This window comes from Poecilia mexicana, unplaced genomic scaffold (assembly GCF_051168715.1).
Source record: "Poecilia mexicana isolate PSO_F unplaced genomic scaffold, ASM5116871v1 scaffold_8, whole genome shotgun sequence".
Taxonomy (NCBI): Eukaryota; Metazoa; Chordata; class Actinopteri; order Cyprinodontiformes; family Poeciliidae; genus Poecilia; species Poecilia mexicana.
This window is the reverse complement of record NW_028263377.1, coordinates 883,335-1,027,513: the sequence shown is the minus strand read 5'-3', so window position 1 is coordinate 1,027,513 and position 144,179 is coordinate 883,335. Positions and strand designations below refer to the sequence as shown.

General features: G+C 39.9%; 2 protein-coding genes, 6 long non-coding RNA genes, 1 pseudogene and 1 gene segment (V, D, J or C); 3 read left to right on the top strand and 7 right to left on the bottom strand.

Annotated features, from left to right (window-relative positions):
- Positions 1-5,079, bottom strand: part of LOC106909324 (uncharacterized) — a 5,478-nt gene extending 399 nt beyond the window's left edge. Inside the window, exons 1-4 of the long non-coding RNA XR_015764046.1 lie at positions 4,785-5,079; positions 4,543-4,703; positions 546-839; positions 1-469 (exon numbers count right to left, since the gene is read on the bottom strand). The exon at positions 1-469 is cut by the window's left edge and continues 399 nt beyond it. This is a non-coding gene — a long non-coding RNA (uncharacterized LOC106909324). The remainder of the gene's footprint in view (positions 470-545; positions 840-4,542; positions 4,704-4,784) is intronic.
- A 6,532-nt stretch (positions 5,080-11,611) lies between these two features.
- On the bottom strand, positions 11,612-16,415 carry LOC148157819 (T-cell receptor beta-1 chain C region-like). The segment is given in 6 exon segments: positions 11,612-11,832; positions 13,571-13,677; positions 13,769-13,792; positions 13,884-14,225; positions 15,425-15,476; positions 16,208-16,415. Coding segments are annotated over 6 exon segments (714 nt in total).
- Positions 16,416-22,015: 5,600 nt separating this feature from the next.
- On the bottom strand, positions 22,016-24,136 carry LOC148157818 (uncharacterized). The gene is made up of 3 exons (XR_015764044.1): positions 23,974-24,136; positions 23,297-23,389; positions 22,016-22,402 (listed from the first exon to the last, which is right to left on the bottom strand). It is a non-coding gene; the product is annotated as an uncharacterized LOC148157818 (long non-coding RNA).
- A 2,460-nt stretch (positions 24,137-26,596) lies between these two features.
- On the bottom strand, positions 26,597-35,148 carry LOC148157817 (uncharacterized). Its single transcript, XR_015764045.1, has 2 exons — positions 30,715-35,148; positions 26,597-30,432 (listed from the first exon to the last, which is right to left on the bottom strand). It is a non-coding gene; the product is annotated as an uncharacterized LOC148157817 (long non-coding RNA).
- A 15,819-nt stretch (positions 35,149-50,967) lies between these two features.
- Positions 50,968-52,438, top strand: LOC148157816 (uncharacterized). 2 transcript variants are annotated; one of them, XM_088007991.1, is made up of 5 exons: positions 50,968-51,069; positions 51,201-51,552; positions 51,662-51,812; positions 51,892-52,001; positions 52,112-52,438. In XM_088007991.1, exons 2-5 carry the CDS (start codon positions 51,448-51,450, stop codon positions 52,436-52,438), a joined length of 693 nt encoding a protein of 230 aa, XP_087864117.1. In that variant the 5' UTR covers positions 50,968-51,069; positions 51,201-51,447. The 2 variants fall into 2 exon arrangements, with proteins under 2 accessions (XP_087864117.1, XP_087864118.1); XM_088007992.1 differs by lacking the exon at positions 50,968-51,069 and having other exon boundaries at positions 51,080-51,552.
- Position 52,439: 1 nt separating this feature from the next.
- Positions 52,440-54,097, top strand: LOC148157815 (uncharacterized; annotated as a pseudogene).
- Positions 54,098-57,841: 3,744 nt separating this feature from the next.
- LOC148157814 (uncharacterized) lies at positions 57,842-58,144 on the bottom strand. The gene is made up of 2 exons (XR_015764043.1): positions 58,003-58,144; positions 57,842-57,921 (listed from the first exon to the last, which is right to left on the bottom strand). It is a non-coding gene; the product is annotated as an uncharacterized LOC148157814 (long non-coding RNA).
- A 4,895-nt stretch (positions 58,145-63,039) lies between these two features.
- Positions 63,040-63,342, bottom strand: LOC148157813 (uncharacterized). Its single transcript, XR_015764042.1, has 2 exons — positions 63,201-63,342; positions 63,040-63,119 (listed from the first exon to the last, which is right to left on the bottom strand). It is a non-coding gene; the product is annotated as an uncharacterized LOC148157813 (long non-coding RNA).
- Positions 63,343-71,351: 8,009 nt separating this feature from the next.
- On the top strand, positions 71,352-72,020 carry LOC106911551 (uncharacterized). The gene is made up of 3 exons (XR_015764001.1): positions 71,352-71,449; positions 71,545-71,725; positions 71,866-72,020. It is a non-coding gene; the product is annotated as an uncharacterized LOC106911551 (long non-coding RNA).
- Positions 72,021-98,328: 26,308 nt separating this feature from the next.
- col1a1a (collagen, type I, alpha 1a) lies at positions 98,329-119,269 on the bottom strand. The gene is made up of 49 exons (XM_014971910.2): positions 119,022-119,269; positions 117,229-117,420; positions 116,920-116,942; positions 116,575-116,610; positions 115,390-115,482; positions 113,929-113,997; positions 113,794-113,838; positions 113,160-113,213; positions 113,030-113,083; positions 112,868-112,921; positions 112,688-112,741; positions 112,538-112,591; positions 110,086-110,130; positions 109,938-109,991; positions 109,801-109,845; positions 109,275-109,328; positions 109,010-109,108; positions 108,772-108,816; positions 108,469-108,567; positions 108,212-108,265; positions 108,006-108,113; positions 107,398-107,451; positions 107,189-107,287; positions 107,049-107,102; positions 106,867-106,965; positions 106,689-106,742; positions 106,532-106,585; positions 106,317-106,424; positions 106,190-106,234; positions 105,813-105,911; positions 105,599-105,706; positions 103,615-103,776; positions 103,474-103,527; positions 103,252-103,359; positions 103,111-103,164; positions 102,946-102,999; positions 102,688-102,849; positions 102,379-102,486; positions 102,052-102,159; positions 101,889-101,942; positions 101,407-101,514; positions 101,233-101,286; positions 101,038-101,145; positions 100,889-100,942; positions 100,673-100,780; positions 99,922-100,195; positions 99,624-99,814; positions 99,195-99,437; positions 98,329-99,066 (listed from the first exon to the last, which is right to left on the bottom strand). The coding sequence occupies exons 1-49, from the start codon at positions 119,101-119,103 to the stop codon at positions 98,920-98,922; spliced, it is 4,338 nt and encodes a 1,445-aa protein (XP_014827396.1). The 5' UTR covers positions 119,104-119,269; the 3' UTR covers positions 98,329-98,919.
- Positions 119,270-144,179: the final 24,910 nt, after the last annotated feature.

Below are 144,179 nucleotides of genomic sequence, written 5' to 3'. Positions count from 1 at the left end.
CCGATGTCGGCCACAATAATGCACTAGCAGGAAAACATCATACATCAGGCATAAAGAAGTCAAGCGCTATGCAGAAGGACGGCAGAGACTGGCATGTCTCTACTCCACAGCAGCTCTGAAACTCTAAAGCCCGGGAGTTTCCCTAGTAACTAAGAGCGGTGAGCTCCATTTTAAAACAGCACTTAAGATTCTTTATCAGGAATATAACTCCATAAAATAATAAGCACCTCATGAACATAGATGAAAATGAAATATTTCACTTAACACGACAAACTCGACAGTCATTTTAACTCACAATACCCACGGTAAAACAGGAGTTTGGTTTCTAAATGTCATGATGGGTTTAACGGATTTTACCCACATGCAAGAACACCAAAGAGACGGATGTAAAAAAAATGAAAGGTTTATTACAGCAAGCAACACTTAAAGGAAGGCTGGTCCGGAAGACTGCTCGGCTGATCTGGGTGCACTGAGGAGATGGAGAAGCGAGGTGAGTTCAGGTGACTGGGAAACGGGAGATTGCGAATGAGAATAAGTAAACTTACTGGATCAGAGCGTTCTAACGGCTTGGAGGAGGTTGGTTGGTCCTGGAGTTCTTTCTAACTTATGGATCTGCTTCTCGGAGGAGCTTGGTGGTTCGGTGAGTGGCTTTGGAGGGCGGACAGGGAGGCTTGTCCTTGTAAGCGGCTGAGTCTAGGTGGAACGGCCGGTCGGAGACTTCTGAATGGCAAGCAGAATCTTACAGTAACTGGTGAGGTCTGGCTTTCAGGCATCTATGGGGTAAGATCCCTTGACGTCGTTGGAGAACCAGTAGTCAGGCAACCAGATGAGGTAGGATCCTGAGGGGAGCAAAAAACCCGCAATGAAGCACAATACAAAAAACAGGCAGATCTCAAAAAAAAAAACTCGGAGCAAAAACTCTGAGGGGCTGGAGGTACGGTCTAAGACCGCGGTAAAGCTAGCCGGCTCTGACTCCAGCCGGCCCAGCACACAATATACAAGTGCGCGGTCGCTCAAGACATTATGGTACACCCATTTACGTGCTGCTTTCACAATAAAAGCGCACATCCGGTCCATGTTTGAGCTACTCAAATCCAGCCGCAGCATTTGCAAACAGAAAATAATATGCTGAGAAACTAATACAAAACTAATACACTATATATATATATATATATATATATATATATATATATATATATATATATATATATATATATATATATATATATATATATATATATAAGTTGCCGTGCCCATTGCTGAGAAACTCTCTGTTTCCAAAGACTGCTACCACTTCTGGGTGACAGAGGAACAACTCTAGAACAGGACCAGAAAGTTGCAACTAGATCTGATGTGTAATTTCAAAATAAAAGACCATTAAAGTAGTAGTTTAGATCTATTCCACCTAAGTTGCTGTGCCCATTGCTGAGAAACTCTGTTTCCAAAGACTGCTACCACTTCTGGATGACAGAGGGTCACCTCTAGAACAGAACCAGAAAGTTGCAACCAGATCTGATGTGTAATTTCAAAATAAAAGCCTATCAAAAATGTCATTTTTATCTTTTTCCCCTAAGTTGCCGTGCCCATTGCTGAGAAACTCTCTGTTTCCAAAGACTCCTACCACTTCTGGATGACAGAGGGTCACCTCTAGAACAGAACCAGAAAGTGGCAACCAGATCTGATGTGTAATTTCAAAATAAAAGCATTTCAAAATAGTCATTTGTTATGTTTTTCCCACCAATTTGCCGTGCACATTGCTGAAAAACTTCCTGTTTCCAGTGACTTCTCTCACTTCTGGGTGACAGATGGACACCTCTACAAGACAACTAGAAAATATCAAACACATATGATCTATAATTTCAAAATTAAATCCCTTTAAAATAATACGTTTTTATTTTTATATACACAAATAAGTAGAAAATGTAAAGAGCTGCCTCACTCAATCATCTTATTTATATACAGATTTTTCTATAATCTCCTATACATGTACTACTTATATTCAAACCAGATTTCAAAACAGGTGTGACACGATTTGAAGTTCTTTATGGAACACTGGGACGCCATGTCATCCGGACTAGAGAGGACAAGGATAACCCAAGTTGTTATCAACGCTCCGTTCAGAAGCTGCATCGTTGATGGTATGGGGTTGCATGAGTGCTTGTGGCCTGGGCAGCTTGCATGTCTGGAAAGGCCCCATTAAAGCAGAGAACTATGTTCAGGTTCTAGAACAACATATGCTCCCTTCTAGACTTCATCTCTTTCAGGGAAGACCCTGCATTTTTCAACAACATAATGCCAGACCACATTCTGCAGCAATCACAACATCATGGTAGGAGAAGGATCCGGGTACTGAAATGTCCAGCCTGCAGTCCAGATCTTTACCTATAGAGAACATTTGGTGCATCATAAAGAGGAAGGTGTGACAAAGAAGGCCCAAGACGAATGAACAGTTAGAGGCCTGTATTAGACATGAATGGAGAGCAATTCTATTTCTAAACTTGAGAAACTGGTCTCCTCTGTCCCCAGACGTCTGAGTGTTGTAAGAAGAAGGGGAGATGCCACAGAGTGTTAAAAATGGCCGTGTTCCAACTTTTTGGGGATTTATAGACATTGTGAAATTTTGACTCAACATATATCTCCTGTAAAATGTTACATTTACTCAGATTAAACTTTTGATCTGCCATCTATGTTCTATTACGAATAAAATATTATATGTTGCCACCTCCACATCATTGCATTCAGTTTTTATTCACAAATTGTTTAGTGTCACACCTGTTTTGAAATCTGGTTTGAATATAAGTAGTACATGTATAGGAGATTATAGAAAAATCTGTATATAAATAAGATGATTGAGTGAGGCAGCTCTTTACATTTTCTACTTATTTGTGTATATAAAAATAAAAACGTATTATTTTAAAGGGATTTAATTTTGAAATTATAGATCATATGTGTTTGATATTTTCTGGTTGTCTTGTAGAGGTGTCCATCTGTCACCCAGAAGTGAGAGAAGTCACTGGAAACAGAGAGTTTCTCAGCAATGTGCAAGGCAAATTGGTGGGAAAAACATAACAAATGACTATTTTGAAGTGCTTTTATTTTGAAATTACACATCAGATCTGGTTGCCACTTTCTGGTCCTGTTCTAGAGGTGTCCCTCTGTCACCCAGAAGTGGTAGCAGTCTTTGGAAACAGAGAGTTTCTCAGCAATGTGCACGGCAACTTAGGTGGAATAGATCTAAACTACTACTTTAATGGTCTTTTATTTTGAAATTACACATCAGATCTAGTTGCAACTTTCTGGTTCTGTTCTAGAGGTGACCCTCTGTCATCTAGAAGTGGTAGCAGTCTTTGGAAACAGAGAGTTTCTCAGCAATGGGCACGGCAACTTAGGGGAAAAAGATAAAAATGACATTTTTGATAGGCTTTTATTTTGAAATTGTACATCAGATCTGGTTGTAACTTTCTGGTTCTGTTCTAGAGGTGTCCCTCTGTCACCCAGTAGTGGTAGCAGTCTTTGGAAACAGAGAGTTTCTCAGCAATGTGCACGGCAACTTAGGGGAAAAAGATAAAAATGACTTTTTTGATAGGCTTTTATTTTGAAATTGTACATCAGATCTAGTTGCACATTTCTGGTTTTGTTCTAGAGTTGTCCCTCTGTCATCCAGAAGTGGTAGGAGTCTTTGGAAACAGAGAGTTTCTCAGCAATGGGCACGGCAACTTAGGGGAAAAAGATAAAAATGACATTTTTGAAGTGCTTTTATTTTGAAATTACACATCAGATCTGGTTGTAACTTTCTGGTTCTGTTCTAGAGGTGTCCCTCTGTCACCCAGAAGTGGTAGCAGTCTTTGGAAACAGAGAGTTTCTCAGCAATGTGCACGGCAACTTAGGGGAAAAAGATAAAAAATGACATTTTTGATAGGCTTTTATTTTGAAATTACACATCAGATCTGGTTGCCACTTTCTGGTTCTGTTCTAGAGGTGTCCCTCTGTCATCCAGAAGTGGTAGCAGTCTTTGGAAACAGAGAGTTTCTCAGCAATGGGCACAGCAACTTAGGTGGAATAGATCTAAACTACTACTTTAATGGTCTTTTATTTTGAAATTACACATCAGATCTAGTTGCAACTTTCTGGTCCTGTTCTAGAGTTGTTCCTCTGTCACCCAGAAGTGGTAGCAGTCTTTGGAAACAGAGAGTTTCTCAGCAATGGGCACGGCAACTTATATATATATATATATATATATATATATATATATATATATATATATATATATATATATATATATATATATATATATGTGTGTGTATTAGTTTTGTATTAGTTTCTCAGCATATATTATTTTCTGTTTGCAAATGCTGCGGCTGGATTTGAGTAGCTCAAACATGGACCGGATGTGCGCTTTTATTGTGAAAGCAGCACGTAAATGGGTGTACCATAATGTCTTGAGCGACCGCGCACTTGTATATTGTGTGCTGGGCCGGCTGGAGTCAGAGCCGGCTAGCTTTACCGCGGTCATCTAAGGTTGACACTCTGGCGTCGAAGTACCGGCGTTCCACCCTTCTTATGCTGCCGTCAATTAGGTGATCAGCCTCCGGTGAGAGGATGACATCATCCATGAAACCCCAGCCCGCCACCTCTCGGACTCCATCTAGTGGGGAGATAACTCAGCAACCAAAGGACCACCTAAAAAACCCCAGAACCTAACACTAAAACATTACAGAATTAGCGATGACTTGGTACATAAAATTAGAACACATACGACATTACAAATCTCCAGTCATGCTCACCTAGCAGGAAAACATCATATATCAGCCATAAAGAAGTCAAGCGCTATGCAGAAGGACGGCAGAGACTGGCATGTCTCTACTCCGCAGCAGCTCTGAAACTCTAAAGCCCGGGAGTTTCCCTAGTAACTGCAGTCGGAACACTGCCGTAAAGTGATGTCGTACTTTGCTCTTAAAGGGACACTACCCATAAAGTAAAAACAATACAGAAAAGCAAATAACACAGAACAAACAAATAAAATACAGCTGGGTTACGGTTACAAAAAGCAGAAACTATCTACTTAGGTTTACATTGCAGCTATTCATGAGTTGGAATTAATGTATTCTGGCGAACCTGAATGTGAATGGGATTGTATTGCTCATTGATCTTGTTATGCTCAAATGTAAGGAGTGAAAATAGTCTCAAAATATCTGTGCGTGTGTAAAAAGATTTGTGCGTGTGTAAAATGATTTGTGCGTGTGTAAAAAGATTTATGTGTGTGTAAAATGTTTTGTGCGTGGGTAACAGGATTTGTGCGTGTGTAAAAAGATTTGTGCATTTGTAAAAAGATTTGTGTGTGTGTAAAAATATCTCTGTGTGTGTAATACTGGATTTGTAAACCTTAAAATTAAAATAAACCTTCTTCTACGCCTATACATGTTGAAAAAGTACACACAAATCACCTGGTACGCACACACAAAACTGCATTTGCACACAGATCCGGTTACGAGTGCACAACTATTTTTGAGACTCATTTCACGTTTCGGGGAAGCTCCCAGATTTGTGTGTTGATGATGCGTTTACATGCTAGTAAAAGATGGGACATCTGAGTTTTGCTCTGAGTCTAGTGTTTTTATCCTCTGACGTTTCTCACTGTGCTTGTGCCGAAGTGGCAAATACTTTAGGTCGTGGAAAACGGAATATCTCAGCATTTCCTTATAATATCCTAAAATGATTTACAGACATATTGCGCATTTTTGAGCGGTACAGGAGACTAGGTGGTCTGAAAAAGGACCACTGGGTGGCGGAATGGTTCGCTGGCTGGAAAAATAGCCAGGCAAACCCAAAAGCAAGACGGAACGTCCCGGTGGTCTGTCCTCTGAAGTAAGTAGGAGCTAAACCTGCAGACTTTGCTCTCCGATTATAATGAGACATGGAGTAATTATAACTGATTTCAGGTTATGTCAGCTTTGCTACTTTAGCTGTTGGGAGCTAAGCGTGGATTTTTACTGTCACACAGTTTGATAGTCTGTCTTAACTTTAACCCAGGTTGATCTAGTTTTATGATGCCGATCTAGTTTTATGATGCCGAAGTCGACAAGCATCTTCAGGAGATTATGGCAGTTATAGATGTTGGTCACTATCACTGAAACTGTATTTTGTTGCTTCAGCAGTAATGAAGGTAGATCTGGACCTGCAGGAACATCATCTGCTGCTAGACTTTATTCACCATAACAAACTGAAAGGTACTTCATTTATGTTGACTTTTCAACATACTTAAGGATTTAGTCTAATGTTCACACATAGGCCTGTCAGAATAATCAATAAATCAATTAATCAGATGATAAATTAAAACAAACTCAATCATTTCCATTGGCATGATTTATTGTTTCTCTTTTTTTCTCTCTTTATACCAAAAACTGGATAATAAAAGTCTTCAGTTTGGTACTTTGGTCTGTCTTTGGACTTTATTTTGAAAAGCAATTTTGTTTAAAAAGACTTAAAAATTCATTAGTTTTATTTATTCTGGATATTAAAAATGTCTTCCAGTTCCAGTGTTAAATGTTCATTAGAATTTAAAGTTTAATGACCTTTGAGAATGTGTTCTTGCATTATTATTTCGTCATTACCATTATATCATTTAAAAAATGGTCTCAAAAGAACGATATTATAGTTTGTTGAGAACTTTGGAACAACTTATCATACAGTAATGTTTTTTCATGGTAACATACCTATTCATACATCCTCCAGAATCTTCAGATTAAACTGTGTTTGTGTCTGGACCCCATTTCATCGGCCCTTAAACAAATATATACCTCGTCTGCAAACCAGGACAAACCTGCTGTTCCTGTTTGTCTTCATTTCAAGTTGATTAATGTAGATGGTAAAATGTATTCAGATGGTTTAGATTTTCGGAAGCAGTAAATTTCTTTCTCGATTGATATTATGACACAATTGAGAGCTAATAAAGACATACCTAAGAAAATAAATATTTTATGCATTTATTTAAAGCACCACTGCAAAAATAGCCTTCACAGCAAAACATTTAATGTAAAACATTTGATCAACATAAAAAGAAAAATTTCTACATGCATTGTGATTATTCAAGTAATTTTTAGGTTCAGTAATGTTCTGTCACAGTCAGGTTTGTCGGTGCATCAGCTGTTCAGGAAAATCAACATCCTTTTTTCCAGTGTTGTGTTCAAGACCACCTAACCCGAGACCAAGACAAGACCAAGACCAGAGTGTATCAAGACCGAGACAAGACCAAGACTTTTAGGGTCAGAGACCAAGTCAAGACCAAGACCGAGGGAAGTCGAGACCAAGTCAAGACCAAGACCAGTGGCCCGCGCTACATGACACAATAAAATGTAAAATATGATTGAAATTGCTTCTCAAAATAATCTGAAAAATCCATATTCCCATAAAAACACCTAGATATTAAATACTTAATACATTTTACCTATATTACATATTCCATTTCTGTGCTAAAATGTGTGATGGTCTCGTGCCATTCCTAAAAACATAACACCCTGGACATTTGCCCATATTGCTCATATAAGAAACCACCACTGTTGCACCATTAAACATAGCAATTGAGGCAATGCCCTGATTGTAAATAACGCTCAACTACGAACACTGACCAAGGAGCAACAAGCAAGAAGTAACCAAACAGAAGGCGCTCATTGTGACTGTTTTCACTCTCTGTCCCAGTACATGAAGCCAGGTAGTCTGACACCATGGCAGACATTACAGCTGCCACTTTGAACAAAAACAATCAAAGAGCAATGTGCATGCTCTTTCGTTCTTGTGTTTTAGTTATTTGTTAATTTAAATATCAACGTACATAATTAAATTAAATAATGATGCAGTGTACACAGAGCATTACTAGAACAAAGAACGGGTGTTCTGTCAGGTCAGATCGTCATACGCTTAGCACAAACTCACGGTGTTCTGTCATACGTTGTCAGATAGTCATACGCTTAGCTCAGACATGCATACGCTGTCATTACCATATGACTTTATTTAATCACCAACATAGAATCATGACGTAGATCATTATTAACAGTTATTAACAGTTGTATGGCATCCAGCTGCAGCCAGACCTGCTTTAAACACACTTTGAAACCACGACAACGCATGTATATCTATCTAGTTATCATATTATGTCACATTATAAATAATTTAATGACTTATTTTCGTCATAACTTGTTGCGTATACTGACAACTCCACTGACGGTCGGACTTAATGCGCATGCGCTGGCATGGTACTCACTGCATGTATGCTATCCTGACAGCGTATGGTAATCTGATAGAAACACGTAGTTGCTTGGAATTTAATCGGTGCGTTTTGCATCCACTGAAAACAAAGATGTTAACAAATAAACTGGACAGTATGCTACACGTTTAGTGGTATTTTCACAGTTGCGGTCTTGACTGGTCTTGAAATAAAATGCAGAGTCCTCAGCGCCCGAGACCGAGACAAGAACGAGACCAAATGCGGTCGAGTCCGAGACGAGACCATCAAAAAAATGGTCTTAAGACCGGTCTCGAGACCAAGACCAATTTCGAGTACCACAACACTGCCTTAAATTATGTTTCCACAGTTGCCTTCTTATCAACCGGAATACTCCCTATCTTAGAAACTGCCTGTGTGCAGAAGGAGTTTGCTTCTCCCGTCTTGCTTTCCTATCCTCCCTCTTTTCCTTGATAATAAAAGACGAGCTCAAACTGGAAGTTATCAGGACGCGCAGTGGGAAGCTCACTGGAGCGGTCCGCTGCATCTTCTCTTTTCATGAAAGCTTGGTAAAAACTCACATAAGTTGTCTGTGGTTAATTTTACATAAGTTGTCGAAAAATACCTATCAAGGGACGTGGGTTATGACTGCTGCTGACTGACTCACCTGTTGTTAAGTGGTAAAAGGTACAAGGGACAAGTTAAATATATGAATATGTTGGTAATTTTTTCCCCTTAATTCATCAAATGCTAGTGAAAAGGAGGCAAACAGTAGTCTGTAGCTAAGCTAATTATGCTAAATGGTTGATAATCTCACACAGTCTACCCACCTCTCGGAGAAAAACTGGGTTATAAATCAACACTCTTGCCTTTCTCTTTCTCTCCCTCTCTTTTTTTATGAAAACCTGATTTTATAACTTTTCTTAGCAGCATAGTAACTGCCACAATCATTCGTGTCTTCCACTGTCTGCAGCTGAACAGCGTCACTCTGATGCGCCCCAAGCAGGAACAAACCATTTAACACAGATAGGGCAGTTCAGGGCAAATATGGATGTGTGTTTTTTGATCTGGGAGTGGTAACATTACATTTTTACTGCTAAAAACAATCTTTGAAAATACAATATAATTAATTGTGTAATTGACAGGGCCACAATTTTTTTTAAAATTTCTATTAACAAAAAATAAATAATTAAATTGTTGAGGGCCCCCTGTTGATCAGGGCCCCTAGAATTGTCATCACTTTTCCCCTCTATAGCACCCCTGCGCACAGTACGCCCGAGGATATTGGGGCCTTTAGTGTTTATGTGTGTGATAGGCATGTCTATCGGACATTTATAGAAATATGGAACAGCCAAATACGGGACGATTCCATATTTTACGGGACAGGTGGCAACCCTATGTGGAACCGATCCTATCCCCCAAACTTATCTACCTACAAAGTCACAAAAATCAGCCACTGTCCACTTTTGATCTTCCCTGAGAGCCTGACTGTTACCAGGTCATCTCCCCATGCAAGGTTTACAACAGTCACCCCATGGTTGACAACTTAGTGACTTTTCGCTATATTTTGCGCGCACACACACACACACACACACACACAAAATAAATTAGCAAGTCAGATTTTTTTATAGATCGGTGATCGGCCAGTGGAAACTTGACAGCAACAAATTAGTTTCATTTTGAAACATTCTTTAAGTTAAAATTTCTTCTCTCTTTGTTATTTCCTTTTGTAACGTATATTTTCTTGTTCCATGTCATTGTGTGCTACATATTTTTAAAATAGATGTCATGAAATAGACTCTCTTAAAGGAGATTATGTGTTTCGTTCAACACGTGTAGCCTGAATCCTATCACACTTGGAAAAATAGTTGTGTCAGTGCACTGGATAGCTTGCTCCAGCAGATGGAGGCACCTTATTTTCATGTCCAACATCTGACATGAGACATGAGTCAGATGTTATTAATGACGTTATTAATGTGAAGTTTTAATAACTTCACATTATTAAAGCATAAAGTTTTAATAATTATTAAAACTTTATGTTTTAATAGGCACTGTTATATAAAATAACAGTGCCTTGCAAAAGTATGAATACTTTATACCCCTTTGAACTTCATTTACATTTATCCTTCTGCAAAAAACTCCAACATCTTTTATTCAGATTTCATATGACAGACCAACACAAAATAGTACATAAACGTGAAAGACAAAAGATATAGTGTTTTTTTTTTTAAAGTCTGACAGTGCACCCTTTTACTCTGATACCCACAAAATTAAACCCAGTATCACTAATTGACTCCAAACATCCCCAAATTAGTACAAAGAGTCAACATCTGTTTACTAAAAAATGCAAATTTTTTCTAAAGACCTGAGGTTTTAAGGGTAACATTAGTGAACCAACATCATAAACACCCAGGAAGAAGTAAATAGTACATTACATTTATTTCTATAGTACTTTTCATCCAGGTATGTATAAAATCCCAAAGTACTTTAGAGGTACTGATGGACACAGAAGTATGACATAAACTTTAAAATAGTTCAAAAAGAAGCATGTAGATACTGGTTATATATGATTTATATGATATATTTATGTGCTCAGGTTATAACGAGTAATAAGATTAGTTACCATAACTACACAGATGATACATAACTCTATGAATTGTCTTGAATTAGAAATAAAACGGCAAAAACTAAAGAAATTGTCTGCTGCACTAACTGAGCTGTTTTTATTTGACAGAAAGAAATTAGGAACAGCAGAAAAGCAGCAACTCAGATGAAATGGCTGCTGAGTTCGCACACTGCAGTTTCAGTTGACCCACCCCCAGCTGTTTGTGCTGTAGCACCAAAGCCACAGGAGTGGTTGGCCAGGTGCTTTCGCTTGCAAAATGCTCCTCAGCATCCTGCAGCTCGCCCTGTAGACCGCATCCGTTTCACTCTCAGCACCTACGCGGGCCCTGTTGGCCTGGTTTGTTCCTCTGCACCAGCAGCCTCAATCTGATTCTTCTACATAGTCGAGAAAAAGGATTTCCTGTTATACTGAGATGTGGTTCACTGGCATTTACACATCAACCTTCAGTGTTTCAGTGTTCTACCAACACTGAAGTTTTGCTCACAAAGAATACAATGGTCTATTAGGTGAAAACTAATCTAAAATATGAGTAAAAATTTAAAAAATGAATTCTGAAGAAAAATTCTGACTGTTAAATGATGGGTTCAGCCAAGTAAGGTAGAAAAAGCTAAGTTCTGAAAAAGCTACAGATTAAGTGACTAAAAATTTCTTCCTGTATTGAGTATGGAAGTAATTTTAAGCACTCATATGTTTGCAGCACCTAATTCTCATGCTGGCGGTTTACTTTTACACTTTAACTCTAAAAGAAATTGCAATAGTCTCAGATGTGACGTTAAATGATTTATTAGGAGGAAAAATTGGCACAAAGCAGCAGATTAGCAGATTTGACAGAATTATGTAATTATTTATCAGTATTGTAATCTGTCAGTAACATTTATTATGCAAAGCAGAAACACTTGAACAATCAGAGTAAAAAGTTTGAACAGAGATTGATGGAAGAACCATATTCCTCAGCTCAACTCTCAGTTCGGCTGTTTTTGAATGAAGCCTGCAAAAAACAGGAGAAAACATTAATGATGTAGTCACAATAAATTTTCTATATGTAACCTTTGAAATCTGTGTCGGAGTCTGTTGGCTTTTAGCTGTAAAGTGTCCTTAAAGGTCCTAAAAAAATGAATAATAAAATTATATTTATTATTAATACCAAGTTCAAATTTCAAAAGTTTTAGGCAGTTTTCTATGTATAAAAGAAAATTGCCCATGTATGCCTATGTGTGCCTATGTATGCTTCAATTTCAGCATACATTGATTCAATGTATGCTGAAATTGAATCAAGTTTAACAGCATTGATAATCTCAATAAACAAGTGTTACATTTATGTATCTGTGGTCTTAGGGAATAAAATGAATATGGTGTTACTATTTATAATTAAAAAAAAATTATCAGGAAATGTTTTGTATTTTGCAGGTTAATTATGAACAAGTTTTAAGGTTAGTAAAATGTTACATTAAAATGCAAGTATAAGGCAGGGTTTCCGCCAGTGTATTATAAGCCTGGCGGCCTCGCCTTTAAAAAAGAAAAAAAAAAAAAAAGCCAGGCTGCAAGCATCTCTGTTGCTCTGAGCATTTCACTAGCAGAGCAGATTTATCCTTAAGGATAGGTTTATAGTTTATACATTTAAAGCCGTACACATTTAATTGTTAAACAATTTAAAATCTTTTAATTTATGTATGCTGAAATTGAATCAAGTTTAACAGCATTGATAATCTCGATAAACAAGTATTACATTTATGTATCTGTGGTCTGTTTTAAAATATTAGCGTTTATGGGGCCCCTGAAGCTCTTGGGGGCCTGACGGAGCTGCTGACTTAATTTGGATTAAACAGAAGTGCAAATTTGTTGTTTTTAGACTAGTGGATTTAAATAGCATTTCACTGAAGATGTTTTCCTGTAACATATAATTACACAGTAGTACTTTAATATTTTCTGTCAACTTAACATCTTTTAATACAAAAACATGGTGGACCGCCGGTAGACCGACTCGATGCCCCGACCACCGGGCTTAACAAGTTTTCTGAGGGAAACCCTGTAAGGTATTTATTAATTTTGAGAAAATTAGCTTTTAATAAGTAGCGCCTAGTGTATAAATGTCTGTGGCTGTTTTTAAGATATTGTGTTTTCTAATTCAATTCCAAAACCCTGCATACTGGGTTTATTGATCTGTACACATTGACTATGTGTGGAAAAAGAAAGTTAAACTCTCATGGTCAGTTTGCTCCATCAGTAATTTCATATCCACATTTTGTTATTTCTTTAAATCATGTTTAACCGTAGCATCCATTTGATGAATTGTGAAGATAATTAGGCGGATACAATGTAACTCACTTACAAGATGAATTGTATTTAACTTAAATTACTTTGACTACTGCATTTAAAAACATAATTGAAAATTATTTAACCCCTATTTGTCACTGTTCCTTTGTATTTCCTCACTAAACAACAGATGTTTTATTCACATTTTTGTTATTGAAAAGGGTTTCAAAGTCGGTTGATGCTTAATTAGATTAGTGTATGATAGAATTGTCCATTTTTTCTTGTTTTTATGCTTATTTTACATTATACCCTTTGTGATGGACTCTGAATCTTGGTGCTGGAGACTCAATGACAATAAAAGGCTTTTGACTTTTGATTCTATCATGTCCATAAAGAGTAATATTCATTTAAAACAATGATTAATGGACACATTTTACAAACACTGCAGAACACAACAGTTGGATGGAGCAAACCTGAATTTTCCACACCAACAGCAGCACAAAGAGGCCGTAGATGCTGCTCTTCATGACCAGAGCAGTGTAGGATAGCTTGGCACTTTGCATGGTTCGTAGATATTTCTCTGGAGAAATGAAAATATGTTTAGTCCCTGAACACAGCAATAAAACACATTTTGTTTTTCACGGTAAAGAACAACCCAAAGCTACAGTTACCTCTTGTTGCTTCATTTCCTGGTCCTGATGGAAATAAAAGAACCTGTAAGTTTATTTTGTTTTCAACATTTTTGCTGGCTTTCATATTAAAATATTTTGGATTAAATGAATGCACCTATTGCCCAGTTTGGATAGGGTACGGTGTTATTCCCATCAAAGAAGCTGACAATGCAGGTGATATTTGTGCCCTTTTTCAACCACTTTGACGCAGTAACCCTCAACCTGCTCATAATGGTATAGTTACCATCATCTTTCATCGTGGCAGCATCGTCTGTCTTCACTCCCTGTTTTTCATCAAACCCGTTGATCTGCCAGGAAACTGTCACATGGTCTGGGTAGAACCCAGAAGCCAAGCACACTAATGTCTTTGTTTTCTTTTCATCTGTTTTGCCTTCACATTCCTTTTCAGAGGGTGGAAACACTTGGACCTTTGGTGGTTTGGGAGTAGTCTTCACTTCTGAAGGCAAAGAAAAGAAATACTAATATTTTTTGACAGGAATCTTAGTAACTGAATTTTACTCAAATAAAGTCTGTCCCATTTTTTTAAGTTCAGGAAACGCAAGTGAGTTTTCTATAGAGTGTGTACCTAAAACAGATATGTCCCTTTGTTTTATATCTATCTTTGTTTTCCTTTTGTCACACTGAGGCAAAATCATAACAGGACTCAACACATAAAATATGAACAATAACCCCAAAGATAAAATATGTGTCAAATCCTGTCAGGATGATTATCATCATTGATAAACAGGCAAACCTTAAAATTATTTAACAGTTCTAAATATTCTCTCAGTTGAATTTGGAAAGATTATTTTATGACAGTATGGGTGGAATTTTAACATCTTTGTTTCACTGACTTTGAAGAAATCTGCTGTCCTTTCTAGCACTTCAAATACAAATTTAAGTTGCGTAGAATGACTTTGTAATGAGACAATGCCAGCAGTCGTTTCACCAATGAGACAGAGGATTCGGCGACAAAAATCAGCACTCTTTACAAATCACAATACTCTATAAAATTTGTTATAAAGAAGGAGAATGTAAGCCTGGCCCTGAAGCATTTATATGAATGACATTATCATAGTCAAGCAATGAGAGGAAAGGTGGAGATGCCAATTTAGTTTGAGACTCAAAAGCAGACCAGCTTTAATTTTATTTTGTTTGTGACAAAACTGGTATTTATTGCAACACTAACTCAATTTTCAAACCGTAAAGAAATGCTGATTGACAGGGTAAATAAATGAATTCTTTATGATACCAAAAGTTGCCTCTCAAACAATTACTATTAATATTAATTGATTTTTCACTCTTTTTTATAATAAAGAGTGAAAAAAGGAGTGTTCAAATTTAAACACTGAAAATCCTGTTGACAGTTTTTAAACAGTTTAGGCTGATAAATTCATGGCTATTTGTGTATATTCCAGATTCAAATATTCAGCTAATATATTAAATGAAAAACATTTATTCCTTTGCGTCTTACTATCCTTAAAATTCAGTTTTAGTTGTAGCTTTTTTTCCTCATTTGTAGAGCAGACAAAGAAAAACTTACCATGATTCACTTTTTACACATTTCTCAACTGTAATCATTAAACTATGGCAATAGAATTATTTTGATGAGATGGGAAATATAAAATTTTCTCCTAGAAAATCTGTACATCTTACCTAAAACTGTAAGTTTAGTTCCCTCTCCGAAGATTGCCTTCGATTGGAAACTCACAGTTGTTCACTGAGTTGACAAAAACTCCAAATGACCCCCCCTTTCTTCCCCAGATTTTTAAACAGCACCAAAGCTAGAGTTATTATGTAGTTTATTTGCACTGAACTACAAACAAATCTTTAAAAATAATGTTTTTTTTGGATTTATTTATTTTATTTTTTTACCAAAAACAGTGACTTTGGTTGCTACACTAAAGTGAGCCTAGTAAACATCTCCTACACAGTGAAACTGAACAAAGCTCAAATCCCCTTTAAGACAAAACTCTAACTTTCCTTTTCTCCAGTTGAGATAAAACCCCAAACATTTGTTAATTAGATTCAAGCACAAACTGATTGTGGTCAAATCATAAAGACCACATTAAGAGAAACTGTAATTTTAACAGGATTTCACATGAAAATAATTTGCCTTTTGCCATTTGACTTACCTACAACAGTTCTTTTAATTTCAGTTCCAAAGTGGGCTTCAGCTCCAGTGTGCCACTAAAAGGATATTTTTCCACAAAGACCCTAAAGGAAAACATAAGCTCCGTAAAACAAAAGAAGTCACAAATCTACTTTTGATTTTGCATTATCTTGTAGAAATGAACTATTTTACAGCGATAAAAAAAATTGCTAATTTGGATCTGAGTGAAAGTTTTCATAGTAATAGGTTAAAGGCCACACTGAACATATTAAATGTGGCAGGTTTTTGCATAGCAACTCCACTGGATTGTATCACTGTGCCTCACTGTCCCCACAGTGAAAATGCACCATACAGAAACCAGACCTGGTGCTTTGCTTTTCTTTCCTACCCCCACCTCTCTTCTTCATATTTTGTTCTCCAGGTTTCTTTGTTTCTGTGCATGTCAGCAGCTGCGGACTGAGCTGAGGTGAGCTCTGTAACATCTGATGATATTATTTCTGAGAAAGCTAAGAAAAGCAGCAGAACAATAAAAGGTAGCACACTTATATAAAGTAACCATACAGAGAATATGATGTGTCTGCTGGCCACTCCTCGCTCGAGGTGTGGCTTACTGTACCTAAAGGTAGGTAAGCATTCCTGTATTTGTATCTTGCGGTAAGTTCTCATCTTTATCTTGTCCGAAAGCCCTGACTTTTGGACAAGATAAAGATGATTTGAAGGTGGTTTAAATGAAAATCTACCTGCTGCCTTGAAAATGCAATTTAAGTCAACAAGAAAACTGTATTGATTTTAACTCATAAAGTAAAGTTCAGGAAGTTGATTTAACAACATGAGAGAAGTTGTCTAAACATTATTTTTTCATTAATCTTGAAATGTGAGCTTTAGCTTAATGTTGCAATTTAAGCCAAAGAATTATTTCACAATATACAAGAAAAAACTGTCCTCACCTAGTTAAAAAGCACCCACTTCTCTATTATTTTTACTCACATCATCAAGTTAAAATAACTACTTATTTTACTTTAGAATAATTTAAATTCTTGCTTTAAACTTTCAGAACAAAATTTTTGAACTGACAAAATTTCTTATTACAAAAAATACTCAAATACATTTAGTATAAACAGAACATTACCCTCAGACTTTGCAATCTAAGAATTTAAGAATGTTTATTAAAATGAACATTTGCTTTAATAACGCATAAAAGTCACATCAATATAATAACACTGTTCCGTCTCACTCACGGTGCCACACAGGATACAAAAACATGTCGCTTGGCAATCTGGGAAATAGTTCCCACTCCTGTCTTTTCCTTCTTTCAGTTTTTTAAGTGCTAACCTAAAAATTCTAGTTTATCCAAGTCTTGGAGGTTTGACAAAATTAATAAACTCACATTTAGGTTCTGAATCTAAAACTCACTAAATTTATTTGACTTAAACAGTAGAAGATAAAAACAACTAAATGTGGTTCAAATGTTCCAATGTCTTACAGTGTTTGGGCTGAGGACTAGAGCCTTGCTGAAGAAGAAGAAAAGCCAGAGAATTTTGGGAAAATTCTCTGGCTCTATCTTCCTCTCACGGATCCCAGGTTCTCCCGGCGGGCCGAAGTGAAATCACACAGAAAACAACAATGAGTGTTGACATCACAGAATTACAGAGTTTAATCCAATAGAAGACAATGTATGAAATTACAACAGAAACTGCAGAACAACAGAGACATACATTCATTTACCTGAGACAAATGGAAAAGAAGAAGGAAAGAAAGAAAAGCAAAGATGTCTTCGGAGAATTGCAAGAGCAAATCTAATTTGTTACTCCTGTGTTTATAGTAAAGGCGTATTCTTGTCTTTTAATTTATTCAAATAAGGCGTATCTTTGCTCATCCAACCAGGAGCTGTCTCTGACCCTCTCTAAAGTTAGAAACTCCCTGCAATTTGTTTCCAAGATCAAAGGCCATTTGTCCCCTTTGTCTAAACAAAGTGGAAGCAGAGCTTCTCCTCCACTGGCCTGAACTCCTGCTGTTTTATGGCTTTTCACAGATCAGTGTGAAAGCTGGAACTTCTCCTGATGGTTTTCCCACACAGACAAAGGGCAGTTCAAAAAGATCTTAGCAAACAATCTGGTGTAACTACAGGTAACATAAAGGTCAATAGGGCAGAATAAGTTATTAATCTGAAAACTATAATTAGGCTATTTCAATCAAGACATGTTAAGTTTTAAAACTAGCTTATTTTAAATGTATTTTCTTAACAGCCTCAAGCATAAAGAGTGCGTGTGCACAAAAAATGTGATTAATTCAAACCTGCTGATTAAAAATCAACAGGTATGATTATTTTTAAGGTAATCGATGTGTGTATGCAATCACACATATTGCATACACAATTATGCAATACGTGCTGCACAAAGATGAGCTGTGTAATTGTGGAGTCAGGGGCAGATCTACTGGGGTGGCGTTGGGTGGCAGTTGCCACCCCAAACGAGAGCCTTGCCACCCCTGTTGCCACCCCAGCTAGCGACAATGAATTCAATAAATAGTTATGGCAAATCGGACATTAAGCGCATGAAACTCTTTTTTTCAGACAACATTGAATGCAACACAATGTAACCCGACACCCACTGCCAAGTGGCGGGAAGTGCGAGAGAAGGACAGAGCGCCAGCAGCATTGATATATATTACTGGACTGGACATTAGTGATTTATCGTAAGTCACTATAGCAGATCCCCAGCACTTGAATTAATTTGCGCGGTCTCAACGGGTGATTTTCAATGTTGTTTATTTCCTTTGATGTGGATCATCAGTCACCACACCCATCTCAGTCACCATAGTCACCATGAAAACTAAACAGATACAAATATTAGAATATAAACATAAACTTACAACACAAACAACAAAATAAAACGTACCTCGCTGCTTTCACCGGGGAACACTAAGTGTTAACAGTGCCAAGCACATCTCTGACAGTTTGTTGAAGTCATTCATTGATACAATGATTTGCCAGCTTTTATAGGGCCTGGCCTCATTTAACTACGGCAGCCCGTGAGGTACATACCAAACAAAACAAAAAAAATTTACAATAGTCTACAAATTTGAATAATTTAGATAACTTAATTTAAATGGTTCACTATCCATTACACTCCCACCAATAATGCATGAACTATTACCAGAAAAATCATGCATTATTTTAAAGTTTCTCTTAAAACCATGCAGATTATTTAAAACATACTTGTCTGTGTACATTCAGTTTACAAGTCACTTTCCAATAACACCACCAATTTTTGCACCGGTCTTTCTATCACTGAACTCTTTGAGATAATATCCCTTCCTCAGGCACGTGCAGAGGGGGGAGCTGGGGGTGCTTGAGCACCTGCCCTTTTTGCTTCTTGCCCCCAAGTGCCCTTTCACTTCGCATTGCTATCACGCAGGAAAATAAAAATTCGAGCGCTATCACGTTATAACGTGATAGTATCTCGTTAAAACGTGATAGTATCTGTTAAAACGATACGTATCTCGTTAAAACGTGATACGCATCTCGTTAAAACGTGATACGTATCTCGTTAAAACGTGATACGTATCTCGTTAAAACGTGATAGTATCTCGTTAAAACGTGATAGTATCTCGTTAAAACGTGATACGTATCTCGTTAAAACGTGATACGTATCTCGTTAAAACGTGATATGTATCTTGTTAAAACATGATAATGTTATGTCCAGGAAGTGGCGGTATTATGCTAGGCTAGTACAGTGGCTAACATGAATTGGTCAGGTTTCCTTTCATGTTTGGTCTACAACATGTAGAGATACGGATGTTGCTTTGCACTGTGGTTAAAACCATTAATAGCATGCGTACTCTGAGCAGGATCCTAAACAGAACGGGACTGCACCGAAGGAAACGTCAGTCCGGTCCTCTAGCTGTAGCGGCGTTCCTGACTGTCTGGATCGAAGCTCAAGTTGGCTTCCGATTGTAGCTTCTGATTTGGGAAATGGCTGAAGGGAGATTATAACGGAGGCTCAGACGTATTTGCTGAACAGTTTCTGTTCAGATTTTTTTTAACAGTACACTTGCTGAACGGCAAAGGCTGTTCGTAACCAAGCAACCGAAATCAACAGAAGGCTAGGTAATGGCAAAAGACAAAACTAGATCCTGTTAAGAATTCTTCAAAATAAAAGACTTCCTCTCTCCAAAATAAATCATACATAAAGCTTTGAATTTAATTATTTTTCACGTCACCTTTTGGAATTGTGTACAATCAAATAAATTCGGTGAATAATAATAATCATGTAAATTATACTTAACATATGACTTGACATATGACTGTAGATAAGTAACTAATCATGGAAATTATATTTAACATATAAATGTTAAGAAATCATTTGTTCTGCTTTAAAAACGAACATACATCGACACTTCAAATCTGGAGTAGATTATTCTAATCTATGCTAATGGCAGAATATTTCAAACTGTTGAGAACGAGAGTCTCAATCGATGAATCATAATTTGTATCGACACACGGAGCATAAAATCAGCCAAGAAAAGCATTCAGACTTTACTTATTTTATTAACTTTCAGTGCTGAAAGGAGACGCTTTACCATTACATCCGAGAAGAGTTTCTAAAAAAAGTCTGTGCAGCGTCTGAGGAGAAAGAGGAGGGCAGCTGATTATATGGACGGAAGACACTCCCTGAAATCACACCATGTCTCTGTGGCCTGATAAGTTTCTGTTTCTCGTGAGAAATGGACCTTGGTTTCTAACAGAATCAAAAATGTAACTCTTTACTATGGGCCCTTTGTCTAACAGCGTGTGGCTCTTTCTCGGCCTTGGTAAAGCATCTCAACACATAATAGTAATCATAATGATTTAACTAATTTACTAATCTCAACAAAACCTAGTTTGTGATTTGTGAAATCTTTATCTGAATTGAAACCTCAGTAATGACAGATTGAAAAATATTTTTGCATCTGGAATGCATTAGAAATAAACTCCTATCACATTTACAATATTTGTTATTATTTTAACCTTCTGTTTTCTTTCACTTTTTTGTCCTAGAGCACCTGCCTTTTTGTGTGGCTTACAAGGATCCATCAGCTGGGATAATAATGCCAACAACTTTTCAGATTCCGATTTATAGTGATGCAACGTAGCATCAGAGATGAATAATCTATTCCAGGTCGGAAGTGTCTAAGTATGTTAGCTTTAAAAGTTTAATAGTTAAAGATGCTACTCATCTCCTTAATTGGTCACATCAATATTATAAAAATTACAATATTGCCAAAATTCTTATATGTTTTCCAATCAGTTTCAATTTCCTCACTCCCCTTCTTTAAGGAGCTAAATATAACTTTTTCCAACTTCACTTAAATGGTAAACGCCCGAGAATGAAACTGTCTGTCTTATATCAGCCATATGACAGAGGGTGTTAACAATTATCAAACCTATTATGTTATTTCAACCCAGATCAGGGCAGCAATGTTTTACTTTACTGCCAGACAGCCCCCAGCATGGCTTACTATTGTGTCCCACTTGATCTCTATTGCTATAGACTTATACATGTACTCATCAGGCAGGAAAAGGTTAATTAAGCAAACAAAATACCCATTTCTGAAAAATACAACGATGATCTGGCAAAAAACATTTTATTATTTGGAAAAAATGCACTGAAAGAAATAACTCTTTGGATTAACATAAAAAAATCATGGAAAGATTTTCCACCTGATTACTTTGCTTTGTTTCAGCACTATGTAATTCTGTTACTCCAATTTTAAGAAAATGTGTTGGCTCAACTTAACTTTTGTGGTTGATTCAACTTATTTACTTTAGTTGGACCCAATGTAATTTAATAGAACCAGACCAACTAATTTGCAATGTTTTGGACCAAATAATTGACTTTACTTGATTAAGATGAATGCAAATTTAGATGAAACCAACTTATTTAACAGTGATACCTTCACACTATGTAATTAAGTTGATCCAACTCATGAAAATTAAGTTAGCTGAACAAACATGCTTCATGCTGAAAGACAGCTATTTAATTGTGTGGAAAATCTTTCCATGATTGAATTATGTTAAATCAAAGACATTTTCTTAAGTGCTATTAAATGAAGTGTTTTAAGACCACACTGAAAGACGAAAGAACACTCAACAATTAGAAAAAGTACAACATGAACTGTATTTTCAAAATTGTTATCCATTTTCTTTTTACACAGCACAAAAAACAGCTGAGTTGAAAGTTGAAATAAACAACAAAAGGTCAGTTTTGTTTTTCCAGAAAAAAACTGGGCTGTGTTTAGCATAGATCAAATTCTTAACAACATAAAAAGTGTCAGTAAATTCGCTCAACTTTGCGAACTGTAACAGTTAAAATTTAGTTTTCGACTGCGGTCTTTGGAAAAACATGTAAAGATAGATTGCCCAAGTTGTTCATCACTTCCACCCCGTCCAGGAGAATCCCAACATCCTCATTGGCATCGCCAGGCTCTGCACTCTCCGGTCGGATAACAGATTCCACAGACGGTCTCGGCCATTTGTGCACCTTGATGATGGGAACATGGGTGGGGTTTTGGGAGGGGAGAGATTTCACATCTCATTAAATAAAAAAATAACTTTACACTTGTTTGGCTGACTCACCAACAGCTAAGGTCCATCAAAGACCTGTCTGTGTTAATTGTGAGTCCAGTGGTAAGATTTCCCATTTAGAAAAGGTACCATATTTTCTGCACCATAAGGTGTACCTAAAAGCCTTACATTTTCACAAAAATCGTCTTATAATCCGGTGCACCTTGTGGTGCGGAAAATACGGTATATTGTCTCATATGGAAAAACATGAAGAGAAGGGATGAATCCCAAATAGGCCCCATATTCCATGGCCTGTTCTCCTCAATTGAAATGACAGTCTGAGGATCCACCACACAGACTGTCATTCCAAACCAGTCCTACTTATGTGCAAACAAAGCCCTGACTCTGTACACAAACCAAACATCTTATACATGAAGAACCTGTCTTATTTCCTGGATGGAGGAAATGTCATGACTATGTGTGGTAGTTATTTCCAAATAGATCAGTACTAACATCTTAGGTAAAGTTAGTTCATATTTTTGTCTGCGTATGAAACAATGCTGTTAGAAAAAAAGGCTAAATAAAACAGGCCAAAGATCTTTTTGTGGAGTTTAACTCACCTAAAAATCCTCATTTTAAACCCACTTAACAATAACTGTAATTATATCAATCTTACTAATGATTATCCTTTTCTGTTGGAGAAATCTAAAAGCATCTCAAAAGTCAAATTAAAATTGAATGTACTCAAGTGAAAAAAAAGAAGAGTTTTAATGATCATCTCTTATTTTAAATTTATTGGTAATTCACAGGAAGTCCAGTTAACTCCAACTATAATCACCTCTTTTGTAGACACAAAGATAAATTAACATACCATGTACTCTTTCTCCAGCTTCTCTGGATCTTCATCCAGGTATGCACCCAGGCCTTTTAGGATGCACCCTCGTCTGACTTCAGCCGTGTTTTCCTAAATATGCAGATCAGAAAACAGTGAGAACAACCGCCAAAATCCAGCAGTATACTATAGGGTCACATACTTGAAAACTTAAATTCAAATGAAGTCACAACGAAAGTGATCAGTGGCTTGCAGCCTATTTGAAAGATCTTTAAAATTGTTATTCTCCTTTCATTATGCCATGACTAAAATTAAGTTTAACATTTTATTTAAACTTCTAACTGAAGCTGTCACCTAAGAAATATTTATGTCTGAAACAAGGGTACAGTATAGGGGGATATACTGTGAAATATCTATTTCCTCTGCCTTCTCCCAGTGCTAGAAACAACCAGTCAGTGGCAGGAGAGTTTTAGTGCGGTCAATCACAATCTCATGTTGCTGCTCATCCTTCTTCCCCCTTGCTCTGTACTATTCTGTAGCTAGCATAGGGCTGATAGCAGCTCATATCTACTAGACAGAGAGAGACAACACTCCTTACAGTTCCACATCCCCACGCAAATAAAGACAAATAAAACTGACTTGCCAAATACAAGTTTAGCTGAACCCTTAATCGCTCTAACACTAGATTCAGTCATTTTAGATCTGGCAAAACTTACCATTAGCCACTGCAATCTAAAACTTGATGGCCGATGACCCCCTTCACCAGAGCTTATGTAGGTGGATAACAGACAGGTGATGTTCTGAAAGAGATCAGATTTTCAAACATTAAAATATGTAATTCACCCTGAGCAGAGTTGTATCTGAACATTCAAACTTTTAGTACAAGTCTATTGAATGCATCATGAATCAATCAATCAAATTTTATTTGTACAGCACATTTCAGCAGAAAGGCATTTCAAAGGGCTTTACATAATTAAAAACAGAAACACAGAGTCATGCAACATTTAATATACAGTGAAACAGATAAAAAGTAAAGCCAAAAACATTAAAAACATTGAAGACATTAAAACCGCACTAAGCCTAATTTAGCTATAAGCAACTCTAAACAGGTGGGTTTTAAGTTGAGATTTAAAGGCACCCAGTGTTTCAGCTGTTCTGAAACTGAATATAATCACTGGGCACATGCAAGTATGTATTGCAGAACAGTGGTGAATTGAACATGGTAGAAAGCAATACAAATATAAAACATAAAAATCAAAACAAAAACCTCAACATTTCAAAATTAAACCGATAAACTTAAACTTGTTTTTGAACTACAATTATTTGGGGAAAAACAAGTACAATAACAAAATACATCTTTAGAGCAGAGGAATATATGCATTAAAAAAAAAAGAAAGCCTGTTCATGGACTAATAGGAATAATGGACAATCCTCTGAGTGTTTCAGCCAGAAAACAATACTAGAAATCCATAGTTAGCAGGTGGACATTTATGTGGACATTGCAATCACATTTAAAGCTCTAACAGCAAAGGTCTCCGCAGGTTCCTCTGACTCAAATTTAATACTTTTTATTATTAATAAATGAAGAATCTGTATTACCATAGAAAGCCACAAAAGTGTGTGTGCATCCAATGTCCACTCTGCATTTACTTACATAATAACAGTACTGAAATAAAATAATAATAATTAAAAAAAAAAACATTTAAATAGACTTATGTTTGGCCCCAGTGTTTAAAATCCACTAAACCTCAGACTTCAGAGTTTGTATGGCACCAGATGCTGAATTTACATCAGTCCAACTTTTTTCCAGGGAGTTTTAACAACCTCAGGAGGAGCAAAACTGTGACATTTATGGGGTCCGTTTTTTGTCTTGACAGCAGCTTTGTGTCCCTTACACTGCTTCATGTGATGTTAGCATGATTTGAGTACATCAATTACATAGAAAGGTGACCAAACATAGAAAATCTTCCGTAATCTCGCTAGCATCTCGCGTGATCTTCCGTAATCTCGCCAGTGTCTCGCGTGATCTCCGGGTCTCGCTAGACCGTCTTCGGCGGGAGATTAGTCTGACTAAATTGAATCACGTTGTCTCAACTTGAATACATTTTATTAACGCTAGGTTGTTGAATTTTATGTTTATTTGACGTGATTTTGTCATATTTGCCTTTGAAACATGAAATAATTCTGTTAAACATGTTATTTTTTATAAATGCAATGACCACTTCAATTCAGTTGTGCTTTGACACAAGCATGGAGCAAGCAGGAAATGGTGCAAATGTTAGAAAAACGCTGATTAATTACCAGCTAACCATCACTTCATGTGATGTTAACACATGTTAGCCACTGACATGAGAAATTTGAATTTTTTTTTATTTCTAACATGATACAAATATAAAAAGTAATATAGTACACAATAAGAAAAGTGAATAGAAAAGAAGAAAAGTACATCAATTACATAGAAACGTAACCAAACATAGCAACACTGATATGTGCACAATCCTGCCAGGAAAATTTAGTATTCTCTAAACTGCAGCTGGCGTTTTCCTGGCACGAAAAACAATCATCTCGCAGGGCCTCGTGTGATTTCCCATGATCTCGCGGGATCTGCCATGATCTTGCTCGTCGCCTCCAGCACAAGATCAGTCTGACTATTGTTAAGGAAGAAATTCTAAAATAGGTTAACTTTGGAAAAAGTTTGGCTCTCTCTCTTCCTCTGGATCCCAGGTCCTCTCGGCGGGCCACGTGTAGCCACAAGGAAAACAACAATGCGTGTTGACGTCACAGAATTACAGAATTTAATCCAATATAAGACAATGGATAAACTTAGAAGTAAGACAATGCACAAACTTACACCAGAAACTGCAGAACAACGGAGACATACATTCATTTACCTGACATAAATGGAAAAAAGGAAAGAAAGAAAAGCAAAGACGTGCAAAGACATCTTTGGAGAATTGCAAGGGCAAATCTGATTTGTTACTTCTGTGTAGAAAGTTTTATCCTCTTGTATTTAATTTATTCAAATAAGGCGTATCTTTGCTCATCCAACCAGGAGCTATCTCTGACCCTCTATCTGAAGCCTAAAACCCCTGCCGTGTTTACGGCCTTTCACAGATGAGTGTGAAAAGCTACAACTTCCACTGTATTGTTTTCCCACAGACAAAAGGCAGTTCAAACGATCCTAGCAAACCATCTGCTGGAACTACAGGTAAAATAAAGGTCAAAGAGCCAGAATACATTACTAATTTCAAAACCACAATTAGGCCTGTTGAGAACGAGAATCTCAATCGATGAATCATAATTTGTATTGACACACGGAGCATAAAATCAGCCAAGAAAAGCATTCAGACTTTACTTATTTTATTAACTTTCAGCGCTGAAAGGAGACGCTTTACCATTACATCCGAGAAGAGTTTCTAAAAAAAGTCTGTGCAGCGTCTGAGGAGAAAGAGGAGGGCAGCTGATTATATGAACTGAAGACACTCCCTGAAATCACACCATGTCTCTGTGGCCTGATAAGTTTCTGTTTCTCGTGAGAAATGGACCTTGGTGTCTAACAGAATCAAAAATGTAACTCTTTACTATGGGCCCTTTGTCTAACAGCGTGTGACTCTTTCTCGGCCTTGGTAAAGCATCTCAACACATAATAGTAATCATAATGATTTAACTAATTTACTAATCTCAACACCCCCTGTTGGGCTCTAAAAGAGCCCAAAAAGGAGAAGACAAACCCTAGAGTAGACACTGTCCCTTCCGGAAAACATCCCCCGAGGCTTTTACAGATCTTGACATACATTTGATCATTTCAGTCATTGATGTTGTCTTTCATTCATGTCATTTCATCTCATTTCATTTCATTTCAATTTTGGGGGTAAAAACGGACAGGGCACCCCTATGCCTCTTAGGCGGTGGATCGAAACCACAATATCCCTCTTACAATCTAATGAAGAACATGTAAGGAAATAAAATTGTTAAAGGATGTTAGAGTGTTAAATTTGGAGGAACATAAGCCAACCCACCATGGCATGACTGTTTTTTCTTTGTTTTTTGTAGAAGAAAATATTTTTGCAGTTTTGTCAGAGCTTCATCATCTGTAATTACACATCCATCATAAAGTCAAACCATTACATATTTTTTGGAACCAAATATTATAATCATTACCCTCATGTTGCTTGTTATTTATTTATTATTTCTTTTTGTTACCTCAGGTCAACGCCATGCCATAGAAGGGTGATGAACTATAAAAGAACAAAGTCTGAAATTTTTGTGTTAGTTTTTTTCATATATATTTTTAATCCAAGTTAAAAAGAATAAATGTTAAATTTTATGAAAATATAAAATGGGTGAAGTGTTAGGAGGATCTAATTGTGATCTTTAAAGTAAAAAAAAAAGTATTAAAATTATATTCACTAAGTTGTTAGAGTTAACCAAAATGTAAATTGAATAGAATGTTAGGATGATATGTCAAAACTTAATAAAATGCAAAAAAGAATAAAGTGTTAGGTTAATATTGTAAAATGACTAAAAGGTAGATTTTACTTAAAACTTAATAAAGTAAAAATAGAAATGTTGAGGTACTATCCTTTAAAGTCAATGAAGCAATAATGAGTGATGCGTAAAACAATGTGTTAGTTTTAAAAACCAAACTTACTGAAATTTCTATGTAATATTTAAAGGTTAATGAACTACAGAAAGGATGCAATGTTAAACGAAATGAAATGGTAAGAAAAGCCCAGAAGTCTGAGTATTGAAAGGCACAGAACAATGAACACATTCATAAAACAGCAAACCAATGCAATAAATCAGGATCAAGGGTAGCACATTCAAAATATACTGGTATGAATAAACTGTGATGAGGAAACAAGTAAAACTGCTCTCTAAGGAAAATGCAATAATAGTAATAAGATCTAATCATATCAGTTTCTCTATAGCGAGACCTGCTACGTCAAATCAGTTTCTGCGTGTGTCCAGATGTAGAGCCGGCGCAGCTCGATAGGAAACCCCGACAGGCCCGCGAGGCTTCAGTGGCGTTTCGGCTTTAACTCGGTCCACCAATCGTGGAAGGCGCCCACAGTCTCACACCCGGCACACCCAGAAAGGATTGGACTTCATTCTGCAACAGAAAAAACAAAACAAAAAGCGAAATCAATGGATTATATAAAGAACATTAAAGTGAATGAAAAGATGTTGTTTTGTCACTAGATACTAGTACTGCCCTTATACTATAGGAAGCCGGAGTTCAATGGTCGTCTTTCAGTTCTGGGAAAACATCTGATAGGCAGGTGTGGTTCTATCGGTACCGCTTCCCTTCTCTATGTTGGAAGTGATGCACTGGACAGCCGAGGACCTCAGGCAGGGAACAGCAGCATCCACAGGTGATGAGGAGAGCAAGGAAGGTTCTTTAAGATTCTACATCATCTGATTGGTAAACATAATGTTCTTTTTTTTTTAAAGGCTTCTCCTTGAAGCTGAAGATCAAGTTTTTTTTTGTTTTTCTCACACTAAGCCAATAGAGCATCAATATATCAGTAACATTTATTATTTCAGTTCTCCTCTTAATAATAGCAAAAGAAATATTTAAATTAAGTAGCACATTTCAACCTTCAAGAATAACATTATTTGTTTTAAGTGTTGGCATATTCATAGGATCAGACAAAATCAGAAACCAAACAAAAAATCATGTAAAAGATCAGATTATGAAATAAATGTACAAAACTGCCCACATTCCCGTTTTATCAAAGAAATATCATTTGAAATGTATATAAAATTTATCCCTAATAGAAACTTTACCAGAAATCTTAAACCATATATAAATCTTTTGCTTTTGTTATATTAACGAGATTCAATAGTCCTCATTTAATGAGAAGCAACCCTCTACACTAAAGGCTTGTAAAATATCATCAATAGTGTGAAAAGTTTATGATACGTGTTGAATTAAGATCCCTTGTACTATTTTGCATTCGTGTAATAAAAGACAACCTTATTTTGTCTCAGACCAAAAACTGTAAATTATGATTATTAGAAATGTTTAGGAATTATTACCTTGGATCAACAATTACACATAGAACTAGATTCTTTTTTATTCTGTCAATCCTTTTGACCCTTTAACTTTAAGCAGCTCCATAATTGCTAATTTGTAAATCCCAATTTAGACCAATTTTTATGTGAATCCTCATATTTTCTTCCCATTTTAAACCCTCAAAGAATGATTAGCCTGTTGTTGTTTTTTACAAGAATAAAGTTAACCCTGTCACTCATATTTAACTGACTTATTTTATTCTGATCATGGTTTTAAATCCCATAAGTTCAACAATTTTAACCTTTGAATAATTTGTTCTCTTGAAACCCTTCTATAGAATGTTTACTTAACTGAATTACCCTCTTTTGTAGTGTTTATCATATTTATCAATGTGTTTGGCAGTTTTGGGGAGAAGTTTGATACAACTAGATTTATTAAATGATATAATGTTCAGGTTAGACCTTTCTGCATGACTTGGTTGAACAAATTATTTTGAATTATAGCAAGAGAGAAGCAGCAATCAATTTAAACTCTATTTTGTAGAAATCTATTTGACACATGACATTGTTAATTTGAATGTATTCAATTCAGAATATTCAGTATTACTTTAGAAACTCATTTGATTAATTAAAACATTTGTGAATTTTGATTTAACCTCTTGAGGCCCAAAAACTGAAAAATTTCTCACTTTCTTAGATTAACTCAGAATTTGCTTGAATAGAGTAATTCCATGCATCTTCCCCTGTTTCTGTACTGAAACACTGTTTAGTGTTTCGGTACAGAAACTCCTAAGAAACCCACGAAAATAATTTAGCCCAAATTTGCTTTCATTGCTAACTGTAACAGTTGGATGTAATTAAAACAGGGTGTTTACACCTCAGTGAAAGAATTTAACAGTTGATTGAAAATATGTGCAGTAAACCCATAATTTGGTTGAGTAATTTTCCAAAGAGTAGATTTTCCTAAGATTTGAAATGGATTCCAAATAAATTTAAGTCATAACTTGAAATAATAGTCCTTATATTTGTAGCCACTGTAATTTGAACCAACTAGAACTTAGACTATCCTTTTTTGTATTTGAATTGTGGTCGGATGTGCTTTTGTAAACCAGGAAATTAACAATTTTACCGACTTTTATCCTGTTTCAGTTGTTGTCCTGGTGGAGGAGAGAAACATATTAGCCAGATGTTGGACAATCAGAGTTATAATCATTCAGGCAAACAAAATATTTCTGTAAACTGCAGAGAGTTCTAACACCCTGCTGCACCGTTAGACTTATTCTGGGGGTCAAGTAGCAGAGGTCAGAGTGCAAAGGCAGTAGATAATGAATTTGCTGTAAATAAACTAAAGTGAGAAAAAGTGGCATCACATAATCCAAAAATTCTAGAAAAATCATTAAGAGCTACAAAGTTTTGTTGGCAGCCATTTTGTCTCCAACCTGTAGACTGAGGGAAATCCCAGGACCAACTACGGCAACAGACAAGCAGGACCGCCTCTGAGTCTCAGTCCAACTTTACATGTGATGTTCCAATTGCCCCATCAGAATCTGTCCAGGGCAGCATTCAGTCCCGCTGTGCAGAAAAATCTGGACAAAGTATGTGGCCCCCCTTGTGTGGGAAGGGAGAGATACAGCAGATGAATCATTGTTTTCAAACCTCTGTCTCACGTCGGGCAGAAGCTGTTGGTCTTTTCTGCCATAGGAGACCCTCAGAAATGACGCCTGGGTCTCGTCCTTTAGCCAGGTGTTTCCTCAGAGATCACAGTCAAACATCCAATGTGAGTTCCTGTAAGCTGCAATCTACCTTCAGGTGACAACAGGAAAGATCAATCCAAGTAAAACACAAAGTAAATTAAGAAAATAAAAGTGTATGCCACCTTTTGCTCACATAATTATAAATTAAATGTGTTTTCTTTAGCTTGTGATGTAGATGAAGAGTTGTCTCTTTATTTTGTTTCTTTTATTTTTTTGTTTCAGCCAGGCTCAGGGTCACTGGAGCTGCTCAGATAAGGGCCACTGCCTCAGTCTCTGAGCTCCAGAGAGAAATAGAAATAGAAATGTGTTAAGATGATTCAGAATTAACCGATTATGGAATCAACTCCTCTCAAAAATTAAACTCTAAGAAATTATTAAGTGTAAACAAAATTTAGTATTTCAGCTACATACACTTTTCAGAAATTGGTTATTCAAATGCATATTTAAAATAATTAATTCAATAGTGTCCAGTTTTACACAAAAGCATCCTTGTGATAATGCCACGCTTAATGAAAATGTTACCATTATCCTGATATTTTTCAAAACAGCTGAGTGTTGTATTTATGTATAGTTTTCTTTCTAGAATTTAAAAAGTTGTTCACGTTTTATCTGAATTTTTGCCCGTGTTCCCTAAAGGGGCTCCGTAAAAGTTTATAGTACTTTCAACCAAAATTTTCTTACTGACAACAATTACATCCAACAGTAACTTTATAAAATTAAAATTAGAGGTGATGCAGGAAATTCATGAATATTTAAATAAACATGGCATAGATATTGATTGAAGCTATTCAATTTTAAATTACAGATTTCAATTTAGTAAGAGCTTCTATATAACTCTGTATTTCAGTCATGCAGGAAGGTACAGTATAAGAGCTCATTAAATAATGTCAAATGAATAATTTCATAATTAACCATATCTATAAACCGACTAGGAATTAGAGTCTATTTCTTCTCTGCCCCCTGTTGATATAATTTAAAAATTTGAAAGCAATTTTGCATGTTACTATTCTCCAAAACTAAAATATTCCAGGGTGTCACAAGTTTTTCAAATCTTCTGTCTAAAATTCTAAATGTTCTAAATGTAAAGATTTATCAGAAATGTTTTATGTTTATAATTTATCATTTCCCCCTTTTGTTTTCTTATGTAAATAAAAAACAAACAAAATATTGTTCAGAGACTCTCTCTCTTTTTTTTTTTTTTTTACATATGTCTAAAATGTCCAACTGAAACTGTACTGCAAAGGCCAAAAGTTTCATTATTTTGAAGAGTTCAGATCCGAATTTGGATTGCTTTCCTAAAAAGCAGTGTCAATGTTCTGTGTGAATCGACAAAAGAACAATTTATCAATTTAGGCCAGGGGTGGCCAAGTCCAGTCCCCGAGAGCCACCATCCTGCAAGTCCCAGAAGCATCCCTACTCCAACAGACCGGGATCAGCTCTACAAAGGCCTGATAACGAGCCATTCATTTGATTCAGGTGTGTTGAAGCAGGGACGCATCCGAAAGTTGCAGGACGGCGGCCCCCGAGGACCGGACCCGGCCACCCCTGATTTAGGCAGAGGAGCAAAAATGTAGACAAAAATTATGCAGTACTGTAAGATGTCTTTGCGTTTCAAATCAAATGTTTGGTTGGACTTGGATTCATGTATCACTTCAATCAAAATTTAAGGCACACAAATGTTGTGAGCCATTTGTTGTCCAATCAGTTTGTTTTTACATAATCAATTACTATCATATCCACTTTAAAAGTTTCATCATGTCCAATTTGTGCCTTTCTACCAAGACACGCATGTGTTTCGAAATCAACAGTTAGTTCAGTTAGTAAATTAGTTGGTTAGTTGGTTTATTATTAGAAAAATAAAAACAACAATAATGTCAATACAAATGAAAATAAAATAAAACATGTCAAACCAAATGAAACAGTCTCGTAATAAATGATATCTGGTTTTAAACCAAAGCTGAAATGTGATTATTCCTTTTCCAACACATTATTTCCCACTTTGAAGTAAGGTAACCGAATTATCTGGATTTAGAATCATACATTGTCTTTGAGACAAGAATGTTTTGTAATGAACCTTAATTGAATCTGGAGCTGTTTCATAATCACCTTTTAAATCAAACACATACTCATATTTATTTACCAATCCTGTTCCCTCTTTAGACATTTTAAGGTGACCAAGTTTCACATGAAAAGAAATCCTGTTTTTGATAAGATAATGAGGGAGACAAATATTGATTAATCCATGATAAAGTTCAACTCTGCTATAAACCTCAGTTTCTCAAGTTTCATTAAGTTCAAATTTTAACCCATCAACAGCTAAGCAAAAATTTCTAGAACTTCAACCCATTAGATGTCACTTTATTTTGTTTACAATTTTACCTGTTATGTAATTTCATTCATCCTTCATACAGTTAATTTTACCACATGTGAATATAGTGAATTGTGCAGGATTAATTTAGTTTCAATAAGTTTTCCCTTAGTGTCATTTATTGCTTCCAGCCAATATTTCCCCAAAGGCTGTTTAACAGGTCGCCTCCTTTCTTCTGCACCAGGTATTCTAGTCCCATTTTTTTTTTGTTTTTCTCTTTCTCCCTTATTTTCATATTCACCATGCTTTAAAAAATAGGTTATTAATGCTTCTATTTGCTCACCGAGCTCAATCCATGGCCCGATGCCCCACTTTGGATCATATTTTCCCTTTTCAGATTCACCCTCCATCTGTTTAGGCTAAAATTTAGGCTCAAAAATCACCTCTTCTCTCTTTTCTTTTTTTTTTTTTTTTGCAGTTTTGCTCGCACGGCGGCGAGGAAATCAAAGACAGCAGAAAATCAAACCCAGCAAACAAAATCAAAAACCTCCCACAGATTATAAGTTCCCAATGTTGACCATGGTTTTAAAACACATTACAATAAACATAAAATAGTACATTTAAACACATAACGTCTGCTCAGCGGCAGAAGCTTACACACACAGCTGACAGGCACACACACAGCTTTCAGACACACAGAAATGGATCCACGCTTTACAGCTCCTATTTTTGTCCTCTTTCAACACTTAAAACTTAATGAGGATCAGATCGTGATCAACCTTTATCTTATTCTCTTGTTTCTTTATTCTCTTGTCTCATCTTTTTTCCTATGATGGACCGCTTTCACCGCATTTTGCGTTTCTCAAGCAAAGTCTCAGATTGGCTTTTACGCGTTCTTTTTAGGGGGCAGAACTCCCCAAGGATAAAACCGACAAAACCTCGCCTTTACCTTCCCCGCGTCCGGGAAAAGCCGGGGACAGCGACCTCCCTCTGCAGTGCCAATCGACCTTTTACTTTTACTTTAACTTTGACTCTTAACAACTTAACTTTGACTCTTAACTTTAACTTTAACCTTACTCCTATGAACAACTCGAAAGCCTTTAGACAAACAGATCAAAAGCAGTACGAACAACAGCTGACAATGAACAATGATGGACAACTTCAGACGACTCAGTAAGAAGCAGACAAACCTGGGAAATAGTACATACAATGGCTGATAACTGAAATTTATACAGACCTGAGAAACAGTACAATGGTGTATATTAAGGAACAAGTGTCCTTACCTTTCATGTGGGCCCTACACCAGAGTACTGTTCCGGAAAGTCTGCGCCTAAACGGCCAGTCCAATCTCTGCTCATGTGTCAACACAAAACCATCCTCTGCTACAATCTGTTGAGAACGAGAGTCTCAATCGATGAATCATAATTTGTATTGACACACGGAGCATAAAATCAGCCAAGAAAAGCATTCAGACTTTACTTATTTTATTAACTTTCAGCGCTGAAAGGAGACACTTTACCATTACATCCGAGAAGAGTTTCTAAAAAAGTCTGTGCAGCGTCTAAGGAAAAAGAGGAGGGCAGCTGATTATATGAACTGAAGACACTCCCTGAAATCACACCATGTCTCTGTGGCCTGATAAGTTTCTGTTTCTCGTGAGAAATGGACCTTGGTGTCTAACAGAATCAAAAATGTAACTCTTTACTATGGGCCCTTTGTCTAACAGCGTGTGACTCTTTCTCGGCCTTGGTAAAGCATCTCAACACATAATAGTAATCATAATGATTTAACTAATTTAACTAATCTCAACAGGCCATTTGAATCAAGACATGTTAAGTTTTAAAACTAGCTTATTTTAAATTTATTTTCTCAACACTATAATGAATCGTGTTATCTCAACATGATTCAATTTCATAAACGTTAAGTTGATGAACAAAACAAGTAAACAAAATAAACAAAATATTTCTTGTCTGTTCAACATGATTTTATCACGTTTTTGTTTAAAACATGAAATTATTGTGTTAAAAGTACATGATATTCTTTTATTAATGTAATAACCCCCTATGTTCATTTTTTTGAGTGTACAACAACTATCCGATGTAATGTTCATCCATGTAGAGCAGGATTTAAACTGCTAAGGATATAGCTAAAGTGTCTGATATTCCTACAAAATATTTCTATAACTATCTTCAAGTTCAGAGTTTTATTTTATCAAAGCAACACAATAATCTTTATCTACCCTCTTTGTCTTCATTAGAAAACATTATTGTAAGTCACCTATATGGTAAAGGAGAGGTGTCTCTTCTTTGCTCCTTGTTTGTCGACAAATATTAAAAATCTTTGACCAATATCTGACAAATATTATTATTTTTTATTTTATTTCTTTTATTTTATCAGGTAAACCCCGTTGAGATACACATCTTATCTTATTTTCTAGAGGGACCTGGGTAGAAGTCTGCAACACACAGCAACCTGGTTACAAAATAAAATTAATACATATGCAGAAGTGTAAAATAGTAGAAAAGAATTTAAAAACAGTGACACTGTTTAATAGAATCTCGTCTGTTTTTAAGAATAAGTCCAGTGGAACCAGTTTTGACATCTTTATTTCAGACTGGAGCTGTTTCCAGGCTGTAGGAGCCATCACACTAAAGCTTGCTTCCCTTTTTCAGTTCAGAAAAGTGGAACATGCAAAAGAAAAATATTGTTAAAACGTAAAGAATGGGAATTAACAGACCTATGTAAAAGAAAGTTTAAGAATGCTGGAGCCAAGCCGAGTAGAGATTTATGAATCAGGATCATTAGGTGATTGTTTCTCAGGACGCTTAAAGGAGGCCATTCAGCTTTTGCTGATTTATGATTTATTTTGGAGAGAGGAAGTCTTTTATTTTGAAGAATGCTTAACAGAATCTAGTTTTGTCTTTTGCCACTATTGATTTCGGTTGCTTGGTTACGAACAGCCGTTGCCAACAACAAGTGTACTGTTAAAACAAATCTGAACAGAAACTGTTCAGCAAATACGTCTGAGCCTCCGTTATAATCTCCCTTTAGCCATTTCCCAAATCAGAAGCTACAATCGGAAGCCAACTTGAGCTTCGATCCAGACAGTCAGGAACGCCGCTACAGCTAGAGGACCGGACTGACGTTTCCTTCGGTGCAGTCCCGTTCTGTTTAGGATCCTGCTCAGAGTACGCATGCTATTAATGGTTTTAACCACAGTGCAAAGCAGCATCCATATCTCTACATGTTGTAGACCAAACATGAAAGGAAACCTGACCAATTCATGTTAGCCACTGTACTAGCCTAGCATAATACCGCCACTTCCTGGACATAAAATTATCATGTTTTAACAAGATACATATCACGTTTTAACAAGATAAATATCACGTTTTAACAAGATACGCATCACGTTTTAACGAGATACGTATCACGTTTTAACGAGATACTATCACGTTTTAACGAGATACGTATCACGTTTTAACGAGATACTATCACGTTTTAACGAGATACGTATCACGTTTTAACAAGATACGTATCACGTTATAACATGATAGCGCTCGAAAAAATTTTTTCCTGCGTGATAGCAATGCGCGTCCGTACTTTTGGTCAATTTATTTATTTTTTGGTATTATTATTTCCCTCTTCTGACACATAAAAACATGTACTAAAATTATTTGCTTTTTTGTTTCTTTTTTGTACAACATAATAAGCCGGTCACCTTGTTACCTTTGACCTTTTGCCCGTGACGCATGACGCAGTTGCCTCTCACGCAGTGAGATAAGGCGGCTAACTGGAGCTCAACGTAGCGAACATTACAGATTACAGATCAGTTTTTGGTGAATTAAAAAAAAACAAAAAACGTTTTTGGTGAATAATGTGGAGTAGACTAGCTACTTGTCAGATGACGGAAAACGCTGAACATGTCGTTTCTGCTTCAGCGGTTTAAGCAGAGAGGTAATGAAATACAACAGACACTGACAGGCCTCTGCGTCTGCCTTTCTCTGAAGAACTACTGAGCGGGAGGAGACAGCCAGGCGAGGAAAAACTGTTCTTATCTATCGATTCAGTATTTTTATCATACAGACATTAGGCTGTTGTTGTTGTGCTATTAGCTAGCTGCTAGCTTTAGGTAAACATGTCTTGAAAGAGAATAGCATTTAAATAATAGTCCAACAAGGATATTTATTTAGAATTAAAAATAACTCACCCTGAATTATCATGATAGATATAATGTATGTAATAAAAGTGTCATTAATGAAGGGGAAAATCCTCAACCCAGTCTTTAAGTTTAGGGTCTGGTTCGCAGAGTATGAAGCAGTGTTGTGTTCAAGACCACCTAACCCGAGACCAAGACAAGACTAAGACCAGAGTGTATCGAGACCCAGACAAGACCAACAAGACTTTTGGGGTCCGAGACCGAGTCAAGACCAAGACCAGCGGCCCACGCTACATGACACAATAAAATGTAAAATATGATCGAAATTGCTTCTCAAAATAATCTGAAAGATCCATATTCCCATAAAAACACCTAGATGTTAAATACTTAATACATTTTACCAATATTAAATATTCCATTTCTGTGCTACAATGTGTGATGGTCTCATGCCATCCCTAAAAACATAACACCCTGGACATTTGCCCATATTGCTCATATAAGAAACCACCACTGTTGCACCATTAAACATAGCAATTGAGGCAATGCCCTGACGGTAAATAACGCTCAACTATGAACACTGACCAAGGAGCAACATGCAAGAAGTAACCAAACAGAAAGCGCTCATCATGACTGTTTTCACTCTCTATCCCAGTACATGAAGCCAGGTAGTCTGACACCATGGCAGACATTACAGCTGCCACTTTGAACAAAAACAGTCAAAGAGCAATGTGCATGCTCTGCGTGCTCTTTCGTTCTTGTGTTTTAGTTATTTGTTAATTTAAATATCAACGTACATAATTAAATAAAATAATGATGCAGTGTACACAGAGCATTACAAGAACAAAGAACGGGTGTTCTGTCAGGTCAGATCGTCATACACTTAGCACATACACTTAGCACAAACTCACGGTGTTCTGTCAGATCAGCATACGTTGTCAGATAGTCGTACGCTTAGCTCAGACATGCATACGCTGTCATTACCATATGACTTTATTTAATCAGCAACATAATCATGACGTAGATCATTATTAACAGTTATTAACAGTTGTATGGCATCCAGCTGCAGCCAGACCTGCTTTAAACACACTTTGAAACCATGACAACGCATGTATATCTATCTAGTTATCATATTATGTCATATTATAAACAATTTAATGACTTATTTTTGTCATAACTTGTTGCGTATGGTGAACTGACAACTACTCTGACGGTCGGACTTCTTAATGCGCATGCGCTGGCATGGTACTCACTGCATGTATGCTAGCAACATAGAATCATGACGTAGATCGTCATACACTTTGTTAACAGTTGTATTGCATCCTGATTTAGCGGTTAAGTGAGTTTTACACGGGCGTGTGTTGTAGCTGACTCCAGCAGCAGCCAGACCCTGCTTTAAATACACTTTGAAACCATGACAACACATGTATATCTATATAGTTATCATTGAAAACAATTTAATGACTTATTTTCGTCATAACTTGCTGCGTATGGTGAACTGACAACTCCTCTGACGGTCGGACTTCTTAATGCGCATGCACAGGCATGATACTCACTGCATGTATGCTATCCTGACAGCGTATGGCTATCTGATAGAACAACGGCTCTCAGCGACACTCCAGTCCTATCTAATAAGTAAAGAGCCGTGGAGAAGAATTGACTGTTTCTGAATGTCACCTCACTATATTGCAGACTTTTGGACATAGCGTTGTCCCATATATGCGACAAGTCAGTCAACACCTCCGCACAATAATTCAGCGCAGTGAGTGATAACATTTTTCATCACAATGCATGTGTCTCTGTACAGCTAGCTTTGCTAACATCACGTTAACGGAGCTTACCTTCTTTGAGCTACTTTTCTAAGTGATGAAAAAAGTTAGACGTTGTCCCCACCGTCTGTGAAAGCGAAGCGATGTTGAGTTAGCTGTGGCCATCGGATTTCTTACTATTTATGCAGCGCTATTCCATTACTGACGATTAGACAAACATTTTCTGCCACTGAGAGAAAACCACTGCGCATGTCCTGGAGTGCCGTGCGCAAGTGGAAGATGGGGAGGGGAGGGGGGAGTAACAGAAACAGTTGTTGCTTGGATTTTAATCGGTGCGCTTTGCATCTACTGAAAACAAAGATGTTAACAAATAAACTAGACAGTATGCTGCACGTTTAGTGATATTTTCACAGTTGCGGTCTCGACTGGTCTTGAAATAAAATGCCGAGTCCTCAGAGCCCGAGACCGAGACAAGACCGAGACCTTCAAAAAAAAATGGTCTTAAGACCGGTATCGAGACCAAGACCGACTTCGAGTACCACAACACTGGTATGAAGTTAAATTTTTTCCCCAATTATTCAATGAAAAAACAAACAAAAAAAAAAAAAACTAACCTCAGTTAAGTAAAATAAAATTGTAATCAAAACTTTTGGAATTGTAATGATTTCTTTTTTTTATTTTTATTTTTTTTAAAGTTGTTTAAAATACTTTTTTTAATTAAATAACTCACTTTTACCAAACATAAACATTTATTTGCACACATCAGAAATCTTTTGTTGTGATTTTAGGCCCTGCCCATGATATCATGTGAGAATCACAAGCAAAACTTTGAGTCACAAACAAAAACTTAGAATAGCAAGAAAAGATTAATGACAAGCGCAAATAAGTTTGTTTTGCAAAAAAGAAAGTTAACTTCATGAGTCAAAAATGTGTGAGTTAAATTTTTATTATTTTTTTTATTTTTAAGCAAAACTCAGTAGGCTTTTCTCATGGTGACATGCATTAACAATTCAATTTTTGCTTTTGTTTTTTTCCTTTTTTCTGCAGTTCCACGTTAAAGTTTGATGCAGCTCTGCTTTCCTGAATGGACCATCTTCATCTCCACTGCAAGTACAGCAAACAGGCAGCTCTGTTTATAGATTACAGTACACTAAAAGGTTGCATTGTGCCCTTGTTTATATTTTTAATAATGTAATTCTGTAAAGACAAAATATGTCTGGTGGTCTAGCTCTGATTTACATATCTTGCTAAATTGCGGGTTTGACTATTTTGCAATAGTCAAACCCGCAATTTAGCAAGATATGTACTTGCTGTACTTTCTTATAACAAAGTAGACCTGCAGAAAGAAATTACTAATAAAATATCTTACATATGCATAGTTGTATGCTCTATATAGAGATGTTCGTTAGCTTTGATTGTATATCTCACAATTTTGTAATTTATCATTGTTTATTAAACTCTGAAAGCTGATAGGCTTTGTTAATATTCTGTCCTATATGCGGTTAGATGTGCCCTTTTTTTTGTTGTTGAGCACCTGCCCCTTTAGTGGTTTCTGCACGGCCCTGCCCTTCCTGATCTTTGTTCTCCTGTTCTCAACTTCACTCTTCTAACCAAGCCATCACTATCAACAATTGTTTCCACAACACGACCCAACTGCCACCTATTTCTTGGGAGAAAATCTTCTTTGACAGTTACATCATTTACTTTTACATTGCGCCGAATTACATGCCACTTTTCTCAACCTTTTTTGGGCCAGCGCCCCCCTAGCCCTTATCCAGGTCCCTCACCGCCCCCCACCAAAAAATTTGTAGGCTACTTTGCACTGACTATTATTTTATTATTAATATTACTATCACTATTGTAGATGTTTTGATTTTTATGCTTGTTTCTGTATTTATCATCAAAAATAATTTCCCAGAGAACAAAAAAGTCATGTGATAGAAATTATTTTCACAGGTGTCTATGAAAAATTTAATGAACATTCAAGTTAAAATCTGTAGGCCTAACAGCAGCCAATCAGAGTGGAAAATATATTCTTGTTGCCATTTTCTAGTTGTTAAATATTCCACAAAATGATCAGATAAAAGATGTTCAACATGCCAGTTTAAACTTTGAACTATTTGCAAAACGACTGAGCTCTGCAACATTAAAACATGGATAGAACTGTAACTACATTAATCATAGCTCTTCTTCTCTTCAGTGTTTCTGTCGGTTTCTGGTGGTGCAGCTCTGTGCTGCCTTCAGGAGAATGGGACATCAGAGCATCATCCATAAAATTTCACCCACATGGCATTTATTGTGCAAACCAGAGCTTTCAGTGGAAAAACAAAAGTTCCAGGTCCTTTAATGCCATAGAAATATGAGACAGAAACATGGATTATATCTTTATATAGACGTGTCTATTGATTTATAGATTAATAGTTTTACTGGACAGAAATTACAAAGAACAAATCTGGTTTTTAATCAAATCTAATTAAAAACATGAATAAGTGATAAGTTATTTACTGTTATGATCAGTAAGATATATTTATTCTCAGTACTAGATGTGGTCTCAACAAACCCATGGCACTTCAACAATATTATTTTACCTTTTATCTGGAAATAGTGTTTGTTTATTCTTGCCATACAGTCTTCTGTATTAATTATTGCTCTAAAGGTCTTGCCATACCAGTTTATTCCTCTGTATTTACTTTAGTTTTTTAGTTTATTTTTGCATTTTGTTCTTCATTCGTTTCCATTTAGTTTCCTTTGATTAGTATTATCCTCTCTTGGTTTATTGCTATGTCCACTTTAGTTTCTTTTCTGTTGCTAGATTTATTTGATCATGTCGCTCACCATCAGTAATCTTTACTCATCACCTGCTGCGCCGCCTAATCATCATGTGTTGATTTTTCACTGTTCAGCGTCGGATTCTCTGTTTTTATGCCATAATTCACATCTAGTTCGTCGCTCCGTTTTATGTCCCGCTTCTCCTGTTTCAGAGTTTTGCGCAATGTGCCGTCTTTTTTTTTTTTTTTTTTTTAACTCTCTAAGGTGCAGGGCGGTCGGGAAGCGTATCGATGGGGAAAAGGCAGACTAACATAAACCTTTTAAAACAACGGAAACAATTTCGGTATTCTGATTATTGAAATGTAAAAGTGATGTGTTGTTCCATCACGCCCAGTTTCATACTGGACCACTTACAGCTCCGGTAGTGGGGGGGGGACTGTGGAGAGGGGGGGCTGGATTACTGCCGACGACATATTCGCGTTTGTAGATAGATTTTTACCCAGAATGCAAATGGAAAACAACCGTGAGCGAAACGGTGACTGGTTCTGACTGGTATATATTCCATTGAGGGAAACTAAGTTTCATATCTGCTCAAGAGCCCCCCTGGTGGTTAAAGAAAAATCCACATATATATGAAAAAAAACACTGAATGCTCTCTGGTATTGTTCAGGGGGCCGGACCAAATGAGGAGGCGGGCCGGATCCAGCCCGCGGGCCGTAGTTTGGGGACCCCTACTATACGTGCTTCCTTTTGTATGAATCTAGAAAAACATTCAAAAGATGGATATTCCCCACATGCATCAAGTACTTCAACAACAACTCTACTACATTTACGTACAACCCAGTCTGGTAACTTCTTCAACATCTTATGATTTTCTTCACAGTCATTTAAGATGGACAGTCCTTTTACTTGAGGAATAGACTCTTCACAACTTTTCAGAAAGTCTGCGAAATCTCTGAGAGACAATGGATCATTTGGTGCAATCTTTGGCCATGACTTAAGTTTATCCCTAAATGCTTTCTGAATTACAAATGGGTTTCCATACCTCTCCTGAAGAACTGACCAAGCACCTTCATATGCGTCCTCAGAGCTTCTGTAAAATAAACCTTCCACAGCCTTTCGGGTTTCTCCAGAGAGATAACTTTTCAGATACAACATTTTTTCCCCAACAGAGATAGATTTTGAATCAATTAAAGTTGTAAATGATATCTTAAAGTCCACAAATTTCAAAGGGTCACCTGAGAATATGGCAGGTACAGGAACAGGGAGGCTGTAAACTTTAAGAGCTCGTTAAGGCTTCAGCCAAGTTTACTGCAGGAATCTCAGAGCAAACCTGAGGTGGTAGAATTGATGCAGCCCTTGCAGTTGACTTTCTTGAGCATTTTAAAGGTTGCACTGATTTAACTTCAGGCTTAAAATCAAGATTTTCCCGTTCAACACCATCCTCAAGTCTGCTGTAAACATCAACCCGAGCTGCAGCCATTTTAACTTCCATATCTGTTTCCATTACCTTTAACTTGCTCTTCTCATCAAGTTGCTGCAGCATTCAGCCTCCTTCTGCTTCATGTCTGCCATAATCTGGGACTCCTGACATTTCCACTCACATTCAAGTTTACTGACTTTAGCATGTTCAGCTTCAATCTCCAGCATGGATCTAACTTGAACCTTTTTGGCCGCAAGATCAGCTTCTGCCATTACCCGCTCTTGAGAAACTTTGGAGCTGGTAGTTGATGAACCACATGTACATGAAGAACTTTCAGTAGAGGCTTCTCCAAAAACAGACTGATATTCATCTCTATTTAAGATTTCTCGCACCCTTTCTTTTTCAACTTCTTGATTAAATTTCTCTTCAACAATACTCCCAAACGCTTACACACAAGATCATAAATCTCATTTGTTAATATAGTACAGGCATCTAGTTTCTGCACAATATCTGAAGTATTTAAAGAATTATGTTGAAGAAACTCATAATTCTGCTTCAGTTTATCAAGGCTGTTTTGAACTTGCCGATTTATTTCACCCAGATTCTCCTGAGAGCAGAAACCTTTTTATTTCTTCCTGGCTTCTCTGGCAATTTGTTTCCAGGATACATAAGATTTAAGAAAATGCCTTTGTCTGTTTTGCAGATTCTGCTTCTCTGTACTGCTCTCCTTTTTCAGTTAACTTTCTTGTTCGAGGACCTGAAACCAACTCTTGTCCTTTTGGCTTTACTACACAAATCTTCAGCAGAAAGTCCTTTTTCACTTGGCAGTGACATCTTAACTCTTTACAATGACCTAAACTTTACAGTGAAATTAAACCCACATTCAAAGATACTTGCAAAAAACACCGTTCCAATATTTTCCTTTTTTAATTAGTCCCGTTTACCTTTTAAGTAATTCGGCGTAATTTCATAAACGCCAATAACAGTCAGGTGACGTCATCTCTAAGATGTTTCCGTGTTGTTTGATCAGTCAATGGGGTATATGCCACGGACTTCCGTTTTAGCACTTCCGCATTTTTTTTCCACATAGCCTGCTTCCGGTGCACAGGTCACTCTGTGTTAGAGATGGAGTTTTTCACTTGGTCCTTGCTGGATTTGCCCACAGTAACCATTAACCATTTTAAAAACAAAAAGCAGCAGGAGGATGTAACTTCATAACCTCATTTTCTAAGCAGAATCTCAGAGGGAAAAAAAGAGAAATTACTTTGTCTAGCAAGAACAGATGATAGCAGTCAAGTGGAAAAAATCACTCTAACGTGGATAATAATTATGAAACAGCAAAGGTAGATAATCATATCTTCGGGATTCGGGAAAGACGTGATTTGCACCATTTGTTCTGTGGATTTTTTATGTGGGTCGGTGCCACTTAAGGTTTTGGACCTTAATCTGACTGACTTCTTGTGTGGTTTGGAGCATTGCTGCTCTCGGCTGTTTTTAAATTACCGTGCTCGGTATCGCTCAGACTGCATGTTAAATGTATGTTATATAATTGTCACATAAACAAAAACTAAGGAGTTGCCTCAAAATAATTTCATACTCCATATAACATAAACGCACATCAACACACATATTGACTTACCTTGTGCCGAATCGCTGCCTCTGTTCTCAGCCTGTTCCCGTTGCAGTGGATTTCCTCCGGCATTATTTTCCGCCAACAAATTATTCCACTAAATGAACCACGTACAACTCCCTTTAGATCCCCCATCTTCCCATTTCTGACGCTGGATCTTCAATATCCTCAAGCTTTGAAATAGCAGGCAGCTACAAACCGCGTGTTAGCTGTAGTGGCTAAGTTTTGGCTACAGTCCGCTGTCGCCTTGATATCAGCTGGAAAATGAAAAACTAAGCACTGGATGGTACCGACTAATTACTGGACACAACGGCACACCACAAAACTCAGTTGTTGTACCAGCAGCTCACAGATATTTTAAGTTTTGCGTCTTTTTCGTGGTACAGATCTTGCAGCTTCGGCCAAGAACAATAGGAGCAAGCAGGACCCGGAACCAACCCATGTGGAATAAATTCAAACGGAAATACGTCACCACCTCTGGTGGCATATACCCTATTTCTCACCGAGCCAACGATCATCATCTGTCGGAATCAGTTTCTCATGCAAACTTGGATCCACCGCGAAGACAGCTACTCATGGTGGCGTTGACTCCGAAGCAGTGTCAAACTTCGGCCGATGTCCGATCCAAACGTCTCACCGTCAATGGAAGGCGAGACACGGAAGCCTCGAGTTTTCACTGTAGCAGATCCCCATCACTTGAATTAATTTGCGCGGTCTCAACGGGTGATTTTCAATGTTATTTCCTTTAATGTGGATCATCAGTCACCACACCCATCTCAGTCACCATAGTCACCGTGAAAACTAAACAGATACAAATATTAGAATATAAACATAAACTTACAACCAGTGGTGGGAAGTAACGAAGTACAAGTACTTCGTTACTGTACTTAAGTACAATTTTCGTGTATCTGTACTTTACTTAAGTAGATTTAATATTGGATACTTTCTACTTTTACTCCACTACATTTTACAGTAAGTATCTCTACTTTCTACTTCACTACATTTCTACAAAACTGTCACGTTACTCGTTACATCCAAGTCGCGTTGCTCTTTTTTTCCGTTAAAATGTGAAGTTCAGGGTCTTAAGGTGGCGCCGTAAAATCCAAGCAATAACGTAACTTAGTGTCTGTTGTCACCCATCGCCTCCACCTTTACTCGCACGCGGAGCTCCAGACATGCGCAGTGGTTTCCTCTGAGCGGGAGAACATGTTTAACTAATCGATAATAGCTGCATAAATCATAAAATATGGCGACATGTAAAACCAGCAGCGCTTCGCTTAGTATTTAATATCTAGGTGTTTTTATGGAAATGTGGATCTTTCAGATCAATCTGAGAACCAATTTTGATAGGTGCACTTCATTTTATTGTGTCATGTAGCTCAAGGCACTGGTCTTGGTCTCGGGTTCGGTGGTCTTGACTACAACTCTGCTGCGTGGCTCCTTGGTTGCATGTTCTCCCCCCCCCCCACACCTTCTTTCCATCCCCTTTCTGTTGGATTTCTTTCTAAATAAATGTCACTAATGAAGTTCATGCTATGTTAGGACAGGAAACAAGATGTTTCCATCCCTGAAATTATGATGCATAGAATCACATCTAAGTCTAAACTCTTACAGAGAATAAACACAATAAGAACATGTTTAATCTGTGACATTGTTTATTAAAATGGCACATTTATGATGTATTCAAATTAAATACTATCGGCACACTTAATGATCTTAGCGATTAGGTTATGTATTCAGCAAGTACTTTTACTTTTAATACTTAAGTATTTTTAAAAGCCAGTACTTTTTTACTTTTACTTAAATAAAATGTTAATGTGGTACTTTGACTTTTACTTGAGTACATTTTTTGAGTACTTTCTCCACCACTGTAAAGGATACATTTATCAGCCTGCCACTTTATTGGCGCCAATTTTGAGGGACCAGTGATCGGCAAACCTACATGTGAAGCTGATCTTATCCACTGATCTTATCTATATCAGTAAAGTTTAAAAATCAGCCACTGTCCTCTTCTGCTCTGCAGTGAGAAAGGTTTGACTGACAGACTGGAACACCAGGTCATGTCTGTACATTTGCACTGAACAATAGTTTGTTGCCATTTCAGTGACTTTCTTGCTGTATTTAGCAACATTTCAGACAAAAAAAAATTGGTATCAGGCAAAATCAAAATCGGCAGGTCAGGCTTTTTAAAGATCGGTAATTGCCGATTGACAGAAGATTTTCCATGTATTCCTGTTCTATTAAATTGGCACTTAGAAAAGAACTCAAACCCCTCTAAAGGCATCTAGGCCCCTTGTTAGATTATAATTTCTTTACCTTAACACTAACATAATCATAGATTCAATGTAGTCATAATGTAACCAAAGACTAGGACATATTGGAGTAGTTCCAGTCATGCTCTGAACACTTTTAATCATGTTTGGGACTTCAGAATCATATTTTGCATCTGTCTCAGAGGAGAAAGTTTAGCTTTCTTATATTTGTCCCTTTCACTGATCGTGGAATCAAGAGTATATGAATACAAGTACATGTTGAACAAAGTATTTCAACTCAACACTTATTAATGTGTAAATACAATTATGTGTCATACTACATTGCAAGATATACATATTTTTTAGAATTCTATTTCTCTACTGTTTACATTTACAAAGTGACCAACATGTAATACCAATCTTACCCTCTCACTCTAAAAAAAGATGTGTTAAAAAAGAACACAAAAAATGTGTTATTAAATTAAAAGCATATTTTGTGTTAATTTTACACATTGTGTGTTAAAATGAATATAATAATATGACACACAGTATGTGTTGAATATTTATTTGAATATTTCAACACATAATTGTGTTAGTTTGTGTTTGTCAGGTACACAACCATGAATCTGAATGGCAGATTAATCTGCCATTCAAATGGTAATTCATCTCAATAAATTTTCCTTTTAATTAATTTATTTCCTTTTAATTTATTTTTAAATTGTGGTTGTTAATTTAGGGTTGTGATGAGATTTAATAATTTTTAAAATGATGCAGAGGTATTTTTGGGGGTAGTAAATCAACACATAATGATTGATTATCACTTTTCATTAAATTACTATTCTTACATAATTTTAATACATGGTTATTATTTTTTAATTTTTTATTATTTTATTATTTATTAATTTTTATTATTTTTTAATTTTTTAACATTTACAATAAATAACATTTATTACATATATTAATTAGAACATATTTGAGCAAAGAAAGTTGATCAAATCAAACATCAAAGAACAACCTCAAGTCAGCACAAGTGGCCACCAGATGAAGGATCAAGTTTGGATTTTTATTCCCCGCACGGAGTAAGCAAACACATGCAGGAGGCAAATATGGAGATCTTATGAAATGCAACTTCGGTAAGTTAACACATAAATATAGTCTAGAGAATTTGAGGACTCAGTGGTTGGAAAAAACGTTATTTTTTTGTGCTTCTACGGGGTCTGCAAAGTTGTAGTTAATTATCTCACTGTGGCACGTGAGATGGAGTCACTATTTTATCATTTGTTACAGTTGTCTTTTTTTTTTTGTCCAAAGTTTATTCAAGAGGGTAAAATTTTAAAATTAAATGTTAAAGGGAGCTTGTTGAAGTTTTGGAATAAATGTACAATACATGATGAATATTGCAGTGAGAATTTTTAGATGCAATGTAGACAAAAAATAGAGATATAAAATATAGACAAAACGTTTTTTTTTTTTAAATAACACCTTTAATTCATTTTCGGGAAAACATCTGTACATAAGTGTAATATTGTCAAATAATTTAGCTTTAAATTAAAATTGGAAGCCTTTGTAATCTAAAATGCCTGTTTTCCTGTAAACTGAAAGTTAACAGCTTACAATAAAGCTGTTAACTTTTCTGTAAGTAAACGTGTAAGTTAAACGGTTCTGTAAATTCACTTCGGCAGTGAAGGAGACACTGACGGTTGGAGCTCTTAACGGAAGTTGATATTCGAGTGGAAGCGCCAGTCCTCCGGAGATGTCGGAAAGTCGGTCTGACCCGGTAATATTTACTGTTGTTTTAACTCAAAAATTTAACTCAAAAATTAAGATGGGCTGTTAGCGAACTACCTTAAAGCTCAGCTGACGAAAAAAACAAAACAGACATAGAAGTATTTGTAAGATGTTAGCCATGTTAGCACTTTCGAGTGGAACTGACGTTGAGTGTCATACCGGAGTTTTGATCAAGTAAAATGTATGTGGTTGTATTTAACGGCGTACTTCTAAATTAATTGAAATATTAAGATGGGCTGTTCGCGGACGTCCTTAAATTGAACTGCGGTAAAACTCCGGTGGCGAAAAAAACAAACAAAAAAACAACAACGTAGAAGTAATTGGAACGTTACTTGCTAACTAATCATAACTTCCATGGTAACGTTCCATAAAAAGTGTTTAGCATGATGCACGTGTGTACTGATGCAGCCATGCTGAAATTTTTACATTAATTTCAACCGCAATGCTACCAGATTTAGTACTTTCATTAAACATGACCTGTTGGCTAAAAACTAAAACATTGGATTAGTGGGCACTGTACACAAAAATGCAGCTCTTTATGCTAGTACTTAAAACATTCAAGCTAACAGGCTGTGAGATTTAATCTTTTATGCTAAAACTCATTGGTATACATAAAATCAACTACTGAAAAGTCACAGTAGAGTTCAGGAAAAATTTTCTGTATGACATTCTTACAGAAAACCAGTTCTGCACAGTAGCGCATTTAGTAGAGCTGTTTCCTTGCAGCAAGAAGGTTCTGGGTTCTGGGTGCATGGAGTTTGCATGCTCTCCCTGTGCATGCGTGGGTTTCCTCCGGCTTCCTCCCACAGTCCAAAAACATGACTCTCAGGTTAAACTTTCTCGAGTACATTTTTTTGATTGTAACAGTCTTCAAATTAACTCCAACAAAGGAGAGCTTGTTTTTGCATATGGTCTAAATTTAAATATTCTAATTGTATTTTTTGGTGTATTTATCTTTTCAGCTCTCATTTGACAATCAAGAAATGGCGAGAGTTCTTGTAACAACATTCAAAAATGAAAGAGACTTCGAAAAACATTTTCAGTGTTTCAACTGCCAGCAATCTTGTTGAGGAGATTCTTGCCAACCATTCTGGATTTTTGCTGGACAGGCTACAGAAATTTAATTCTGACTTCTTGGAGTACATTGATGTTGACATTAATGTTGAAATTAAGGACTTAGACAGATTCTACGTGTTTCTATCAACTGGAGGGCCCCTGGTAGAAGTGTCTCGTGAGGAGCAAATTCCAAACCAGGTACTATTTGTATTGGACAAATTAATATTACCTTAATGTTCTTATGTTGATATAATAAAAACACTTTAAAAAAAAATACCTCATTTATTGTGAGTGACTCAGTTTCATTGCCATTTATTTGTGATTTCACAAATAAATTGTGAGAAATTGGTTGTGGTTGAAAAGTTTGCTAATTTAAACACAAACCAAATTTCTATTCTGTTATTAGGTTCTCTAAGGTTATTTTGATGATATTAAACATACTACATCAATAACTGTTACTCTCTACAGCCCCATGCTAATTCAGGAGAAGACGGTCAGCCTCTAAAATCGCTCCTAATGAAAAAAGCACCACAAATCTTTGAGGAGTATGAAAACGCAGGCTTCCTGTCAGGGAAGTCAAGAAAATGTATAGTGAAAATGTGCGTGGGAGACCTAGTTCAGAGGTGTGGTTAGTAAGTATTATTTTTTGTTGACACTTTGCCATTTTTTTCTATAAATGTGGATTTTTACACTTTAACAGCCTCTGAACTGATGCATCTAAATGTGATTTTTGAAATGTGATCTTTGTGTGAGTAACTTGAGCAAATGATTGAGAATAAGTTGTTTTATTTCCAGTTATCCTCTTAGTGGAGACAAGTTAACCTTAGCGAAGAGCATCATTACCATCTTCCCATCTCTGAGTATCCAGGTGGCTGGAGAAGGGGAGGGATTTGTAAGTAAAAAAGTGAAATAATATATTATTTTTCAATAGGGATCCAAAGTAACGGGTTCAGTTGCTTTTTTTTTTGGTATATTTCTTCAGAATTTGAAAAAATATATAGATTTTTTTTTTTTCTTTATCAGGAGCATTTCTATGATCCAGCATCCCACAGTGGATTCATTGAGATAAAATTGCGTAACCTTCGGCGGAATCTACAACAACATGAAAGACGCTACAGAAAGCGAAAAGTGACCAGTTACCCGGAGGATGCACAAACATCCAGTGCAACCGAGACCGAAAATGATAATACCATGAATGAATGGGTAACCTTGATCAAGAGATTGCGGCCCTCTTCGGAAAACCTTTCAGTAATAAAGTCTAAAGTCTGGGATGGAAAAAACATTCACACAGCGCAGAGCATGGATTACAAGGGAATCGCCCACACTTGCAGAAATATTGCGTGAATATCCACGATTTATGGACATGCCGAGTCTGGTAGGTTTTTTCCTTTTCCTACCTGCTATTTTGACTCAACCAACAATGTTATACTTGGAAATTTCTAAAAAAAAAAAAATGTGGGTGTTTTTGTTTTGCCTCGTTTTAGCTGGACTCAGAGTTTGGAAGGTTGACGGGTGAAAAGACAGACCTTTTCCTTCGTAGATGGGAGACCAACATCATGCCAAAACTTAGAGTTGTGGCTGCCATGGAACCTGGACTCAGCACTCTTTTGAGAGGATTTGAAAACATGACTGAAGGTATTTATGGTTGATGTACATTTACTGTGTATCGCAGTAATAAGATGTTTTTAATGTTCTGGTTTTTGTTCACTTTCAGAGGAGGCTTGTTACAGAACACTCGTGGTACTAACACACCTTCTGCCCCCTGTTAGTGGAAGACAATGTAGCATCAAGGATACAATAACACACCTTCTAGATTTTGTGCCGGTAGGTGTTTATCCTTTGACAAATATTATTTTAAACAGAAATTACATTGAATTCCTGATTATTTCACCAACAAATGTGTTTTGTTTTATTTCTTAATTTTTGTTTCTAAGACTGGAACAAGAATAGCATCCCTCTGCAATGATTCTGCTACTTCATCAACAAACCATCAGCCCCAGCTCATCTGCATCGGTAATCTGCGGTCGTCAAAGCAGTATGTCATCATTGCAAAAAATGACAAAGTCACCATACCCCTGGACGATGGACTCACATGTGCTGTGGACAAGCTTTTTAAGCTGTACTGGGTGTTTAACTTGTCTTATCCATCCCAACTCGGACCTGTCTTTACATTTTTTGAGTATATCTATGATCTTCCATTCTCCACACAAAGAAAAACAAGGGTGATTGAATTGATTGCACAACTTAAAGCTTGTAAATGAAATGTATTGTTGTCCAAAATGTAGACAAACTGGTTTCAAAGAGGTGAAAAATCTCCTATGGCACCTCCGTGAAATACACTGCTTATCAGATGGACAGAATATAAAAATTAGATGTGCTCAAGAAAATTGTCCAAGAACATATTATAACTTGAATTCATTTACTAGGCATCTACACAGAGTACATTTTAAGATGGGTACAAAAGATATGCCTGTTGTGCAATCCTTGTTCCCAAGCGAGGCTTCAAACAGTGGAGAACAAACTCATATTGATAATTTGGATACACCCAATATTATGGTTGCAGCTCCACAATCAGAAAATTATATTGAGCTCAGTAATTGTGCAGCATCTTTTGTTTCCCAGATGTATTCATCTTCAAATGTAACTTTTTCTGATGTCATGAAAAATGTGAACTGTGCAAAGGAGCTAATTACTAGAACTGTAGACAGGTTGCAGCAATCAACTACAACTTTGTTGAATAGTTTGCAAGTACCTGGTGACAGTGATACTTTGATGAAAGAGTTTGAAGATGCCAAGCACATATTTGATGATCTTGATACACAATATAAAATAAAAAAATGTTTTGCCAAGAAGTTTTCACTTGTCAAACCAAAGGAAATATTTTTAGGTCACAGATCTGATACAGCAAGAAAAAATGGTCAAATAAACCAAGTTTTAGTCGCAGACACATTCCAGTACATATCAATAATTGAAACCTTAATGTTTTTATTTGAACATGAAGAAATGCAGGCCCTCTTTCTTTTGGAGAACAAGAGCACAGACGATAATCTGCGTGACTATTGTGATGGCTCACATTTCTCTACACATGCACTGTTTCAAAAGTCTCCCAATGCTTTGCAAATACAACTTTACTATGATGATCTGGAGACAGCAAACCCTTTGGGATCAAAAACAAAAATACATAAGCTTGGAGCTATGTATTTTACCATAAGGAATTTGCCAACCAGCTGCAATTCAGCACTTGCCAATATTCATTTATGTCTTCTGTTCAACTCAATTGACAGAGAGGTATACGGATTTGACAAGACTTTGCAGCCACTTTTGGAGGACTTGAAACTTCTTGAAGATGATGGTATAACATTAAAGTTAAATGGACAAAACCATCACATTTATGGGACTGTCTGCTTGTTAACAGCAGATAACCTTGCACTGCATACTCTTGGTGGTTATTTGGAAAGTTTTTCTTCAAATAAATTTTGTCACTTTTGTATGATTGACAAAGCAGATGCACAGGGTATCTTTGATGAGGATAAAGTGGAGCTGCGAACAAAACAAAATTATCAGGACCATGTTGAACTACATGAACCTAGCAAAACAGGTGTGAAAGGAGACTCTTGTTTGAATAAGCTGCGGTATTTTCATGTAACAGAAAACTCAAGTGTTGATGTCATGCATGATGTTCTTGAAGGTGTAGCCCCCCTAGAGGTTAAACTAATGCTGCAACATTTTATTCACGTGGAAAAGTTAATTACATTGGAAGAACTGAATGACAGAATTTCAGGTTTTCATTATGGAAGTGCAAATGTAAAAAATAAGCCAAGTGTCATATTGAATCTGAGAGCTAGCGAGAATCCTGTAAAACAGTCGGCTTCTCAAATGTGGTGTCTTTTGCTCGCCTTGCCCTTTTTACTTGGAGATCTTGTGAACAGAAAGAGTCAACACTGGAAATTACTTGTTTTATTAAATGAGATCTGCAGCATTATTTTTGCACCAGTGGTTACCAAAGGGCTTGCTGTGTTTCTAAAACAATTGATAATTGAGCATCATACTCTTTTCAAGCAGCTGTATGTGTCATGCAGTGTGTGGTTGGTGGTGGTGAGGAGAGACGCTGAGACCCAGGTATGGTGAAGATGATGTATTTAATGGTGATAACGCACACAGTCCAAGGCAGGCAGCACGGCAGGAACAAGTACGCAGCTAATAGCCGGTAGCAACTGACCAACAGGACTAAACGAAACAAAACACTAACCAGGACTTTACAGTTCTACTGGTGAATCCGACGGAAACATACACAAACCAGGACTTAAACAGTTCTACTGGCGAGTGATTACGTGACGACACTGACTACGACAAACGACGACAAGGACCCGACGAGGAACACAGACAACAGGAGGGTTTAAATACACACGGGGTAATCAGGGGAATGGGACACACCTGGGGAGCAATCAACGGGGAGGACAGGACAGAGACTAACAGGAACACAGGACTGAACACAGAGAAACTCAAAAATAAGCACACAGAAACACGGAACCTAACAGTACCCCCCCCCTCAAGGGCGGATACCAGACGCCCACAAAAAAAAAAAAAATCCAAATAAACACAAAACAACCCAACAGGGTGGGTGGAGGGGCGACGGAAGGAGGGCAAGAGTCCATAGGAAAACAGTCCAACAAAAAACTACCCAACAGGGTGGGCGGAGAAGGCAACGACGGCAGGAGGGCTAGAGTCCAGAAAAAACAGTCCAAAACAAAGAAAACAACCCACCAGGGTGGGCGGGGAGGCGGGTCCGGCGGGCGTCGCCGGCGCAGGAAGCAGAGACGTGGAGGCAGGTCCGGCGGTCTCTTCCGCCGGCGTAGGAAGCAGAGACGTGGAGGCGGGTCCGGCGGTCTCTTCCGCCGGCGTAGGAAGCAGAGACGTGGAGGCGGGTCCGGCGATCTTTTCCGCCGGCGTAGGAAGCAGAGACGTGGAGGCGGGTCCGGCGGTCTCTTCCGCCGGCGTAGGAAGCCGAGACGTGGAGGCGGATCCGACGGGCGGCGTCTCCGGCGCAGAAAGCCGAGACGTGGAGGCGGATCCGGCGGGCGGCGTCTCCGGCGCAGAAAGCCGAGACGTGGAGGCGGATCCGGCGGGCGGCGTCTCCGGCGCAGAAAGCCGAGACGTGGAGGCGGATCCGGCGGGCGGCGTCTCCGGCGCAGAAAGCCGAGACGTGGAGGCGGATCCGGCGGGCGGCGTCTCCGGCGCAGAAAGCCGAGACGTAGAGGCGGATCCGCCGGGCCGGCAGGAAGGCCGGCTGGGGTCTCGGGGGGAGCAGACTCAGGAAACTCGGGGGGAGCAGCCTCAGGAAACTCGGGCGGAGCAGACTCAGGAAACTCGGGCGGAGCAGACTCAGGAAACTCGGGCGGAGCAGACTCAGGAAACTCGGGCGGAGCAGACTCAGGAAACTCGGGCGGAGCAGACTCAGGAAACTCGGGCGGAGCAGACTCAGGAAACTCGGGCGGAGCAGACTCAGGAAACTCGGGCGGAGCAGACTCAGGAAACTCGGGCGGAGCAGACTCAGGAAACTCGGGCGGAGCAGACTCAGGAAACTCGGGCGGAGCAGACTCTGGAAACTCGGGGGCAGCAGACTCTGGAAACTCGGGGGCAGCAGACTCTGGAAACTCGGGGGCAGCAGACTCTGGAAACTCGGGGGCAGCAGACTCTGGAAACTCGGGGGCAGCAGACTCTGGAAACTCGGGGGCAGCAGACTCTGGAAACTCGGGGGCAGCAGACTCTGGAAACTCGGGGGCAGCAGACTCTGGAAACTCGGGCGGCTGCGCTCCGGCAGCAGACTCGGGGAGCTCGGGCGGCTGCGCTCCGGCAGCAGACTCGGGGAGCTCGGGCGGCTGCGCTCCGGCAGCAGACTCGGGGAGCCACAGAGCAGGCCACGCCACTAGCCGCGCCGTTTGCCGCCCAGGCGAAAGCCTGGCTGCCTGAAACCCCAGCACCACGGGGACGGTGGCGACTGGAGACGGGCGGACGGCGGTGGCTGGTGAGGAGGCAGGAACTGGTGGAGGTAATGAGTTAATGGTGGCGGCTGGAGGTTTGGCTGGTGCAGGAGACAACGGAGAGGCTGGAGCTGGTTGAGGTGGCTTGAACGGGGTGGTGAAAACTTTCTTTCGCTGAAATTCCTCGTAGAGTTCTTGAATTAAGTCCAGCATGAACGGATCGGCATAAAACATGTTGCGGAGATGACTGAAATCCTCCTCATATTCAATGTTATAAATGTCCGGGGATTTGAGGAATGGGTATACGGGTGGAGCTGTGGTGGTGGTTGCTGGGTCCATGCTGAAAGCGTTCCTCACCGGTCTGGTCGGGTCCTTCTGTCATGCAGTGTGTGGTTGGTGGTGGTGAGGAGAGACGCTGAGACCCAGGTATGGTGAAGATGATGTATTTAATGGTGATAACGCACACAGTCCAAGGCAGGCAGCACGGCAGGAACAAGCACGCAGCTAATAGCCGGTAGCAACTGACCAACAGGACTAAACGAAACAAAACACTAACCAGGACTTTACAGTTCTACTGGTGAATCCGACGGAAACATACACAAACCAGGACTTAAACAGTTCTACTGGCGAGTGATTACGTGACGACACTGACTACGACAAACGACGACAAGGACCCGACGAGGAACACAGACAACAGGAGGGTTTAAATACACACGGGGTAATCAGGGGAATGGGACACACCTGGGGAGCAATCAACGGGGAGGACAGGACAGAGACTAACAGGAACACAGGACTGAACACAGAGAAACTCAAAAATAAGCACACAGAAACACGGAACCTAACAGTATGAGAAAAATCTCACACCGAAACATCATTTTATGATACATTATCCAAGGATAATGGCTCGTTTTGGACCTCTTTCTAAACTTTGGTGCATGCGATTTGAAGCAAAGCATAATCCATTCAAAAGACTTGCACATGTTATGTGCAACTTTAAAAACGTTTCAAAGACATTGGCTTTCAAACACCAGGTACAACAAATGTATCACTATAAACATTGCTCTCTCATCTCTAAGAAAGTCAGTGTGACCAATGCCTATCTTGTCATTCTGGGGTCACTGGACAAATCTGAGCTCTTGTTAAATCAGTTAATGTTAGCTCTAAAAACTGACATGTCTTTAGCCACGAAAATATATCTGTCTCACAGTCTTAATGTGTATAGTCAAATCTACATAACTGGCTCCATTTTGTCATTGAGAGCAGATTACCGAAAAGAACCTGTATTTGGTGAAGTTCTTCATTTTCTGGCACATAATGACTCCATTTTTATCTTTGTTCAAATACTAAATGTATTATACTTTGATGATCATTTTTATGCATATGTAGTACAAAAAACTAGTGATTATGAACTGATCACGCTTGCAGATATTTGTGATTTCCATCCTTTAGATGTTATGAGGAGTTTTGGTAACAGAAAGCTGTATGTGGCACCAAGATACAAAATATTGTATTTTGATCCATGATTGTTCAGTATTGAAAATGGAGGTTTAAATTTGAGTGGGATTGAAAATCTCACGAATGTTGAAAGGGACAGGAATTTATTTTCATTTCTTTTTCATGATGTTGTCATGTCGGGTTCAATTTTTCTTACCCACATGCAAGAACACGCTCAGGAGAACAAAATCAGTTAGATAAGTTTATTTAAAGGGAAAGGGGAAAGGGGACGATGGTCGGAGATTGGTAAGAGGAACCAGAACGTCTGACTGCAACGAGAGGAAGGGAAGTGAGTGGTGGGTTCAAATGCACGTGGGAATTCTCAAAACAAGTAAAGAGCTCGATCTTACTTTCAGGAAGGGAGAGTGGAAGCGCAGACCTGCTGCAGAGGCGTGGGTTCCAGGTTCCGGCAGACTGAGACGACGGAGAGTGTTGGAGGGCGGACAGGTAAGCTTTGCTGTGGGCGGACAGAGCCGCTGGCGGAGGTCCAGGTCTAATCTAGCTCCCGGGGCTAGGGCGACCTGCGGGTAGCTGGTGGCGTCTCAAGGTGAGTCCGCAGGGGTGGATCAGGAGAGGTAAGTGCACGGAGTATGGCGTCCGATAGGTAAGACCTATGGCGTCGTGGAGGTGGCACACAGGGAGATCAGGGAAGGACAGCGTTCACTGACGAACTCGGCTAACACGGGAAAACACCTGACGAGGAGAACACAACGAGGAATTACTCAGAGGCAGAAGCACGACGAGGAAATTCTCAGAGGTAGTTACTTGGCCGTCGGGGAGGAACGTTTACCATGGAAGGCAACACTCAGGCACTGGAGTGTTGGCCAGATGCTCCATAAATACACCACAGCAGCAGCTCCAGATTAGACACAGGTGTGCCTACGGGGTTGGCACCGCATCTCTCCAGGGGCTCAGTCATCCGGTGACATCTGGTGGACAGGGAAGGAAGCAGCAGGCAAACCAAAAAGGAAAAAAAAAGAAAACAAAACAGAACTCGGGCCATGACAGTACCCTCCCCTCAACGGTCGCCACCCGGCGACCGAGAAGACTGGGAGACGGTAAAGTCAGAGATGAGGGAGGGGTCGAGGATGAAGGAACGTGGGACCCAGGAGCGTTCCTCCGGACCATAGCCCTCCCAATCGACGAGATACTGGTAACCCTGACCTCGCCGACGGGAGGCCACTATCCGGCGGACAGAGTAGGCCGGATGGCCATCTATGACTCGGGCGGGAGGAGGGGGTTCGGTCGGAGGGCAAAGGTCACTCGAATGGACAGGTTTAATCTGGGACACATGAAAGGTGGAATGCATGCGTAGGGACTTGGGAAGGCGTAGCCGAACAGCGGCTGGGCTAATAACAGCCAGGATTTCAAAAGGGCCGATGTATTTGGGACCCAACTTCTTAGATGTGGCCTTCAGGGGAACATCACGGGTGGACAGCCAGACCTCTTGACCAACAACATAAATAGGTGCAGGGGTCCTCTTACGGTCAGCCATGCGTTTGTTCTGAGTGGCTGTGTTGTTGAGTGCAGCAATGGTATCTTTCCATACCTTTTGGCAGCGACGGATGTGGTGCTGGACAGAGGTGACCGAAATGGACTCCTCATCAGAGGGAAGGAGCGGTGGTTGGTAGCCCAGGGAAACCTCGAATGGGGAGAAACCTGTGGCGGCAGAGATGTGACTGTTATGTGCATACTCAACCCATGGGAGGTATTGGGCCCAGTCTCTGGGATTGGAAGCAGTAAGACAGCGAAGAGTGGTCTCCAGCTCCTGGTTCATTCTCTCTGTCTGGCCATTGGTTTGGGGGTGATAACCTGAGGTCAGGGCAACTTTAGCTCCCAGAGCTGCGCAGAACTTCTTCCAGACCTGGGAGATGAACTGAGGTCCACGGTCTGACAAAATCTCCTGGGGGATACCATGCAGTCGATAAACATGTTTCATCAAAAGTAGAGCAGTTTGAGCAGCGGTGGGTAACCTACGGAGGGGAACTAAATGGCAGGACTTGGAAAACCGGTCAATAATGGTAAATATGGTTGTCATACCTTTAGACGTGGGGAGACCCGTGACAAAATCGACAGCAATGTGGGACCAGGGACGCTTAGGAATGGGTAGAGGTTGGAGTAGGCCTGCAGGAGGCTGGTGAGAGGACTTGTTTCTGGAACACACTACACATGCTTGGACAAACTCTCTTACGTCTTTATGGACAGATGGCCACCAGAACCTTCTACTAACCAGGGCAACGGTACGACCCATACCTGGGTGGCCAGAGAATTTAGATGCATGTATCCATTGGAGGAAACGGGAACGGACTGAAGTGGGCACGTAGATCTTCCCCTTAGGACACGAGGGAGGAGGTGGCTCCGATTGATGAGCCTGTCTGAGGATGTCCTCGATCTCCCAGAAAACAGACCCCACCGTGCAGCTGGGAGGTAAAATGGGGGCCGGACCCTCATAGGAGTTATCAGGCGCATAAACTCTAGATAGGGCGTCGGGTTTGGTATTCTTAGAACCTGGGCGGTAGGAGATGGAAAGGTTAAATCTGGAAAAGAATAGAGACCAGCGGCACTGACGTGGGTTTGACCGTTTAGCCGACTGGAGATAGGCCAGGTTCTTATGATCGGTCCAAACCAAAATGGGATGCTCAGCTCCCTCCAGCCAGTGTCTCCATTCCTCCAGAGCCAACTTAATGGCAAGGAGTTCACGGTCTCCAACATCATAATTACGCTCAGGAGGGGTTAATCTGCGAGAGAAGAAGGCACATGGATGAGTACGGTGATCTTGGCTAGAAACTTGTGACAATACTGCACCAACACCAGTGTCGGATGCATCAACCTCCAAAATAAACTGTTTGGAGGGGTCAGGCTGGACCAGAATGGGTGCGTTGGCAAACAGGGACTTTAAATCATTGAAGGCTTTCTCAGCTTGGGGTGTCCAGGTGAAGGCAGACTTGGTAGAGGTGAGGGCTGTTAATGGTGAGGCCGTCTGACTATAGTTTCGAATAAATCGACGATAGAAGTTTGCAAACCCCAAGAAACGTTGGAGCTGCTTTCTTGTCTCTGGCCTAGGCCAATCCAGAACTGCCTTGATCTTGTCCTCGGAGGGTCTTACCTGTCCGCCCTCTAAGACGTACCCCAGGAAGGTGACGGACTGACGATGAAATTCACATTTCTCTGCCTTAACGTAGAGTTTATTCTCCAGGAGTCGCTGGAGAACCAGGCGAACATGCTTCTCATGTTCTTCTCGGGACTTAGAGTAAATCAGTATGTCATCTAGGTAGACGAAGACAAACACGTTAAGGAAATCCCTCAACACATCATTCACCAATGCTTGAAAAAATGCAGGAGCGTTAGTTAATCCGAAAGGCATGACCAAGTATTCATAATGGCCCATAGGGGTCTTAAACGCCGTCTTCCATTCATCTCCTTCACGGATGCGGAGGAGATGATAGGCGTTTCTGAGATCCAATTTGGTAAATATGGTGGCTCCGTGGACAGGTTCGAAGGCTGAGGAGAGAAGTGGTAAGGGATATTTATTCTTAACAGTAATCTGGTTGAGCCCTCGATAGTCAATACAGGGTCTCAATGAGCCGTCCTTTTTCCCCACAAAAAAGAATCCTGCAGCTAGGGGGGATGAGGACGTGCGGATTATACCGGCGGCCAGTGAGTCATTTATGTATTTTTCCATTGTTTGACGCTCAGGTCTGGAAATGTTGTACAACCTGCTGTTAGGAAGTGGCGCACCGGGCAACAAATCAATGGCGCAATCGTAGGGTCGATGGGGCGGCAGAGAGAGAGCCTTTTCTTTACTGAAAACGTTTGCCAAGTCGTGATACTCTATGGGAACAACTGAGAGGTCGGGGGGGCCTGCCTCATGAGGTTCTGCCGCCGCCGGACTGAGTGGGACGGCAGAGCGGAGACAAGTGATATGACACTTACTGGACCAGGACTCGATGTGGGACTCACTCCAGTTGATGTGTGGATTGTGAGCTTGAAGCCAGCCAAAGCCCAGGACAATGGCGGAACTAGCGGCTGGGAAGACAAAAAATGAGATGTGTTCAGAATGGTTGCCAGAAATTAATAGACGTACTGGTGAAGTACGGTGGGTTATTTTGGGCAGGGCCTCCCCGTTGAGGGCAGAAACACGGAGGGGAACTGGTAGCAGCTCGACTTTGATTCCCAGCTGTTGGACTAAGACTGTGTTAATAAGATTTTGCTCACAACCAGAATCTATGAGGACAGAGAGAGAAACAGATGTTTGGTCATTGAATAAGGTAGCAGGGAGTAGTAGGCGAGGCGTCTTCTCGTCTTGCGCCAGCAGTCTCCTCGCCGCTACTGCCGGGCCTGCCTGTTTAAACGGATGGGACAATTAGCAAGGAAATGTGTAGGTGAACCACAATACAAACAGAGCCTAGATGCCATTCTCTTTTGCCTCTCCTCCGGTGTTAGGCGGGTGTGACCAATCTGCATGGGTTCCGACTCCGAGGTGGACGGTAGCACCGGGGTAGGTTGAGTGGAGCAGGAAGATGGAACTGCGAAGTGCGTCTTGACAGTTGAGCCCCTTCGGCTCCGATCCCTGGCTCTAGCTCGTATACGATTATCCAGCCTTATAGTAAGACTTATCAACTCCTCCAACGTATCGGGTTCATCTAGCGTTGCTAGTTCATCCTTTACTTGCTCATTCAGGGCATGAAAATAAGCACTTTTTAATGCTGCTGCGTTCCAGCCCGAAGCCGCAGCTTTAATTCTGAAATCGATAGCGAAGTCAGAAACAGTTCTCTGCCCTTGCTTAAGATTTCTTAGTTCGCGGGAGCTTGAGGTCTTGTCAGTCTCTTGACAAAAAACTTGTTTTAGCTCCTTCAAAAACTCAGGGAAAGTGCACCCAAACTCTGTGGGCGACGTGAATCTAGATTCAGCCCATTCTAAGGCACGACCGGTCAACAAGGAAAGCATGTAAGCAATCTTTGAGTTATCATGTAAAAAACTTTGCGGAGAGTGGTTGAAAATTATCTGACATTGTAGGATGAAACCCTTACATTTGTGAATGTCACCTGCAAACTTCTCCGGGGCCGGCGGTCGGACGTCGGAAAACGTGGAGTGGGTTGGAGGGTCCGGAGCAGGGGGCGGAGCAGGAGACGGAGCAGGAGGTGAACTCTGCGACTGTTGAACAGAGCCTTGCAAAAAGTTTGCCAGTTCAGTGAGTCGGCGGTTTGTCTCAGCCTGCCGACTACCTAACTCTCTGAGCGCGGCATCATGAGACTGTATGAGAGTGTGTTGTTCTGATAGCGCTCTCCTGATAGCGTCTGCTGGGGTAGACTGTTGGCCTGAGTGTTCTGTCATGTCGGGTTCAATTTTTCTTACCCACATGCAAGAACACGCTCAGGAGAACAAAATCAGTTAGATAAGTTTATTTAAAGGGAAAGGGGAAAGGGGACGATGGTCGGAGATTGGTAAGAGGAACCAGAACGTCTGACTGCAACGAGAGGAAGGGAAGTGAGTGGTGGGTTCAAATGCACGTGGGAATTCTCAAAACAAGTAAAGAGCTCGATCTTACTTTCAGGAAGGGAGAGTGGAAGCGCAGACCTGCTGCAGAGGCGTGGGTTCCAGGTTCCGGCAGACTGAGACGACGGAGAGTGTTGGAGGGCGGACAGGTAAGCTTTGCTGTGGGCGGACAGAGCCGCTGGCGGAGGTCCAGGTCTAATCTAGCTCCCGGGGCTAGGGCGACCTGCGGGTAGCTGGTGGCGTCTCAAGGTGAGTCCGCAGGGGTGGATCAGGAGAGGTAAGTGCACGGAGTATGGCGTCCGATAGGTAAGACCTATGGCGTCGTGGAGGTGGCACACAGGGAGATCAGGGAAGGACAGCGTTCACTGACGAACTCGGCTAACACGGGAAAACACCTGACGAGGAGAACACAACGAGGAATTACTCAGAGGCAGAAGCACGACGAGGAAATTCTCAGAGGTAGTTACTTGGCCGTCGGGGAGGAACGTTTACCATGGAAGGCAACACTCAGGCACTGGAGTGTTGGCCAGATGCTCCATAAATACACCACAGCAGCAGCTCCAGATTAGACACAGGTGTGCCTACGGGGTTGGCACCGCATCTCTCCAGGGGCTCAGTCATCCGGTGACATCTGGTGGACAGGGAAGGAAGCAGCAGGCAAACCAAAAAGGAAAAAAAAAGAAAACAAAACAGAACTCGGGCCATGACAGATGTTTGTTATTATTTTTCATCCATGTTCTCTTTTGCACATGTTATTGTATTTAAAAGTGCTATTTTGTTAGCTTGGTGATTTCAATTTCTATTTTAATTTTTTAATATTTTAACTATAAATTGTAGCTGTGTCAACGTTGTTATTTTCCTGATTGTAATAAAAGAATTTCTAATATCAACAATTTGAATTGTCAATTTTTATAAGGTCTAATCTATGAAAATACATTCTACACATTTGTGTTTCAAAATAACACATCTTAACACATATTTTGTGTTGATTTAAGTGACACAATACTTGTGTTAAAATGACAGACACAAAAATTGTGTTACAAATAACACGTCATGTGTTGTCCTTGAGCTGATGCGGCACATGTGTTAAAATTTAACACATCATGCGTTGTTTTTAACACATCTGTTCTAAGAGAGTAGATGTCAGGAAATGATTAATTCTGAAATGTTCTTTCATTCAAATGTGCAAAATAATAGGTATTACATAACAGAAGGGATTACAGAATGAAAAAAATAAAATATCCAGGCATTGATGGAAAATTGATGGACTGTTTTTGACAGGCCCTTCAGTAATACAACAGCTGTGTAATATAAATCTATTTTGTAGTGCTGCTGGATCAATGAACAAAGAAAGTAATGATGTTTTGACTTTATGTATAAGGGAAGGTTTACAGTTGGTTCTTCAACATACATTGATTACAGCAATCCCTTTTTTTACCGATTGATTCTTGTTATGATAAGACAGTAGGGCTACACCAATTGAGATTTTCTAGCTGATCACCAATCTTTAAAAGCCTGACAGAACTGCTGATCCAGATTTTTTCTGTGTGCTAAATATAGCAAACAAGTTGCTAAGTTGACAATTTTGTGGAAACTATTTTTAATTGTACACCTGCAGACATGATGTGTTGGAGAGATCTGTGAACAACAAATCTAAACTAAGAAAAGACTGATCAAAGGACAAACAGAAACTAAGGCTTATCACAGATAAACAAGAAATAAAAATCAAACACAGAAAAACCAAAACAACCCAAACAACCTCAGTGTGCTGTTATGCTGTTATCCTACAACATAATATGACTTCACAAACGAATAGCTGGACATTCTTCTCCAGGACTTTATGCTTGAGAGGTGAAAATCATCCCTCCAACAATTACAGTGAGTTGTTCAGGCTCTGATAGATGATAGACAGTTATAGCACACGCATTGATTTTTTTTTTATACCTTGAAAATGACTTTGTTAACATCTCCAGAGTGACAAACGTCAATGACAGGCTGCATGATGGTGAAGTATTCAAGTCCTGGCATGGTGTCTTTCTAAATAGAGCTTCCATGTTCTCCCTGCCCATCTTCCCCCACAAACTAAAGAACTGACTGGTTTGTGGGGGACCAACATGACCAACATCCAGTCAGTTCTGTGTGACCCTGTGAGAGACTGATGACCTTTCCCTGGTGCATCCCGCCTCTCACGGCATCCCGCGAGAGGCATCTCACGGGATGGACAGCTGGACAGCTGTCGATCCAGGGATTACTCGAAGGTGACAGAAGGCAGGCCTGAATATGGCTAGAGCTCAGCTAAATGAGCTCAGCTTTCCAAAAGTTGTGGTTAATCAAAGTAAGTCCATGATTTAACATTTAAGAAGTTCGCCTTTGAAAGACCAAAAAAGAGAGAAGAAAAAGAAAATCAATGGCCTAGTTAATGTTGGGATATCCCAACATTAACTAGGCCATTGATTTTCTTTTTAACTAAGCCATTGATTCATGATGTTTTCACTCATCAATGGAGGACTTCAGTCCTCCATTGATGATGGAGGACCAACATCCAGGATAATGGAGGGCTAACATTACAAACAATATAAAAGACAAAATGTAAATTAAAAAAACCAGCTTGGCAGCAACAATTGGAATCAAGCCTTTGTGACAATAGGCTACAAATATAGACTATTAACACAAATTATTCAAAGCCTATTATCACATAATAAGCTATATTCAGTTGCAGGGCCGTGCAGAAACCACTAAAGGGGCAGGTGCTCAACAACAAAAAAAGGGCACATCTAACCGCATATAGGACAGAATATTAACAAAGCCTATCAGCTTTCAGAGTTTAATAAACAATGATAAATTACAAAATTGTGAGATATACAATCAAAGCTAAGGAAAATCTCTATATAGAGCATACAACTATGCATATGTAAGATATTTTATTAGTAATTTCTTTCTGCAGGTCTATTTTGTTATAGGAAAGTATTGTAATATTCAAACCCGCAATTTAGCAAGATATGTAAATCAGAGCTGGACCACCAGACATATTTTGTCTTTACAGAATTACATTATTAAAAATATAAACAAGGGCACAATGCAACCTTTTAGTGTACTGTAATCTATAAACAGAGCTGCCTGTTTGCTGCAGTGGAGATGAAGATGGTCCATTCAGGAAAGCAGAGCTGCATCAAACTTTAAGGTGGAACTGCAGAAAAAAGGAAAAAAACAATTGTTAATGCATGTCACCATGAGAAAAGCCTACTGAGTTTTGCTTAAAAAACTTTTTTAAAAATTAAAATCACACATTTTTGTATCATGAAGTGAAAAAATTATTTGCAAAACAAACTTATTTGCGCATGTCAGAAATATTTTCTTGCTATTCTAAGTTTTTTTGTTTGTGTCTCAAAGTTTTGCTTGTGATTCTCAGATAAAAAGATTTCTGATGTGTGCAAATAAAGGTTTATGTTTGGCAAATAACTTTTTAAGTTCATGAGACAAAATTGAGTTATTCAATTTAAAAAAAAGTTTTTTAAACAAAACATTTTGTTTTTAAAAAAGAATTATTACATTTCCAAAAGTTTTGATTACAATTTTATTTTACTGAGGTTAGTTTTTTTTATTGAATAATTGGAAAAAACAATTAACTTCATACTCTGCAAACCAGACCCTAAACTTACTTAAAGTCTGGATTGAGTTTTTTTCCCCTTCATTAATGACACACTTTTATCTATCATGGTAGTTCAGAGTGAGTTATTTTTAATTCTAAATGAATGTCCTTGTTGGACTTTTATTTAAGTGCTATTCTCCTTCAAGGTGCATTTACCTAACGCTAGAATAAATGCAATGTACATTATGCAGCAAAGGAAATTAGAAGACATATGTCCATAATGGAGATGATCGGTTTTGGACAGGAGATGTGCTCCGTATTGCATAAGCGACACTGAAGAATGACTGATATCATTAACGATACAGGAAGAAGCTTTTTAGTTATCTTGCTTTGCTAGCAAAGTCGTTAGCTAGCAGCTAGCTAATAGCATATCAACAACAGCCTAATGTCTGTATGATAAAAATACCGAATCGATAGATAAGAACAGTTTTTCCTCACCTGGCTGTCTCCTCCCGCTCAGTAGTTCTTCAGAGAAAGGCAGACGCAGAGGCCTGTCAGTGTCTGTTGTATTTCATTACCTCTCTGCTTAAACCGCTGAAGCAGAAACGATACAACGTTCAACGTTTTCCGTCATCTGACAAGTAGCAAGTCTACTCCACTTTATTCACCAAAAACTGATCTGTAATCTGGAACGTTCGCTACGTTGAGCTCCGCAGTTAGCCGCCTTATTTCACTGCGTGAGAGGCGATTGTATCATGCATCACGGGCAAAAGGTCAAAGGTAACAAGGTGTCCGGAGGACTTATGTTTTTACAAAAAAAAAACAACAACAAAAAAACCAAATAATTTTAGTACATGTTATTATGTGCCAGAAGAGGGCTTAGAAAATAATACAAAAAAAAAAAAGTTTGACTAAAAGGGCACTTGGGGGGAAGGAGCAAAAGGGGCAGGTGCTCAAGCCCCCCCAGCCCTCGCCCTCTGCACGTGCCTGTTCAGTTGTAGGTATGAACAACATCAAAACCAGCTTGCCTCTTTTTTCTGTTCATGAATGATCACATTATGAAACAAGCTACTAAAACTGATTTTTGCATCATCTTCTGCTGTCTTTGTTTGATCTAAAATGCTTAAAGCAGATCATTTTTGCTTAGCACTGTATGATGGTTCTGTTCATTTGATAACATGCACTGAGGGGTTTTTGTGAAGGAAAGGCCCCCGACCACATCACTGTGGTCTGTGATAGCACAAAAATACACGGCTGAGTGTGACGGGTTTGCTGAGAGAACAGTCAGAATTCCTGTAAGACTGTTCTCTCTTTTCATCTTGAACTGCTCCTCGAAAGGACCACCATAGATTTGGGCTTTGGTGCCATATTCATATCCGATGAAGATTACAGGCTGGCCATGATCCCTTTGCTGGTACCAGAGCATGAATGGACGAGTTTTATCTTCATGGCTGCATTGAATTTGAACTTGAGAATTCTCCTTTACTATCTGAGGAAGACTTTGTTGGATCCTGGAATTGCAGACCAGAACTGTGGAGAATTTAGACATGACATTATTAATAGAGCTCACATAAAGCAGACAAATGAACATCAAATTGAAGCACACAAGCCTACAGAGACAATCTGTTTAAATACAACTTACTTTGAATAAAGACAACAAGAATTAAAAATGTACTCTTAAATAAATACATTTTTATGTATACTCTGAAAAAAATCTTGCAGCAGATTCTGAAATGATTCTGCACAAGAGTGAAGACTGTCCTCATGCCGACATCATTTACTTTGACTCCACCCACTGGGGTGGATTACTGTCTTAATGTAAGAAGCTTTACAGATTAAACATGGGTGCCATTAAACTAATGAATGATGTTCAGAGGATTATTTATATACTAAGTTGGCAAGATATAATTTTCTGTGCCATAGTGACCTGGTATTTAAAATGGACAACTAAGTCCTGTTGACTGATTCTCCCATCTGAGAATGTTTGCAGCTCCTTCAGAGTTAGCTGTACTCTTACATGGATGACCAACACATTCTCACTCCCAACTCGTCACATATTGACACTTGGGCAGGTACCCTCAGCGTCACATGTTGACGCCAAGGGTTCTCTCATTGAATGCTGTACCGCTCCCTAAGCATCCGATACTGACGACCTAGGAACGAGTAAGATGACGAGTCTATTCTATTTTTTTAAAACCTTTATTTACAATTTATGTGCTAGTTTGAACAGGATATTAAGAATATTTACTACAAATACATGTCAGACGTATCGGTCAAAGCACTTTAATTCGGTATTTAAAAATAACTCAGTAAAATATAAAACCGGAGGGTTTTTGTTGTGGTTGTTGTTAGCTTGATTTAAAAGCCTTTTTTTAAATTTACTAACTATTTTTGAGTATCATATCAATGATTTACACCAAATAAATTTAAGAAAAATTAAGATGTATTTTCTTTTGTGATTGCATGCCAAACTGTTCTGTAAACGTTTTAATATTTTTGATTGAAATAATAAAAATAAGGACGGATCCCACAAAAACCCAAGAAGAAGAATAAGCTGACGTCCTCATATGCGACACTTACACTCCAGTGAGTTTCTACTCACTGGAGTGTAAGTACTCACCTGCATCTGTCAAAATGTTTTTGTACTCTAAAACCAAAAATAACTCCAAAGTGTTACGTTATAAAGTTACTGATGGTAGTTTTAGGACTTAATGGCAGTAGGATTGTGATGTGAATGGTTGAAGGCACGTTGGTAACATTTTTTTGCCGGAAAATATACGGTGGAAGCTAGCTAAATTAGCCTCTTGGAGGCTAATTGTACCTGTACATTGTACCTGTGCTTAATACGTTTAATTAGCCATGATAGAGTCACATAATAGTGTTTATAATCATGTTTGTTCTGGCCACTTTGTAAAATTGGAGGGTTGCTAAAAACATCAGTGCCCCTAGGCTGTGATGATCTTTAAAGTTTTGTTTATGAACTTTGTCTGAATATACTGATTGCAGCTATAGGTCATTTACTTGAATCAAAAATTAACTTGCATCAGTACAGGCACATTTCTTTCCTCCTGTCTATGTTATTTATTGCTGTTGCAAGCCAGATGAAGAGAAGTAAAGAGCTGAGAACCTGATCTTTGAACAGACAGAGAACATAGGTCAGGAGCAGCCTGGGATGCTTACTGAGGAGCATCCAATGATGACACCAGAGAACCAGGAAGATACTGTGATAGTGATTGATCTTGTTTCTGTTTCTCCTCCTGTTGTCCCATCCTCTCAGTCTTTTCAGAAGAAGAAAAGACCCAGAAGCACCTCTCCAGCTGCCTCTCCTCCCACTCCGTCATCTGTCTCCCCCCATAGATCAGCCACATCTGCGTTCATGTCACCTGCTGACCATGCCGTCTCCTTAAGTCAGAGTGGCCGATAAGAAAAGAAAGTGTAAGTTTTGTTTTCTTTACATTCAAGCATCCAACATGTCAACCTCTTTAGCACAATTCGTACCTGTGGAGATCCCAGTTAGAATTTGTGATTGTCCATCAGAGTGTTTGAGGATCAAACCAGGACAGGCAGTCACTGTGGTCATGCTCAATGGTATGAATAACAATTTTTTGAATGACTCAAAACCAAAATATAAAAAAACTATGTTATCAAAATTTAAATAACTGTCTATATTGGTCGTGTGAGTACTTTGACGAACATATCCCAGAAGGGCCGTCTGACTCCATTCTTGCGTGGTTATGTTCTTCAACATTTTGGTGGAACTGGTTAAACAGCATTCAGATCATACAAAGTCTTGTTAACATCAAAATTAATTGAGTGAGATGTTTTGTGCCAGAGACACACCTTAAACTTGAAAGACACCTATTCTTGATGCCTGGTATTTGGACACCTATGTCCTATTTTATGTTTTCTTTTTTTATCTCTCATTTTAAATCAGACAGGTACAATCTCGGCTGACAGGTTCCTGAAAAGAGTTTTGAGTGGGAAGCCATATGAGTTGGATAAAATGTTAAGGAAGGATCCCTTCAAGTGTCAAGCTTGTACCCTGGATGTGCTTTCAGTTTCAGTGGATGGAAGCTGCAAGTATTACCATTTAAAGAATGCAGCAAGGTATTGTAAAATGTTTACAATATAACAATTCTTTGTATATGTTAGTGATGTTCACTACTTTTGGACTATAACACCTCATGAAGTGTATTTTTTGCTTGTTTTTCAGATTGGAGGAACAGGCTATATTTCAGGACCTTTTCATAGCCAAGGATGAAAACGTAGGAAAATTTATGGACTGTATACACAAATCAACCAAAAATGTAAGACTACAGATTGTAGATGTATATCAACAGTAACCTTTTCGCCTGTAATAATAGCATACCTGACTGAACTGTATGCATTCTAGATTTTGTGGTGGGCAATGGTCTGCAGCCAGGGAGATCTCTCACAGATCCAGCAGCAAACTGGATGAGGAATCTTGGAGCTAGCGGTGTGCAGACATGGAGTGCTGCTTAGTGCTCTTAGAGATAGGGTATGAGATATTTGCATACCCCTTGTTCTTTTAACAAAGGCTGGCCAACAGACAATCCCTTTTTTTCCATGGATGTAACATGCAAGTACTGACCATATCTTGAAAACTAACAAAAAGCTGTCCTGAGCTCCAACACCTGCTTAAAATGAAGCCATTTCTCTCAGTTTTTCATAGCAAAGCCCATGAATGTAAGGTAAGGAACACTGACCAGGCATTGAATAACTTTGCTGGTACATACTGCATAAACATCTTTGACACAGTTGATGTTGTTTGTATATGTTTGTGCAGACACAGATGGACACAAAGCTTGTGCCAAGGCTCATCGCAAGATCAGAAAGGAGAAAACATCTTAGCATTGGCTTTAGAAGATGTTGGTCACTTGAACACTGATACAGACACAGAAGTTCCAGGATCTTTGGAAGAGATCCTGTCCAGTGACACAACATTGCCATGGCAGCATCACACAGTGGTAAATAAACATACACTAATATATTTTATACTCTCATCATACCTGGTAGATAATGTTACTAAATACTCCAGGTGTTGACCTAAACTTACAAATTTAAACTTTTACTGAGTTGATTTGTTCTTTTCATAAATACATTTCAGACCCTGTCAGTCTTCACACAAAAACAAGGGCAATCGATGACATCATGATAGTAAACAGACTGGAAGAGGAAAAGAGGATCCTTGTTGATGGATCATCATTGGAAATCTCTGTCATCCTATGAAGACACTCTAAAGGAGTTTCCCGCCTGTTATCGGGAGGTAAATTTAAAAGTAGGTTTTTAAGTATTGCATAAACATACCAAAAGTTAAAGCATCTAAATTTTGTATTTTTATTTTTATTGATGTTCAACTTTAAAGGTTTGTCCTGTGCCCTAACTGACGAATGTCCAAGAGGTCTCCAGAGAGCTGCAGCACCAACAGATGAAGCTGCAGGCAACAGAGTATTATCTACAGCAGGGGAGCCCAATGTGGGTCCTGGAGGCCCGGCATCCTGTGTGTTTTATTCTCTCCCTTGTTTAACACACCTGCATCAAATGATGGCTCGTTAGAAGGCCTAAGAAGAACACTGACAAGCTGAAAAGGTTGTTACTACCAGCAGGGAGAGAAATAAAACATGCAGGATGCCGGGCCACTAGGACCGACTTTGGACACCCCTGATCTACAGACTTTGTCAGGAGGAGAGAGTGTTACCTTTGACGACAACTTCAGTAGTGACTGATAATAGTCTGTAATCATTTGTGAATGTACTGCTGACAAAGATCTACACTGGTGTGACAGTGTTCTTTGTCAGTGACATATATACATATACATATATATATATATATATAAATATATATATATATATATATATAAATATATATATATATATATATATAGCCCAAATCCAGCACCCTGAGACTGTACACAAGCCGTAAGGAAGGAGGCAGAGGACTAGTGAGTGTGAGAGCCACTGTCCAGGATGAGACATCCAAGATCCATAAATACATCAAGGACAAAGCCTCAACGGATGATGTGCTCAGCGAATGTCTCAGACACTGGGGAACAGAGGACGAGGTGCTGGAGGAACCATCATGGGAGGACAAGCCCCTACATGGGATGTACCACCGACAAAAAACTGAAGTGGCTGATATCAGGAAATCCTACCAATGGCTGGAGAAAGCTGGACTCAAGGACAGCACAGAGGCCCTCATCCTGGCCGCCCAGGAACAGGCCCTAAACACCAGAGCAATAGAGGCTCAGATCTACCACACCAGACAAGACCCAAGGTGTAGGTTGTGCAAGGAGGCCTCTGAGACAGTCCAGCACATAACAGCAGGGTGCAAGATGCTGGCAGGGAAAGCGTACATGGAACGACATAACCAAGTGGCGGGCATAGTGTACAGGAACATCCAGTGTTGTGTTCAAGACCACCTAACCCGAGACCAAGACAAGACCAAGACCAGAGTGTATCGAGACCGAGACAAGACCAAGACTTTTAGGGTCCGAGACCAAGTCAAGACCAAGACCGAGGAAAGTCGAGACCGAGTCAAGACCAAGACCAGCACCGCGCTCTACATGATATGATAAAATGTGAAATATGATCAAAATTGCTTCTCAAAATAATCTGAAAGATCCATATTCCCATAAAAACAACTAGATATTAAATACTTAATACATTTTACCAATATTAAATATTCCATTTCTGTGTTACAATGTGTGATGGTCTCGTGCCATCCCTAAAAACATAACACCCTGGACATTTGCCCATATTGCTCATGTAAGAAACCACCACTGTTGCACCATTAAACATAGCAATTGAGGCAATGCCCTGATGGTAAATAACGCTCAACTATGAACACTGACCAAGGAGCAACAAGCAAGAAGTAACCAAACAGAAGGCGCTCATCGTGACTGTTTTCACTCTCTATCCCAGTACATGAAGCCAGGTAGTCTGACACCATGGCAGACATTACAGCTGCCAGTTTGAACAAAAACAATCAAAGAGCAATGTGCATGCTCTGCGTGCTCTTTCATTCTTGTGTTTTAGTTATTTGTTAATTTAAATATCAACGTACATAATTAAATTAAATAATGATGCAGTGTACACAGAGCATTACTAGAACAAAAAACGGGTTTAACACGAACTCACGGTGTTCTGTCAGATCAGAATACGTTGTCAGATAGTGGTATGCTTAGCTCAGACATGCATACGCTGTCATTACCATATGATTTTATTTAATCAGCAACATAGAATCATGACGTAGATCATCATACACTTGGTTATTAACAGTTGTATTGTCATGATCCCTGGGTTTCTGTGTGTTTATTTTGGAGTTCTTCTGTGTTCAGTCCTGTTTTCCCTGTGTAGTCCTGTTCCCTGTGAGTCTCTGTCTTCCCTGTTGATTGCTCCCCAGGTGTGTCGTATTCCCTTGATTACCCCGTCTGTATTTAAACCCACCTGTTGTCTGTGTTCCTCGTCGGGTCCTTGTCGTTGTCTGTCGTTGTTTGTCTATGTCCAAGTCCAAGTTTGTCAATTGCTGTCAAGTCGTGTGAGCTCTCCGGTGGAACTGTGAAGTCCCGGTTAGCTAGCTCCTAGTTCAGTCTTGTGTCAGTTGCTACCGGTGTTTAGCTGTGTGCTAGTTTCTCCGCCGTGCTGCCTGTTCTTGGACTGCTCTGAGCTTCATCATTAAACTCATCATTTTTCACCACCTACCTGGGTCTCAGCGATTATCCTCACCACCAACCACACCATTTTATGACAGAAGGACCCGACCAGACCGGTGAGGAACGCTTTCAGCATGGACCCAGCAACCACCACCACAGCTCCACCCGTATACCCATTCCTCAAATCCCCGGACATTTATAACATTGAATATGAGGAGGATTTCAGTCATCTCCGCAACATGTTTCATGCCGATCCGTTCATGCTGGACTTAATTCAAGAACTCTACGAGGAATTTCAGCGAAAGAAAGTTTTCACCACCCCGTTCAAGCCACCTCAACCAGTTCCAGTCTTCCTTCCAGCCGCCACCTCCGTCTGCCCGTCTCCAGCCTCTCCGTTGTCTCCTGCACCAGCCAAACCTCCAGCCGCCACCGTTAACTCATTACCTCCACCAGTTCCTGCCTCCTCACCAGCCACCGCCGTCCGCCCGTCTCCAGTCGCCACCGTCCCCGTGGTGCTGGGGTTTCAGGCAGCCAGGCTTTCGCCTGGGCGGCAAACGGCGCGGCTAGTGGCGTGGCCTGCTCTGTGGCTCCCCGAGTCTGCTGCCGGAGCGCAGCCGCCCGAGCTCCCCGAGTCTGCTGCCGGAGCGCAGCCGCCCGAGCTCCCCGAGTCTGCTGCCGGAGCGCAGCCGCCCGAGCTCCCCGAGTCTGCTGCCGGAGCGCAGCCGCCCGAGCTCCCCGAGTCTGCTGCCGGAGCGCAGCCGCCCGAGCTCCCCGAGTCTGCTGCCGGAGCGCAGCCGCCCGAGCTCCCCGAGTCTGCTGCCGGAGCGCAGCCGCCCGAGCTCCCCGAGCCTGCTGCCGGAGCGCAGCCTTCCCCCGAGCCTGAGCTCCCCGAGCCTGCTGCCGGAGCGCAGCCATCCCCCGAGCCTGAGTTCCCCGAGCCTGCTGCCGGAGCGCAGCCATCCCCCGAGCCAGAGCTCCCCGAGCCTGCTGCCGGAGCGCAGCCTTCCCCCGAGCCAGAGCTCCCCGAGCCTGCTGCCGGAGCGCAGCCATCCCCCGAGCCAGAGTTCCCCGAGCCTGCTGCCGGAGCGCAGCCATCCCCCGAGCCAGAGTTCCCCGAGCCTGCTGCCGGAGCGCAGCCATCCCCCGAGCCAGAGTTCCCCGAGCCTGCTGCCGGAGCGCAGCCATCCCCCGAGCCAGAGTTCCCCGAGCCTGCTGCCGGAGCGCAGCCATCCCCCGAGCCAGAGTTCCCCGAGCCTGCTGCCGGAGCGCAGCCATCCCCCGAGCCAGAGTTCCCCGAGCCTGCTGCCGGAGCGCAGCCATCCCCCGAGCCAGAGTTCCCCGAGCCTGCTGCCGGAGCGCAGCCATCCCCCGAGCCAGAGTTCCCCGAGCCTGCTGCCGGAGCGCAGCCATCCCCCGAGCCAGAGCTCCCCGAGCCCGCTCCGCCCGAGTTTCCTGAGTCTGCTCCGCCCGAGTTTCCTGAGTCTGCTCCGCCCGAGTTTCCTGAGTCTGCTCCGCCCGAGTTTCCTGAGTCTGCTCCGCCCGAGTTTCCTGAGTCTGCTCCGCCCGAGTTTCCAGCCGGCCTTCCTGCCGGCCCGGCGGACCCGCCTCCACGTCTCGGCTTTCTGCGCCGGAGACGCCGCCCGCCGGACCCGCCTCCACGTCTCGGCTTTCTGCGCCGGAGACGCCGCCCGCCGGACCCGCCTCCTCGTCTCGGCTTTCTGCGCCGGAGACGCCGCCCGCCGGACCCGCCTCCTGGACTCCGGTTTCTGCGCCGGAGACGCCGCCCGCCGGACCCGCCTCTACGACTCCGGTTTCTGCGCCGGCGGAAGAGACCGCCGGACCCGCCTCCTCGCTTCCTCGCCCACCCTGATGGGGAGTTTTGTTTTGTGTTTTGGACTGTTTTCTGGACTCTGGCCCTCCTGCCGTCGCCCCTCCACCCACCCTGCTGGGTTGTTTTTGGTTTTTGGACTTTTCTGTTTTTGTGGGCGTCTGGTATCCGCCCTTGAGGGGGGGGTACTGTCATGATCCCTGGGTTTCTGTGTGTTTATTTTGGAGTTCTTCTGTGTTCAGTCCTGTTTTCCCTGTGTAGTCCTGTTCCCTGTGAGTCTCTGTCTTCCCTGTTGATTGCTCCCCAGGTGTGTCGTATTCCCTTGATTACCCCGTCTGTATTTAAACCCACCTGTTGTCTGTGTTCCTCGTCGGGTCCTTGTCGTTGTCTGTCGTTGTTTGTCTATGTCCAAGTCCAAGTTTGTCAATTGCTGTCAAGTCGTGTGAGCTCTCCGGTGGAACTGTGAAGTCCCGGTTAGCTAGCTCCTAGTTCAGTCTTGTGTCAGTTGCTACCGGTGTTTAGCTGTGTGCTAGTTTCTCCGCCGTGCTGCCTGTTCTTGGACTGCTCTGAGCTTCATCATTAAACTCATCATTTTTCACCACCTACCTGGGTCTCAGCGATTATCCTCACCACCAACCACACCATTTTATGACATGTATGACATCCAGCTAAAGCCAGACCTACTTTAAACACACTTTGAAACCATGACAACACATGTATATCTATCTAGTTATCATATTATGTCATATTATAAACAATTTAATGACTTATTTTCGTCATAACTTGTTGCGAATGCTGAACTGACAACTCCACTGACGGTCAGACTTAAGGCGCATGTGCTGGCATGGTACTCACTGCATCTATGCCAGCAACATAGAATCATGATGTAGATCGTCATACACTTTATTAACAGTTGAATGGCATCCTGACTTAGAGGTTAAGTGAGTTTTATATGGGCGTGCGTTGTAGCTGACTCCAGCTGCAGCCAGACCTGCTTTAAATACACTTTGAAACCATGACAACACATGTATATCTATATAGTTATCATTGAAAACAATTTAATGACTTATTTTCATCATAACTTGCTGCATATGGTGAACTGACAACTCCTCTGACGATCGGACTTCTTAATGCGCATGCGCAGGCATGGTACTCACTGCATGTATGGTAATCTGATAGAACAACGGCTCTCAGTGAGTGACACTCCAGTCCTATCTAATAAGTAAAGAGCCGTGGAGAAGAATCGACTGTTTCTGAATGTCACATCACTATATTGCAGACTTTTGGACATAGCGTTGTCCCATATATGCCACAAGTCAGTCTACACCTCCGCACAATAATTCAGGCAGTGAGTGACTTTTTTTCATCACAAATTCTTATGTGTCTCTGTACAGCTAGCTTTGCTAACATCACGTTAGCGGAGCTTACCTTCTTTGAGCTTCTTTTCTAAGTGACGAAAAAAGTTAGACGTTGTTCCCACCGTCTGTGAAAGCGAAGCGCTGCTGAGTTAGCTGTGGCCATCGGATTTCTTACTATTTATGCAGCGCTATTATATTACTGACGATTAGACAAACATTTTCTGCCGCTGAGAGGAAACCACTGCGCATGTCCTGGAGCGCCACGCCCGAGTGGAAGGTGGGGAGGGGGAGGGGAGCGGAGGAGGGAGGGGGGAGTAACAGAAACAGTAGTCGCCTGGATTTTAATCGGTGCGTTTTGCATCCACTGAAAAGAAAGATGTTAACAAATAAACAGGACAGTATGCTGTACGTTTAGTGGTATTTTCACAGTTGCGGTCTCGACTGGTCTTGAAATAAATTGCCGAGTCCTCAGAGCCCGAGACCGAGACAAGACCGAGACCAAATGCGGTCGAGTCCGAGACGAGACCGAGACTATCAGAAAACGGTCTTAAGACCGGACTCGAGACCAAGACCGATCTCGAGTACCACAACACTGGGAACATCTGTGCAGAATATGGACTGGAAGCCCCGAGGTCAAAATGGGGGACACCCCCAAAGGTGGTGGAGAATGACCGAGCTAAGATCCTGTGGGACTTCCAGATCCAGACAGACAAGATGGTAATGGCGAACCAACCGGACATTGTGGTGGTGGATAAAGAACAGAGGAAAGCCGTTGTGGTGGATGTAGCAATACCAAGTGACCACAACATCAGGAAAAAGGAGCACGAGAAACTGGAGAAATACCAGGGCCTCAGAGAGGAACTGGAGAAGACCACAGTGGTGCCTGTGGTTATCGGGGCCCTCGGGGCAGTCACCCCCAAACTGGAGCAGTGGCTCAAACAGATCCCAGGAACAACATCAGACATCTCAGTCCAGAAATGTGCAGTTCTAGGCACAGCCAAGATACTGGAGGAGAAACCTCAAGTTCCCAGGCCTCTGGGAGAGGACCCGAGCTCAGAGGATGAAAAAATAAAAATAAAAATAAAAAATAATATATAAAAAAAAAATTCCCTTCTCACCCTCCACAGGTGGTCTCTTTCATCCTCTGAGCTCGGGTCCTCTCCCAGCTCAGAGCGGAGGGACCCTTATCCAGGTCCCTCCTGGACCTGGATAAGGGTCCAGGAGGGACCCACCAAAAAATTTGCAGGCTACTTTGCACTGACTATTATTTTATTATTAATATTACTATCACTATTGTAGATGTTTTGATTTTTATGCTTGTTTCTGTATTTATCATCAAAAATAATTTCCCAGAGAACAAAAAAGCCATGGGAATAGAAATTATTTTCACAGGTGTCTATGAAAAATTTAATGAACATTCAAGTTAAAATCTGTAGGCCTAACAGCAGCCAATCAGAGTGGAAAATATATTCTTGTTGCCATTTTCTAGTTGTTAAATATTCCACAAAATGATCAGATAAAAGATGTTCAACATGCCAGTTTAAACTTTGAACTATTTGCAAAACGACTGAGCTCTGCAACATTAAAACATGGATAGAACTGTAACTACATTAATCATAGCTCTTCTTTTCTTCAGTGTTTCTGTCGGTTTCTGGTTGTGCAGCTCTGTGCTGCCTTCAGGAGAATGGGACATCAGAGCATCATCCATAAAATTTCACCCACATGGCATTTATTGTGCAAACCAGAGCTTTCAGTGGAAAAACAAAAGTTCCAGGTCCTTTTAATGCCATAGAAATATGAGACAGAAACATGGATTATATCTTTATATAGACGTGTCTATTGATTTATAGATTAATAGTTTTACTGGACAGAAATTACAAAGAACAAATCTGGTTCTTAATCAAATCTAATTAAAAACATGAATAAGTGATAAGTTATTTACTGTTATAATCTGTAAGATATATTTATTCTCAGTATTAGATGTGGTCTCAACAAACCCATGGCACTTCAACAATATTATTTTACTTTTTATCTGGAAATAGTGTTCTTGCCATACAGTCTTCTGTATTAATTATTGATCGAAAGGTCTTGCCATACCAGTTTATTCCTCTGTATTTACTTTAGTTTCTTAGTTTATTTTTGCATTTTGTTCTTCATTCGTTTCCATTTAGTTTCCTTTGATTAGTATTATCCTCTCTTGGTTTATTGCTATGTCCACTTTAGTTTCTTTTCTGTTGCTAGATTTATTTGATCATGTCGCTCACCATCAGTAATCTTTACTCATCACCTGCTGCGCCGCCTAATCATCATGTGTTGATTTTTCACTGTTCAACGTCGGATTCTCTGTTTTTATGCCATAATTCACATCTAGTTCGTCGCTCCGTTTTATGTCCCGCTTCTCCTGTTTCAGAGTTTTGAGCAATGTGCGCGTCTTTTTTTTTTTAACCCTCTAAGGTGCAGGGCGGTCGGGAAGCGTATCGATGGGGAAAAGTCAGACTGACATAAACCTTTTAAAACAACGGAAACAATTTCGGTATTCTGATTATTGAAATGTAAAAGTGCTGTGTTGTTCTATCACGCCCAGTTTCATACCAGACCACTTACAGCTCAGGTGTTAACGCTATAAAATGAACGCTCTCTATCGTGGAGGGATTTCTTTATTTAAATGGGTTCATTTTTCAGAGGGATACAAAGTGAGGGTATCGTGATTTTAGCTACCAGTAGCAGGAGAACGGAGCTGCGCCAAGAAGCTAACAGAAGCTAACAAACACTGAATAGAAGAAGAGCTGCCATGTTTATTGTTGCAGCTAGACATGGTTTAATGTTACACAATACAATTTTATCAAGTTGCTCAAAGTCTAAACTGGCATTGTGCATTTAAAGTGTAAAGTTTACCTTCGACCAAACGCCCCCCAAAGGCATCCCAGCGCCCCCCTTTTGTAAAAATGTCCGCCAGCGCCCCCTGCCGTCCTCTGAACGCCCCCTTGGGGGCGATACCGCCCACGTTGAGAACCGCTACTCTAGATGAACCAATCCTTGTCCACCTTCCTCTTAGTGTAAGAAAAGCACAGCCTGGGATACCCAACGTTTGTCCCAAAAAAACTTAATCATATATGATTGAATTCTGTTAAGTAATCCAGCAGGTGGTTCCAAACATGCCAACTTGTGCCACAATAAAGAAGCAATTAAATTATTCATAATGAGCATTCTCCCTCTATAAGACATCTGCGGTAACAACCATCTCCACTTCTCTAACCTTCATCACTTCCATCACTCCCCCCAGTTCTTTTTTTCTGTGTCCCCATCTCCCAAATATGCACCAAGATATTTAAACCCCCTCTTTTCCATTTTAAACCACCTGGAAGTCAATGACGTGTGGCAGAGCCTCACCTGTCATCATGAAAAAATAATGTATAATTTATATTGCTATTTTCATAATGTGGTTTGTACTATAAAGTACCTAGTTTTCATTTAGCTTTGCCAATTCTGATTATTGTTTCTTCAAAATCGCTGGATTTTCTCATTTTCCCATTCAAATGCTCAGAAGCGAAGCCAGTGAGGCAGCAGCGAGCTGAGCCTCACCTGGGATTGATCAACCTCTCGCTAACTGCACTGGCTGCCATTCTATGGGAGCATGCTCCTCCTGTCTGTATGTCGCCAATGAAATGGCTAAAAAACATTTAATGTATGAACTGATTTTCCATAATTTAGCTAATGTACAGTGTTTTGTCACAGCAGAGAACAGCTTCGAGGGGAGGCAAGCCGTTTTCTTGCCTTATGTTAGGGGGCGCTCATGATCCCAGGCATTGTGACTCCACAACTGCAGACTAAGAGACAGTAACGGCGAGCTGGCCATACAGTAAAGTCAAGTGCAGCGATATATTTAGTTTCCTCCTCTTACCACAGCAATCACTTATTAATAATCACAAAATAAACATTAAGCCTAAAATCATACCACTGCAACAGACTGAATGTTCTGCTCCTTGTGTGGGAAATATTTGAATGTTTTTTATTTTATTTTTTTTTTTGTGGCGTTGTCAGTTGCTATGGCAACTAGTCTGAGCGTAGCTGCGCGGATACAGAGAACGAGAAAGAAGTGATTTTGAGTTGTACCTTAACGGTTTTTCTCTTTGCTGTGGAGCACAGCACAACATTAATAATATCTACATGTCCAAGTTTCTTTGAGTTAACAGAATTATTCTACCGTGGCAGCGCGGCTATGCATGACATAGTCTTTTTGCCCTACAGCGTTGTCCACATGCGTCAGATTTCCTTATGTAAACAATAACATGCAAGGGGTCTGCATTTGTAAATCTGATTATGATTAAGTCAGTGCCTCACCAGCTATAAACCTCACCGCATGTCACTGCTGGAAGTTGAGGAAGCCCAATAAACCAGTTTCCTATTGCCACAACCTGACTCTTAGTCCAGTTAACACGAGCAGCTGATAATTTACGAAATAAGTAAACAATTCTGCTTAAATTATTCACTTCCTCCTGATTTTTAACAGTAACAATGACATCATCAGCATAAGCTGATAAAGTAAAAGATATTACAACCTGGTAAAAACCAGTCCCTCAGTGTGTGACCTAATTTTCTTTAACAGTGGTTCAATAGAAAGAGCATATAACATTCCAGACAAAGAACAACCTTGTTGAACACCTCTTGTACACAAACAGCCATTAATTTTCAGTACACTCTCAATGTTTTCATATAGAACCATAATCTTGGCAATAAATTTAGAGTCGAGAACATTTTTTTCCCAATACCTTCCATAGGTAACCGTGCTCTACATTGTCAAAAACCTTTTCCTGGTCCAAAGAAATCAAACCAGACTTATATCCTAATGATCTGGAGACATCCAAAATATCTCCATTAAGGGAAACATTATCAAACATCGACCTGCCAAGAACACAGTAAGTTTGTGTTTGATGAACAACCTGATCCATCACTTTTTTCCATCTGTTTGCCACAGGCACGTGCAGAGAGGGGAGCTGGGGGTGCTTGAGCACCTGCCCCTTTTGCTCCTTGCCCCCAAATTTTTTTTTTTGGTATTATTATTATTTCCTAAGCCCTCTTCTGACACATAAAAACATGTACTAACATTATTTGCTTTTTTGTTTCTTTTTTGTACAACATAATAAGCCGGTCACCTTGTTACCTTTGACCTTTTGCCTGTGACGCATGACGCAGTTGCCTCTCACACAGTGAGATAAAGCGGCTAACTGAAGCTCAACGTAGCGAACATTACAGATTACAGATCAGTTTTTGGTGAATTAAAAAAAAAAAGTTTTTGCTGAATAAAGTGGAGTGGACTTGCGACTTGTCAGATGACGGAAAACGTTGAACGTTGTATCGTTTCTGCTTCAGCGGTTTAAGCAGAGAGGTAATGAAATACAACAGACACTGACAGGCCTCTGCGTCTGCCTTTCTCTGAAGAACTACTGAGCGGGAGGAGACAGCCAGGTGAGGAAAAACTGTTCTTATCTATCGATTCGGTATTTTTATCATACAGACATTAGGCTGTTGTTGTTGTGCTGTTAGCTAGCTGCTAGCTAGCGACTTTGCTAGAAAAGCTAGATAACTAAAAAGCTTCTTCCCTGTTTACGAGGCACATCGCCCGTCCAAAACTTATCATCTCCATAATGAATATATGTCCGATCTTCTAATTTCCTTTGCTGCATAATGTACATTGCATTTATTCTAGCTTTAGGTAAACATGGCTTGAAAGAGAATAGCACTTAAATAAAAGTCCAACAAGGATATTTATTTAGAATTAAAAATAACTCACCCTGAATTACCATGATAGATATAATGTATGTAATAAAAGTGTCATTAATGAAGGGGAAAAAACTCAACCCAGACTTTAAGTTTAGGGTCTAGTTCGCAGAGTATGAAGTTAAATTTTTTCCCCAATTATTCAATGAAAAAATAATAAAATAAAAAAAACCACTAACCTCAGTTAAGTAAAATAAAATTGTAATCAAAACTTTTGGAATTGTAATGATTTCTTTTTTTTTTTTTTTTAAGTTGTTTAAAAGACTTTTTTTTAACTAAATAACTCATTTTTACCAAACACAAACTTTTATTTGCACACATCAGAAATCTTTTGTTGTGATTTTAGGCCCTGCCCATGATATCATGTGAGAATCACAAGCAAAACTTTGAGTCACAAACAAAAACTTAGAATATCAAGAAAAGATTAATGACAAGCGCAAATAAGTTTGTTTTGCAAAAAAGAAAGTTAACTTCATGAGTCAAAAATGTGTGAGTTAAATAAAAAAAATAAAAATAAGCAAAACTCAGTAGGCTTTTCTCATGGTGACATGCATTAACAATTCAATTTTTGCTTTTGTTTTTTTCTTTTTTCTGCAGTTCCACGTTAAAGTTTGATGCAGCTCTGCTTTCCTGAATGGACCATCTTCATCTCCACTGCAGCAAACAGGCAGCTCTGTTTATAGATTACAGTACACTAAAAGGTTGCATTGTGCCCTTGTTTATATTTTTAATAATGTAATTCTGTAAAGACAAAATATGTCTGGTCCAGCTCTGATTTACATATCTTGCTAAATTGCGGGTTTGAATATTGCAATACGTTCCTATAACAAAATAGACCTGCAGAAAGAAATTACTAATAAAATATCTTACATATGCATAGTTGTATGCTCTATATAGAGATGTTCATTAGCTTTGATTGTATATTTCACAATTTTGTAATTTATCAATGTTTATTAAACTCTGAAAGCTGATAGGCTTTGTTAATATTCTGTCCTATATGCGGTTAGATGTGCCCTTTTTTTGTTGTTGAACACCTGCCCCTTTAGTGGTTTCTGCACGGCCCTGGTTTGCCAGCACCTTTGACAACAGTTTATTGTCCATACACAACAGAGAAACAGGTCGGCAGTTTTTAACCTCTTGGAGATCACCTTTCTTTGGTAGCAGAGTGAGAACTGCTCTCCTGCAGCTCTGAGGTAGAAATCCTTAAACAAAACTCTCCTCAAAAACCTCCAAGAGGTCAACACAGAGGTTAGACCAGAAAGCCCTGTAAAATTCACAGGGAAGTCCATCAATGCCAGGTGCTTTCCCTCCTTCCATGCTTAGCAGTGCGGCATTAATTTCTTCCAGAGTCATAGGCTCCCCCAACACCTTGGAGAAATCCACAGAAACTCTTGGAAGATCACTGCAGAAGTCATTGAAAGGGTCCTCATTCTCGTATTCAGAATTGTACAGATCTGCATAGAAATCTGCTGCTCTCCGCCTGATGTCACCGTCTACAGTCAAAAGAACATCTGCAGTAGATTTCAAACCATGCATTAACTTACACTGTCCTTGCTTTTTTTCCAACAAAAAGAAAAACTTTGTCGGAGTGTCCATTAAAGCAACTTTCTGAAATCTGCATCAAACCAGCGCTCCCTGTGTTCTTGAGCCCAACAACTCAACCAAAGCAGGGTTTTTTTCTCAAAACAACCTCGATCTCCTGTGGATTGTGCAGAAACCTGCAACTCCACTATTTCAATCTCCAGATCTCTAATAGACTTGGTTAAATCAGATGAAACATTAACAGTGTACTGTTGACATAATTCTTTAATTTCAATTTTCCCACGATCCCACCACTGCCCTAAAGATGTAAAATCCTCCATTCTAGTTTTATGCACCCTCCAGAATGAAATAAATGCCTCCTTAAAATTAGTATCCAATAACAAAGCAGTTGTAAAATGCCAATAAGCAGACTTATGTTTGATATTGGCAATAAAAGCACTACAAGAAACCAAAGCATGATCCGAAAAACTTACAGGATGAATGTTACAGCTTTGAAAAATTCCAAAATTATGTCTAAAACTATATATTCTATGTAACCTAGCTGCAGAAAAATAATCATCTGTGTTTTTAGCTCATGTATATTGTATTTTCTGAGTGTGCATTTCTCTCCACACATCAAATAAAGAAAACAAATCAATCAAATGTTTTAAGAAAGTCATTGAAGCTGGATGAGGTTTAAAATGATTCCTATCCAACTGATCATTTTCTGTACAGTTAAAATGAAAAGAAAATAATCTGTGTCACACTTACATAAAACATCTTCAAGTTTATGTAAAAAAAAAGAACCCTCTCTCATCTTGGATTTGGAGCATATATATTTACAAAAACAATATTAAAACACATTTTGCATTTTGCTTTCACTATCCTTGATCACTTCCTCAAACTGGTAAGACATCGGTAGAACATTTTTTGAAAACAGAATTGCAACTCCCTCACTGGCCTGGTTTAAATAACTCAAAATAATTTCTCCTCCCCATTCTCTCATCCAATCTATCTCATTTACACCATTGCTGTGTGTTTCTTGTACCATCAACACATTTATATGTTTTGAATTCATTAATACAAACACAATGATTCTCTTCTTCACATCCCTGGCTCCATTCAGATTTAACATAGAAACTCTGAAGTGGCTCATTACCAAAGATGGAAGAAAAAACACTAAAAGAAAATGCAGACATTTATCAAACTTCAAATTAATTATCGTAGTTGAATTCTTGCTTAGGTTTTCCGATCAATTTTTTTTAACTGGTAAACCTTTTTGTCATTATATCCTCCTTTTCTAATATTGTTCAACTGAGATCTCACATGCACAAGAAAAAGTTTGTTGTCAGGAAAAAAATCCTCTACTTTGTTGACTTTGAATAATGGATTTGCAAGATGAACTGGCCAAACTATCTTCAGTCCAAGCTTCATTTTCACCTTCCTCTTCATCCATATTACTTTCTGACTAGAACTTTTCCTGAACATTCCATTTCTGTATCTCTTTCATCATTTTCAGTTTGAAACCCAATAATACTTTCAGAAATTTTCCTTTTTTTCTGAAGAGATTTAGTAAAGTCTCCTTTCACACTGTTATCTTCCTGCTTTTCCTGTGAATCGTTCATTTGATTTTTCAGGATTTGCTCTCCATCCTCTAGCACAGTGGTCCCCAAACTTTTTGGTGCGTCCCGGGGGGACTGCACCTTTCTGGACTGAGATGTCTGATGTTGTTCCTGGGATCTGTTTTAGCCACTGCTCCAGTTTGGGGCTGACTGCCCCGAGGGCCCCGATGACCACAGGCACCACTGTGGTCTTCACCTTCCAGGCCTTCTCCAGTTCCTCTCTGAGGCCCTGGTATTTCTCCAGTTTCTCATGCTCCTTTTTCCTGATGTTGTGGTCACTTGGTATTGCTACATCCACCACAACGGCTTTCCTCTGTTCTTTATCCACCACCACAATGTCCGGTTGGTTCGCCATTACCATTTTGTCTGTCTGGATCTGGAAGTCCCACAGGATCTTAACTCGGTCATTCTCCACCACCTTTGGGGGTGTTCCCCACTTTGATCTCGGGGCTTCCAGTCCATATTCTGCGCAGATGTTCCTGTACACTATGCCCGCCACTTGGTTATGTCGTTCCATGTACGCTTTCCCTGCCAGCATCTTGCACCCTGCTGTTATGTGCTGGACTGTCTCAGGGGCCTCCTTGCACAACCTACACCTTGGGTCTTGTCTGGTGTGGTAGATCTGAGCCTCTATTGCTCTGGTGTTTAGGGCCTGTTCCTGGGCAGCCAGGATGAGGGCCTCTGTGCTGTCCTTGAGTCCAGCTTTTTCCAGCCATTGGTAGGATTTCCTGATATCAGCCACTTCAGTTATTTGTCAGTGGTAAATCCCATGTAGGGGCTTGTCTTCCCATGCTGGTTGCTCCAGCACCTCAACTTCTGTTCCCCATTGTCTGAGACATTCGCTGAGCACGTTGTCTGTTGAGGCTTTGTCCTTGATGTATTTGTGGATCTTGGATGTTTCATCCTGGACAGTGGCTCTCACACTCACTAGTCCTCTGCCTCCTTCCTTACGGCTTGTGTACAGTCTCAGGGTGCTGGATTTGGGGTGGAACCCTCCATGCATGGTGAGTAGCTTCCGAGTCTTAACATCGGTGGTCTTTATCTCCTCCATTGGCCAGCTAATTATTCCTGCAGGGTATCTGATTACTGGTAAGGCATAGCTGTTTATCGCACGGATCTTGTTCTTGCCATTGAGCTGGCTTCTCAGGACTTGCCTTATTCGTTGGAGGTATTTGGCTGTGGCTCCTTTCCTTGTGACCTCATCGAGGTTGCCATTTGCTTGTGGTATTCCCAGGTACTTGTAGCTGTGCTCTATGTCTGCTATTGTTCCTTCTGGGAGTGAGACCCCTTCTGTGGGGACGACCTTCCCTCTCTTTGTAATCATCCGACCACAGTTCTCTAGTCCGAATGACATCCCAATGTCAGTGCTGTAGATCCTGGTGGTGTGGATCAGTGAGTCGATGTCTCACTCGCTTGATGCTTGATGTCATCCATGGAGAGGAGGTGACTGATTGTGGCCCCATTCTTGAGTCGGTGATCCGTAGCCAGTCTTGTTGATGATTTGGCTGAGGGGGTTCAGGCCTATGCAGAACAGCAGTGGGGACAGAGCATCTCCTTGGTATATGCCACAGTTGATGGACACTTGTGCAAGTGGTTTGCAGTTGGTTTCAAGGGTGGTTTTCCACAGCCCCATCAAGTTTGCAGTGAAGGCTCTTAGAGTCCTATTGATGTTGTACATCTCTAAGCATTCAATGATCCAGGTATGTGGCATTGAGTCATAGGTTTTCTTGTAATCAATCCAAGCGGTGCACAGGTTGGTGTGTCGGGTTTTGCAGTTTCAGGCGACTGTGTGGTCTACAAGGAGTTGGTGTTTGGCTCCTCTGCTATTTATGCCTATGCCCTTCTGTGCCGTGCTCATGTATTTATCAATGTGTCTGCTTATCTTAGCCGCTATGATGCCTGATATGAGCTTCCAGGTTGTAGATAACAGGTTATCGGCCGATAGTTGGATGGGACTGAACCCTTTGATAGATCCTTCTGGATCAGGATTGTGCGCCCTTCAGTTAACCATCAGGGTGAGTCCCATTTTGTAGCAGCTGGTTCATTTGGGCTGCCAGACGCTCATGGAGGGCAGTGAGTTTCTTTAGCCAGTAGGCATGGATCATGTCAGGTCCTGGTGCTGTCCAGTTTTTCATACCTGAGACTCTTTCTTGGACATCTGCCACAGTGATGGTTACCGGGGCTTGTTCAGGGAGGTTGCTGTGGTCCTCTCGTAGAGAGGTTAGCCACTGTGCATTGCTGTTGTGGGACGCCTCCCTTTCCCATATGCCTTTCCAGTATTGTTCAGTCTCCAACCTTGGTGGGTCTGCTCTGTTGTTAGTACCCTGCCATTGAGAGTACACTTTAGCTCAGTGGTCCCCAAACTTTTTCCTGTGAGGGCCACATAACTTTTCCCTTCTCTGGTGGGGGGCCGGAAATTGTTGGGGGGGAGGGGGTGCGTTTCTCGATTGATTTTTACCCAGAAAGCATATGGGCAAAAATCATGAGTGAAACGGTCACTGGGACTGACTAGTATATATTCCATTGAGGGAATGTAACTTTAACATATTAATTTCTCATATGTTAACATAAAGGCTCGTTTTGAAGTATAAGTTGCTACTTACAGGCATTGCTTCGAAGAATTCAACCTGGAATGCGGCGTTCATAACAGACACGTGTTCATTTGCTCTACCGCGAGCAAACAACCGTACTGATTAAATAACAAAAGTCAAGCAGTTCCCTAAAAGTCCAACAGATGGCAGCAATGCGCCCCACAGTTTACAGGACACACTTCCTGCTAAAGAGCCCCCTGGTGGTTGAAGAAAATCCACATATAAACCGGAAAATACAATAAATGGAGGGGTGGCCAAGGCCAGTCCTCGAGAGCCACCATCCTGCAACTTTCAGATGCATCCCTGCTTCAACACACCTGAATCAAATGAATGGCTCGTTATCAGGCCTTTGTAGAGCTGATCCCGGTCTGTTGGAGTAAGGATACTTCTAAAACTTGCAGGATGGTGGCTCTCGAGGACTGGACTTGGCCACCCCGTATTGTTCAGGGGGCCGGACCAAATGTGGAGGCCCGCGGGCCGTAGCTGGTGGAGAAGAGCCAGTTAATCCTCCTGGCTTCATTCTCTCTCTCTTTAGGCGGCTGGCCAAGGCTTGGAGCCTCTGTTTGGCAGTTTCGAGTGCTTCAGGTATGGACACTGACGCCGAATTATTTTGTCCGGCTCTACTTTTTACAGTTAAAAAAAAAGGTTTAAACTCATAAAAAGACACCATAAATATGTAATATATTTCCCACATAAACACCTTCTTTAACCTTTCAAAAGCTGTTCTTTTTTGGCCATTTTTGTGGTCTTTGAAGGGTCAAAATGTCATGCAGTGCGACTGTCCAAACTCAATTACTGTTTCAAAAATAACTTTAAAATTACATTAAATCAGTTCAAATATATTTTCTTGCCTGTTTGGCATGATTTTCAAAGTCTTTTCTTCATCCTGTACAAATTTTCAAAGCATTTTTAGTTATAATTCCATTATAACATTTAAACAAACTTTGTCCGAAAATGTCATTTAACAAAATATCATGTGGTGCAACCAACAAGAAATTCCCATTTTTGGACTTAAATTTTGAAATCCAGTCATAAACTGGAGATTGAATCATCCAACAGTCTACCAAGAATCCCTGGAGACAGCAAACAAGTTTATTTTTCTTAAATTTCAGAAAAAGTGTCACTTTTAGCAGTAGGTATGTCGTTGCCATATTCGAGTGTCATGTGGTGCACCCACCAAAAAACTATTAATATTGAAATATACCTACTATTTTCTGTTTTGATTATAAATGTTATATTTGCCTTGTGTTTGAAGCTAGGTTGTTTTTTTTAAGGAGGAAAATAATTTGCCTGTTGATAATGACTGAAAATGAAAATATAATTTGGTGCAACTGTTGTAATGATACATTTATGTTTTGAAAAGGAGTTTCTGTGCTTTTATTTTTGATTTCAAGACTCAAATGCAAAAGCAATACTTTGTATTATTATTTCCAGAATAGGTTTTTGTGCAGTTTTAGTATTGTTTTGTATTGTATTGCATGCTTGTATGCCTAAATGACACTATGTATCATTTAGGTATAAATGATACATAGTGTCATTTATAGGTATAAATGATACATAGTTTCATTTATACCTAAAGCGAAAAATTTACAGTCAATCCACGTGATCAGTATTGGTGATCGGCAGTGATGGGCCCTCATCTGTGATCAGAATCGGCAGGAAAAAACTTAATCGGAGCGTTTTGAAACCATTACTTATCATACATGGTTCTGTTTAAAATTGTTAAACTTAAACTGAATTATTGTATTTTCATTAATGCACTTACATTTGGGAGTGACTGGTACTTATTTATTTTTTAACACATTTTGATGAAATGGTGAATAAAAATAGTGGTCAAATCAATTACAAATGGAATTTGACAGTTTTTTTTGGGGGGGGTGGGACTGTCATCATTGCCAGAAAAATAAAAAGAAATTTGAAAACTTTGTTTCTAAACACCTTAAATAAATGGAAACCTATAAAACAAATGTTTAGTACATCATGGAGAATACCTAATTTTTAGATAAATCACGGTCGCACCACATGACATTTTTTAAGACCACAGACAAATCATATTGATGAAAAGCCCCTGGAAAGGTTCAATTTTAATGTTATGATTTGTGTATGCACAACATTTCCAATGGTCTAGTAATTGCAATGGATATAAATATTTTTAATATTTTTAATTTAGCTTGGTGGAAATCCTTATATGTCAATGACCCAGCCTCAGCTTGATTCAGCAATTTTTCGCTTTCCTTATCTGAAGTTTGCGCCGAATTATCAAGATTAAGATTTTTCCCAGGACATGCTTGAACCAAGTGACCAACTTCCCCGCAACCAAAACACACCAAAGTGCCGAAGTGTACATAGAGTAATCGAACTTGTCCACTCGTACATTAAGAACTAAGTTAAGGTTTTCATTCGTTTTATTCAGAATAATAAGAACCTGTCTTCTGCGTGAAACAACGTGCTTTAACTGCGGTGACTTGCAACCCGACGGCATTTTCCTGATCGCGGAAATAATTTTCCCATGCCGCAACAACTCTCTCCGGGGCCGGCTCTTGTCATGGATACATGAGGGGGCTGGCGAAAATGTTAAGGGGGCGTCATTATGTATATACATATTAGGGGTTGATGGACTTGATATATTTTAAGGTGAACTATAAAATGATAAAAGTCGAGTAGAAGTCGACTCCTCGCAGTGATGTCATAGAAACTTAAGCGAACTCCACAGCAACTTACAGGCTGTATTATATTCACAGCAAATATTGGCAAAAAAGCCTTTTAAGTCTATTATGCAGGAATAAACGTACAAGAAACAGAACATCATCACAGACTTCTTCGTCAGCAGCGGATTAAAGTCTGAAAAGTTGCACTGTGAGGGTTGAGTTTATTTATTTCTAGGTTATTTTGTGTTTATTTAGATCTGTGTCCCTGTGAGTCCCTGTGCTGTCATGTCTTCCCCCTGGATTGATCCCAGCTGTGTCTAGTTCCTTGATTACTTCCTGTCTATTTAAACCCACCTGTGTTCTTTGTCTCGGGTCCTCGTCAAATGCCAGTCGTCTCTTGTCTGAAGCTTGTGCTGAATTTCTTTGTGCCACCTTGAGTTTTGGAGTTTGTGCCTAATTTTTATCATTAAATCTACTTTTATAATGTCAACCTGGGCTTCCTTGCATTATCCTCACCACCAACTCCACCACATCGTGACATGCACAAAGTCAGGTGTGGCTTTTTCCCCTTGAACACTGGCTAGGACTGATATGCTGGACAGCTGCATATAGTCAAATTATCACACTGACCAGTGACACAACTGTGCTTTTGGTTTGTGCATCACAACCCAAACTTACTATAAATTGATCCTGTTTAGTTACTGTTAAATTCAGCTCTGCCTCCTGCTGCTCCTCCACCCCGATGCGCAGCTGGACGCTCCGCTGGCTCACCAGTGGCTCTTTTTGCTGGATGAACCAACATGCAGACTGCGGTAAAGATCCTCAGATTGAAGCTTTAACTTAGTTTCAAGATGGTGTCTAATAGTATTTTTATAAGAGCGTAAAGCTGCCAGGTTAGAAGCTTCAACAGCAAAATGGCGCTGATCAGTTGGATGGAGGAAAAGCCCGACATCATACCGCATTGTTGCACATTACTACGGTAGTCTTTTTCTTTAAAATAAGCTTTTCGGCACTATGTGCCTTTATGACAACAATCCAACAGAAAAGTTGCAGAGAGAAGGGGCAGGAGAGAGAGACAAGCGAACCAGAGGACGAGAGTCAGATTCCAAACTACGGCGGTCTAAAGGGGCACCGAATAAGCATTGAATTTCTCTGCTCATAATGCCCAAACACATGCATAGCTGACCAGAAATCAGTTTTGTTCGTTTCATATGTACTCTTCATATCTGATCTGAGTGAGATTACCTTTGTTGAGAACTGTACAGTATAATTTTCTTATGTTTTAAATTTTATCTTGTCTTTTTTATTTTTATATTTTACTTTTGTGAGAATGTGTCTATTTGTCTGTGTGCTGCTAGCACATCTAAATTTCCCCACTCTGGACAATAGAAGCTATTTATATTCTAAACTCACTAAAAATCTAAGCTGTGCAGAATCAAGTCTGAAAAACGTTTCGTTTACAGCAGCTTTAATTGAGTGATCTAATTTGTGTAGCTGTTTGAATTGTAAAATTTAAGATTAGATCAGTTTCTTTTTTGCAATTCTTTTACATGTTTGGCATATTAAACTCTAAGTACAATTTTAAAATGATTTTTTTATGTAGTTTCTAGAAAGTTAATTTAATTTTATTTATTTAGCTGCAACAACCCACAATCAGAAACTCCAGCCAGTAGAAACAAGTAATATGCATTTCTGTCCATGTCACTTTTTTCCACCTTCTTATTTAAGGTGATGTTTTGGTGAAAACAGGTGAAATGTCTGATTGACATTAATATCTGTTCTTTAGGATTTTTACAGTGAGAGAAAGGTCTCTCCCCACATGCCTGCATGGAGGGTTTCTTCTGAGCTGACAGAGCCTTCTCTGTTGTCTGAAACCAGAGAGCTGAGCATTCCTCGGTCCGGGCCTCAAATGAAGTCCCTAAGCCTTGCAGAAATAATTCAGGTTCCCACAGGGAGTGCAAGCTTATGCACTAGTCCTGGGTAGCTGCTTCTGTCAAGGTGGACAATCAGTGTCTTTGTGAAGCCAAGTGAATGCCAACAGGCTACTTCTGCAGCAGGTCCCACCCAAGCCTGTCTTATTGGTGCAGCTTGCAGATGATCTTACCAGCACAGAAGAAACAACGAAGATAAGCAGGGCGTCTTAAATGGACACAGTCTGTTCATGTATTCTGGGTTTTCTCATAGTAAAACAAACTTTGGACATTTGCGATTCTGTAAAGGATTATTGAAACCTAACAGCTGTTTTGGAATGTCTCACAACAAGAATTCACCAGCAAAAGGTAGGCCACTCTTTTTTAGTAGTTACAAAACATTTTTAAATCACAGATGCTAATAAAATGAAAGGATAAACGACAAAAGGCTTTTTAACACTGCTGTTAATAAGGTTTTTAAATAATTAAATTTAAGATATCCAATCATGTTAAATTTGAGCTACAGCACATTGACATTTCTTCATGAATCTTGAGGGGCCTTAGTCTATCTCAGAAATAGTTGGATTTTATAGCACTGTATCATCTTATAGAGAATTTAAATAAAGATAATATAGAATGTGTTACACTAGTTCTCTAACCTGTGTGGGCTTTTGGACAAATTAGAATGAAATAAAAATGTGTAAACTCCTTTTATAAAGTCATTTTCTGTTATAAGCTGCAGAAGTAAAGCACTAAGAAAAATCTAATGTTTGTGGAAAAAAGTTGTAAGGGTTTGATACATATGGCATTTTGTAATCATTTTAAAGGTTGTTCTGTGAGGGAATCTTTAGTCTGTCTTATAAATATTGTCTTTTGAAGTTAAAATCTCACAACTTCCCATATCCATGGTTTTCAGACAATCCTTCGAATACCACAAGGGGCTCTTCAGCTGCCATTAGTGATATTCTGGAGAGAGAACTTGGTATCATCTTGGAACTCCGATATAGAGCCAATAATGGGGTTTTTTATGTGTCCTGTCCAGTAATATGGGACTCAGAATTGTAGTCTGAGTATCACAGTGAGACCAACAGAGTTACTTTCAGAAACAGAGGTCTATAGCATTTGACATGATGCTCATCTGCTGCGTAGGTAACGCGTGACTTATATATAGAAGCAATCCAGTCATCCTGGGATTGATTCCAGACTTTTGCTGCATATCTTTTCCCCTTCTCTCTTTCACTTCCTGTCTGGTGACTGTCAATGCAGGCTTATAGAGCCTAAACAAATGAGATACTGCTTTGGGTTTGTTTCAAATATAATGGGCAACAACAACAAACTGAATGTAAGGGAGAAAGGTGAACAGAATAGAATAGCTTTTATTGTCGTTGAGATAAAACAATGTTCGAGGACAGTGTTAAACCAGTGAAATGCAGTTTAGCATCCTCTCACAGGCAGCAGTTAAAAGATAAAATCTATACATGTGCAGTAAAATTCTATACATGTGCAAAAGTAACAACAGATTTTCCAGAGATATTAACACTGTAATATATACAGACTTTATTTAAAAGTGCAATGTGCAATTGCTTATCCACTTGGATGGGTGGTTGTGAGGAAGTATCAGCACTAGGACATATATACAGGCAGTTGTCATGAAGTGTCATTCAGTAAATAATGACACTTTTAATGCAAAGTTGCTCTAAAAGTTGCATTAAAAGTCCATTAAAAGTGCCAACTTTGTATGATTTTGTAAATTATGATAATTTAATGCAAAGTGCAAAAACAAAGAGAAAAATCAAAACAGAGAAACCACAACAACAAACAAAACATATGCATATATGATGATACCAATTTCAGTGAGGGGCTCACTGAAAAGTATACAGTAAATATTAATACATAATGCTGCAACTGTGGCACAACTGAGTATATCTGACAAACACCTGAATCTACCCGCCTGCTCCCTGGCAAGCGACTATCATGCTGAGCTGGCACATACCCAAGCACCCAGCACTAGACACCAGGAGGAAGTAGGCCAGAGGGGGCCCACGGTGATCCAGGAGAGGGGGCAGCACACAACCCAACCTAACAGATAAATATTCACACACAGACACAATCATGTTCCCATCCTCATGCTCACACACAGACATTAATACCTTCTCACTCAAAGTAAACACTCATAAAAATGTTTAGAGTCTAGGGACTCCTGGAGGAGAGGTCCAACCCTGTAAAGCACCCACACAGAGCTCCACACAAAGTCCCCCCTCCAGCTGTCCCCTCAACACACACCACCCATTGTACTGGCAAGGCAAAGGCGCTGCACAAAACCAACCAGGAATCTGGGAATCTAGAGAATCTCTCATGAGACTGCAAACTGTTTAATTAATCATATTTGGGAGTCTTCTTGTGCTATGAGATGAGAATCTTCCACATATTAACCCAGTTTGATCCAAATATTTCGTAAAACCTGTTTGAGGTGCTAGAATTTTAGACACAATCACTACAACATTTAAAAGTGAGATAAAGCTTATACCTGCTACAAGGAGAGAATCTTTGACTTTATAATAGATGTATAATACATGTCTTTGTTTATGTGTCTAATATGCTGTCCGGGTCTGTTAACACCTGTGTTGTCATGCTCACACTTTTCTAACATTTCACTTGTCTTTTTTTCCATATAACTTTCATGATGCATATCATCACATTTCAGTATCAGCCAATGATAACCTGAGTAAATTCCAAAAGGTTGGTTTCTAAAGATGTTTTCATACATTAGAGAAAAGCATTATCCAAACCAACATTGCACCAAATGAATGATACTAAGCCTGAAACTAGTAACTAGATGTGCTATCCTCAGAGTAAATGCCATCAAACATGTGTGATAAAATTTAACATCACTGTGAAGAAATTTTGACCCACTCTACTGATAATGAAGAACATGTTTAAGTCGACCACACTGGCTGCCTCAGCAACTGAATCAAGTTAAAGTCCTGACTTTGGCCAAAGACATGAAAACGTAGATGCGTCATTGAGTAGGTCGGCCCATTGCTGCAATACGTCACAAGGTTCGCCATATTGAATGTGGCTCAAATGGGGTCACATTTGAGCCACATTATGGTCTGCTGAAGAGAAGAAATCTTTGTTTAATCACTTACAGAAAGTTACTTAAATCCTTAAGGATGAGGCTAAAGAAGTCTCAGACTATCACATTCGAACCACTGTTTTTTTTTTCCTTTCTTTTATTCTGAAATTCTGTATTAATTTAAAACAAGATGTAATGGAACACCCCATAAAAAGATCTATCTTGTTCTCAACAGTCCAAATGACACTTTCCCCAAAGTGTTGAGGATCATCCAGATGTTTTTGGAAAAGTTAAGGTCAGCCTTTTTTTTGGATTCTGGCAAGGACTTCTTCAATAGATGGCAGATTTTCCTTAGTCTCTTTCTTATTGTGGAATCATGAAGACTGAGCTACATTGCCATAGATGTTGTTTATGGTTCAAATTGGGCCTTCTGGAGGAGTAATCAATGGCCTATAGGGGGACACCCCTGGGAAGGTTGATCAAAGTTCCTTTTCAAAAAATGTGGTAAATCACAGTTAAGCAATTATATAACAAGAAATATGTATGTATCCTAGGCTGGTTTGGATATCTTTTTTCTCTTCATAAATGAGATAATCATTTAAAAACTTCTTGGATTCATTTATTTTTGTCAGATAATAAAGCTTGTATGATCTGACCAAAATAGACGTGTCAGAATAGCAAATAGTTTGGGGGCAAATACTTCACTTTTTCAGTTACTTCAGTTTGCATTGTGGTGGCAGTCAGTGAGTCAGTCAGGGAATTAGACAGGATTCAATGTTAGACCACTTAACATGCTTTATTTCAGCATTCAAAATAATTAAAAACATCTCAGTTTATTATACATATACAAAATAGGTACAGATCTGATTTTTCCCCCATGGGTGTGTCCTTCTAACTCACAAACTCTTTCTGATGCCTCTCCATCTGGGTGGTGATTAAAATCTCTGATTCTAATTTGTTGATGAGGAAAGTCACCTGTTCCACAAGAGAACAAGAAAATAAGTACAACAGATTCATGAATGAAGGGGTGAAAAGTTGGAGTAGAAGCTGAATAGCAAAAAGAAAAGTTTTACTGCCACCATGATCAGACAGAAGAAGTTTGTCTCCTTCTGGGCACCAAGAATTAAAAGCTGTGGTTTCATTTTTAGCACCAAGAGGGCGCTGCCATGCCAGAATGCTTGTAACACTGCACAACAGTGGAGCCAAACTGGATAGCCAACAGACCTCAAAGAAAAAAATAGCACCCTTAAGTTTTAGTTCTGCTTCTGTTAAAAGTGTCAGTAAACCTCAACTACCCCACAGACCGCCATAATGAAAACAGGCTTCATTTCAAATACTCAGAGTCCTTTTAAAATGCTGGAATTTCTTTCATTTCTGAGGTAGCCATATTTTCTTTTTCATAAAAGAGTTTAAACTCATTTTTCTCTGCTGGTGTTTTTAATGCAATGGTTCTTAGGAAAAGACAAAACAAAAACAAGATATCAACCACAAAACAAACAAATCACAACAGCAGTAAGAGGGGGATGTTGGCCTTGCCAAGGGAAGGTGAAGCAGAGGAGGGCAGAACAACAAACACAAAGATGACTGTCAGTTTCACCGTTTATTCATCAACACCTGAAACGTGGTACAAACAATTGATTCTGTCTGTTGTGACTGTCCTTTCATTCCTCAGAGCGCAGAGGTGTATAAAATACAAAAGTCAGTTTTGTATTTTTGTAAACTCCAGAGAGGCCTGGTTTGGCTAGAATAAGAGGGGAGGTTGTTGTTTTTTTTTTTACACTTTACAGAGGCATATATTATTTTCTTGTTGCCAGTGAAACAAAATGTCTTCTCTACAGGATCCTTGGTGTTGGTGATGGGAAAAAACAAAGGGAAAAAAGTAAAAAACAAAACAAACAAAAATAGTGGTCCCAAACACAGCGATGCAGATGCCACCACACCGCCACTGTCTTGTTTTTGTTCAAGTGCAGTTTTAGGCAAAGTAGACCATTGGAGACAAAGGCCAAGTGGAGATGTGTCGATTCAGGAGTGAAGGGTCAGATTTTTCAGGCAAATGACATTGGAAGAATCTTTTGGTGGGGTTTCTTTTTTGGGGAGAGATGACTGCTAGAAAAAATAAAACACACACACACACACACACACACACACAACAACACTTTCAAGTCCAGATTTCTCTTTTTACAAGAAACAGACAGGTCCAACTTCAAGGCCAAACTCTTGATCTGGAGCACCAACGTCCATAGGAGCAATATCAATGATGGGGAGGCGAGATGTTTTTGTTGTCTTATAGTCAATGACTGTCTTGCCCCATGTTCCGGTGTGTGACTGTAAGAAAGGAGGGATAGATGATAATTACTTTTAAAATATTAAAATGACTCGCTCAACAATCCCCCTGCTTGACCAGCTGCTCTTCTTATTGAAGAACTAGAAATGAAAAGGAAAGTGTTTCTCACCGTGCATCCATCTTCCAGGACACTGTAGGTGAAACGGCTGTTGCCCTCAGCTCTGATCTCAATCTCATTGGAGCCCTGGAGAAGGAGGGACTTCTTGAGGTTGCCGGCAGCAGCATCCATGTAGGCAATGCTGTTCTTGCAATGATAGGTGATGTTCTGGGATGCCTCAGTAGACATGAGACGCAAGAAGGTCAGCTGAATGTTGACATCCTCTGGCAGAGAACCCTCGCTGCCGTAGTCGAACTGGGCAGGAAAGAGGAAAAAGAGTTAACTGGTTGGATTTCCAAGAGGAAAGATTGAATTTGGTAAGAGAGGATAGAAAAGAGCTGGTAGGAAAAGTGGAACAGAAGACAAAGTTTGATGGAAGGTTAGGGATCCAAATAAAAATTCAGGTTGTGAGGGAGGGACTTTTGCGGCATAAGGTTTCACCTGGAAGCCGTCATTCATAGCCTCTCCGAACCAGACGTGTTTCTTCTCCTTGATGTTCTTGCTCATGTACCAGTTTTTCTTGGCAACCTCAGGCTGAGTTGGTGTTATGCAGGTCTCTCCGGTGTCCATGTTGCAGTAGACCTTGATGGCATCCTGAGTGCAACCCTGGTCAGGGTCAATCCAGTACTCACCTGAACAACAGAAAAAAAGGGTCAGTTCCTATTATTTTTGGAGAAGAACTACAGCCAGCATACATACAAACAATTGGTATTGCACGCTTTAACAAATATGGACTCACCGCTCTTCCAGTCAGGGTGGCACATCTTGAGATCTCTGCAAGTTCTGGCAGGGTTCTTTCTGGTTCCGTCAGGGCTGCGGATCTGCTCAATCTGTTGACTAAGGCTCTTCAGGGTGCTGTCCACCTCCAGGTCGCGGTCACGGAGAACATTAGCATCATCAGCACGGAACATGCGGAAGGGATCAGGGGCCTTCTCCTGGGTAATGAAACCAATGTCGAATCCACCACCGGGGGCACCAGGAGGTCCTGGGGGTCCTGGAGGTCCAGGAGGACCCTAACAAAGAAAGACGATTTGGTTAGTACATTAGTGATAAGTTCTGCTCATCCATCCATTATCTAGAGTGTCTATCTCCAGTGGTCATCAAGCGAGAGGCGGGCTACACCCCAGACGGGTCACCAGTCTGTCACAGGCAACACAGAGACCAATAGGGCAAACAACCATGCACACACACACACACACACACACACACACACACACACACACACACACACACACGCACACACGCACACACACACACACACCTAAGGAGAATTTAGAGAGATTAATCAACCTAACAGTCATGTTTTTGGACTGTGGGAGGAAACTGGAGTACCTGGAGAGAACCCGGCATTCACAGGGAGAACATGCAAACTCCATGCAGAAAGAACCCAGGCTGGGATTTGAACCAAGGACCTTCAGTGTTACCAACTGTGCCAGTGTGCAGCCCACTGGTAAGTGGAAGGAGGAAAATAAATTGATAGGGGGACTTACAGCAGGTCCCATCTCTCCAGAACGTCCACGAGGTCCAGGAGGTCCAGTGGGTCCAGGAAGACCAGACATACCGTCCTTACCTGGAGCACCAGCAGATCCAGCTGGACCCTGTGAAAAGCACACAGAATAATTAGGAAAACATAATTCTACAAATAAGTAGAGCAAATATTAAAAGGATAATGGTAATAAACTGCTGATAGTTGAATGATAACTTACTCTGGGTCCAGCAGGTCCAGAAGAACCAGCAGGTCCAGCCTCTCCAGAAGCTCCCTAGAAGTTCATAGAAAACAATGTTACTTAGAGGTTGATTCTGTGATTATACATTATATATTTTAGCATAGAAAAATCAGTATACATGTACATACAGGAGGTCCAGGAGGTCCCTGTTGGCCAGTAAATCCTCTGTGTCCCTTCATGCCTCTTTCTCCAGCCTCTCCAGTCTCTCCCTTGTCTCCACGAGCTCCAGCAGGTCCCTGAAAAGATGGATGGAGATAATTAATTAATTTTACTTTTGCTTGTCCTTACATACTTAATTTCTTATTGGAGCAATTGTTCCTTACAGCAGGGCCACGAGGTCCAGCAGGGCCAGCGGGGCCAGCGGGGCCAGCAGAGCCCTGAAACACAGAAACCTCCGTTTAACTTTGAGGCGAATGTCAAGACATGCCACATCTTCATGCACATGTTAAAATGAAAAAATTGAACCAATTGATAAGCATGGCGCAATTTTCACTCACAGTCTCTCCACGGTCACCAGTCTTTCCAGCGGGTCCAACAGGTCCAGGGGCACCAGGGGGTCCAGGGGCACCAGGGGCTCCAGCAGCGCCACTCTCTCCACGGTCTCCCTACAACACAAACAGAAAATCAGATAATCTGGTTCTTTCTACCAACCAAGAAACCACTCAGGACAGGAGTTATCAAACATTCTGCAGCAGTCGTTTTACCAGTCAAGCAATCTGATAGGCAGTTTGCTCAGAAAAAAGTTCAAAGTCAATGACTTAATGCACTTAAGTGGGATTTCTCTGGTTTTTATCTGACTAGCATTATATGACAAACTGACTGCATCTCAGCCTACTGTAATTAGGATTAATTTAGGATTTATGTAGCTGAATCTGAATTAACCAAACTGACAGGAGTTGAATTATGGCTCGTATAACTGGATATGAACTCAATGACTGTTGTGTGCAGCTCAATCATTCAACACATATCATAAACCTACCTTGGGTCCAGGGGCTCCATCGCGTCCAGATGGTCCTTCATTACCAGGGTTTCCCTATGATGCAAACAAAGCAACTCAACTATCAGCAGAACACTAAACTTATGCATGTGCTAGACCATAAAATGGCTCAGAACACTCCAGTGACCGGGGTCCTTCATCTCACCTCACGTCCAGGTTCTCCAGGGGCACCAGCAAGACCAGGGGGTCCCATGGGTCCAGGAGGCCCACGCTCACCACCAGGGCCAGCAGGTCCAGGCTTTCCAATTTCTCCCTGTTGAAGACACAATATGTAGACACGTTACCTTTTGCCAACGTATAGCTTTTTACGTCACTAAACAATTCACGTGTAGTTATTAAGGTGTATTTAACTGCCTTTTGGAAGTTGCATAAAAACAGATGCTTAGATTTATTGTTTTAGTTTTGTAAGATAAGGTAAATGGTTTGATTGTCTATGATGGAGGGATTTTAGAATCAAGATCAATCTACTTACTGCAGGCCCAGGGGGACCAGGGAAACCTCTCTCTCCTCTCTGTCCAGGCAGACCAACAATACCACGTGCTCCAGCAATACCTTGGGGTCCAGGCAGACCAGGAGCTCCCTGAAGGTCAAGCAAAAAGAAAAATAGAGGTATAGGTTAGAAATAAGCAACATCAAGAGTGAACAAATTATTTATGCAGCTAAACATGGTGCATAAATAATGCAAATAGTGGAGATTTGATGTTGTTACATCGAGTTATTCATTTTCACCTGAAGGTGATCTTGGTTGTTTTGAAAGCCTGTTACAGAGAAGCTTACTTACAGCAGCACCATCTGAACCAGGGCTTCCCTTCTCTCCAGGAGTTCCTGGGGGTCCAGCAGCACCAATCTCACCAGGGCGACCAGCAGGTCCAGTCTCACCACGGTTTCCTTTGGGTCCCTCCTTGCCAGATGGTCCAGGAGGTCCGGGGGGTCCAGAGTTTCCCTACATATTGGGGATAGGGGTCAATTGTAACGGTTCTGGAAGACTTGGACTTTTCATTATCAGAAACACAAAGTAAAAAAAAAAGTTAAAACCTACTGCAGGGCCTGGAGGGCCAACTCTGCCAGCAGCTCCAGGGAAGCCTGTAGCACCCTAAGAAGAAGGACCATAAGTTAAATGAGCAAAGACTGCGTCAAACAAGTCAACTAAAGTAATGCAAGGCTAAAAAGTAATTTACAGAAGAAGACATGAGTAATGACTTACAGGAGGTCCAGCTGCTCCACGGGCTCCCTTAGGGCCAGTGTTTCCAACAGGACCCTAAGAAAACACAACACAACCTCAATCAAAATGCAAGAGTCTTTGGATGATAAATAATACAAACCACAAATGAATGCGTCTTCAAACCTGAGGTCCGGGAGCACCAGTTGGTCCGGCAGGGCCTGGAGGTCCAGCATCTCCCTTAGCACCATTATCTCCAGGCTCTCCCTTAGCACCAGGCTGTCCATCAGCACCCTGAGATTGAATGGTGGTGATTTGAAAAATAAAAAGGTTTTTAGAATAGCTTAGCGCAAATTTACAAAGTGGAAAAAAAGAAGAAAACTAAATCAGCCAGTGCAAAAAACTTACAGGAGGTCCAGCAAATCCAGCAGGTCCAGGTGGTCCAGCTTCACCGCGCTCACCCTGTTACAGACGAAGAATTATCAGTCAAGGTTTTGAGAATCCAGTCAGTAGTGGGACAAGTTTGGGAGACAAGCAGATTTTACTAACAGGGGCTCCGCGGGCTCCAGCAGGGCCGACAAGCCCAGGGGCACCATTCTCTCCCTTGTCACCAGGAGCACCAGCTGGTCCAGGAAGTCCAATTGGTCCAGTCAAGCCACGGGGCCCATCTTTACCAGGTGCACCATCAGCACCCTTAGCTCCTTGGTCACCCTGGATTATTGGATGAAAAGGGTTTATCGGGTATATATGAGTTTGCTGCAAATCACATCACAACAATTTCTATAATAGTGCATTAACACCAATCAAACTATCATGACCTCCAGCAGATGAAGAGCATAACTCTTTTGAGGTTAATGGATCAGTTAATGAATAATATCTATTAAGCAGAAAGTGAACCTTGTGTCCTCAAAATTGATGTGTTAGAAGCAGGAAAAATGAACAAATGTAAAGATTTGTTTGAGTGTAACAAGAACTACAGCAGTGTGAGAAAGTATTTGCCCCTTTCTGACTTTGTTTCTTTCTTTAGATGTCTGTCAAACTTCAGTGTTTCAAAACATTAAACAAATTTAAAAAATAGTCAAAGATGACACAAGCAAACATAACATTGCCCTGTGTGAACAAGTGATCGCCCCCTAAACCTAATAACTGGTTGGGCAACCCTCAGCAGCAACAACTGATAGAAAGCTTTTATGATAACTTGACATGAGTCTTTTCCAGCTGTGGAGGAATTTTGACCGACTCTTCTTTGCACAATTGTTCTAAATCTGCCGCAATGGGGGGTTTGAGTACGAATGACCTTTTTAACGTCATACCACAGCATGGGAGACAAGTAAGTTTAAGGTCAGGACTTTGATTATGAGACTCCAAAGTCTTTATCTGTTTTTTTTCAGCCTTTGAGAGTGTTTTGGATCATTGTCCTGCTGCAGAACCCAAGTTGACATTCGAACATTCTCCTTCGGGATGTTTTGGTAGACAACAGTCTGTGATAAATGGAAGCTGCTTCCAGGTCCTGAAGCATCAACACAGTCCAAGACCATCACACTACCTCTACCTTGTTATACTGTTGGTATGATGTTCTTTTTCTGAATTACCGTGTTATTTTACACCAGATGTATTGGGACACACTCCTTCCAAAGAGTTGAACTTTTGTCTAATCAGACCACAGAATGATTTCTCAAAAGTCTCAGGATAAGCAAGATGTTCTGGTAGTGTGTGGATAACGGGTCTGTCTGGAGCACCAAAGCTTTGTAAATGTCTTTGTAACCCATTCCAGACTTATAGATCTGAAATATTGTCTTTCTCATTTGTTTCTGAATGTCCTTGGATCTCTGCATGATGTCTAGCTTTTGAAGATCTTTTGGTGTTCTTCAATCAGGTCCTATTTAAGTGACATCTGGATTAAGAACAGGTGTGGCAGTGACCAGTCCAGAGTGTGGTTAGAGAAAGTGAACTCAGGTATGATAAACAGCATTATGTGCTGACAGAGGGGCAAATACTATTTTACACAAGTCGTACCAGTTTGGATATTGTTCTCATATACTGATAAATCTCCTTTTAAAAAGAATAAACATGCATTTTTTCCCTTGTATTATCTTTGACTAATATTTAAAATGGTTAGATATTATGAAACATTGAAGTTAGTAAAACGTTCAAAAAAGTAGAAATCAGGAAGGGGCAAACACTGTTTCACACCACTGTATTTTGGGTTTCAGTGGTCAGTATCTGTCAGCATGGTCTAAGGAAGGAATTTCAGCGAACCAGTGAAGGATGTCTGATGCACTTTGGAAACAAAAGCTGGCCTATGTGGTCCAAGCAACTTTAGAGCTACTGTACCTTCAACTACTGAAGAGAACTTATTACTGGTTTTCAAAGGAATATTTCACAACACAAACTGCACTGGAAGTTGTGACATATCGGACTACACAGTCAGGACCAGTCTGGTGCCTATGCTGCCTGGTGGACATGTATATGCATGATGAAATGTGATTGCAAATATTGGGAGTCATGGAGAAATACTGTTGTGATCACTCACTCTGTCTCCTCTCAGTCCTGGAAGGCCAGCAGCTCCGCGCTCACCAGGCATTCCCTGCAGTCCAGGAGGACCAGCAGCTCCAGGAGCACCAGGGGCTCCAGGTTCTCCCTTAAGAGGAATGTAATAAACAACAATGAAGCAACAATGCCTGATATTTTCTTGAGCTTGATTTTATTTAAACTTTCAAATTTATTAAGTGATTGCAAATCTATACCTTAGCACCATCATTACCAGGAGAACCGGGGGATCCACGGGTGCCAGCGGGGCCAATGGGGCCGGGGGCACCACGCTCACCAGGGAATCCTCTGTCGCCCTGAGGAGAAAGGTGGTAGAAAGTTAGGTAAGTGTCCAAATTAAATAGTGTGGCTCTTTTTGTAGAATTATTCTTTTTGTAGAATAATAGCCTGTTCTAACTATTGCTACCTTGTGAAAGTAATCTTTTAATAAAACAGTTTTATTTAGAAACCAGTGTAAATCTCTAAAGATGTTTTAAACCCCTCCCCCCCACTCCCCCCTCCTCCCACCAATGCAGGATTCTCCTAGGAGTGTATCATCGGTTAAAAAAAACAACAATGAGTAAAAGCTGCTTACTCTGGCTCCAGCAGGACCTGCAGCTCCTGGCTCACCAGGCAGACCCTAGACAAAAAAGATAACAATGAGGAGGAAGCACTTTCACTTAGGAAAATGTATTAAAGCTAATGCATAAATCAATGTGCACCTGCTCTCCAGGCTTGCCACTCTCACCAACGGCTCCCTGAGGTCCAGGAAGACCCTGGAATCCAGGGGAACCAGAAGGTCCTCCCTCTCCTCTCTCACCAGCAGGACCCTGGGGATGCAGAGAAATACATTGTTGTAATTTTTTTATATATATTTTTTTTATTCATGAAGAATTGGATGTTGGTGCAAAAAGTTGTGCAGAAGTGTGTTACTTACGGCAGGGCCTGGAGGACCTTGAGCACCAACTTCACCATCCTTTCCAGCAGCTCCCTGAAGACAAAGATGACAGATTTTCAAACGGACAGACACGGCCTCTCTGACTGGCCAGAAAGTGTTGTTAAAAATAAAAATGAGCAAAATATAGGCTTCTTACAGGAGCGCCAGTGGGTCCCATGACTCCTCTCTCACCGGGCTTTCCAGCCTCACCCTAATCACAAAAAAATAAAAGAAACAACAAAGAGAACATATATTAGTGGAGCAGTCCTCAGAAGTTCAAAATCCATATCAACGAGCATAACAACAATACTTTTTTCTTTTTAGACCATACTCACAGCAGCTCCCTTTGGTCCAGGAAATCCCATAACTCCAGGCTGACCTCTTGCTCCAACAGGGCCAGGGGGTCCAGGACGTCCATCTTGTCCAGGGGCTCCCTGTGGAGATGAAATAACTTTACTTTATGGACAAGATGTAGGTTTTGGTTTGATAAGAATAACAGTGCAGGACATAAACCTACAGAAGCTCCCATTTTGCCGTCAGGTCCAGGGCTGCCAGGGCTGCCGGTCATACCCTACAAAGCAAATGTTGGAAATCAGATGAGATGACAATGTGGTGAAAGACTGGTACAGTCATGCTTACACAGAGACTTATCAGTACCTTAGCTCCAGGGAGACCAGGCTCACCGGTACGACCAGGCTCACCGGTGGAACCTTTAGGTCCAACAAGACCAGGAGCACCACGCTCACCTGGGGCACCCTAGAATAGCAGATAGAAGGAAGAATAAAGCAGAGAAAATTTGTTATTGCTACCTGGAATTATTTCAGATATAAAACAGTTTCTTGTTGAGTTTTTCATTGTTTTCTTACTTTGGGTCCAGCAGGGCCATCAGAACCAGGGAAACCACGACCACCAGGGCCGCCCTACAGGGAGAATTTAAAACACAAACTTAGTCTGTTATGATTTCATTGTAGAGTTGCGTTAATAACTGATTAGACAACAGCAAAAAAAAAAACTTGTGTGATTGCTTTGGCTTTATGTTCACCTCTGGTGGAAGCAAAGATGGTAAATGGCCTGTATATGTAGAGCATTCTGTCTCCTCTAGAGGAGCCCAAAGCATTTCACACTACAGTCAGTCGTTCACCCATTCACATGCTCATAGTAGTGAGCTGCTGGATAGTAGCCACAGCTGCTCTGACAGAGACAGGGCTGCCATCAACACCACTGGGCCGTCTGACCAGCACCACAAGCAAGTCAGGTGAAGTGACTTTGTAGCTGAGACAGCTAGAGAGGAGATTCAAACAGGCAACCCACAGATTACAGGACGAACTCCTACCTCCTAAATCTGGTGATTTAGGAGGTAATCACTAGAGGCAAATTTTTTCTAAAACAGGTCACCCTATTCTCCTCTTTGACCTATTCCAAACTCATCTTAAAATTGTTGTTAAAATAACAAATATTTAGAAGAAATGCATACACGCTCTCCAGGGGCTCCACGGGCACCTGCAGCACCAGGTTCTCCTCTGGCTCCTCTTTTGCCCTCCTCACCAGGAGGTCCTGGGGGTCCCTGAACACCTGTAGCACCCTGTGAAAAACAGAAAACACAAATTAATTGGAATCAGAGGATAAGTACATGGAGTACAAGTCAAAAATGCTACTCTGTGGATATCTGGGTGAACTTACAGCCTCTCCCTTTGCACCAGGCTCTCCCTTGAATCCTGGGGCACCAACATCACCCTGAAAGACACATTCAAATTTGAAGGACTTTTAGAAAGGAACAACAAATCAGGGTGTTTATTCGAAGAAGTATTTCTTTGATTGTTGTTACATTTCAAACACAAACACAAATTAATGTCAATACAAAGTAAGAATATAATTATTTATTTTAGTAGGCACATAAATATATTTAATTTGTTTTGTTTATTTAGAACTGTACTTACAGTATTACCCTTGGGTCCAGGGGCACCAGCTGCACCCTGTGGTCCTGGAGGTCCACGTGGTCCAGGGAAACCAGGAGCTCCAGCAACACCAGGGGCACCCTGCAGGGGGCAGCACACAGCCACAAAACACAGTCACATCTTCACGTCTGGTTTTTTCAACTTGACTGAAGCTGTTGGTAAAACAGTAGGGCTAAGGGAGCTTTTTAGGTGCCCTTGAAAAATGCAAAAAAAAAGAAGCATATATATATATATATATATATATATATATATATATACAGTTTTTGCTTTTAGAAATACACTTACAGGGCCTCCTTTAGCACCAGGGGCTCCATCAGCTCCAGGGTTTCCCTGAGGAGGAAAAATAACAAATCCTTTAAAACTATAGTTAGAATAAGATAAATTACATTAAAAGGAACTTTTTTGTAATTTTGTTTTAAACAAGCACCAGAAGTTTTATTTTGCCTGAATTAATTTGTACTGTTTAAAGCATTTGATGATTAATTTTTAAACCTCTGTTGTAAAGTTAAAGCTTCAAACTTACAGAAGGTCCAGCTGGGCCAGCGGGTCCGGGGTTTCCAGGTTCTCCACGAGCTCCAGCAGGGCCCTCAGGTCCACGTGCTCCCTGTGCTCCAACATCACCCTGGGAGACAGAAAACCAAAACAAAGACTTAGTTGGACTTGAAAGCTTTGGTTGAAACCTAAAACATTAACATAAATATGCTTAATTAGGTAGACTCCCAAATGAAACACTAAACTGTTATTACGAGTGTGAAACAGTGATTTTCTTTCTTTCTTTTTTTTTTTACCTTGGGTCCGGGGCCACCTGGGAATCCCGGAGGTCCAGCAGGGCCAGTGGGACCCTGAAAGCAAACAAATGGAAATTCAGACAAAAATAAAGTCTTCCTTTCAGTTTTCTGTAACCATAGATCACAAAATAAAGCTCCTCTAATTTGGTAGATTTACTCAACATAGTAAGATATAAGCATTAAAGGTCCAGTGTGCAGAATGTAATGTCATCTTGTGGTCAGAAATGCACATTGAAATTAGTCCAATGCCCCTCCCCCAATTAACTTCAAATTATAGCAAATCATTTGAAGGGACAAATGTGCTTGAAAAATAAGTTTGTCCCTTCTGGATTCCTGTTGAAGCATACACAATATAATGCAGAAATCAGCATAGAATGCCTGCATTATATTGTGTTTGCAAATACAGAATATGTAGCTGTAATAATGTAAATAGTAAATTTTCACTAGTGTGGTTCAATATTATTTTCAGAACGTAGTCGTTAAAAAAAAATACTTCAACTCAACTATGAGAGAATCAAAGACATACCGGAGGTCCAGCAGCACCAGCAGCACCATCGTTACCACGGGCTCCCTGCAGGAGTCAGACGAACAGACAGACATAACTGGTTTGTATATGACTCAGCAAATTATAGCTTAGAGTGCACACTCTATGCATGGACTTACAGCAGCTCCAGAAGGACCAGCGCGACCCCTCTCACCAGGCAGACCACGAGGCCCCTAAAGGAATACAATTCAACATGCATTTAATTGCAGTCAGTAAAAGGTTAAGGTGAAGTCCAGGTAGAATTAGCATAAAGTTTTTTTCACTTGCCATAGCACCGGGAGTTCCATTCTCACCAGGCGCTCCAGCCTCTCCCTAACATGAGGAAACAGACAGACAGGGGAGAATGTGAAATGACTTCAACAGAACAATTAATCTTAATGCTAAAACAATATGGCAAATAATGTAAGTATCACAAATGAGTGTGCAAGTTAAGCAGTGCTACAGCTAATGGCTGCTAACATAACCTGCCTGTTGGATTCTTTAATCTCTTCTTCTGATTTGAACAATTAGTGAATCACCTGTTAGTAAACTTAGTCCTTAGTCACCTTGAGCCAAATTTCAGTTTGTCTTTCTTGGCACATATGTTGAATAACATCTTTAAAGATGGTGCCTGAAAGTTGTGATTCTGCAAACATTAAATTTTCAGATAAAGAAGGTCCAGAATATGACCATGTATTGTCAACATAGCTAAGAACCAAAGTTTACAGAATGTAAAGATTATTTTACATTCCTTATAAAAACATGACTGTCGACCTATTCAGGGTTTACCCCGCCTTTCACCCGTTGACTTCTGAAGATAGGCACCAGCACCTCTCACAACTCCACCAGGGGTAAGTGTAACATAATGGATGGATGAATATAAAAATGCAAAAACTAGAAAGGTAAATTATTAGGCCCAATAATATAATATTATAATAATAATATATTATAATAATATTATAATAATAAAAGTGTGAGCCCAATGTGGCTGCAGCGAGATGTGGAGAGGGCATCTCGCTGCAAGTTTAATATTCAACATTTTCATTTGCTGGTACCAAAAGACAAAGACTGACCAAATTGTTATGGAAAAAAAGATGTTTGAAAAGTCATATGTTTGTAGGGTCATTTCTACTTCTTTTTTTTTTTCCTCAGATATAACAAACATATTGTTTGTCCCTTCTGGATCTTTGGTGATTTCCAAAGAACTTTTCGTGAACATGAAAATACACCAAGTGACCAAATGAAGCATGATGCAAAACAGGATGCAACAGACAAAACGTGTTCTACCATTGGTCCAGGCACAGGCATAGCAGGGGATTTCTCATCATAATCATGCATTTGTATTTTTCATTGTTTGTGTTTTTTAGTTAGTGTTACTTCAGTCATAAATAGCTGCATGTAAAATGATGCTTCGCTATGTTTCTTTGTCGACAACAGAAAAGTCATATCGGGATTCTTCCTGTGCTCTGAGAGGCACAGCGTGAAGCACCGCTCTGATGCAGCAGTGCAAAGCAGGAGGAGAGGAGCATCACAGGGTGCCAAATGTTTACACAATATCTGCGTTAGGGGCACCAATTTCTGGATATTTAATTCCTGTCAAATTCAATTTCTCTTATGCCCAAAGGATCTGATATATTGGCATTAAACCGGCAGTATTATGTGTTTTCCAGCCACATAGTGGCATCTTGTAGCCCAATCAAGTAACTACGATACCTCCAGTTGTTATAAAATGCTACCAAATATCATTTAAAAGAAATTTGACTTTTAATGTATTTTAATGCCTTGTTACTGGATTTCCTTCTCTTGAAAAATTCCTGCTCTTTCTGAAAATCCACCTTCAGGAAGTCATCACAACATGGCTCCTCTGTTAACCCTTTCACAATGTTTTTATCAGCATTGCACTGAGAAGTAGCTCATATAATGGCAGATGTGAAGCTTCACAAGGTGTTTGCTAATTGCTGCTGGTTAGTCTGAAGGAGCTGAGTGGGGAAGTCGCTGGGGAGGCAGAAGCTCCAAGGAAGAGTAGCACCTCGAAAACAGAAGGAGTTGCCCCTCAGTTCCCCCTGGTGATTTGCACAGCTGAATGGTTGCCACGGGAGATTAAAAGATTTCTCAAACACCGATGAAAGAATAAAGCAACGCTTTGGGTATATCTTTGATGAGGGAATAACATAAAAACATGATGTAAAGCCCAAAAAAGTATATTTTACATGATACTGCCTCTTTAACATTGGTTTTGGTCATTTTTAACATACTGGAATCAGCCTCATAAGTAAAACTTGGCTGATATTAACATCCAGGATATATGTCTATCTTTATTGTTTCTGTTTGTGTTTTGGAGGGGTTGGCCATGTATTTGTTTGGGCATGAGACAGTGATAGTACTGCAGCACATCGTGGTCAGTTCCTTGTGTCAAGGGGAAATATGTTGATAAACATTATCACAATTATGACAGCAACATTAATATGATAGTATGATATATATATATATATATATATATATATATATATATATATATATATATATATATATATATATATATATATATATATATATATATATATATATATATATAGTATGATAACTCGCCAAAATGTTTCTATCTGTGCATCTCCAGTAATCACTCTAGTGTGTTTCCCACTTAAGCTACCCATGCATTGCTACAATTCATGTTAACATTTATTGAAATGAAACTTTGGACATCAAGCAAAAGAATGATATAGTGGAAACATTTAGTCACCTTGGGTCCAGCAGGGCCAGTGTCTCCTTTAGCACCATCCAGACCGCTGAATCCCTGAAGGCCAAGAGAGAAACATAAAGATGAAGTTCCTCTTCATGAGATCTTCTCAGCTTTGGATGAATGGGATGATACAAAATGGCTTTAGCTCACTCTGTGACCCTTGATTCCAGGAAGTCCAGGGGTTCCTGGAAAACCACGAGCACCCTGGGGGAAAAAAAGTAAAGAAGAAGAGAGACAGTTTAAGTTAAACTCTGCTGTTTAACTTAAACTGTCCCTGTCCACTGTTTTATTTACACGTTTACTCAAAAACATGTTTGATCAGTGAAGTACCTGTGGACCAGAAGGTCCCCGCTCACCAGCACGACCAGGTTTGCCAGCCTCACCCTGATGACATACAAAATTAAGATATAATTACAAATCCACTTTATTCATTACGCTTTGATTCAAAGTGATGCTTCCTCAGGAACCGAAAAATACAAGCTGACCACTTACATCCTCTCCGTTCTTTCCTGGAGGTCCTGCAGGTCCGCGTGGCCCCATGGGACCCTGATTAAAAGACAAAGAGAGTTATGTGGACTGTAGACGAGTTAGGTGAAAAGGTGTGTGTATTTTCAACACTCACAGGGGCTCCAGCCTCTCCAGGCTCACCAGGATGGCCATTGGGTCCTGGAGGTCCCTGTAGAAGGAGACAGAACCTTAAACATCATCACAAATGAACTGACAATTTTTTCTTTGATTCTGAATCTGAATTCTACAGGTTATTAAAAAAATACACTTCTTGTGTAACAAAATAATCCTGAATAACTTCAGCTGTTCTGACACCGTAGCCATGTGTTCTTGTTATGGGTTTCTTGAATTGCTGTCAGAAAGTGATCCATAAACTTAAAATGACAGATTAAATATTCGGCTTCAAACTGACCATAATTCTGGTGAAGTTAAAACATTTAATCTGACAACCCAAATAATTCAAGGGTTAAACTGAATCAATTATTATTATAGAATCCTTTAAGTGAAATACCTAACAAGTATAATCAGGAAACGGTCTACTGAGTATTATAGTATGCTTAAGAACATATATTAAAATTCAAAAATGTCCAGGCTTGCCCTAACCCCAGTTTAACATTAAGATTAAACTGAGACTAGATACATGTGTTTTATGGGACAAGTTGTTAAATTTAGTAGCAGCTCAATGCAGTCAGGCAATCGGTGTTAACATTATGATCATGTCACTGGAAGGAAGGAAATGATCCACTTACACTTTGACCTGGAGGTCCAGTAGGTCCACGGGGTCCCATTGGGCCCTGTTAGTCAAACATGGGCAGAAGTCAGAAACTGCACCATCTTAAATTACAGGAAAATAGTAGACATGTACAAGGGTGAACATGCCCTACCATTGGTCCAGGCACAGGCATAGCAGGGGATTTCTCATCATAACCACCAGACATCTGAGGGGAGAAGTTCTGAAGCACAAAAAGAATACAGACATGTCCTTCAAGAGACATTTATCAAGCAATCACGTATTACATACATTGAGCAAGGGTTATGTTTAACAGGAACTTTCATAGAGCATTAAAACAACACCAACACCTGCCCTTATGTAACCCTTTGGTGAGATTCACTTCCTGTGATATGTAAGCTTTAGTTTAAAAAAATATATATATATTTTTTGTACTGTTATTTCATAACAGCTAAATGTAAAAATCATATAAACCTGGACAACAGGTTAGTCCAGGCATAGTTAGTCATCATTGGATGTCCATCTGTTAACTTTACTTTTCAAACAAGATCAGCCATTAGCCATTAGCTTAGCTCAGTATGATTTTTATATTAAAAGAATGTTGGAGGTTAATAAAAATGAATATGGTAGAAGGTATCAGATGTTAAGTATGTCAAAAATTAACAGACAAAAATCAAGTGGAAAATTATTTTTAAGTTTACATAAAAAGAATTTTCCATATGTATTTCCATATACATAAAATATATTTTTGCAAAACCCATCAACTGTGTGAAGCAAATGCAAAGTTAAAAATTGGCTCCAAACAAGTAATGTGTACCAATACACTTTCTAGGGGAATTAGCATGATGCAGAAATGTTATATTAGCTGTAGGACATGATCTCAGAATTTTCCATGAAATTCAAAGGATTGTTCACTTGATATGGCCATTGAAGATCAAATTTTAATTTAAAGTCAGATTGTGAAACTGATGTAGCAATTCACAGATTGCTGTTTATTTGTATTATCTTCTTTGTGCTTTTTTTATGCTTTCGTAAAACATTCAGAGCGAACTTGTTACTGTAGTGTGTAAAATGTTTAAATAAGTAATTATTAATGTAAACTAATAATAATAATAATAATAATAATAATAATAATAATAATAATAATGGTTGTAAAAATAGCATTCAAATATCTTCTCATCCTTTCCTGCCCAGCTACCTTCTCACAGGTGCATCATCCAACCTTTTGACCCAAGATCAACACCAATGAGATTTGAGTCTGCAAATTTCATTAGTTTAATTTTATGTGCAAGCTGATTTTATGATAGACCACAAAGCTGAAAACATGCCCAACTTTTACCAAGAAAATTATATTTTCTGCAATTTTAGGCTTGCTTAAATGTTTCTCACAAGAATACCAGACATTTTGAAAACATGGCATCAAGCTCAATTGTATGTAAAGATGATGTAATTTTTGTTGTGGTAAAAACAAATTAGGAATTAATATTTTCTGATATCAGCAGGTTCACTCAAACATTTAATGTGGGCTTGTTCCTCCAACCCTTATTGGCTCTTTACAACCTGAACCCAAACCTACCCCAATACAGAAATTTACACAAAAAAAATAACAACTTACTCCACCAAGGCCAGGGGGTCCAGGAGGGCCGGGAGGTCCTGGCAGACCAGGCTGGCCATCCAGGCCATCTCTACCAGGGGGACCAGGAGGACCCTAAAAAAGTTAGAGAAATGTCAAACATCGGGGCATGTGTGTCATCTAAACGCCATCATTACACAAACAAGCACAGTCACCTGAAGATTCCTTATTGGAAATACTGTTTAGTATTGGATATTAGATTATACTGTGTAATCTCTTGTCCTTTATAATCACAGAGAACCTCCTAAAATTGGACTTCTCAACACTAATGACCGTAAAACCGGACACAACAAGATAAGCTGTGGTCAATGTGACATCAGCATACAGGAAGTGGATATGCTGACTCTGCATGAGAATTCTAAATTTCCACTTAAGAAGTGTGTTGCATATAATCTATTAATGATCCACATCACAGAGTAATGAATGACAACTTCAGCAAAATATTTGAAGATGTTTTAGATTACACATTATGCTAATTCAGATTAAGCTTCCTTCAGACCCAGCATGACTAGCTGCTTAGCCAGCATAAAGCCAGTTGGGTTGTTAGCTGCATCAAATTGAATAAAATGGACTAATGCAATTTGCCTTATAGTTTTAAAAGTCATAATGTTTTATTATGATGCATGACATAAGTTTTGATGAAGTAACAATTGAAAACAAAAAGCAGCTTCTTATTCTTAGCATTCTTAAAAAAAAGATAAAACTAAAAATTTGCCTTTTTCTTGACAAAAACACAAACACCTCATGTACTGATACTTTTGTTAACCCAACTACTAATGTTTTCATCATGCAGGTAATTTGTTTTCTACTAGCAATGCTAGAAGCAAGGGAAGCTGGCTCCATGTGGTAAGAATGCACTCACAGCTTTTTAGTTCATGTTTTAGCACTCATGTTATAAATGTAATGACATTTTACCACTTCTTACATCACAAAAAGAAGCTACAACCACCAAGTTTAATCTTGCTAAATGCTCCCACATTTTTGAAATTTACTTCCTCATCCACTTAAAATATAAAAGGCAAAACATGTAAAAGGTTCTGCTGCTTTGTTGTGTTTAACTCCAGCAAAAACACACAGGACTCTGGCCACAGTGCTAGAACTTATTCACACTAATAAAATGTAGCTAAACTGGAAGCACATCCACAGAAGAATAAAATGTGAATATACCCGCTCTCCCTTGGGTCCACGGTCTCCCTTGGGTCCCTGTAGGGAAAAACATCAAAAATAGTCTCAATGTAAAGATAAAGGTATTGATATAATCACATTAACAATCATGTACTGGTTGCTATTGTACTACACATCATTGATCTGTACAAATAATATGAATAGAATGATATGAATATTAATGTTCACATTATTATTAGTACAGGTGTACTAATCATCTCACTTCAGTCCAGTTTACTTTCGTTCAATAAAAGCAGTTCACAACAGAATGATTTTCATAGCACCTAATAGACTAAACAAATAACTAAAATGCCAACGAGTTCTGAATGTAAAGACATTTTTATTTACCTCAACCTGAGCAGACTGGTAGCCTGAAAAGGAGAAACACACAATTTCAAACATATAGAAAAAGAAATAAAATAAATAAATAAATAAATAAATGATGGATGTGTTGCAGAAAATGCAAAGATGTAAAGATAAGCGGGGCGTTAAAGTACACCTTTTTTTTCTTCATGTTTTGTGCTTTGTTAGTTTTTAATGCTTTGTTAGTTTTTAATGTATTTTCATATTTATTTCATATTCTGGAATGATATGATACAGAAAATAATAGAATCAAAGTTATGAAAAAGTAACCCAGAGGATATGAAAGCGAAATACCGTCATCGGGGCAGATGGCGCAGCACTCGCCCTGGGGGACTATGGGGTTGAGGCAGTCAGTTGGCTCGTCGCATAGAACCTCATCGCACAACACAGTTCCGCTGTCACACACACAGATTTGACATGGCTCTGGTTTCCACACGTCCCGGTCCGCAAACACCTGACCTTCAAGGGTGCAGCTGGCACCTGTGCCTGAGGGGGGCAACAGAGAGAGAGAGGGATGTCAAATAGACATCCATATGCGGGAGCAACAAGACAGAAAATTTAAAGTAAAAAATATGATTGTGAATGAATATAAAATTACATTAAAATACAAAATGTAAACTAAGTACTCTGGAGATTAATTTTCATGTCTAGATTCCATTAGAATTGCATGAATTTGTATATAATGGGGCATCTGAGCTGTCAATGCCTTAGTTTTCTCTATCATTTTATGTAAATATTTCTAATATTAGCAAAAATATATATTGTTATTTTGTATAAATTCAATGCTTAGCAGCGGCCCTGTGTGGAACTGAAACAGACCGGGGTTGGGGTGACTGAGAGGACACAGTCTGCCTGCAGATGTAGAACAAAAATTAAAAACCTTCAATAGAATTTAAATTTTTATCTCCACTGAAAAGCAAGTTAGCGTCCTATCTTAGTGACGAGACTCTGACTTCATAGCATAATGTTAACCCTGAATGCACTTTCTGACTGAATATAAATCTTGTGCCGTGCCAAAGTTCTGAGCTCAGAGGGAGAAAAGCAGCAGTGCTGTAGACTTCTGGTTTGGCAGCAGCTGCTGGAAACTCTGCACATGTGTTTGCAATTAAAGGAAAGCAGACAAAAAAAGAGTGGAAAGAAAGTGAAGAAAACGAGGAGGCGGGTGTGAGAGGGGGGTGGACGTGGCAGCCAGATGTTACTGCAGTCACAGAGAGGAGCCTCTGGATGTCGCTGTGAGATCACTCTTAGTGTCAAAGTACATCTGCTTCAAAAAGACTGCTGAATCCTGTCCAGTTAAAAGGAACATCTGGAAAAACTGAATATCAACTCCATAGCTGTGGTCCCCAGAGTTGATTTGGTTTTCTTGGTCTTGTCAGAAGATTCGATTTCTTACAGTCCTCCATGATGCCTTTTCAGTACCAAACAGCTGTAGATTTTTGCAGATGGAAGATGTTTATATCTAGTCAGACAAGACTAAACCTGTTTCTCACCTCCTGATTTTCCTTTGGGAATATTCTCATTATGTGGGCTGCAGTTCACCTGTCTGACTTAAAAGCTGGCCTCAGGCTGTGACTAACACTGCCACATCAGTCAGGCCTCCGACAGATTTCACATCTCTGACGCATCTAATGGAAATTGATCAGCAAATTTAAAGCTGGTCAAAGGAGAGAAATTAAAAAACATTATTTGTGTCTTATAAATATTCAATTTTGAAGGCCCTGTACATGTCATCTGTGTGATGGGGTTTCTTCTTTAAAAAGCATGGCCTGTAGAAAAGTCTGCAAAAAACTTGCAGCAACTTGCTCTGTATGCATGCTGGGAAAATGGAGGGGAAGAGAGAGCTACACTAGAACAAAGAGAAGGAGAGAGGGAGGCCTTCCTGGGATGCCCAATGGATTACGTACACCCTGTTCTGTCTGTCTCAGAAGACAACAAACTTTCAATGATCTAATGTCTAAATCATTTCGTTTTCTCCTCTTCTCTTCCTAAGATCTCAGCAGCAGTCCAGTCATGAAGACAAAATCCATCCTTTTTTTAAAAAAAGGGAGAAAAGCGTTGAGAACCTCCGACAAACTGATGAAACTTACGGTCGTCCTCGCCCTGCGCCCTGGCCAGGAGCACCGTGGCGCCGAGCAGCAGCACCAGCCGCAAATCCACAAAGCTGAACATGTCTAGATGCCACCAGACATGTAGACTCTTTGAGGCAAGAGAGGAAAAAAAAGTTGGGGATGTTTTCTCTTTCTGCTACACTCCACTCATACAGGGGTGTTTGGGGTAGGATCCGTGCGTCTGTCCAAAGTCCTCCTGACCCCAGCAGAAAACTCCCTACTGCCTGCACTCATTTTCCAGCAGAGCTTTTATATGGGAGCCCAAAGAACTGGGAGGTACTGGGTCTGGACCGACCAAGGGGGGACGCACCCTCATTACCCTGCTGCTGCTCACGTTTAGGGAAGACAAGAAAAGACACCTCCTTCAAAGGAAAAAAAGAAAGACAGAGGGAAAAAACAGCAGGTCCCTCCTTCCATAATTGCAGAGCATGTCTGGGTCTGAGGGAAGGGGGGGCTCTGAGAAAGGGAGAAACTTGAGCCATATCAGCGCTGGAGGGTTGGAGGAGGATTTTCATCTTCAGCAACTGGCATTTTATCCAGAGTTCTGTTTGGTTGTGGTCTACTTCTTGATTCCTTCAGATTTCTCATATTTTTTTCAGATTGGATTGCCTTGAAGGTCCAGAGGTCAAACCCCTATTTGAGAGTGGTTTCCCCTTTGAATGTTTCCCCCCCTTGAAAATGTAGGAGCTCAGCCTACATTTAAGTTTCTAATCCTTTAAAAATATATCAGGGGGAACTTCATTACCTGCATTCACTGTTTATGACGACCATCAGGTTGCACCTCTCCACTTATTCATGAAATAAAGATTTATATGCAGCCTACAAACCTATTCATCCAGTATGTGTTTGATGTTCAATGGAAGCATTTCCACCTTATGTTTTGGAGAGCCTTAAAAAAATATCCTGCTCTGTTGAGCAACTGGATTTTCAGATTGTAAGTTTTGAGTCAGCTTATTTCAGGAACTTGATTTACAGCATGCAGACTACTTTGAAATTACCTGCTGAAATGACAGAGCCTTCAGAGCATTTCATCCATCCATCCATCCATCCATCCATCCATCCATCCATCCATCCATCCATCCATCCATCCATCCATCCATCCATCCATCCATCCATCCATCCATCCATCCATCCATCCATCCATCCATCCATCCATCCATCCATCCATCCAAACAAACTGAGCACCCCTGAGCACCATGGCTGCAAGGAACAGTTTAAATGCATTAAAGTTTGGTTATATTTAGGGTTATTTAAAACATTAAAAGTTTTAGCGTAATATATCACATATTTCTTTTACATGCAAAAATCCAGAGCCAGAACTTTGCATTGTGTTTCTAGTATGCTTGTAAATTTAAAACACAAGCAACAGCAAAGGACAAGAAACCTGCTTCTCTTGGACTACTGGGGGTTCATCTTTGCTTCAACAAACAGGCTGATGGAATTTTGAAAAATATTGTTGTTGTGTGGAACTTTTCGGTATACACAACAGCACTGATAAGTTGCACAGATGCATCTCAGTGCTAAACATGTTGCAGCAGCACAGACATCCTCACTGCTAATCTCAGGGTCCATAGTTCACATTTCTAAGGAAGAATTTTTTCAAATAAGTTCAAATGATCAGGGGTTCATGAAACACTGGACACCTGAATGGATATAATAGCACTTTATACCAGTTGAATAGTTTAAGAACCTAAATAGTAGATTAAAAACAGTAAATATAATTATTTTTGAGCTCATATCTAAATTTATTCAATAATTTACCAACAAAAAGGACCTTTGAATTGAAAATGTTACTTATTTTATTGATGTATGGTTTATGATTAAAATGGAGTTTAATCGTGATAAATTAACAGACACTGCAATTGTTTGAGTCCCTTCACTAGGAAAAATCCAACCCTGATGGTCTTCACAAATGGAGTGATGGTTTTAAGGATTTCAAACTGCATTTTAAAGAATCTCTGTTCAATGTGGAGTTATCCATTTTATGTTTGTTCAACCTTCGAATTGGATTTGCACTTGTGATTAGCTAAAAGCCAAGAAGTGGTACATAACAACCGAAGTGAAAAAAAAAACATATACTTTAGTATATATATATATATATATATATATATATATATATATATATATATATATATATGTACAGGTCCTTCTCAAAAAATTAGCATATTGTGATAAAGTTCATTATTTTCCATAATGTAATGATAAAAATTAAATTCATATATTTTAGATTCATTGCACACCAACTGAAATATTTCTGGTGTTTTATTGTTTTAATTTTGATGATTTTGGCAAACAGCTCATGAAAACCCAAAATCCCTGTCTCAAAAAATTAGCATATCATGAAAAGGTTCTCTGAACGAGCAATTAACCTCAACATCTGAATCAACAAAGTAACTCTAAACACCTGCAAAAGATTCCTGAGGCTTTTAAAAACTCCCAGCCTGGTTCATTACTCAAAACCGCCATCATGGGTCAGACTGCCGACCTGACTGCTGTCCAGAAGGCCATCATTGACATCCTCAAGCAAGAGGGTGAGACACAGAAAGAAATTTCTGAACGAATAGGCTTTTCCCAGAGTATCAAGGCACCTCAGTGGGAAGGAAAAAGTGTGGCAGAAAACGCTGCACAACGAGAAGAGGTGACCGGACCCTGAGGAAGATTGTGGAGAAGGGCCGATTCCAGACCTTGGGGGAAGCAGTGGACTGAGTCTGGAGTAGAAACATCCAGAGTCACTGTGCACAGGCTTGTGTAGGAAATGGGCTACAGGTGCCGCATTCCCCAGGTCAAAGGTCAAGCCACTTTTGAACCAGAAACAGCGGCAGAAGCGCCTGACCTGGGCTACAGAGAAGCAGCACTGGACTGTTGCTCAGTGGTCCAAAGTACTTTTTTCGGATGAAAGCAAACTTTGCATGTCATTTGGAAATCAAGGTATCAGAGTCTGGAGGAAGACTGGGGAGAAGGAAATGCCAAAATGCCAGAAGTCCAGCGTCAAGTACCCACAGTCAGTGATGGTCTGGGGAGCCATGTCAGCTGCTGGTGTTGGTCCACTGGGTTTTATCAAGGGCAGGTCAATGCAGCAGCTATCAGGAGATTTTGGAGCACTTCATGCTTCCATCTGCTGAAAAGCTTTATGAAGATGAAGATTTCATTCTTCAGCATCACCTGGCACCTGCTCACAGTGCCAAAACCACTGGTATTACTGACCATGGTGTTACTGTGCTCAATTGGCCTGCCAACTCTCCTGACCTGAACCACATAGAGAATCTGTGGGATACTGTGAAGAAAAAGTTGAGACATGCAAGACCCAACACTCCTGATGAGCTTAAAGCCGCTATTGGAACATCCTGGGCCTCCATAACACCTCAGCAGTGCCACAGGCTGATTGCCTCCATACCACGCCGCATTGAAGGCTGCAAAAGGATTCCTGACCAAGTATTAAGTGCATAACTTAACGCAGAGGTTCCCAAACTGTGGGGTGCGCCCCCTAGGGGGGGGCGCCGTGTCATTGCAGGGGGGGCGCAGGAAGCCGTCTGGATGAAAAAAAAACAAAACATGAACACTGTATGCGCTGGGTTTTTACCTTAGAATGGCCAACTCTCTGTTATTCCTATGTCAATTTGATACAGTAGAGGCTTCCACACTTCCCATATTTGTGTCCTCTGTCACTTTTATCAGCAGTTAAAACTGTTTAATCCGTTGTTAACATGTCGTAACCTGTTTTTCCGAGCCGCCTTTAAACGCAACATGAGCGCTACGACGCTCGCGCTGGGTTTCCACCTGTGAAGGAGACCTGCTGCTGCTGGGCGGAGCTACGTAGGTTTGTGTTAGAATCACGGCAGCAAACCAGCAAAACGCAAAGAACTTTTCACAGTTTTTCCCTCCAAACTAACCGACTGAGTTGAGTAAAGCTGTTGGATGCAGGTAATGTTAGCTAAAAGATGACTAGCTAATATCAATACAGAACCTTAAGCTTAGCAAGTACCTTGTAGGCTACCGATGTTGGTGTCTATTTTCAGCTACGTGCATTCAGTTTGCCCCCAAAAAAGTCGATGCCCTCTCCCCCTCACATGCGTCGTTTCAACCAGACAGCCATTTGTAATCCATAGAGGGGGGGGGGGGGGCGCAGAAGAAAAAGTTTGGGAACCACTGACTTAACATAATTTTGAAGGTTAACTTTTTTGGTATTAAAACACTTTTCTTTTATTGGTCGGATGAAATATGCTAATTTTTTGACACAGGGATTTTGGGTTTTCATGAGCTGTATGCCAAAATTAACAGTATTAAAACAATAAAAGACCAGAAATATTTCAGTTGGTGTGCAATGAATCTAAAATATATGACAGTTTAATTTTTATCATTACATTATTGAAAATAATGAACTTTATCACAATATGCTAATTTTTTTAGAAGGACCTGTATGTATATATATGTATATATAAAGAGAGAGAGGGTGATGTTTATTGTCTTGCTCACATTGCTTCAAACTAACAAGTGTCATTCTGTCACTCCTTTTCTACTGGGTTCCATTTAATTCTTTAAAACAGTGGTTTCAGTCTCTGTTCCTCAAGGATCAGACTACTGCAATTTTTAGATGTCTCTGCTTTAGCACACCTTGCTCCAAAATTAGTTCATTAGCTCTATAGAGCTGGACTGCATGTTAGTTAGGAACTTTAGAAATTTATTTCAAATGCGTAAGACAAGGGACATATCTGAAAGCTGCACAACAACGGCCATAGGGGAATGTAGTTTGAGACCACTGCTTTAAATGTTTGGGGGTTTTAAACTAAGTTTGTCAGCTAGCCATATGTGCAGTCTTTCTTAGTCTATGCCATTAAAATACCTTACAACAACTCAAAAACTGCTCCCTGCCCTTTTCCAAAATAAGTCACGAACATCATTATTGAACATTACACTTAAAGCATGCATCGTGAATAGCAGAGATACAAGTAGGCTACATGATACACCACTCATTTGCTACTAAAATCTGTCCTGAATCATCAAATATAATCATTCATATAGTTAATAGTTTTTGTAAATTCAAGTTTGTGACGTCCTAGTCAGAGTTAAACGATAACACAACAGGACAAGAACTGGATGGAAATCAAATGTGGGTCATGAAAGGAGCCTGAAAGGACGAAGGCTGCTAAAGTGTTGCTAGCTGGTGGTAAGTTTGCTTCAAAATGCTAATTATCTTCTTTTAATTAAAAACAGTAAATGGACTGAACTTACATAGCACTTTCCAGTTGTTTTGACCACTCAAAGTGCTTTACGCTAAAGTCTCATTCACACACTGATTTGCAGATCAATAGGCAATTTGGGTTTAAATTGCCTATTCCTGCCACATTTCTGGGCAATTGGCCCAGAAATGTGGCAGGAAGCAGCTGGAATTAAACCTGCAACCTTCCAGTCACAAGACAACTAATCTACCCACACAGCCACAGTTGCCCCGGTGTAGTACATATACAAACAAACATGTTGGTTTCAGAAACAGTCATTTTATCAATTTCATTGTGATTTTTATGATTATTATTATAACAATCATTCAACTTAATGTTATAACTGTATGGAACCTTTCTGTGTTGCGACTTATAGTTTTTTTCATAAACTTAACTAGGTTTAATTAAGCTCAGTATGCCAAAGAGACTTTGATATTGTGAGGCTGCTGTTCTAACTCGCTCATCATTGTTTTTATCTTCAACATATTTTTGCAGTCTAAGCAAATGAAGATGAAAGAGGAAGCAAGAGATCAGGTATTATAAAACTTAAAAACTTTCCTGACTCAGAAGAGGCTCTGGTTCCACCAGATCACCAACCAGTTCTGAGGATGAACCTCCATGTCTTCATAGGGTACAGCATGTCTTTTTTCCTGTCTACGTTTTTTACAGCCAAAAATGGTGTGTTTCCTACACTACGTGCTTAATAAACATGATTTGATTTAAAAATAATTGGACAGAATAAAATGCATGAAGCAGAAATGTTTCATACATTTTATTCATTGTTGGCTTTCAGGGCCCTGTGATGGACTGGTGACCTGTCCATGGTGAACCCTGCCTCTCATCTGATGGCTGCTGGAGATGGGCACCACCAGCCCCCCTCACCACCCTGCAAGGATCAGTGTGTTCAGATCATGGATGGAAAGATTTTAAGGTAGTTTGTCTTCTTAATTCCACACTTAAAACAGCTTCATAGTTAATACCGTCATCAGTTGATTTTATTATATTGCTGATTATTTTTTCTACTTCTAACATAAACAGGCAAAGAAGAGACCTAGAAATGCTTTTCCAAACCAGACATCCGGTCCCAATCATCTCCAGTTCTGATTATGTCACATACATAGTGAGTACACAACGGTTTAAAATTGTGAATCAAACTTTGTTCTTTGCTGGTTTCAGAGTACAAAAATGTGCTTTCTCTGTTTAATTGCTCTATTGTTGTTTTTTGTAGATTTCTGTAAAGTGCAATGGTCCAGTGAATGGGAATGTTCTGTCGTTGATCCTCACTGTTCTTAGGAAGGAGAAATGTCAGTTTGTCTGCAGTAATATTGTGACATTGTATTAAAACAATACTCTGTCCTTGATGAAATATAGTAAAGGTCTGTAAACCTTTACTATATTAACAATTTGTACAATTCTCTGATAGTATATTGGCAATGTACTCTTGAAAAGCAGCAATTAGCAATTACAGTAAACCAAAAGTGATCACAGTACTAATATATAAAATATGTAATGTTTATATACTTAAAATATATCATCATATGTCATAAATGTAATTCGACAGTGGTCGCTGCAAACTCTGGCATTGTTAACTTCCGCATCTCCTTTTTTTAGGCGTAGATTGCTGATCCACTTATCTCCTTTTTTTTGGCAAGTTTTTTAAAATGAACTCCCTTGTAATCAACTACCTTTGAAATGCAAAAATAATGTTTATCTTTCTCTCTATTAGTACGGTTGAAACAACCTTACAGGACATAGACTTTAAGCATTTTGATGCTGGATCAACAGATGTAAACTGCTGCTTTTACTTCCTGACCCCCATCTCCATTGGGTGACGTCTGTGCTATGTCATCTGAAACCCAGCAATACCCCTGTTTCTCACTTCTGACGTACACCATCAAATGATTAAGTGACATAGTTGCAAAGGGTCAGTACAATGCCTTGCAAAAGTATTGATAAGCTATATTAATACTCTTCTAAAATCTTAATATTCTAAACAGTTGTAGAACAAAAGGTAGAACATTGGATGTTAAAGGTTGTCCTGATGGAAAGTGGACCTCCACTACAGTATCTAGACTTCTGCAGCCTCTAACAGGTTTTCTTCCAGAATTTTTCTGGATTTAGCTCCATCCATCTTACTATCAACTCAGTTTCATATTCCCTGAAGAAAAACTATCATCACAGCATGATGTTGGACTAGTATCAGTTAGTGTTCAATTAATTATCTGCCACATTTCTTATTTAGTCCAAAAAGATTAGGTTTGTTCTCTTTTGACCAGAACTCCTAGTCAAACTATAAACAAAACTTCTAATGACTCTTTAAATAATGACTTCCATTCTGACACTTAAAAAAGGTCAGATTTTCTCTCCTGAGCTGTAGTTCTGTCCAGAATTACCCTGAACCTATTGGCTTCTTGTCTGAATAGTGCTCTCCTTGACTAACCTGTCAGTTTAGATAGACGGCCATGGATTGGAAAGGCTCCTTGCTATTCATGGCAGAGTTTTTATGGAGTCAATACAAATGAGGGGAACACTTTTCAGATTTTTCATTTTGAACAGTTAAGTTTTATTTGAAATAGTTCAGTCTGTCTAATTACTTTAGATAGATAGATAGATAGATAGATAGATAGATAGATAGATAGATAGATAGATAGATAGATAGATAGATAGATAGATAGATAGATAGATAGATAGATAGATTATTATGAGCAAACCATATGTAAAGATTTTGAGTGTTTCTGATATTGTCCTTTTTTAAATATACTTGCAGAATTGAGGGGTTTGCTGACATTATGATTATTATTTGCTCTAAATAATAGAAGCCCTTTTTCTCCCAGTGAAACTCAAGGTTCAGATGTGCAATTCCTTTGTACCCCCACCCATAACTTTGTGTGCAGCGCCTGGCTGGCTGCAGGTGAGCTGTAATTAAGCAGAGAGCAGACATTATGGAGCAGATGAGCTGCAGGGAGAAACACAGCAGCAGCTTTCTACCATCTGATCTTCCAACAGCAGACACGTAGCACAGTCTGACGCTAGCCAAGTAAGCCTCTAATTCACTCCTCCTCTTTCTCTCTCAAACACACGCACACACACACACACACACCCATTATTCATGTGTCTGCCTTTTCTTTTTTCTACACAGCAGAAGGTGGAATGCAGTCTGTCTGTTAGGGCTAAAGAGAAGCAGGAAAAAGAAGAAAAAGAACGCCACCTCATCATTTCCTGATTTGACTTCCAGCTCTGATCTCCTCAATGGAGCATCACAAACCCTAGAACACACTCATCAAACAGCTTGATCTTTTCGAGAAGACCTCCAGGAACAAAAACATACTTCCAATCACAGATTAAAATGAGTATGAATCTGTGACTGATTACATACATGCCATGTATTTGCAGAATGCAGCATTATTTCCAAGTTTACAAGCTGACAACACTGTGCAACATTTTAATATTAATACACATCTTTTAACTTGCTGAGTTGGATTCTGAAAGCGAAACACTGCCGTGTGCCTCTAATGCTTAGCAGGCGACACCTTTAACATGGATGATGTGGAGTTTTGAAGTGTACTGACAGAATGTATTAATGTAAGTCTTGAATGTCGTGAATAGTTTTGTCAAACATATTTCAGCTTTTGGATAGAACATGCCAGAGAAGGATCATTGGCATTGGCGTAAGTTGCTGACTATGTGGGTTGTTTGATACACTATATTAATATGTTGGTGGCAGCACGATGCTTAAAGCAATGTTTTTTTCAGCAGGTGACAGGGAAGTTGGTCAGATTTGATTGAGAGATGGTTGGAGCTAATTGCAGGGAAGACCTGGAAGAAAACCTGCAGACGTACTAAGACTGAACATTGACCCAAACGTACAGAATGGTTTAGATAAAAGCAGTTTTACATTGGAATGGCCCATTCAAAGTTTAATTTCAATAGGTATGCAAAGCTGAAATGGACACACTCACAATACTTCAGATTTTTATTGATGAACATTTTTAAACATATTTCCTTTGGTTTTCTTTTCACACTTCTCACTCCCTTGTGTTCATAGCCCCTTCACATTCTCATTAAAAAATATAAAGTTTGTGATTTAACATGAATAAATATAGAAAAGTTCACAAGAATGAATACATTTGCCAGACATCACAACACGCTGTGTCTGAATAAAGCTTGAAAACATGAAACCAATTTGCTTTGTGGAATGTAATGGAATTACAAAGATCTGAACATTTTTTAAAACATGAATTTAGAACAAAGGTAGTTGTTCTAAATTTATGCATGCGGCTCAATTCTGCTTGAGAAGAATGCAGAAGAGGCATAATCAAAAGACATGGACTGGCAATGCCTTTAAAGACTTTTTTTTGGGCAGTGACTCTAATGCTTTCCAAAAACAGTCACTAGTCAAAAGGCAGCAGTGAAACTTACTTTTTTTTTCTTTCATCGTTTTTGTTTCAGAGCTGATAATTATACATTTTTCAGCCAAAAAGACAATGTGACTTAAATTAAAGAGTACATAATCATGTACATTTTGTCTTTAGAAGGATACATTAACCCTTGTGCATGCGAGGACTGAGGCAAACGTAGAGGACTATGGCAAATGATACAAGTTTTACGTGCATGGGGTCAGTTGGACCCCATTTCCACATACAAGGGTTAAAAGGGCTTTGATTCCACAAAATTTATTGTGGAGAATGTATTTGGAGATTGGTGAGTAATTAGCCGCTTGTTGATCAGGGATTCAGAATTACACCAGAGTTTATGTTTAGAAGGCTTAGACAGTTGATTCAGTTCAAGAGGAGGTTTAACCCCAGGCAAAACTAAACAAGCACAGGTCTGCACCAACACAGTACATATAAGCTTAATCTAATTTGAGAACACTGAAAACCTTTGAGTCAAAAAAGTCTACATAATCAGTGAAGGACAAAACACGACTGTGTAATTTCCACACATTCTGTAGAAGCACAAAGCAGGGGCAAAAATGATGGATTTTGGTTCTTGAATATTAACCTCCTAAGAGGTAGAAAGAATGTCACACATCAGTATGAGCTGACATAGTTGTAAATGAGTTCCATCAACAGAGTCTGAGTAATGTTCATAACTGCTCTTGTGGCAAGGAAGAGCAGTTCAGAGAACAACTACTATAATGGCAGGAAGTAGCACTGGCATGATTAGCTTAACCCTTTGAAGACGAGGTCTAAATAGCCATCCCGGCACGCAGTCTCTCTTCTCAGTGCGTCAGCGCTCGCTATGAAGCCATGTAGCGATAGCTAGCAAAACTACTACTAACCCTGCAAACACCACTGTAACATAACCACTTTGTTTGTTTGTTTTTTTCCTGTATAAAATACATTGAAGAGAAAATGTATCATCTGATTGGTATAACAGTTACTGTCATTTCTTTGTGAAATTATTCAGAGTTTCCACTTTTAAAACTGATTTTTGGGCAGGTCATGCTGATTTTTAGGTGTGGCTGAGATTTAGTGTATAAAAAGGGGCGTGTGCGTCGGCGCGCGGCGGCGCAATCAGAGTGGAAGACGCTCACCGTCAGATCCGTGCAGCGGGAGACTTGAATTAATTGAACGTTTAGAACGAATAATAAATCAAAGAAAGGAGGTAAAACGGAAAATGAAAGTTCGCCCCAGCGCCGCGGATCGTGCGCTTTAGGAGCTGGATTGCAGCTTGTGCACAGGAAACGCCGCCAAGTGCAGGAGGACGTCAATTGGCCAGAGGACGCAGACGAAGCGAGAGGACGCCACCGGGGGAGGGGGGGGGGAAGAAAGACATTCCCGGTGAGATCTGGACTTTACGTTTCTTTTTGGGGATTTTTGGTGGTACCACTCCTTTTTCTCATTTTTTGGGGGGAGGTTTTTGACGCTTGGGATTTTTCGTTTTGGATTGGGACTTTGGATTAAAATGGAGAAATTCTCCCATGATATGGAACTTGTTTGTGGACAATATTCGTAGTAAAAAGGATCGAGAATATTCGGACATTTAACCATTTGGGTTTCTTTATTAACATGAACTAAGTGGATTAAACCTATCCTAAACTTATTTTGTGATAGTTTTGGTTACTGAAATATTTATCAGGATAACTATTATGATTTTCTTAGTTCGTGTTTTTTTGTAATAAATCATTGTTGCAAAAGGTCAACATAATTTCATATTTGAGTGTTTGGCTATTTATTTATTTCTCCATTTAACTGGTGTAACATATTTTGCCTGATGCCTGTGACGTAACCCCCTTGTGTGTATTTGTAAGTTCCGCTTTAAATGGGAGCCGAATTTTACACCACGAACTCTAACAACACACTTATAGTCTAAAAAACCTAGTAAAATCCACAGCATGGCTGCGCCCTAGTCTCTTGCCATTTCAAAGCCCCCCCCCCCTTCCCCCGTCTCTCTCTGCGTGTCTCCGTTCTACCTAGCAACAGACCGTCAACACATTTTCATTGGTTGTTTCGAAATGTGGTACATTTTGACCCCACAAAATAAGGCGGAAATTATCAGTCTTATTTCTGGCTTTATTTTGAAGTAAATAACCACAAAACCAATATAAAAACACCACTTTTATAAAGTTTGAAGTCCGTGCTGTCCAACAGAGTTGAAATGAAAACTCGGTATGCGTCCATGTTATTACGAAGCCTTATAAATGCGTCACATGCTTGTACGCCGCACGGCGGGCAGCGACTCCATGCACATATGTAGCATTGTTCTGCATGTCATGTGAATAAAGAAACACAACTTAATAAAGACAGCCGTGGTCACTATATGCGCCATGCAGGTCTGTTCATTGAACCCTCAGATATGTGTCCTGTTTAGAACAACATATGAAAGTGGCCAATGTCTGATTTTTAAAAATCTGATTGTTTTTCTGTTCCAGTTCTTTTTTTTCTGTTCAGACCGTGGTTTGACTATATCTGATCAGACACTTTTAAGTGTGACCATGACCTAATCCGTTCCCCATTTTTTGTTTCATTAACAATGTTGTTTAAAAGATTCTCTATGAGGTATAACATATCCATTTCTGTTTCAACCACATTAAGCATTTCATATTTTGAACAAGAGTGGCACAGTTCCAGTTCAGATGTCCTAGAAATTGTGAAAAGATTATTTTGTGCAATAAGAAGAGGCAGAAGCATCTGATGGTTAGCCATTAGTGGAATAATGGCTTTAAAACTACTTTAGTTCTTTAAAACTACTCATGTCTCATCTGCCACTCTTTTTACACAAACTACAGTAAAGAGACCTGCAGGAGAACCTGGCTCAATGTGAATGGCCATCTGTCATGGCCCAGTGGTTTGAGAATACAGAGCATACATACAAAGAAAAAATAAAACTGATCCAGGGACATATCTTCTGTTTGTTTGTAAAGCTTAGGATTTGGAAAAAACATTTTGAGCTTACTCCTGAATTTTCTATTCTAGAAGTAAAACGCTACTTGATCTATATCCAATGTAGTTTAAATAAATAACACGTTATATACAATACACCATTTACATCCAGGAAAGATAGACATTTAGATTTTATATTGACAGATTTATTTATCTCAGCAAATTGCAAATGTGGTCATACCATCAGTCTATCATACAATCAGAATGTGTCTAACACTAAGTAAAACTCTGAATTCTTCATTGTTATTTAAAGTCTATTTGCATGTTCCAAAGTTATTTCGTTTTCTGGCTTTGCACTGAGTTGAATATAGAAATTGGTGAAAACCTTAGACTATTTGGAATTAACTTTTAACACAAAAAGCCTGATCATCACAATACAACCTATGACTATATGCATATGTAAACCCATATGCATGTCTACACATATATATACACAAACCCACTTCTTTGCACACACATGCTTATGCTAACATATAGTTATATATTTATACACTGTTATTGCCATCTCAATTTGAGACAAGTGGGCTTAGCCATTATATACTTCTAACATAAAATATTTACACATTTTCTTAAGCTCTCTGATATTTGGACTTAATAAAAGGATGGCTTGGATCACAGGGTAGTAAACTGAATAACAATAATGGCTTTTGATAAGAAAACCCCTGCACTATATGTCAAAGTATTTTATGTGCCGTCCATTTTCACCTGTCATTGATGTGCTTGTTAAAAGTTATTTTTTTGACCATATCCATGTTGCTACTGGTTGCTTGCATAAGTCTGAGGAATCAGTGTTTGTAACCATTACTGTTACTGCTAAAACAGAACACACACATTTAAAAGATAGACAGATGTCAAATCCAGGTGTTTGCACTGTTTGCTCTCCACCACTCATCTTTCTGCAGAGACTGATCAGGGGAGAGCAGAGGGTGGTGGTTGGGTTCCAAAACCATCATTTTGTGTTTCTTACAGCTGTTTGCCCCTTAGGAAACATGCCTCTCCTTCTCACTGGTGTCATCAAAACCCAGATCATGTGAAAGGCCAGAGGTTGTCAGAAAAAATGTTCAGTTGAGGAACTAGGACAGGACAGGGATTAAATAAGTTTTACAGGTGGAAATGACAGAGAGCATTTACCTCTGTTGGGGCGGCATTATGAAAATCCAATATATCCTCTTCCATCAGTCTGAATCGTTGAAAACAGCTGTTCTTGAATAGCATTACTGAAGAACATAATACCTCAACATGCCTGTAATTTGAAAGAAAAAACAACAGTTAACACTCTCAAATTAGTTGCCATTTGGCTTTGAGTCCTTAAAAAGCTTGAGTCGCCCAGTCCCTACTTCCACTGTTTTAAGACTCCTCACAAATATATTTATAACCATCAAATTTAGATCCAAGACTTTGAAAGTAATTCTGCATACTGGAATGTGTGTGGGTTTGGTTGTGTAGTGGGTAATAAAGGGTTTGTAATGGGTGAATATGAGGTCATGTGATTTCTTGAACTTAAAAAAAAAATATGTTACTACCTCAAGCTTCAAGGCATTTTACCAAGATTTTATATGATAAACATGGTAAATTCCAGGAAGCTTGTGCTTATCAATTTTATGTACTGCTACAGATTATCTTTTGAATTTAGGTCCGGACTTTGACTGGGCCCTTTTACTAATATGAAATCCTTCATCTAAACTAGGGGTGCCTGAGTCCAGTCCTTCAGAGCTATCATGCTACAAGCTTTAGATGCATCTCTCTAAAGAATTTCATATCTGAATTCCATATTATGTAGATCTGCAGAGGCCTGTTAACGAACCATTCACTTGATTCCAGTGTGTTGCAGGCTATAGCTCTCAGGCACTGGACTTGGGCACTCTTGTTAAACCGTTCCAACAATTGTAATTCTGGTTAGAAGAACAGGGTAAATGTCCTGTTGGGAGCTCAGCCTGCATCCCAATAGCAAATCTTTGGCAGGCTTTAATAATGTTTAAGCTCTATTCAACCATCTTCTACATGTAGAAGATGGTTGAAGTATCAACTAAATACTTCAAGTCAGTATTTAGTTGATGCACCTTTGGCTGCAATCACAGCATGGAGTTCAACTCAATGCAATTCACCCAGTAGATACACTCCTCCTGGACCAGCTTTGTGTCGTTGACTTTTCAGCAATCCCTCATACCGAGCATGTGTGCTCCCCTTTAAACAGGAAAAAATCTCCAGCAGAACCAGAACCTGGTGGCTCAGTTTGAACAGCTATATCTACCACAACTGACTGGGTGTTTGAAAAAACAGACCAGAATGCACAAGAAGAAACTGATGATGCAAAATTATTTTCAGTGTTCATGAAAGTAAAAAGTTAATATCTGGAAAGAGAGAATGATTAGGTGATGGCAGCATCATCTCAGCTGATGCCCTCCTCCAGGAAGGAATCACAGCTAAATGGAACAACAGACCATGATAAACATCGTCTGCTGTAAATATGGAGAGAGAAAAAAAAACCTTTTAAATAACAACAAGTAATGTAGATTGGAGAAGAGTGGAAGAAGAAGGTGAGAAAAAGTGATCCTCCAGTAGCTTAAGCTTATTTCAACATAACTACAGAAATAATTCAAGAAAGGCTAAGCCAGTCTAACTATGAGCTTTATCAAAAAGAAAGTTTTAAATCCAGTCAGGTAGATTTGGTAGACAGGGTCTCTGCCTCATGGACTAAAACTGGGAGCTGGTTCCACAGGAGAGGAGCCTGATAGCTAAAGGATCTTTGTGTCTCGGTACTAACTGAGCATTGAGGCACAGTGTGGATCTTGGTTATTAACTTTATATGTGAAAATGAGAATCTTAAATTCTATTCTGAATTTAACAGGGATCAAATGAAAGAGAGCTAATATAAGAGAAATATTCTCTCTTTAATTTTTATCAGAACTCTTGCTGCAGCATTTTGGATCAGCTGAAGACTTTTAACATTTTTAACATGGACTTTCTGTTTTTAAGCATTCCTCCTGGACAGGATATTTATTTACCTTTTTTATTTATTTATTTATTTTTACATCGCAGTACAAAATAGTCTACCACATTACAGTAGTGAAAAGAAAAAAAAGTATTGTGGTTTAGTGAATCAATATTAATGACCATGCACGAGGTTTTTATGTCCTTGTGGGGACCTTTTTCTGTCTACATTGTGGGGTTGTGGTTACCACTGCTCCTTGTAGGGTCAACTTCTGGTCCCCATGAGGGGAAATGTTGTTGTGGGGTTAGGGTTAGGTATGTGATGGTTAAGGTAAAGGTTAGGCTGTAGAAAATGAATGGAAGTCAATGTAAAGTCCCCACAAGACATGCAAACACGACTGTGTGTGCGTGTGTGTGTGTGTGCGTGTGTGAGAGAGAGAGAGTGTGTGTGTGTGTGTGTGTGTGCGCGTGTGTGTGTGTGTGTGTGTGTGGTCACAGTGAAGGGCTCCACCCTGCAGTCTGCCTCAATGCTAACTGACCACAGTACATTACAACTGGTGCTCAGGCAGACGGGGAGAAAGAGATGGACGGATAGAAAGTCATTTAGTCACAGAATTACAGGGAGTAATAACTGCTTCTATTTCAGTCGGTTTGGATAGTTCAATGCATTTTAGCCAAGGAGACACACATACTATTTTTACTCATTTTTCAGAACAGTATAGCTTTTTCCTTGAGTATATCTTTTGTTTCTCCATTCTTGTTGAGCCTCAGTTGGTTTTCTTACCATATTTTGTTCAGAAGCTTCAGCTTCAGAAGGGAGGCCCAGACTTCCCTCTCCCCAGCCACGTCCTCCAGCTCCTCCGGGGGAACCCCAAGGCGTTCCCAGGCCAGCCGAGAAACATAGTCCCTCCAACGTGTCCTGGGTCTTCCCCAGGGCCTCCTCCTGGTGGGACATGCCCAGAGGCATCCTTACCTCCTGGAGGTGGTTGCGGAGCCACCTCAAGTGACTCCTCTCGACATGAAGGAGCAGCAACTCCACTCTGAGTCCCTCCCGGATGACCGAGCTTCTCACTCTATTTCTAAGGGAGAGCCCAGCCACCCTGCAGAGGAAACCCATTTCGGTCGCTTGTATCTGGGACCTTGTTCTTTCAGTCATGACCCAAAGCTTATGACCATATATGAGGGTGGGAATGTAGATCGACCGGTAAATCGAGAGCTTCACTGATTGATTCAGCTCTCTCTTCACCACGACAGACCGGTACAGCGCCCGCTTCACGGCAGACGCTGCACCAATTCGCCTGTCGATCTCCCGCTCCCTTCTTCCCTCATTCGTGAACAAGATCCCCAGATACTTAAACTCCTCCACTTGGGGCACTCTACCCTTTTCCTGCTCAAGACCATGGCCTCGGATTTGGAGGCACTATTCCTCATCTCGGCCGCTTCACTCTCGGCTGCAAACTGCTCCAGCAAGAATTGCAAAATAGCAAAAAGTCTGCTATAAAAATATGCAAAAAGCAGAGATGCGATCCTAAGGCCACCAAAACGGATCCCCTCAACACCTCGGCTGTGCCTAGAAATTCTGTCCATAAAAGTAATGAACAGAATCAGTGACAAAGGGCAGCCTTGGCAGAGTCCAACTTTCACCGGAAACGACTTACTGCCGGCAATGCAGACCAGACTTTGACACCGGTCATACAAGGACCTAACAGCCCATATCAAAGAGCCTTGTACCCCATACTCCCGGGGATGCCCCCACAGGGTCCCCCGAGGGACACGGTCGAATGCCTTCTCCAAGTCCACAAAACACATGTAGACTGGTTGGGCGAACTCCCATGCACCCTCCAGGACCCTGCTGAGGGTGTAGAGCTGGTTTGACTATCCGATGGACCCGCCTCTCCAGGACCCCTGAATAGACCTTGCCATGGAGGCTTAAGAGTATGACCCCTGTAATTGGAGCACACCCTCCGGTCCCCCTTTTTGAACAGGGGGACCACCACCACCCCAGTCTGCCAGTCCAGAGGAACTGCCCCTGATGTCCATGCAATATTGGAGAGTCGCGTCAGCCAACACAACCCTACAACATCCAGAGTCTTAAGGAACTCCGGCCGGATTTCATCCACCCCTGGGGCCCTGCCTTGGTCGAGATTGGTCGATTGGTCGAGATTGACCTCCATTGGTCGAGATTGGTCGATTGGTCGAGATTGGTCGACCAATCGCCGAGATTGGTCATCCAATCTCGGCGACCTCGTCCCCAGAGATTGGAGAGCCCAACCCAGCGTCCCCAGGCTCAGCTTCCTTAACGGAAGGCATGTTAGTGGGATTGAGAAGGTCTTCGAAGTACTCACCGGCCCACAACATCCCGAGTCGAGGTCAGCAGCACACCATCCCCACTATAAACAGTGTTGGTGCTGTACTGCTTCCCCCTCCTGAAACGCTGGATGGTGGACCAGAATCGTCTAGAAGCCATGCGGAAGTCTTTCTCCATGGCCTCTCCAAACTCCTCCCACATCTGAGTGTGAATTTTTTCATTGAATTCACACATGCTCTATTTAAAGACAATCTGATTAACCTGACAATAATGCTCGGCTGTCTCGGTGGCCATTGCTTTCTTGCAGAGAACATAAAGATTCTCATTGTACAGTGGTATCTGTCGGGACAAAAAAAAATCCTTGCATTGACGGTTATTAATGAATGCAGAAAGTATTAAACACCAGTCACATTACAGAAGCCAATATGGATCAAAAAACCAACTAGAAAAACTGATTCTCATCATCTGACAAGAGGTTGACAACAATACTGAAGGAACTGCAGAAATTTCTGACAAGTATGAATCTCCTGAATTCTGCATTTGTGTTGACACACACACACACACACACCTAGACACGCATGCACGCACATGGACACACGCACACACACAGGTCTGTGTATAATCACACTCAGATCACACATGTGAGTGTGTCATAAAAATGACTTCATGACAAATTAAGTGTGGTAAAAGCGCGATGCATTTCTGTACTCACCATCTCTATTTACCATTGCTGGTGGCGCATTGCATTATGGGATGTTGTGATGGCTCAAGTTTGCAGAAGGATACATCGATGTTGTAGTACTCGAGATCGGTCTTGGTCTCGAGACCATTTATTTATGGTCTCGGTCTTGTCTCAGTCTCGGGCTCTGAGGACTCGGCACTTTATTTCAAGACCAGTCAAGACCGCAACTGTGAAAATATCACTAAACGTACAGCAGACTGTCTAGTTTATTTGTTAACATCTTTGTTTTCACTGGATGCAAAACGCACCGATTAAAATCCAACCAATAACGTGTTTCTGTTACTCCTCCCTCCCCTCCCCACCTTTCACTCTCACGCGGTGCTCCGAGACATGCGCAGTGGTTTCCTCTGAGCGGCAGAAGATGTCTGTCTGATCGTCAGTAATGGAATAGCGCTGCATAAATCATAAGAAATCCGATGGGCACAGCTAAACTCAGCAGCGCTTCGCTTTCACAGACGGTGGGGACAACGTCTAACTTTTTTTGTCACTTAGAAAAGAAGCTCAAAGAAGGTAAGCTCCGATGACATTATGTTATCAAAGCTAGCTGTACAGAGACACATTATTTGTGATGAAAATAAGTTGTCACTCACTGCGCTGAATTATTGTGTGGAGGTGTTGACTGACTTGTCACATATGTGGGACAACGCTGTGTCCAAAAGCCTGCAATATATTGATGTGACATTCAGGAACAGTCCGAATTTTCTGAACGGCTCTTTACTTAGAATATAGGACTGGAGTGTCACTGAGAGCCGTTGTTCTATCAGATTACCATATGCTGTCAGAATAGCGTACATGCAGTGAGTACCATACCTGCGCATTAAGAAGTCCGACCATCAGAGGAGTTGTCAGTTCACCATACACAACAAGTTATGACAAAAATAAGTCATTAAATTGTTTTCAATGATAACTATATAGATATACATGCGTTGTCGTGGTTTCAAAGTGTATTTAAAGCAGGGTCTGACTGCAGCTGCAGTCAACTACAACACACTCTTGTGTGAAACTCATTAACCTACTTAACTGTTAAGTCAGGATGCCGTATAACTGTTAATAAAGTGTATGACGATCTACGTCATGATTTTATGTTGCTGATTAAATAAAATCAAATGGTAATGATGTGTCTGACAGATAGCCGTGAGTTTGTGCTAAGCGTACGACGATCTGACAGCGAATGCTGACTTGGCAGAACACCGTTCTTTCTTCTTGTAATGCTCTGCGTACACTGCAGTAGCCATCATTATTTTATTTAGTTATGTATGTTGATATTTTTTAAGTTAACAAATGACTAAAACACAAGAACAAAAGAGCACGCAGAGCATGCACATTGCTCTTTGATTTTTTTCGTTCAAAATGGCAGCTGTAATGGTAGTCTGCCATGGTGTCCGACTGCCTGGCTTCATGTAGTGGGAGAGAGGGTGAGAACAGTCACGATGAGTGCATTGTGGTTTGTTACCTCTTGCTTGTTGCTCCTTGGTCAGTGTTCATAGTTGAGCATTATTTACCGTCCCGGCATTACCTCAATTGCTATGTTTAATGGTGCAGAGAGTGGTGGTTTCTGACATGAGCCATATGGGCAAGCGCCCAGGGCGTTATCTTTTTAGTGATGGCACCAAACCACCGCAGATTGTAGCACAGAGATGGAAGCAAAGCAGAACAAAGAGTTTGTTCTGCTTTTAATATTGGTAAAATTTATTAAGTATTTAATATCTAGGTGTTTTTATGGGAATACGGATCTTTCAGATCAGTTTGAGAAGCAATTTTGATCATATTTCACATTTTATCGTATCATATAGTGCGGGGGGCTTGTCTTGGTCTAGAGTCTGTCTCGACTTTCCTCGGTCTTGGTGTTGACTTGGTCTTGGTCCCTAGAAGTCTTGGTCTTGTCACGGTCTCAATACACTCTGGTCTTGGTCTTGTCTTGGTCTTGGGTTAGGTGGTCTTGACCACAATACTAATCGATGCATCCTCAACAAAATGGGTGGAGCAGGAACACATCCAGAACACATCCTTTTGTGTTCCGGATATAAAGTCCGGAACACAAAATGGCCTCCTTTTGGTGAGACACAAAAGGGGGCCATTTGTCATCTTTGCTAGTACTGCAATTCATATCTGTACCTCACTCACAGTAATAGCATGGATGACAGAGAGTTGGTGTCCACTGAGCTCAGAAACTTTTGACTAAAGGATGAAAATGAATGGCTGGGAGCCTGGGTTTTCCCTGTGATGCCAGCACACTCTGAAGCGCCTTGACTGAGAACTGTCACCCCTTGTGAAACCAGTAGGGAGAAGTGAATCAAGTGAAAGCAATAATATAGTCGATAGCCCATTTTGTCACTTCAGATCAGTATCTACTGTGTTTTGGACACCCAAAAATCTGTGACTACATTATTATTCATATTTTTTGGGTGTCCAAAATACAATAAATATTGATATCTTTTCAGACAAATAACATGATTCGGAAATATTTTACAATAAGGCTCCCCTCATACATGGCTAATAAATAGTTTATAAATAAGTGACCCATCTACAAAACACTTTATAAATCATTAACAACTGTTTACTATGTATTAATTATTTAGGGTGAAAAGGAGACTATTGTGGGGTATAGCATAGATTTATTCAGAGTAACTCCTTTCTACTAAGTTTGTTAACTCTGCTTTCTAAAAATGGGACCTGAAGATACTCTGCTAAATTACTATCCACAGCAACACATACAAGAAAATTTATTTTTTTCCAGTGTGAATAACATATTAGCGTTTCATATTGAAACAATAAGAGAGAGTTTACTTGAGAAATAAACAATGTTGTATTAAAATGTGCCTAAGTGTACAGTAGCAGCAGCTTTGATGTTGCTCTCTTGCCGATCTTGCACTTCCTCTCAGGTTGTAAAACCTAAACACACAGCTGTAGGTCATCACACACAGCAAGACTGTGTGTCTGTGAGTGTGCTGTGTGTGTTTGTGTGTAAGAGAGTGAGGAGAGACGATGAAAAGCCTACCTGCTGCTTTCTCATTACTGCCTTCAGGACTTTTAATAATAGTTAAACCTGCTTACGGCTCAGTGTGTGCGCCTGTTTTATTTAATGGGCTCCTTATGAACGGAAGCTATTGGTTGTTTGAAGTTTACAGTACCGACAGTGACGAGAGAGCAGAGGGAGTGAGGGTTTTTTATGTGGACGGTACAGATAGAGGTGCACATGTGCGACTTTGTATGTGTATGAGAAAGAAGGGGGTCCTCAATGAACAATCATCAGTATGTGTTTGGTAAAGACAGGAGGTTTACACCTAGTGATCATGTGTTTCACCTGGATGCCTTCAGACTGGTAGAGATTTTAAAGAAGTGGTGTCCAAAGTCGGTTCTCGAGGGCCGGCGTCCTGCATGTTTTAGTTCTCTCCCTGGTTTAATGCACCTAGATACAATGCTGGCTAAGAAGGTCTAAGAAGAACATTGATATGCTAAAGAGGTTGTTTCTTCCACCAGGGAGAGAACTAAAACACGGAGGATGCCGGCCCTTGAAGGCCAACTTTGAGAACCACTGTTTTAGAGACACCCAAATACCATAAAAAGCAGAAAATATATTTTACTGAAACGAAAACCTTTTGTGTATAAAAATGCAGAGATATACGACCTGTAGTTATTGAAACCTTTGATCTTCAGGGATCAGTATTAGCTGCTCCCAAATTACCTTTGAGAACTAATATGATGAAATTAAAAGCAACTTTTTAATTCTCTTGCCGATGTAATTAGACAGAGGGCATGTCATGTTGAATGTGTGAGATCACTGATTCAATTCAACATGACAGCCAAAGACAGAAATGTTAATAAGGACCCTTTTGCACTCACTGTACACTTTCAGGTCAGTAAAAAATATTACCTCACAGGGAATTTTATTGTGTGTTTTTTTTTATTTATTTTATTCTCATCTCTCTTTTGTCATTATTTCATCAGTTATTGTATTTATTGTTCTATTTTTTTGACAATATTATTGTCATCTCCTCTTCTTTTGTAATCTTATAATGTGCTGCAAGAGATGATAATTGAAAACTCTCACCATTTGTTCCTAAAAATTAATAAAAACTAAGACAAAAAGAAAAATAACAGGTATTAGCATTTTATATTGGCAATTAGTGTGATTAGCACAGTTGAAGCAGCTAGAAACAATGGTCTCTGTGTGGCTTCCTATAGATCAGTGTTTCTCCACCCTGGTCCTCACCGCCCCCCTGTCCTGCATGTTTTAGGTGTTTCCCTTCTGCCACACACCTGAATTCCATCTCTGGGTGATTAACAGGCTTCTGCAGCACTTGATGGTCATGCAATCATTTGAATCAGCTGTTCTGGAATAGAGGCACATCTAAAACATGTAGAGCAGGGGGGGCTGAGGACCAGGGTGGAGAAACACTGCTATAGAATGTATGAAATAACAGTAAATGTTTAGGAGGATGATATGGGATCACTCTTTTCCTATGATATCTAACATTTGTATTGAAAGCAATGGCTACTGTGCATTAATCTGTGGGGTGCATAAAGTTTATCATTTTTTTGGAGTCTAGTGGCCTAAACCCACTGTTTTAACTGATTGTTGAATGAATATCTGTCAAATAAAATTTCACATACCCATCAATGTGTTGTATTTCCTTGACACAAGGTTGCACAAAAAAAGTATATTTTTACACCCAGTTGTACCTGACGTCATGTGAGTTATCCATGTACGTTTGATTTTAAAACATTTTGTACGTTTTATGTTCCTGAATAGGATTTATTCATTATTTATTTATTTCTCTCCACTGAAAAGAAAAAAAAAATACAAAAAAAGTATTCTTTCTGTTCTAGTCCCTTTCCTGGATGGGTCATCAGCTGAAATAATGCTAAGCATTCTCCTCTCCTGTTCAATCTTTTTTTTTTTTTACATAGAAAATAATCATATATCAGTTAGTTTGTTTTAGTTTCCCTGTCTTCTCAAACCTCCACTTTTTCCTGGCAGATCAGCAGGTTCTGGTTCTGCTGGAGGTTTCTTCCTGTTAAAGTGGAGGTTTTCCTTTCCACTATTGCTACATGTACGCTTAGTACGAGGGATTAATGCACTGTTTGATAAGCTCAACTTACTATGTATGACTGAAATAAAATAACTTCTTTCAGAAAGTGCCTTGAGATGATGTGTTGTAAATTGGCATGACATGAATAAACTGAATTGAATTGGATTGCCTTGAAGAACAATGAAAACATTTTATGTGGCTCTTAAAGAGGCAAGAAGAAAGCCGTTGTTGAAAGAAAACCATCAGCAGTCCTTTTTAAAGTTTGCTAAAAGCCATGCAGAGAAACAGCAGACAGGTGGAATAAGGTTCTCTGGTCAGTTTGAGCACAATTAAAAAAACATTTCTGCCTGAAAATCACTAATAGTGGTTGAAAACTATTATAGCACGTTATCCAGTGACGACTCCTGACAGTGGTGGCATGTGGTGTCAGCCTTCTGCTGTAGGGATGTTATTCTTCAGCAGGAACAAGCATGCTGGTCAGAGTTGATGGATGAAAGTAAACAAAGGTAATCCTAAAACAAAACCTGCTAGAGTGAATGAACAACTTGACACTGGGGCAGAGGGTCATCTTAGTGACCCTTATTACACTGCCTGAGCTCAGATTGTTTAGATAGAAGTAAAGTTCAGACCTATATCCAGTTAATAATCTTTGTGCGGACATGAAACGTACTTTTGTATGCACTTTTATTAAAATTTGACCAACATTGTCCATTTTGTGGAAAAAAATTGAAAAAAAATTATCTGAATGTGTGAAGCTTGTACAAATGTACAAAAGATATGTAGTCATATTGTTTAGTTTTAAAAAACTATATATAGTCTTCCACTTTGGAATTGTTAACTATGTTGTGTTTTTCTATCATGTAAAAATACCAAAGAAACACAATTCTAAGTGTTTGGTTGTAAAGTGATCAAATTTGAAAACCCACAGGCTCTATATGTTCACATAGCTACATCAAGAACAACATTTGCTTTTTAAAATTTGTGCTTTTGATCCACTGTGTGTAATGTTAGAAGCACTGTGAGTTATTGTAACCCTGGACAAATTCCTTGTATGTGTAAACATACTTGGTAAAATACGCTTGATTCTCATTCTGAATTTATTTCATAGCTTGAGTGGAAGAGGAGGGATCATCAAATGAAAGGAGCATGGGAGAGACGCCGTGTGGACACGGACCACTCTGTCTTTATTTTTGCAAAAGCGGATAATTGAAGGCTTCACTCGGGTTTGGGAAGCAAAATGAGTGACGAGAAACGATGAAACCCAGGGACTGAGGGAAAAGAAAGAAGAGAGAAGCCACGTCCACAAGTATGACTCACCCTTCCTTCCTCCTCCCTCTCCTTCTGCAGCCCTTCCCATTTCTCACCATCCATTTCTCTTTTTGTCACTGAGGTCAAACTAAACTAAAAGCACCATTCTCTTTAAAAAGAAAAACTGTTGTGCACATTGATAGAAGAAGTAAGACTTGATCTTGACTGAAAGCTAAAATCACACACTCATAGCAGGAAGGCAGCAGCGTACACA

Coding starts and splice junctions, on each gene's coding strand:
- col1a1a (XM_014971910.2), bottom strand. CDS start 119,103: ATGTTCAGCTTTGTGGATTTGCGGCTGGTGCTGCTGCTCGGCGCCACG. Junction 109,992..110,085: donor ATGGAACTCCCGGTGCTATG/GCAAGTGAAAAA, acceptor GTATTCCTTTAG/GGGCCTCGTGGTCTGCCTGG. Junction 99,067..99,194: donor TCCTGGAAGATGGATGCACG/GTGAGAAACACT, acceptor CCTTTCTTACAG/TCACACACCGGAACATGGGG.
- LOC148157816 (XM_088007991.1), top strand. CDS start 51,448: ATGGAAAAAACATTCACACAGCGCAGAGCATGGATTACAAGGGAATCG. Junction 51,813..51,891: donor ATTTGAAAACATGACTGAAG/GTATTTATGGTT, acceptor GTTCACTTTCAG/AGGAGGCTTGTTACAGAACA. Junction 52,002..52,111: donor ACCTTCTAGATTTTGTGCCG/GTAGGTGTTTAT, acceptor TTTGTTTCTAAG/ACTGGAACAAGAATAGCATC.